Genomic DNA, 144,179 nt, shown 5'->3' with positions numbered 1-144,179 from the left:
AAAACATGAATGCAGCGAACAAAACAACAATTTCACGAATTCACATTGGATTTATGCAAAGTATTCAAAGATCTTCTTGTCTGAAACTGCAACGTTGTTCGGCATCAAAATTGTCACGTTTTCTCATGACAAGGTCCTTTCTAAGTTTTGTAAAATCCCTGCTTTTTCGTTAAAAGACATAGATGCAGCGAACAAAATAACAATGCCATGAGTACTATATTTACATATATTAAAGTATAAATTCATACTACAATACACTAGAGACATGAAACTGAGTAAGACAGTAGAGAGTAATGTGAAGTACTGTCAATTTCAAAATGGCATGTTTCGGTCACATGCTTTGGCGGCCATATTGATAATTGAAAAGGAATTTACGTTTAAATTTGATCTCCTAGGGCATGCCGATATGGTCAAAGTTATAATGGAACACGTATAGGAAGTCATATGTGCTCTATGAAAAAATGTCGTCACTTGCGACCTTTGACCGCTGCTAAGGTTCAAAACCCACAAATTCGCCAATAGCTCCTCAGCTGTATCTAACACAGATCAGTGCACTTAAACTTCAGCTTAAGATTATGCTCTGTACATGATACAACTTAAGTAGCCCATTAACTAATGATAGGAAAGGTAGCGAGCTGTATTAAGGATTATTTGTGATGATAGAACCATGTTTTCTTAGAAGCCTTTATAGTTGCTAGCAACTCTAGTAATTACTGTTTTTCCACCAAAAGTTTGTCGCAGAGTCATGAAAACACATACATAAGTATTTGCCTATGTGGGGACAACCAGACTGTCATCCCTGAGTGGAAAAAGTTCAAAGTTTGGCCACTACGCTACATCTCGTGAAAATTTTGGACAATTTTCAAAACTCTTGCCGACAAAAACGACTTAAGATGGAGATCTAACAATGTTAGCATTTGGCGAACGAATGGCCTATAAAAAGAAAATGCTGAAACAAAATCAATTGGATGGTTGGTTTGCTCGCCACTTTGGATTCGCGCTAAATATTCAAAGATCTTCTTGTCTGAAAGAGCAAGGTTGTTCGGCACCAAAATTGTCACGTTTGTTCAGGACAAGGTCCTTTCTAAACTTTGTAAAATCCCCACTTTTTTGTTAAAAAACATGGATGCAGCAAGCAAAATAACAATTTAATGAGTGTTATATTTACATATATTAAAGTATAAATTCATACTACAATACACTAGAGATGTGAATCTGAATAAGATAGTAGAGGGTAATGTGAAGTACAGCCATATTGCAATCTGCATTTAAATTTTATCTCCTAGGAAGTGCCGATATGGTCAGAGTTATAATGGAACACGTATAGGAAGTCGTATTGTTCTATCAAAAAATGTCATCACCCGCGACCTTTGACCTCTCCAAAAGGTCAAATGAAAAACTGGCTCCTTGCACCTCAGGGATCACAGATAGTCATTGTTCATATAAGAACATAAGAAAGTTTACAAACAAGAGGAGGCATTCGGCCCATCTTGCTCGTTTGGTTGTTAGTAGCTTATTGATCCCAGAATCTCATCAAACAGCTTCTTGAAGGATCCCAGGGTGTCTGCTTCAACAATATTACTGAGGAGTTGATTCCACATTACTGGGGAGTTGATTGATATTGAACACGTATAGGAAGTACTACGTGCACTATAAAAATAATGTCATCACCCATAACCTTTGACCTTTGTGGGTTCAAAACCCACAAATTGACCTATAGCTCCTCAACTGTATTTAACACAGATCAGTGCACTTAGCGTAAGATTATGCTCTCTACACGATACAACTTAAGTAGCCCATTAACTAATTAAAGGAATTTGATTTAATCATGTTTTCTTTGGAAGCCTTTATAGTTGCTAGCAACTCTAGTTTGTTATTATTTTTCTTCACACAAATGACAGGTAGCCATGTTATAAGCGGTATAAACCACTTCAGTTTCGATGATGTATACCACTTCTGGGGTGGTATTTATCATGGGAACCGCACGACCCGTCGTGGTTTATACCTTACATATATGTCTGCTGTTATGTAATGTTACATTAGATAAGCTTATATTTTATTATATTAAGAAAAAGTAATAACTTTACCTATTTTATTGTTGTTATATTTAGCCTGATTTTACTGCTCTTAATGTATTTTTATTAATTTTTTGTGTTACTTTTAAGAATTTAAGATTCTATATTCTTTTTTAGTTTTTCTGCGCTTTGAGGAAACTTAATGTGAAGCGGCTATATACAAATAAAGATTGAATATTGTATAGCCTATTCGAAAGAATTGCTAGCAAATAAATATATTGAAATTCAATAAATGCCTTAATAGTTCACAGAAATCAACAAAGGTAGGATTGACACTAAAAGGTACCAAAGCCTCAAATCGCAGTTGAAAAAAATGAAGAAAAAAAATGGCATACGTGGAGTTTAGCGAGCCAAGAAAATGAAATGGCGCTTGAGAAGAATGTTGAGATTTCCAAATTGAGAATTCTGACCACTCCACCCATTTCTAGATAAACCACCTGGAAGTTGGTTACTTATTCCCGGTTCCTTATTTGCGGTGTAGTTGACAAAGCAGATTGTCCTTTTTCTGTGTGTTTTAACGCATTAACATCATGCTCAATTAAAATATTGCTACTATTTAAAAAATAATCGCTCCTTCTTAAAAAAAAAAAAGAAAATATTAACAACAAATCTGTATCAGCAGCATAGCGGTACCCTATATTACCTGCTTGTTTTGCCTCATTTACCCACCTTAGACGCCTTACTCACTAATCAAAGTATCCCTAGATAGTTTATTGTCTCCTCTGTGTAAAAACACTAACGATTTTAATAAGCAAGCAGTACCCCACGAACAACAGCATCCCAAAATGTAGCCCATTATAGCCAATACAGAAAGCATGGGGGCACTTCTTTGGATGCCCCATGTACCCCCCTTAAACACCTTGCTCACTAAATATCTAGGTATCTCTATATAGGTTATAACCCACTATTTGCAAAAACACTAATGATTTTAGTGAGCAAGTTGTACCCCATGAGCAGCAGCACCCCAAAGTGTAACCAATAAAAATGCATAGAAATCCCTTTGCTCTTAGTTGTTGATAAATGGGGTCCAAAGTGTGATGCTAAAGTTGGCTTCTTTTTTTAGAATGCCTTATATATTAAATAAAAGTACATTTTATTTTTATTTTTCATACGACAGGTTTTGAGTTCCTCTTGATGGGCGCGGAAAATCTTACTGTGTTACAGTCTTTGCAAATGATGAGTCTCTGTGTGTGACTCAGCTTTGAAATAAGTGGCCCAAAGCTATTTAACCCCTAAAATACTTACTTATTCAATTTGCGTTACTGTCCAACTTGCAATCTGTGCCATGTTTGCATGCTATTTTCGTATCAAAATATGTTTTGTTCCGGCTTGTGCTGGCCCAAAAGCGACAGCTCATACTATCAATTACTTCTGGATGCTGAGTCAATTTTTAAAAAAATTAGTAACTGTGTAAAGAGTACTTTATGTTTTTGTTTGTAGTTATATTTAAAACAAACAAAAAAACCTGCTCGTAGCTGTTGTTGATAGAATAAAGTAGTAAAATACCAAAATATGCAGAATGAAATTGACATTCCTATTTGGACGACTTCTTTATTACATTAGAACAAACAACTACAATTTAAGATTGTATTAAATATTTTGTGTTCATTATTTTGCAGACTACAGTTGGGGGCTGCAATTTTACTGTTGCCATACTGTTGTGGCGCAAATAATTTCACTGCATATGGATAACATGCAGGTACTAAATGAGGACCCAAGCATGGTTTGTAGAGACTGTATTTGCAACGCTTTTTAACTAACAGTTCTATTAGGAACCTTTTGAAAGGGTTGTACATGTTACCTTTCTTAAAGGGTTCAACCACAGCCATATGGTAAAGCATCCTTTTTGGTTCTATATAGAACCATTTTTTTTAAGCGTGTACAGTGTATGCGTCTTGTTCCGAAAGCCACTTGGACACTCTTTTCCTAGACACAGCTACTCCTCTATTCTGTACGCTTTCTAATAGACCTCTGAAACTCTCTGGTTTCTTAGGCGTATAATATATTTTTTGTTAATATTTTCCCCATGCATAGTTTCTGAAAACACTTTTAACACATCCATATGGAACATTCTTAAACTGGTCGTGGCATACCTCTCTGTGTAAAGGCATAAAGCGTGTATGTTTGTTGAGGGTTGGGGTGGGAATTATAACAAAAAAAAAAAGGAGGGTTTATTAATAACCCTCCTCATGAGCAGACAAATAAACAGGCAATGCAAATGATTAAAAAATATTATTTAGCACACAAGTACATAATAACATTTGTTCTTTGTCAATGGTTTTCTTTTATTTAAAACTAGAATGTTTAAGACATTTAAACATAGATTACATGTTATATATTCACACGGCACACCACAAGAGCCTGGTTAGTAACAGCCACTTTACAAAGAAATGCAGCACTATCTTCCAAAGCATTCATCACCGCTTGTCTCTCACCGTCCTTGTAACCTTTAGCACAGATCAGAGCTATTCTTTCTAGCATGCAGTAAAACGTGCCTGCGGTAACAACTTGGACTGCATTTCCAAATGATCGGCGCAAAATTCTCTGAACCCTCATGAAAACACCACCCGCCATTCTCATCGCCCGGTCTAAAATATATAAATCTAGCATCAGTTCTGGTACATTTTGCATGAATGCTCCAACATTGGGCAAAAGGTTGGCAGCCGCCGGTTCCATTGTGTTTATTTTTCGACCTATTTTATTAAACATTAGATTAGTAATTACTACTTCCAGTACAGATTCATGATATGTTTGTAAACTTAGTCTCTCAGTAAAAGGGCTCCTCTCGTGATCCTGTAAATATAGGGCAAAATGTATTCGGTTACAACAGGGGGCACAGATACACACAAACACAAGCATTTATACAGCATGTTTTAATATCTGCATCTGTAAAACACCTTGTAATGTTTATTTTTTACAATACGATTAGCCATTTTCAATATTTCACAGTCTGCATTTTCAAGAAGGTTTTTAATAGACACCAACGGCTGGTAATCTGCCCTGTTGGCTTTTAAACGTCTTACAATGTAAAATCTATACCACGCTTAGCTTTTGCAATGCACAGTATTGTAGACATCAGATGTGTGATGCTTATTTTCATTAAATAATAGACACCGTTGAATCACATTTTGATCATTTTCAAAGCTTACACACCTGTGGTGCTTTTGCCCCGGTTCATCAGTTTCGCAAGCATAGCAGTCATCACCAGAGTGCCCTCAACACATTTTAATAACACAGAGCCTATAACGGCATTAACAGTGTTGTTCACGGGCATCCTCATTTTTTAAACTACTCTGCACAACATTCTCCCTGCTACTAGCAAGACATGCACAAAAACAGGGCAAGTTCGTTTTTGAAGGATGTGTGCATCCCGCTGTTTCAGTTACTCCAGCGTCGTTCTCGTCTTTATTCTAATAAAAAAAAAACCTAAAAATTTTTATGCAAAAAAAACAACCCTCCGTTTTAAGTTATAATCATTTTAAATTTACCATCGTATCCTCTTCGTAGGATGACGAATCAAGCATTTCGATTCCCGATGTGTTACTCAACACATCCTCCGAGTCAGCAGTTGCCTCCTCCTGTTCAAGCGATCCGCGGCGATCCCCACAAATAATACAATATCAAATTAACATTATATTTTAACATTCTAAAATAGTTTAAAGGCTATGTACAAGTTACATATTTACCTCAGCCTCCGCCTTCTCGTCATCAGTTCGCGGGTGTCTGATACATGGTCCCTTTTGATCTAGGGTATGATTTCGATGTTTTCTTTATCGTTTTGCAATTGAAGAGCCATTACTTAAAGCAAAATACAAAGCTAACAGCCACGCTTCTCTGTTCTCTGCTTTAGCATTTCACCGCTTTTAAGTACACGCCTTGTAACCCTGTTTTTACCATTTTACTGCTAGTTTTATTTTCAAAAACTTATTTTATTTTTTTCAACTCTTTATACATTTGTTTAATATAACAAACTGTATACCCCCCGTGTGACGGGGTCTTGCTCGTGTCACGCGTGTGGGTCGCCGCTGCTTAAGCACACAGAGACAGACGTTGTGTTGATGTTGAAAACGCCGGCACAGGCGCACAGGTTTTTTTTTAACCAAAACAAGCAGAAAACGAAAGTAAAATAAAGGTGGTCATATGACGTTACCAGCGATGGTAACGCATAGAAGACTAATACAGCAAACTGTACAAAAAGCGCAAAATAAAACACAATACCACAAACTACAAATCAAAGGTGCTGTGAAAACGGCAGGCCTTGCAGCAGCCCCGATCACAGTGATCGGCATGGTTTTATACTGACTCTCCGCTGAGACACACCCACCCGCCTGCTGGAACAGCTGATTGCTTCGTCCCCGGCGGAGAGCCACAGCAGCTAAACAATTAATCAAATCATCACGTTAACAATTAACACAAAACCATACAATTTCCCCATGTGCAGGGCCCACGCTTTGCCACACCCTGTTTTTTCCAACTTTTTTTTATTTTTCTTAAAAGCCTGTTTTATTTTGTTTTCACCCATTTTTATTGATCCATTAATTTTTTTCTGAATATAACAAACTGTATACCACTGTTGTTTTAAACATACTTTTCATTTTTTTAAAAGCCTGTTTTGTTTTCACCCATTTTTATGGATCAATTTATTTTAGTTGAATATAATAGACTGCATAATCCTGTTTTTTTAAAACTTTTTTTTTTTTTTTTTTATTCTTAAAAGCCTGTTTTATTTTCTGTAATAATACATATAAGGAAGCAATGTAACATCTTACCCCTTTCATTACATTTCAATTACAAAATTATAATCAAAACCTTTGTTTAATTCCCCATTTTAATGTGATAAACTACAAAAGTGAAATTTCCAGAAGTGCCTTAAAAACTACATACACGTGACTGGAAGGGAGGGGATTTCCATATTTATTTGTGTTTTATGTTGTATGTAGTGTGTTAATGTTTGTATATAGTCATTGGTACACAGGATATAAATGGGTCTGTGTAACAGGGGTGGTTTAAAATGCATATTTTTATTTAGGCACAGGGATTGCACAGCACTTCACATGCAGGTAAAATGTAATAATATGTGAGCACGGGAAATTGCACTTTATTAATTCACGTGCAGTTGTACCGAGACTCCAATTGAATGACTGATTAGCAATTGAGTCTCGGTACAGCTGCATAAAAGCAGCAAGTTCCCTTTCAAATCAAAAATAACCATCAAGGTATGGGACACTGGCATCAGGCAGTAGGGATTGGCTGAGCTTTATAGCAAAGCTGCCGATAGGCCTCTTCTCGAGCTAACATGTAAGCCCGCCCCCCTGGGAGCTTACTATACCCAACGTGCAGAGACTCTCTTCCTCTTTTGTCTTCAGCATCGGTAGCGGTAGGTACTAGAGCTTGGCAATGACTGTACTCACTAAGCTTAGGCTTCAGAAGCTATTTTTTTTTACCCCTTCTCCGAGTTTATTTCAGTTGCACTCTTTATTGGTATTTTTTTATTTATATAATTGTCCATATATATTATCTATTACTTTATATATTCCTTCATGCTTTGCTTCGGCATCGCGTTTTGTTTACTCTCGTGGTCTTCGTCTTTTCTTATTAATATATTATTCTAAATATTTAATTGTGTGTTTTTGGGTTCTGTATATATATTATATTTTGTTATATATATATATATATATATATATATATATATATATATATATATATGCATTGCAGCCTCGGTCTTGCCTCTGGCTAGACCGCGTGTGTGTGGAGTCTGCTCTGCAGCCCTATATAAATCTTCCACTGCTGTGTGTTCCCCACCACGTGGTAGCTGTACGGCCTGCCCTACAGTCACTCCTACAGTCACTAAGCACTTGCTGCAGCATCCCAAAATAATAATAAAATATAATAAAATAAAATAATAATAAAAAATAATAATCATCATTAAGAAGACGACCACCAAAAATATACTCCCTTAAGCACCAAAGGTGAGTATTCACCTATAAGACACTGTACCAGCACTAAGCATCTCTGCGGGTCAGTTGACGTTTTGGAGTCTCGTGCTAGCGTCTCAACGCTCGGTACTCGCACTCCGCCTGGTGTCAGTGCTTCGGTGCTTGGTGCAGCGCTTCTGCACTTGGGACTCAGCGCTCGACGCTTCAGCGCACGGTGCTCTATGCTCGGCGCACGCACCTCGATGCTCACCGCTTCGATACTCGGTGCTCGCCACTTCGACGCTCGACGCTCGGCGCTTCGACGCTACACGCTCGACGCTATACGCTCGGCGCTTCGACGCTACACGGTCGATGCTAAACGCTCGACGCTTCGATGCTACACGTTCGACACATCAGCGCTTTGACTCTTGACGCTCGGTGCTTCGGCTCTCGACGCTTGACGCTCGGTGCTCTACGCACCTTCGATGTTGTGCCGTGCTCGACGAAGATGTCGGGCTTCCATCACTGCACGTCCTGCCTGCCAGTGACCCACATGATGATTGTATGGCATGTCTCGGACCAGAGCACGCTGCATCCACGTTGGCGGATAGGGCCTTTTGACACCAGACACGCATCCTTCGACAAAGGGCTAAGAAATCAATGGGTGGGCACTCTCCTTCCTCGGGATCTTCCCACACTGAGCCCGGCCTCCCAGATTACAGCCTGTCAGAGGTCCCCCACCAGACACCCTCAGACATGCAGCCCCTCCCCTTCTAGGGTACGCCCTCATCTGAAGTCTAGGTTGACCTCCAGATCGCCTCGACGCAGAGAATGCTCTCGCTCCCCTCGTCGCAATAAGCGATACAGAGACAGGTCAGGGGTGGTGGAGTTAACCTCCAAGATGTCTCAGTTCATGGAGGTTATGATGGGGCAGCAGTCCATCCTTGTCCCCTGCCAATGCAGTGCCCCTAGCCCCAGAACAACCAACTGGGTCTGTCGTTAGCCAGCCTGTGGCTCCTTCACAACCTCCACCGGTCACCTCCCTTCCAATGCAACCTCAGAAGGACTGGGATATTGATGCGGTTTCCAGGGATGCATCTGACATCTTGGAAGGGGACAGTATAGAGGCTCAGGTAGCCTCCCAGCACTTGAATCAGGACACTGAGTCCGAGGTGCTGGATACCGATGACCCTATGTGGTCTGTGGTGGAGAGAGCAACCTGCCACTTGGGCATCGATTGGCTTCCCCGGTGATCTCTGTTTGAGTCGCCTTCAGCCCAGTCCCATCAGTCCAGGATGCTTCCGGCATTCCCGGACTTTATTAAGGAGGTGCAGTCTACTTGGCGGGCTCCGGCCTCTGCTCCTGCGACTTCTCGCAAGGCTTCGGCCTTTACTATGCAGGTGGCCAGTGAAGCTGGTTTAGCGTATTTTCCACCGGTGGACGCTGCGTTCGCCGCGTTAGTAAAGACTCCGACATTATCCTTGCTTACAAAAGACCCTGCGTGCCCCAATAAGCAGTGCAGAACCACAGAGGTACACCTGATGAAGGGGTACTCCGCGGCCACGGAGGCAGTGAGACTGTCTAATATAGCCAGTTTACTGATAGTTTACCAGGCGGCACTCGTTCGAGACCTACTTGAGTGCCCTTTTACAGCCCTCAGAAGCAAACTAGTCATGGTCAGTCAGCTGTTGGTGAAGCTAGCCCAGATCAAGCCTATCTTGATCATTGGACCACATTCTACAACGAGGACTATCTGTATAGACTGGATGGACCGCACTTAAATAACAACGGAACTAGTCTACTTGGAGAAAAGATCCTCGAGCAGGTTCAGAAGCATTTAAACTAGAAAGGAAGGGGGGAGAAATCAACAAAAAAACAGAAGGGAGACCACATCAAAACAAGAACAACTCAGGTAAGACAAATACATTTAATGTATTTATCTCAGGTTAGATAAATACATTAAATGTATTTATCTAAATGCTAGAAGTATCAGAAACAAAATTCGAGAACTTGAAGCTACTGCACTAACAAGGAACTATGATGTGATAGGTGCTACAGAAACTTGGTTGTCTGAGAGTGATGGGGATGAATATAATATTTGTGGGTATACACTGTATAGGAAAGACAGGCAGGACAGAAGAGGAGGAGGGGTAGCGCTATACATAAGAAACAGTCTTGAAGCCCAGGTGTTAAACCTGGACAAAGAAAATAAAGCTGAATCAATATGGGTCAGAATAACAGACAAAAAATCAAAGGGCATTGTGGCACACTGGTGAGTGGATAGAGGCCCAGAGACAGTCTGCAGTTCAAAAAAGTAATAATTTTATTATAAATAAACACAAAAATAAAGCAAAAACAAAACTCACAAAAATAAAGTTTCCAGGCTGGGCAATGCCTTCACCGGATTTATCACAATTCAAAAATCACAAAACAACCACAAACACCAACCTGCTTCCTCAGCTCCCTCCTCCCAAACAAGAAGCAGAGGCCTCCTTTTATGTCAGGTGGCTGGACACTGATTGATCGTTAATTAACCTAATCAACTAATCAACCCCAGCCACCTGAATATAATAAACCCAGGCAGGTAGGGGAAATTAACCCCATCCCTGCCAATTTAAAAAGGGCAGAGCTTTGCTCTGCCACAGGCATAATAATAGGAGCATGCTATAGACCGCCAGATTCAGACGGTGAGCAAAATAATCTGTTATACAATGACATTAGAAATGCGTGTAGCAAAGGAGAAACCATGCTAATGGGGGATTTCAACTTCCCCCATACAAAATAGGAAAACCCAATGGGTAGCAGGAAGGATGAAATAGAAATGGTGGAAATGACAAATGACTGCTTCCTAACACAATTTGTCAAGGCACCAACTAGAGGGGAGGCATGCCTTGATTTAGTCTTTTCAAATAACGAAGACAGAATAACTAAAACAGAGGTCAGAGGACCACTGGCAAACTCAGACCACAACATGGTCTCATTTGAAGTGTTTTTTAAATCCCCAAAAGTAATGACTAAAGCTAAGGTTTACAATTTTAGAAAAGCAAAGTATGAAGGTATGAAACAGAGACTTACATAAGTAGATTGGAGTAAAATAGAGAAAACAATATATCCCTAAAGTAGACAAATCTAAATGTAAAACTAAATTGCCAAAATGGTTTAATAGATCAATTAAAAAAAATATTCAGCGAAAAAAGGCACTTTACAGAGCATCAAAAAAGGACCAAAAAGAAAGTACGCAGAAAGAGTACACAGAACTGCAAACGCAAGTCAAAAAGGAAGTTAGAACCAAGAGAGAAATAGAAATGAACATTGCTAAGGGAGCTAAGACCAATTCCAAAATGTTTTTCCAATATTACAACAGCAAGCGAACATTCAAAGAGGAGATTAAATGTTTAAGATACAAATGGCAAAATCGTAGATGAAGAAAAAAAATAACAAATATATTAAATGATTACTTTTCACAAGTTTTTACAAAGGAAGATACTGACAACATGCCCCACATGTCATCCAGTTCCTATCCAGTTTTAAATAACTTTAGCATAACTGAGGCAGAAGTGTTAAAGGGACTAGGAGCTCTTAAAATAAACAAATCCCCTGGGCCGGATGAGATCCTCCCAGTAGTACTCAAAGAAATGAAAGAAGTAATTTACAAACCGCTAACCAAGATCATGCAGCAGTCTCTTGACACAGGGGTTGTACCGACAGACTGGAAAATTGCAAACGTAATACCGATCCACAAAAAGGGAAACAAAACTGAACCAGGTAACTACAGACCAGTAAGCCTGACTTCTATTATATGCAAACTTATGGAAACTATAATAAGATCCAAAATGGAAAATTACCTATATGGTAACAGGGTCCTGGGAGACAGTCAACATGGTTTTAGAAAAGGGAGATCGTGTCTAACTAACTTGCTTGATTTTTTTGAGGATGCAACATCGATAATGGATAATTGCAAAGCATATGACATGGTTTATTTAGATTTCCAGAAAGCTTTTGACAAAGTCCCGCACAAAAGATTAATTCTCAAACTGAACGCAGTTGGGATTCAAGGAAACACATGTACATGGATTAGGGAGTGGTTAACATGTAGAAAACAGAAAGTACTGATTAGAGGAAAAACCTCAGAATGGAGTGTGGTAACCAGCGGTGTACCACAGGGATCAGTATTAGGTCCTCTGCTATTCCTAATCTACATTAATGATTTAGATTCTGGTATAGTAAGCAAACTTGTTAAATTTGCAGACGACACAAAAGTAGGAGGAGTGGCAAACACTGTTGCAGCAGCAAAGGTCATTCAAAATGATCTAGACAAGATTCAGAACTGGGCAGACACATGGCAAATGACATTTAATAGAGAAAAGTGTAAGGTACTGCATGCAGGAAATAAAAATGTACATTATAAATATCATATGGGAGATATTGAAATTGAAGAAGGAATCTATGAAAAAGACCTAGGAGTTTTTGTTGACTCAGAAATGTCTTCATCTAGACAATGTGGGGAAGCTATAAAAAAGGCTAACAAAATGCTCGGATACATTGTGAAAAGTGTTGAATTTAAATCAAGGGAAGTAATGTTAAAACTGTACAATGCACTAGTAAGACCTCATCTTGAATATTGTGTTCAGTTCTGGTCACCTCGCTATAAAAAAGATATTGCTGCTCTAGAAAGAGTGCAAAGAAGAGCGACCAGAATTATTCCGGGCTTAAAAGGCATGTCATATGCAGACAGGCTAAAAGAATTGAATCTGTTCAGTCTTGAACAAAGAAGACTACGTGGCGACCTAATTCAAGCATTCAAAATTCTAAAAGGTATTGACAGTGTCGACCCAAGGGACTTTTTCAGCCTGAAAAAAAGAAACAAGGACCAGGGGTCACAAATGTAGTTTAGACAAAGGGGCATTCAGAATAGAAAATAGGAGGCTCTTTTTTACACAGAGAATTGTGAGGGTCTGGAATTAACTCCCCAGTAATGTTGTTGAAGCTGCCACCCTGGGATCCTTCAAGAAGCTGCTTGATGAGATTTTGGGATCAATAAGCTACTAACAACCAAACGAGCAAGATGGGCCGAATGGCCTCCTCTCGTTTGTAAACTTTCTTATGTTCTTATGTTCTTATGTCTCTGGTGGTGGCCAGAAGACAGCTTTGGCTCTCTCAGATGAGAGTGCAGGAGCCTGACAAGGCCCCTTTGCTGGATGCCCCAATTACACCTGGACACACGTTTGGTCCGGCGGTGGAGGAGATGCTGCAATGCTCCGTCAAGGTGCGGGAGGCGTCGCAACAAATGGCTAAAATGTGGCCGAATAAGTTGTTCCAGCCAAAGCGGCCAAAGGAACAGCCATGGCGCAGGACACCGCCACAGCAGCAGGCGCAACCACGGGGTAGTAGGACCTCCCCAGTACATCCAGCAGTGCGCGGCCAACCCGTGTTTGCAAGACCGCGGCGCGTAGAGTGGCACCCTAGAGGAGGTGGCAGGCCACATCCTTGTGGCTGTGGCCCGGCCCCTCGTGAGAGAGCACAGCCAAAACAGCCCTGAAATATCCAGGCAGCTGTTAGCCCACCCTTACACTGTCCCACAGCTCCAGTTCTGGCAACAATGCACCAACAACATCTGGGTACACAAGACTATATCCACTGGATACACCCTTCAGTTCCGGTTAAAGCCTCCCCCCTTCAGGGGGGTGGTCGTAACTGCAGTGAAGGACTCGGTTCAGTCCTCAGCTCTGAATGTGAAAATACAGGCATTGCTCAGGAAGCAGTATTCCAAATACTTCCTAGTGCCCAAAAAGGATAGCGGGTTCCGTCCTATTTTAGATCTGCGAGTACTGAACAAATACCTAAAGCGGTTATCATTCAGGATGCTTACGCACAGGCACATCATCCAGTCAGTCCGACACGACGACCGGTTCACCACGTGGACCTGACAGGTGCGTATTTTCATGTTCCCATCTGTCTGGGTCACAGGAATTATCTGCATTTCGCATTTAGAGCAGGGTGTACGAGTTCTGTGTCCTTCCATTCAGCCTGTCACTACCTCCTCGAACCTTTTCTAAATGTATGGATGCCATTTTAGCTCCCTTGTTACTGCTTGATACCTTGATACTGCTGAAGTATCTGGACAACTGGCTCGTCTGTGCGCAGTCAAAGGAGCAGTTGGCACAGCACACAGTGATGGTTACAGACCATCTTTAGCAGCTAGGTCTGAAGGTCAATTCAGAAAAGAGCCGCCTGTGCCAAGCCAACAGACCGAATTCTTGGTTCTGCATCTTGACTCAGTGTCCATGGAAGCGACCTTGTTGACACAAAGAGTTGCCTCGCTGGAGCGGTTTCTCTCCCTGTTCAGGTTGAGAGAAACAATCAGCATGGAGCTGTATCAGCGCATGCTGGGGCTGATGGCTGCCGCCTCACAAGCCCTTCCCTTGGGCTTATTACACCAGAAGCCTCTACAGGCCTGGTTCAATGTCTTTGCGTTACATCCGTGGAGAGACAAACACCGCAGGTTGACGGTATCCCAAACCTGCTGGGAAGCACTACACTGGTGGAAAGTTCCGGCAAACATCCGCCAGGGCGTGCGCTTGGGTCCCATCTTCCGGAGGGAGGTGGTTACGACCAACTCTTCCAACCAAGGTTGGGGAGCAGTCTGGAACGGCTCAGGGATCCTCAAAGTGTGGTCAGGACCCTGGAGGTTGGCCCACATCAATGCTCTGGAACTCAAAGCAGTGGACCTCGCCCTCCGGCACTTCTTCACAGTGCTTCTAGACAAGCACGTGTTGGTGCGATCGGACAACCCCGCGGTTATGGTGTATATCAACCACCAGGGCGGCCTACTGTCCCCCCGCCTTCACCAAATGGTAGCACGGCTGTTGCTATGGGCACAGCCGCGTTTGACCTCTCTGCACGTGGTTCACCTACCGGGCAGAGCCAATTGCGCAGTGGACCTCCTATCCAGAGGGAATGGCGTCTCCACCCTCAGGTGGTAGAGCGCATCTGGGAATGGTTTGGCATAGCACAAGTAGATCTCTTCGCTTCGCGAGAGACCACGCACTGCCCCCATGGTTTCGGTGAGGGACCCCGACAGCCCCCTAGGAGTCAATGCACTGGCTCACGAATGGCTGCCAGGGGTCCTATATGCATTTCCACCGATTCTGATGCTCTCCGCCTTCTAAGAGAAGGTCAGGGTAGAGCAAGCAACAGTGATTCTGGTCGCTCCTCTGTGACCTTGGAGGATATGGTTTCTGAGCTTGGTGCAGTTGCTGCATGGTCAACCGCGTGAGCTTCCCCTGCGAGCAGACCTATTGTCCCAGGCCGAAGGACGGCTTTGGCACCCGAACCACAAGCTCATGCAACTATGGGCTTGGCCCCTGAACGGGAGCACCTGTCAGCCTTAGGGCTCTTGACTGCGGTGATTTCGACCATTCAGAGCGCTAGACGCCCTCTACTAGGTCGCAGTACAAGTGACAGTTGTTCCAAGATTGGTGTCTGTCAGGGGGGGCCATGACCCAATATTTTGTCCTATGGCAGTGATATTACAGTTTCTACAGAAACTGTTAGATGAAGGGAACTCTCCCTCTACACTTAAAGTGTATTTAACCACCATATCAGCTTGCCATGTACGCATTGATGGGTTATCACCAGGTTGCCATTTTCTGGCATCGTAGTTCCTCAAGGGTGCAAGACGTTTGCGACCCCCAAGAACGACCAATTTACCGTCATGGAGCCTTGACGTGGTGCTAGAAGCCCTTACCAAGGCATCATTCGAGCCTCTCCACACTGTGGATATGAAGCTCATGTCTATTAAAACCACGTTTCTGCTGTCAGTGGTGTCAGCCAAACGTGTCAGTGAGTTACATGCACTGTCAGGGCATCCATCATGTACTCTTTTCACAGGATACAGTTCTAAGGTCTCCATGCGCCCAAATCCAGCCTTTTTACCAAAGGTCATATCCGAGTTTCATATGAACCAGCCAGTCGAGTTGATGGCGTTCCATCCTCCTCCTTTTTCTTTCCAAGAGGTAGAATGGTTACACATGCTCTGCCCTGTGCGGGCTTTGAGGTGTTATATTGACCGTACAACGACTGTGAGGCAAACAGAACAATTGTTCATATGCCATGGTTCCAAGACCTTGCGTCAGCTGTTGTCTAAACAATGCCTTTCCCATTGGATAGTGGATGCTAATTTGCGCGGCAGCCAGTTGTGCTACACCGCATACTTTTATGAGGTTTTACCGGTTAAACGTACTGGATTACTCTGCTCCACTATTTGGATTTATACATTCTATGGCACCTTTGGAGGCCAATGTGGTGTTTACAATTCCACCTTAGGACAGGTGTCATTGTGAACATAGACTCTGAGGCGCAGCTCCTCATATGCCTAGATGTATTGCCTATGCAGTTGCGTTATGATGTAAGTCTGTCCTACTGCCGAGAATCCTCCCTCGCGACGGCTTGGGTACACTGTTCCCATATCTTGATGGTTATTTTCGACTTGAAAGGGAACGATAGGCTGCGGATGCAACCCCGGTTCCCTGAAATAGAAAATAACCATCAAGCCGTGTGGTCGCTCCGGAAGTCTTCACTGCCTGATGAGCAAAAGAGGAAGAGAGTCTCCGCGCGCTGCGTATAGTAAGCTCCCAGGGGGAGGGCTTACACATCAGCTCGCGCAGAGGCCTATCGGCAGCTTTGCTATAAAGCTCAGCCAATCCCTACTGCCTGACGGCAATGTCCCATACTTTGATGGTGATTTTCTCTTTCAGGGAACCAGGGTTGTTTTCACTCACTCAGGGTTGTGTGTTCGGTGAGTCAAGAACGGCTGTGGAGAGGAGAGACGTAAAGTAAATAACTTTTTTGACTCACAGTGTTCGTTTATCTGTTAGTCCACTGTTTGTTTAAGTTTTAGTCCATTTTGTTTGTCTGTTTATTTTTGCGTCAACTGCCATGTGCTGTTTTTGTTTAAATCTTTTATTTGTTTTGCAATAAACCCTCGCAAGCAAGCACATTTAACATCACTCGCAGTGCTGTGTGTTTTCTTCTGGTCTGACGTCACCACTGAAGCCAGCCTGTCACAATGTGTAACATAATTATTCAAAACTTTTAATTCCATAGTAAGGGTCACATTAGGTGATGTACTTCTCTATTTACATTATTCCAACAAGTAATGGGTGAATGGGGAAGCTCCACAAAAATGCATTAACTGCAATAGGACATTAAAAAGGGAAACTGTCTGCATACTTCTGACATTATTGTGGTATATGTCCCTCGAGCTCAGCCAAATAATGTATACACACCCGGGTTCTAGCTTCTGGTATTATTCATATAGTTTTAAATGATGGAAAGAGAGAACAATATAATCAATAGATAAATAAATATTATTCACGGCAGACTCCGAATTTATGGCGTTGCACTGTTGCGTTCAGTTTTGTGGTTCTGATTTAAGAAATAATCTGTCAAAAAGATATCATTTCATCGATTTCCTAAACAAGAAAAAATTAGGAAGGAATGGGTACATAAAATAAGAAGAGACATTGGTCCTAATTTTCAGGTAAATACAAGTATAAACCATTTTACCATCATGATAAACCTTGCTAGCTATGACATTAGCTCAGTAATGTATGAAAAGTAGTAGGCCTAATGTTCTTAATACAGGACGCTATGGAGTTTATCACAAATCATTTGTAAATTGGTAACGTTTTGTAAATCTAAATGTGTATGGGTAGTAAATGATATTTTTATGAAAATTAAATAACTTAATGGATCTACCGTAACTGTTTAGTTCAGTACTATTTAAACTGTAGGCCTACTACAAGTTGCTCTACCAGAGTAATTAATTTTTTTTTTCACAGAAAACTATTTTAATACTTAATTGTTGCTGGCTTACAGCTAACACGAGAGTGTGCAGTAAACACTTCTGTTCTGTGAGTTTCCTGAAGACTTTCTAACTGGAAAATGTACACTAATAACGGGGACGGTGCAGTGGACTTCTGAAAACCCTCTGAGGCCCTTAAGGAGACATTGTTCTAGGTAAATATGTATCATGTATAATATTGTCTTAAATGTATAATACTGTACATGTGTAAAAGTCAAATCATCACACTACCATGCAAAATACATAATCAACATAATAGTTGATTGTTCTTTTAGCATCTGTACTTAAACACTAATGAACATTACTGTGACATTTAAACTTTCGTAATCAAAATGCACAAAGCTTTGCAAATGTAACAGTTAACGCTTAACAAAAATGGGTGAAATTGATACATTTAATTCTTTCAAAATTCCTATTCTGTAGCTGTGATATTTTTCAATTCCATTTCCAGAATTAAATTGGAATTAACCCCAACTGTGTTGTTGATTTACAGTAACCTGGGCATTCCCATAGTGGCCTACATTATCCACCTACCTTGATTTACTTAAGCAATACGGTACATTACAACATTTAAATTTTCGTATTTGCAAAGACAATCTGGATGAAAGTGGAAAAGATGAAAGCACACCTTCCTGCTCCAGGGAGTACGATTATGTGTGTTCTTACATCTGTCGAGGACCAGTTGAAAGCAGTAATAGGAAGGGTCCAAGCAGACTGGGGACTTTGCAGGAAAACCGGTTCTTGTTGGGACGGTTTCAGGGTGACTCGCAACTCATACAGTTTATACTGGCTTTAACGATTACGCTACACTTAAGGCAGTATTTTTAGCACTGCAGCCTACAGCATCATCCATAGTTAGATGGATACAAGTCCAGAGGAATATTCAGAGCAAAAGCCAAATCAAACCTGATGCCTCTAAAATTCCTAGTATTACGCTCATAGAGCAGTTTGTCTTATTTTTGTGTAGTGAAGCAGGGTTTATTTGAACAGGACTTGGCTGTCCGCTTTAATATCTAGCAGTCAACAATGAGTCAGATACTGATAACCTGGGTTAATTATCTGTACTTCATGTTAGGCTCACTTCCAATATGGCCTAACAGAGCAACAATAAATGAGCATATGCCCAAATGTTTGTAGAAAACATACCCCAAGTCTAGGGTCATTCTGGACTGCACTGAGATTCCTGCAGACTTCAAGTTCTAAAGTGCTAAATTCTGAAACCTACTCAAATTACAAACATACTACAACATTTAAGAGCTTAATAGGTGTCAGTCCATTTGGAGCTGTTACTTTTGTTACTTTGTATACTGGGTCCATTTCTGATAAAGAGATTAGCTGAAGGTCTGGCATTCTAGATCTTTTAGAGGAAGGAGGTGACTTTATGACTGATAAAGGATTCACTATGTGAAGAAAAACAAACTCATGAAATTGCTTGGCTGATAATTCATGTGGAAAAAGCCATAAGGAGAATAAAAGAATATCATATATTTGGTAACACCATCCCTCTTATTCTAGCAGGATCCAAGAATTGGCTCTGTGGACTATGTGTGCATTGCTGACTAATTTCAAAGGGCTGTTTTTTTTAGATTTGAGGGGTTTCAACCAAGCTCTCAGTTACTTAACTGAACTTCTGATTGGCTCAATTGGATGTTTTAAGTTGTGTAGTTTATCAAAAGTTTTATACTTAACTTGTAGATAGATGAAATGGTAGCCGTATTAGTCCAGAGATGATAGAGAAGGAGAAGTGATACCTTTTTATTGGACTAACTAAATAATAATTATTTACAAGCTTTCAAGACCTCAAAGGTCTCTTCTTCAGGTAAAAGTAGGAAAGAGATTGATGTTTAATATGGCCATCAATCATCAATCTCTCTTGCCTACTTTCGCCAGGTTTTACTGGAGCTCTGATCCCTGGTTTCTATAACTGTTTTGCAATTTCCAAATCTAACTGCAGACCTGCATAGTAGTCAATTTCTGACCTGCCCAAAACAGTACAAAAATTACAGGTCTGTGAGGGCAATGGAAAGGGGAGGGGGGGGGGGGGGTACAGGGACATCTGCTATATTGATTGCAAGTGCTCTGAAAATGATAAACTAGGGATAGGTATCTGAACTGGACACTAGAGTGTTGGCAAAATGCCTTCTGAGATGTGTTGTTTATTGGATGTTTTTCTTTTTGTAATGTTTGGAGGTTTTAATTTAGAATTTTTTATGGTGTGGACAGGTTTTGGATTTGAGCTTTTTGTTCTTTGTGGTATATGCTAGGACTGGGGGAGTGACGTCTTTCTTGTCATAGGTGGTACTGACTGAAAACCCATTCTAATGAAGTGACTAATTGTATATAGCAAGCCAATCATGTGACTGCAGTGTTTATTTCCAGACTTACATTCACAGACAGTAGACTGCACACAGATGGTGAATTCCTTGGACAGTCCAACCTGCAAATAGTGGGCGTGGTTTAGTCCTGTTTTTTAATATGCCTAAATTCATATTAATTAGAGCGCTGACTGTATACAGAAGGCATGTTGGGGGGTGGGTGGGGGCAAAGACTCGTGAATCATTATATTAACCTTTAAAAGTTCACATTGCCATTTTGACTAAGGAAAATGATTCTAATGGTATGTGTTGTACATATGAATCACAAACATATTTCACTATTTTTTTTAATATATAACATTTTTTAGAAAGTTATTAATGCACACTGCCCTTTTTAGATGTCCAAAGCAGCCTATTTAGCTTTAAAATAACAATTTTCTGAAGAGAAATCTCAACTTTCATTTCTGTGTGAATGTACATAGTCTTCATTATAATCACAAATTTGATTACATTTCAGTTATACTGTCCAGAAGCCAATTAAGCATTTCCAATCAGTCCTAATCAATAGATAAGTAAGATGCAGAAGCTTGAGATTATGCATGGATACTAAAGGGAATGTGTCTTGTGGGATGCAATGTCCAGTTTTTATTAAAAAAAAGGTATATGACACACTGAGTGTACTAAAAGAGTCTTTATTAAGCACACCTGAACATAATTACAAAGACGTTTAGTAACGCGAGTTAACAAAAATATACTTGAGTTACACAGTACTTGGTCAGAAAGGTGATCCTTAACGTTACATTAACTCCACACCCTATAAGGTGACTCATTCTTTTTCATTGACCGGAACGCCTTAGCCCTTATGCTACATCCATTCTCCTGCTTCTTAACTGTATTTAGAAAACAATTAACACATGCTAATACCAAACCAATAAACTTAAAACAATACAGAGGTACTTAATATCAACACGGTAAATATTAATTAAAGTAAACATTCTCTAACTAAAACTGCGAGATCTAAACATATTTTACGAATCTAGTATAGGCTAGTAGTAGCTTAATCACTTTCTGATCACAAATACATTTGCTAATTTACCTTCTACTTCATGAATATAACCCAATCATCAATTTCTTCAACTTTTATTTGAGGAACTGTGACGGAGTGTCCCGCCTTTATGTTTATTAGTGTTTTATGTTGTATGTAGTGTGTAAATGTTGGTGTTTATGTATAAAATACACTGGATATAAATATGGGTTACGAGCACGAGTGTCTAAAATGTATATTTGTATTTAGGCCAGAGGATTGCACAGCACTCACGTGCAGGTAAAATAATATGTGAACAAGGGGAATTGTACTTTTATTAATTTATGTGCAGTTGTACCGAGACTCCAATTGAATGATTGATTAGAAATTGAGTCTCGGCACAGCTACATAAAAGCAGCATGTTTTTATTCACTCTGGGTTGTGTGTTCGGGAAGTGGAGAACGGGTGAGAGAGAGGAGAGATTTAAAAAATATTACAAATGCGACTCGCACGATACTAATTTGGTTCATCCACGTCTGTCTTGTGTGTGTCTGTTTGTTTGGCCAACGAGCCTTTTTGTTTGTGCTGGTTTTGTTTACATCTTTTATTTGCTGGTTATCATTTAATAAATATACTAAGCGCCACGGCTCAGTTTTCACCTGCCAGTTCTTGTTGTGGAGTGTGTTTCTGGTCAGACGTCACCATTGCAAACCATCCTGTTCACATATGGTGGCAGAAACGGGAGGACAGCGCCTCCAAGTGTCGGACCAGAAATACGGCGGGTGAATTTATGTTTTTGCAAATGGACTGTTTTTTTTTGTTTGGGAGAAAATAAAATGGGAAAAAGTGGCCAGAGAAAGTAGTAACCTCCCCAGCAGCCAGAGCATGTGCTCTGGTTTGAGATGACTGCATCCAGGGAAATTTGTGACGAGGACCTGGATACCTTTGTGGAGGCTTGGGAGAGCCAGGGAGGATGGTGCCTCCTGTGCAAAAGCTACGGGCATGGAGTGGCTGACTGCCCTCTCCCGGATACAAAAGAGGGGACGTCTCCATGCCAGCGGCTGGAGCCAGAGCACCTAGAGGCCCAGGAGAGGAAGGTGTGGAGGAGGAGGTGGAAGCAGAAGGAGCTAAAGTGGTGCACCCTGTGCATTGCCTATGGGCATGAGGACGACTGCCCAGAGCAGGAGCCAGAGGATGAGGAGCTTGAACGTCCTATAGTGGGAGGAGCCTGAGCACCCAGAAGGGGGGAGCACAGGCGTCTACAGCCCACAAAGGGGATCGGTGCGTCCATAGCTCCAGAAGGGGAAGGCAGAGCGTCCACAGCCCAAGTCTCCACCAGCAGAGGAAGAATACCTGCTGTTCCCAGCTCCACTAGCAGAGGAAGAATGTCTGCTGGTTTAACCTCCCCCTTCTCTCCAGGGTCCCCTCCAGCTCCCAAGTGTCCAGCGGTGGTGGGAGAAACCGTGCCAGAGGGAGAGTGGCACCAGTCCCCTGCAAGTGAGGGAGAGCCGCACCGGTCCCCTGCAAGCGAGGGAGAGTCTCACCAGTCCCCTACAAGTGAGGGAGAGCCGCACCAGTCCCCTGCAACAGGGGGAGACTATACACCACTCCCACCTCTGTCGCCAGAAGACTAGACGCCACTCCCACCTCCGTCACCAGGAGACTACACACCGCCTCTGCCACCTCCATTGGCAGGAGCAGAGCAGCAGGAGCTGCCTTTGCCTCCACCGCCTTCACCGCCAGGAGCAGAGCAGCAGGAGCTGCCTCTGCCACCTCCACCAGCAGAGGGTGAATGCATGCTGGGTCCCCGTTCCTGCTGGTTCTGCCTCCACTACCATGGGAGGACTGCTTGCAGCTCCCACCTCCACCAGCAAAGGATGAATTTCTGCTGGGTCTGCATCCACCGCAATGGGAGTCCAACACGAGGGAGCTGCCGGCTATGAAGAAGGGGGGATGGGTCAGGAGACCACCTCCCCCCGCAGCCCTTTCGCTGCAGGGAATTTGGTGGCCGGAGCCCCACAAGGGGGAGCTGCCGGCTAAGAAGGGGGAGAAGGTCAGGAGACCACCCCCACAGACAGCCGGGCGGCGGTCAGGTTTGCCTTGGCCAGAGGAGCCGACCTATGTACAGTTGGCCTGGCCGCTACAGCTGTTTGGGTGGGAGGAGGACCTCCCACCATGGCTGCCAACTTTGGCCTGCTGCTGCCCCTGTTCCTGGGCCAGGACTACGACTGGGACTTTGGGACTGAGGGGGAGGTGGCCATTGAGGCCAGGTATGCTGTGCAGTGGGGGCATATGTGGTGGAATGTTCTGCCCCTTTATGTTTATTAGTGTTTAATGTTGTATGTAGTGTGTTAATGTTGGCTTTTATGTATAAGATACATGGGATATAAATATGGAAGTTTTATAATTCAAACTCCATAAGACAGAGACTCAGTAGGACAAGCAAATTTGACAAAACAAGTTTAGGTTTGCAAACCCAAGAACACTCTCACCACACGCAGGCTTTAGGAAACCGAGCAATGTTCTGACTACATAGAGCCAGTAAGCATAATATATACCTTGTAACCTACAGTTATTGCGAGCCAAACACAGAAGCTCAACTTAAATATTCACGGATAGCAACAACTTGGAAGATTAAGATGAGATCAATCATAACAACTTATTTAAATGCAAGCACCCTAAAATAAAAGGTAAGTCAGTGACATTTCTGTGACGTGCCACGGAAGCAGCTTGCAGTTGCTAAAGAAATAGAACTTCCTCTTTCTAGCTAGTAGTCAGTATCTTTGCATCCCTTATAAGGGCCACCTGTCCTTCAGCAAGAAAGAGGAAGTATGTTCACAAACAACTACAGACAATAACACATTATTATATTATACCTAAATCTTATAATCCGTAATGGCATTTAAACCTGAGCATGGAAACTCTAAACAGTCATAGCTGTAGCAACATTAAAGTGGCTTATCAAATTATACAATAATAACACATCATATAACTAATATTATAACTTCTTATAATTAACTTATTATGGCTTTAGCGAGCATGTTTTGTTCCTCCTGGCACCATGACAATCTCTGTCTTGTCACGTAGGCTTTCTTGCAGTTACTTTAAAGCATGAGTATATATGGGCATTTTCAGTCTACCTTAAACCCTCTTCACTTAGCAATAACAAAATGTGTGGTGAAGGCTGAAAGAGGAAGAGAAACATCTAGACTATAAAAGTTTATTTTTTAATACTAAACTTAAAAAAAAATAAACTTCAAACTTATTACATTGGTATGATCCCTTTTTAAGTCACACAGGCTAAGCAAACACATGAACAAACAGCTCAGAGGTTAGTACAGAAATTGCATGAGATGTAATTTTCCCACCACAGACTCCAATTGAATGATTGATTAGCAATCGAGTCTTGGTTCAGCTGCATAAAAGCAGCATGTTTTTACTCACTCGGGGTTGTGTTTTCGGGAAGTGGAGAACTGCTGAGAGAGAGATTTAAAAAATATAACAAATGCTACTCGTGCGAGAGGACACGCATGATACTTGTTTGGTTCGTCCACATCTGTCTTGTGTGTGTCTGTTTGTTTGGCCAATGCACCTTTTTGTTTGTGTTGGTTTTGTTTACATCTTTTATTTGCTGTTTAACATTTAATAAATATACTGAGCTCCACGGCTCAGTTTTCACCAGCCAATTCTGGTTGTGGAGTATGTTTCCGGTCTGACATTCACTGCAAGCCACCCTGTTCACAGGAACACGTATTAAAGATTTCATTCACATAGTGATACTATCAGTAGCTGCGGTGGCCACGACAGTTGCTTGCACACCAGCCTCGTTTTCAACCAAACATGGCCGCTGCCTGAATAAGGCATATGGTTCCGGAGCAAGTGGGCACTACTGGGCTTTGCTGATGATGGACAATAAATTAAAAATCTGTGTGAATGATTTAAATATATCATATGACTCTGAAAATAGTAAGCAAGAGGAAAACTGTGTGTTTATTTATTTTTGTGACAAATTAAAATGTTGTAAACAAACCAGTACAGCTAATATAGAACACGGTGTTTCTGCTAATGAAGATGTTAATAAAGTAGCTGATGTGGGTGCTGAATTACCGGGCATGCATAACATTAGAGAAGGCAAATATGTTCCTTTGCTAAAGTATCTAAATTCCACAACGGTATTTAAATAATCTTATCGCCAATTAATAATTGCAAATAAAACATTTGCATCTCGTCATTTCAAATATGCAATTTGTATATTAGAGACTTAATGCTCAACATTTTTCAAAATCATCCTTGAACCATATCCCCATTGATAAAATAGTAGATTTCATAGAATGTTTTGTAAATAACACCCTTCTGGCTAACTTTTTAGCTAGTGACTTGCTTCAGTTAAATATTTTGTTTGCATATAATTGTAAGAAATGTAAAGGCCATCCCATTGCGCACGTTAAATATAAATTTTTACTTTGAATACAACCAAAAGAAATATCCAAAGACAGAATTCAATATATATAATCCCATATAGCTCTACAAAAACACGGTGCCTGTCAAATGTGAATGTAAATGTTGATCTTAAAACATTCCATGTATTGCATCTCCCAAAAACATTAATCATATCTCTTAATACAACCACTTCTAGACTACCTGCAAATATTTATTTTTCTTCTATTTTCAAAAAACAAACATACTATATTTCAACTATGATGTCATGCTCGGATAAATATCCATTTGTTACGATATTTAAAACAGACCAGAAACAGGAATGGTTTTGTTATAAAACCGATAATGTTTCCTATTCTTTTGAAATAGTAAAAAAAAAAAAAAAAAAAAAAAAAAAAAAAAGATTTCAAAATCCACATTTCTAATAGTTGTATATGATTTCATGTCATCTGAAGAAACACAAAAGTGTTGCACAACAGAAGTTATGCATTCTTGTTCTATTCAATGCAAGAATATGATAAGATTTGAATTAAACCAACCTATTCCTCTTGAAATTAAAAACTTATCATTTAATTTGACACATGAGGATAAAGAAATAATACATAATGGAAACTGGTTAAACGACAACATTATAGATGCATACCTGTGCCTTTTAAGTAGTATTCACAGACAAAAATGTGTTAAACATTCCTTCCACATGTTTCAGTCAAAATTTGAGTCTATTGTGATGACACTGAAATACTGCCAACCCACCCAAAAAAAAATGATAGGAATTGGTGGTGCTTCAAAAGTGTTCTTGTTCCTGTTAATATAAAGTAATCCCACTGGATACTTATTGCAATCGATATGAGGCATGATGCAAACAAGGCAAGGCGAAATATACAGCATTAAAAAAAAAAAATTATATATATAATATATATATATATCTATATAATATATAATATATATATAATATATCTATATATATATCTATTGGTACCATTAATTATGAAAAGGAAAATTCAAAGTATACTGCAAAGTATACTTCCCTCATACAAAGATACGTCACCATGCAATACTTGGCACTATATGGCGTATGTTATATGTATATGTATGTTTGTTTGTAAAAACATTGCTATTTGGTGGTAATCACACTGTATTGCAATAAAATGAGGGAACGTGTAATATATGAGTTAGCCCTCCAAGGAATTATTCATGTATAAATACATTTTAAATTAATCAAAAATTATGTTCCTCTGTGTTCCATTTCTCCAAATTTGTATTTCAAGTTTTTTCTATTTCTGACAGTGTTTTGTTTTTTAGGCCATCGTGGATCTGATCTCAGTATTATACTTGATCTTGCACAAAATATTTTTTTTTAATATATATTTTTAATTATATATATTGAAGAAAGGGGCTGTTGAGAGCTGAGGACTTCTGGAGATTTCCTCAAATTAGAACTTAGGCTTGTTCTCCCCCAGTACTGTTAACAGGGGTCTAATTAACTTAAAATTCACTGTTCAAATTAAAGCACAGGTAAGTCAATTTCAAAGTGTGGTGTCATCTTTATTTTCTGTCTACATTACATTGCACATTACTTTCATGAATGAACAATCTTTAGATTTGTCAGGAGTTGGTCTTGAGTGTACCCAACACCCTAAAATGAAGGGGAAGTGGCTGTTTTAACTAGGAACTGACATGAAAAATTCGTCTAATTATAACCAGTACTATGCAATACATGCCAGTGTTATTAAGCGTGACGCTATTCACAGAGGAAGACAAGAAAATATTAGACAAAATAATATAATAAGCAACTTTATTTTCAGTACCCCCAGTGTGTCTACATTACATTGCAACCCACTTTCTATGTGTATATATACTATTATTATTATTATTATTATTTTTTTATTTTTTTTGTGCTGGATATGGGACTTTTATTTTGATACCTTGCATGCGTTGACCTGTTTTGAAAACCGGAAGTAATGACCTTATTGTTGCTAGCTTCACGGAACTGTAACAAGTAACAGTAAATCAAGGGAGACTTACCTGTAATGTTTTTATTATAAACAAATTCTGAGATTTACGGGACATTGCTGTTTGTGTTACATTAGGGCACGGAGTGTGGATTTTTAGTGCTAGTAATGTGTGTTTTTCAGGAGGCTTCCTAGTATTTGTCAGTACGTACAACGCTTTTTTTTTCATTTCTGCTGTAAAGTATTGTACTGTTTTTCTTAAATACAAACCAAATCTGATAAAATAATATTTATTATCAATTTAGTGTATATACCGATTATTTTACGAAAAAAAATATATGTAATTTGAAAAGAAACGACCAAATGCTTTGCATTAGTGTACTTGTCTTCCTCTATGAATAGCGTCACACCTAATAACACTGGCATGTATTGCATATGCAATAGTATTGGTTATAATTAGACGAATGTAGTTAGTTTGCCAGTTATATATAACGTCTTAATAAAAATACAAGTAAGAAATATTTCTGTCATTAGCTTCAAACCGTATACTGTTGGCCTGTCTTAAGAGGCGTTCTTTTTTCATCCACAATTAAATCATACCGTAGTCATGCTACTGCCCTGTTTGAGGAGAGTTGTGAGGCCCACCCTGTCCTTGAAGCCTGGACTTTTCTTTGGGAGGGTTCACGAGAATAAAGCTCTCCCAGTCCGTTTTGCATTGCCCGTGAGACTGGCCCCATGTCGGGGTTTGGGCACTCACTCACATAAGGAACCTATGGAGCCCCTGAACTCGCCACAGGGGGCACGGGAATTCATCTATAGCCTTCACCCGACCGAACGGAGCTGCTTGCTGAGAGAACTGCACCGCTTTGAGTCCATAGCTATAGCACAAGGTAAGCAGATATAACCACTGTATAATCACTTTATTACAGACGTGGAAGAACTTTTCTGAAACACATTGTAACCAGATTATATTTTAATGAATGCTACATGCACACGGTTTCAGGGAATCGGTCATATATAGTACCACTATCGTATTCTGCTTTAATTAGTTTCATATCCTAAACCACTACCTGACATGAATTCCAGTGTACTTTAAAAGTGGTCTTTTTTCTGCCAGGTTTAACCTTCAGTTCCCTTGTCTACTGACTAAAAGCTGTTTACAGAACAATTGACAGCTCTGTTCCTACTGAGAGGGAACAGCTGTAGTGCTAAAATAGGGGAGGGGGGTGTCTTATGTAGCAGACATGTAGAATTTTGGTACTGACACAGAACAAGCTGTAAACACAATAATGCAATACACATCCGATAATGGTTTGTCATGGAATTAGCCGTTATTGAAAATAAATAAAAAATACTTTCCGAACAGAAATCAAGAAACGTTTAAATATGTGTTTGATCTTGGATCAGAGGAACAAGACAAACACATTTCTAGAAAACTTGCAAAATAAAAACGCAACAGTCGTTTAAAGTTGTGATATCAATGCTAAAGGGTAGTATACTAACACATTTTAATGCTGAAAAAACAACATTATTCTCCTTGTTATAGAGGCGTTATGAACTTATGCTAATGTAAGGTATTTATAATAATAAAATTATAATCTTTATTTTTATATAGTGCCTTTCATAGTGGACCACCATCAGAAAAGCGCTTTACAAGATACGAGACTAGGGTGTGTGAACTATGCATCAGCTGCAGAGTCACTTACAACAACATCTCACCCGAAAGATGGAGCACAAGGAGGTTAAGTGTCTTGCTCAGGGTCACGCAATGAATCAATGGTTGAGATGGGATTTGAACCAGGGACCTCCTGGTTACAAGCCTGTTTCTTTAACTACTGGACCACACAGCCTTTGTCTTTCTTTTGGTTTGACTTCAGTGAGTGCATCATTTGCATGCACCCATTTTCCAGTAGCACCCACAGCAAGAAGAGAGACAGACACACACCCAAAGAACATGCTGTCCTGTGGCCACGCCCTCCTGCTCGCACCACAGTTCTGACTGAGGTCTCAGCTGTGAGTCTCACTCGCAGGAACACCCAGAGTGTGAGCAGAGTGGAGCGAGCCAATTGTATATGGAGCGGGGGAGTGGAGTGGTGTAGTTCCTTGAGGATGTTTCCAGCCTGCTCCTTTACAGCACCGAGAACAACTGATTGTTGAACTGCTTGTGAAGCATCCACACTGTAATTTGACAGAACAGGCGATTTATTTGCACTGTGCAGAACCTTATTTTCCTGTTTGTGCTTGAGCCCCAGAGCACTCACAGAATCACCGCCTGTGCACCTATTATCAGTGATTAAAGCCTGGTTTTCAAAAGAACTGGTTATGGTTTTAAGAAAAGTGTATTTTAAAAAAAGTAATTTCAGCTTTCAATAACTTAAAATATGCTGACCATAATGTAAACAGCACCAAGCTACAGACAGGGAGTCCCAAGCTTTAAACGTGTTACTGTTTATAAATAAGAATTCAACTTTATTATGAATATTGTGTTATGTTTTAAGGAACATACTATGATAGTGTTCGTTATGGTAATTGTTTGTTTATTAGTTTTAAAATATTTAGTAAAACGTGAGCTAGTCAGGGCTCTACATTTAGATTTTTTACTAATGGCCCCTTGGGTCACTGAGGGAGTGGTTTTAGTGGCCTGGATACAGATTCAACTGGCCCAATAAGAAGTACAAAACTGGGCGCATTGTTTTATTCACTGCTGCAAAAATATTGGTGAGCTGGAAGTACACCCACCGGTGACTGGATTAAAACAACAGTTTGGTGACATTAAATATGGCAACTAGTACTAGAATTGTTCAAACTTTATGTTGGCCAGGGTGTCCTTGGCTCACCACACACCTCTGTAGTCTGGCCGGGCGCCTGCGGGCTTGCTTGAAAGCTGCCCAGAGTTGCGTTGTCCTCTGACACTGTAGCTCTGAGGTGGCTGCATGCAGTGTGAAATGAAGCTGATGGCACACCCTTTCCGATGACAGCGTGTGTTCGTCTTCACCATTCCCGAGTCAGCAAAGGGGTGGTAGCTGTGAGCTGAGCCTAAAAATAATTGGCTGTTCCAAATTGGGAGAAAAAATGATAAAAACAATTGACGACCACTTTTAAAAAAAAAAAAAAAAAAAAAAAAACAAACTCATCATGAATTTTTAGAAACGAAATTTGAATACTTAATTTAAAGGTTGAACAGTTCCTAAATTAATGGGATTTGGTTAGACTTTTATTACTTTGCAACTTGCAGCATTCTTGTCCACTATACATTTAATTTAGTCTGGCCACAGTTTACATTGACAAATTCCAAGGGGGGGGGATTATGTTGTGTATACATTGTTTACAGTGAATCTCACCGGCTTTTTTAGCTCTGCGAGTCTTGTGGCTTTAACAACAGTTCGCTGAGCACATAGGCTCACCGGTGGAGCAACCGGTGAATAAAACAACGTGCTCGCTGTATCATCCTGCTCAGCAAGTTAATAGCAGAGTAATTAGGTTGTGTTAGCGCCATTCAAAAATAAAATAAAAACAATCTTATGGATTATGTGTTTAACCATTATGTGTATAGTAATAGCTGATCTGTTTTTTTTTTTTAATCTGGCTTTTTGTACATTTAACATGCTTTGACTAGATGACAATATAAAAATAAAATAAGTTGTCATTTGCAATAAATTCACCCAGTGTTTAATTTGTAAACTATTATTGTGTTATTTTATATACTGTTATTTTTGGCTTCAGAGTTGCTAAGGGGTCAGTATTTAAAGAAAAAAAACAACTTTATTTTCACTGTGGAAATCTGGTAACCCTAAACTAAGGACAGTGCGAGAAACTGAAGCTGTGGTAGAAACTTTGGTCAGACACCAAAATCTTACCGGGTCATTAGATTGAGTTGTCCTTCACTTTTCTTCTTTGCCAGATAGTTCTTGCACAACTTTGAGGTGTGTTTCGGGTCATTATCTTGCTGAAGAATGAAGAACTGCCGAACTAGCCGTAATCCTGATGGAATGGCATGCCTCTGAAATATATGATCTGATAACCATGCTGGTTGAGCTTGCCATGGACTTGGTAAAGATCACCAACTCTGTCATAAGCAAAGCAACCCCAGACCATGGCACTGCCTCCTCCATGCTTGACAGTGGGAACCACACATGCGCTCACCCTCTCTGCGTTTTACAAATACTCTGAGGTTGGACCCAAATATTTCAAATTGAGTCATCGGTCCATAAGACCGACTTCCACTCCTCAGACGTCCAGTTTCTGTGTTTTTTGGCCCAGGCAAGTCTCTTCCTCTTATTCTGCACTCTTAGCAATGGTTTCTTTGCAGCAGTTCTTCCAGTTAGGCCAGCTTCACGCAATCTCCTCTGAACAGTTGATGTTGAAACATCTGTACTTCTAGTAGCATTTAGCTGAGCTTGTATTTCAGGGGCAGTTAATTGCCTGTTTTGCAGACTTGAACTTGTTCTCTGATTCCGAGGTCACCCTTGGCCTGCCTGACCTTGTTCGGTCTTCATGAGTTTCTTCAAATAGTTTGGTCTTGGCCACAGCAGTTACAGGCACTTGCAAAGTTCTTGCGATTTGTCTTAGATTGACCTTCATTTCTTATTTAAGAGTCTTTTTTTTTTGCTTAACTGAGCATATTTTGCCATTTTCTGCTCCCCTACATTCAGGAATGACAAACTTGTGCCTATGCTATCTGTATTTATAGTAATCATGGACCCTCATCTGTTAACAATAATTGGTAACAAAAGGTTAAGTAAGTAACATGCTAGTTAACTCAGAGAACATCTAACAAAGACACGTTTATACTTAGGCCAGTGTTCTAACACAGTGTTATACACATTTCAGACTTTTAACTGACTTGGGCGTCAGACTGAAATCCCCTTGCTTTGGCTGACCATTTCATTGAAATTGACAAGATTTACATTTTCATTTAAAAATTAATTTATTGAATGTAGTTCGCTTATGATTATCAACTTATATAAGTACACGTATCATATAATGAAATATTAAGTGTTTATAGACAAGTTTATACAGTTAAAAGCGTAGATAATCATGAAAAACATTATTTTCTCTTCTGACTGCCCCTTTGTCTAAACTCCATTTGTGACCCCTGGTCCTTGTTTCTTTTTTCAGGCTGAAAAAGTCCCTTGGGTCGACACTGTCAATACCTTTTAGAATTTTGAATGCTTGAATTGGGTCGCCACGTAGTCTTCTTTGTTCAAGACTGAACAGATTCAATTCTTTTAGCCTGTCTGCATATGACATGCCTTTTAAGCCCGGAATAATTCTGGTTGCTCTTCTTTGCACCCTTTCTAGAGCAGCAATATCTTTTTTATAGCAAGGTGACCAGAACTGAACACAATATTCAAGATGAGGTCTTACTAGTGCATTGTACAGTTTTAACATTACTTCCCTTGATTTAAATTCAACACTTTTCACAATGTATCCGAGCATCTTGTTAGCCTTTTTTATAGCTTCCCCACATTGTCTAGATGAAGACATTTCTGAGTCAACAAAAACTCCTAGGTCTTTTTCATAGAGTCCTTCTCCAATTTCAGTATCTCCCATATGATATTTATAATGTACTTTTTTATTTTGTGCTTGGAGTACCTTACACTTTTCTCTATTAAATGTCATTTGCAATGTGTCTGCCCAGTTCTGAATCTTGTCTAGATCATTTTGAATGACCTTTGCTGCTGCAACAGTGTTTGCCACTCCTTCTACTTTTGTGTCGTCTGCAAATTTAACAAGTTTGCTTACTATACCAGAATCAAAATCATTAATGTAGATTAGGAATAGCAGAGGACCTAATACTGATCCCTGTGGTACACCACTGGTTACCACACTCCATTCTGAGGTTTTTCCTCTAATCAGTACTTTCTGTTTTCTACATGTTAACCACTCCCTAATCCATGTACATGTGTTTCCTTGAATCCCAACTGCGTTCAGTTTGAGAATTAATCTTTTGTGCGGGACTTTGTCAGAAGCTTTCTGGAAATCTAAATAAAGAAGATACTGACAACATGCCCCACATGTCATCCAGTTCCTATCCAGTTTTAAATAACTTTAGCATAACTGAGGCAGAAGTGTTAAAGGGACTAGGAGCTCTTAAAATAAACAAATCCCCTGGGCCGGATGAGATCCTCCCAGTAGTACTCAAAGAAATGAAAGAAGTAATTTACAAACCGCTAACCAAGATCATGCAGCAGTCTCTTGATACAGGGGTGGTACCGACAGACTGGAAAATTGCAAACGTAATACCGATCCACAAAAAGGGAAACAAAACTGAACCAGGTAACTACAGACCAGTAAGCCTGACTTCTATTATATGCAAACTTATGGAAACTATAATAAGATCCAAAATGGAAAATTACCTATATGGTAACAGTGTACTGGGAGACAGTCAACATGGTTTTAGGAAAGGGAGATCGTGCCTAACTAACCTGCTTGATTTTTTTGAGGATGCAACTTCGATAATGGATAATTGCAAAGCATATGACATGGTTTATTTAGATTTCCAGAAAGTTTTTGACAAAGTCCCGCACAAAAGATTAATTCTCAAACTGAACGCAGTTGGGATTCAAGGAAACACATGTACATGGATTAGGGAGTGGTTAACATGTAGAAAACAGAAAGTACTGATTAGAGGAAAAACCTCAGAATGGAGTGTGGTAACCAGCGGTGTACCACAGGGATCAGTATTAGGTCCTCTGCTATTCCTAATCTACATTAATGATTTAGATTCTGGTATAGTAAGCAAACTTGTTAAATTTGCAGACGACACAAAAGTAGGAGGAGTGGCAAACACTGTTGCAGCAGCAAAGGTCATTCAAAATGATCTAGACAAGATTCAGAACTGGGCAGACACATGGCAAATGACATGCCACGCAGGAAATAAAAATGTACATTATAAATATCATATGGGAGATATTGAAATTGGAGAAGGAATCTATGAAAAAGACCTAAGAGTTTTTGTTGACTCAGAAATGTCTTCATCTAGACAATGTGGGGAAGCTATAAAAAAGGCTAACAAGATGCTCGGATACATTGTGAAAAGTGTTGAATTTAAATCAAGGGAAGTAATGTTAAAACTGTACAATGCACTAGTAAGACCTCATCTTGAATATTGTGTTCAGTTCTGGTCACCTCGCTATAAAAAAGATATTGCTGCTCTAGAAAGAGTGCAAAGAAGAGCGACCAGAATTATTCCGGGCTTAAAAGGCATGTCATATGCAGACAGGCTAAAATAATTGAATCTGTTCAGTCTTGAACAAAGAAGACTACGTTGCGACCTAATTCAAGCATTCAAAATTCTAAAAGGTATTGACAGTGTCGACCCAAGGGACTTTTTCAGCCTGAAAAAAGAAACAAGGACCAGGGGTCACAAATGGAGTTTAGAAAAAGGGGCATTCAGAACAGAAAATAGGAGACACTTTTTTACACAGAGAATTGTGAGGGTCTGGAATCAACTCCCCAGTAATGTTGTTGAAGCTGACACCCTGGGATCCTTCAAGAAGCTGCTTGATGAGATTTTGGGATCAATAAGCTACTAACAACCAAACGAGCAAGATGGGCTGAATGGCCTCCTCTCGTTTGTAAACTTTCTTATGTTCTTATGTTCTTATGTTGTTTAATGCAGGTTTACAGTCCAGGGAAAGTATGTTGGTTATGGGTCATCAGTGTGAAAACAGTCTCTGAAATTATTCTCTTGAAAACCACAAAACCTGGAGCAGGATCATTTCCTAGGCAAAGACAGCTCTCCCATCTACAGCCTCAGATTCACAAGGTCCTCCCACAACATTGGCTCCAAGTGCCAATGCAGTGGTTGGCTGTTCCATAAATCCCCCTCAGATGCCAGAAATCAATTTACCTTCAATTCCAAAATGCCATTTCATCTTGAAAATTTTACAATAAACGTCAGTTCAATTTAATGTTTGTGGCAATTAAAATTAAAAATATATATCTCAAAATGAAACAGTCCTTATGACTGCTTTTTTGAGTGGAAGGATGAATGACACATTTATTTTTTTTATCCTTAAAAAAACAAAAATAACAAACTGCTCACATTGTGTCTCAATGCATCCAGGGTGTGAAGTAAGAACTGTCTTGCTGCACTCCCTGTTGGGGGTTATTTCTTACATACATAACAGGAATTGCATCCCACAAATGTTCAAAAATCACCTCTAAATATCTGGTATAAGACTGGGGGAAAATAAATAGAGCAGTCTTGTTTTCTTCAAGGAGTCTTTAACAACACTTTGTACAATTGGAATGGAGCTGAGAACACCTAGTATCTGCTATCTACAAGGAATTATTCCTCAGTTGTTATGGAGAGCTCTTTTAAATTAAAATCTCTGTAAATAAACAAAAAAAAAAACATATAGTTTTTCAAAGCTTTTGTTTTAATGAGGTGGAGAATAGCAACCGTTTACCATCATGCTTTTGTGCAATTACTATATTTTGAGTTTGATTAGGGGGAACTTATCTTTTACTTTCAATATTTATATATATATATATCACATAATCTTTTAAAAAAGAAAGTACATATAAAAGAAAGTGCATTACAGCAGTTAATATATTGTTGCCTTTTGCTTTGAATTTCAGAAAAACTGGAAATGGCACCACCAACATCTGCTCAACTGAGATATGGTAAGAATCCCCCCCCCCCCCCAAAAAATAAAAAAAATTCTGTTTTGTATTTGTAATTAATTTAGAACAATTTGTAGATTTTATTTTTCACTTTGACATTATGGATTTGTTTTGTGTTGATCAGTGGCAAAAACTGCTATACATTAATGATTTAGATTCTGGTATAGTAAGCAAACTTGTTACATTTGCAGACGACACAAAAATAGGAGTGGCAAACACTGTTGCAGCAGCAAAGGTCATTCTAAATGATCTAGACAAGATTCAGAACTGGGCAGACACATGGCAAATGACATTTAATAGAGAAAAGTGTAAGGTACTGCACACAGGAAATAAAAATGTACATTATAAATATCATATGGGAGATACTGACATTGGAGAAGGAATCTATGAAAAAGACCTAAGAGTTTTTGTTGACTCAGAAATGTCTTCATCTAGACAATGTGGGGAAGCTATAAAAAAGGCTAACAAGATGCTCGGATACATTATGAAAAGTGTCGAATTTAAATCAAGGGAAGTAATGTTAAAACTATACAATGCACTAGTAAGACCTCATCTTGAATATTGTGTGCAGTTCTGGTCACCCCGCTATAAAAAAGATATTGCTGCTCTAGAAAGAGTGCAAAGAAGAGCGACCAGAATTATTCCGGGATTAAAAGGCATGTCATATGCAGACAGGCTAAAAAAATTGAATCTGTTCAGTCTTGAACAAAGAAGACTACGTGGCGACCTAATTCAAGCATTCAAAATTCTGAAAGGTATTGACAATGTCGACCCAAGGGACTTTTTCAACCTGAAAAAAGAAACAAGGACCAGGGGTCACAAATGGAGATTAGACAAAGGGGCATTCAGAACAGAAAATAGGAGGCACTTTTTTACACAGAGAATTGTGAGGGTCTGGAATCAACTCCCCAGTAATGTTGTTGAAGCTGACACCCTGGGATCCTTCAAGAAGCTGCTTGATGAGATTCTGGGATCAATAAGCTACTACCAACCAAACGAGCAAGATGGGCCGAATGGCTTCCTCTCGTTTGTAAACTTTCTTATGTTCTTATAATAGTAAATCTCGAAGAACTGCTCACTTCTAAATCTTTTGTAGTCATTTTTGTATTACTTTAGTATAAACACATGTTAATTTGGATTCATATGTTGTTTTTTTCTGACTTTATGTGAACGAAAAGACACACATTTGCCCGTTTTCCCATTGGAAATAGTGATATTTTGAAATACCACTGTCCTGGTCACAAAAGCAAAGTTTGTGGGGATAATAGCCATTTTCTATACTTTTGAGGCATAAGCAATTAGGAAATAACACTTACTACCCAGGAACAAAAAAAATAAAAAAAATTGTTACACGGTGTTATTATTATTTAAGAACATAATATAAGACAGTTTACAAATGAGAGGAGGCCATTCGGCCCATCTTGCTCATTTGGTTGTTGGTAGCTTATTGATCCCAAAATCTCATCAAGCAGCTTCTTGAAGGATCCCAGGGTGTCAGCTTTAACAACATTACTGGGGAGTTGGTTCCAGACCCTCACAATTCTTTCTGTAAAAAAGTGCCTCCTATGTTTTGTTGTGAATGCCCCTTTATCTACTCTCCATTTGTGACCCCTGGTCCTTGTTTCTTTTTTGAGGTTGAAAAAGTCCCTTGTGGTCAATACCTTTTAGAATTTTGAATGCTTGAATTAGGTCGCCACGTAGTCTTTTTTGTTCAAGACTAAATAGATTAAATTATTTTAGCTTGTCTGCATATGACATGCCTTTTAACCCCAGAATAATTCTGGTCACTCTTCTTAGAACTCTTTCTAGAGCAACAATATCCTTTTTGTAGTGAGATGACCAGAACTGAACACAATATTCAAGATGAGGTCTTACTAATGCATTGTACAGTTTTAATATTACTTCCCTTGATTTAAATTCAACACTTTTCACAATATATCCAAGCATCTTGTTGGGCTTTTTTACATCTTCCCCACATTGTCTAGATGAAGACATTTCTGAGTCAACAAAAACTCCTAGGTCTTTTCATAGATTCCTTCTTCAATTTTAGCATCTCCCATATGATATTTATAATGCACATTTTTATTGCCTGTGTGCAGTACCTTACACTTTTCTCTATTAAATGTCATTTGTCATGTGTCTGCCCAGTTCTGAATCTTGTCTAGATCATTTTGAATGACCTTTGCTGCTGCAACAGTGTTTGCCACTCCTCCTATTTGTGTGTCGTCTGCAAATAACAAGTTTGCTTACTATACCAGAATCTAAATCATTAATGTAGATTAGGAATAGCAGAGGACCTAATACTGATCCTTTTGGTCCACCAGTTGTTACCTCACTCCATTTTTAAGTTTCTCCCAGGGGTGAGACCGAATAGTCGAATATTCGACTTCGATAACAATGACACCTATCAACAATTGAATTCAACATTCTAAAGTTTAAAAAAAAAATAATAATAAAATAAAATGTATATATTGATTTTATTTTAACCCTTAGCGGTCCATTTATTCAGCCCGTGTTAGGCACATCAGGTCCAATTTATTTTCACACGCGCTGTTTATTTTACATGCGCCGTTTCATTTTTTCTTCAGAGTAAAATAGGTTCAAAAGGCATTGAATTGCAAAAAAAAAAACTCAGTACTGTGTCAACAACCAAGCCCCACCACTTGTTCACTGTATTTTTCACATACCTCTTTATAGATGTGCATACTCATAAATCCTCTCCTGATCATTCGTTTTGTCACCAAACTCCTCAATAAATGGGATCCAAGTCATTATTTTATTACTATAACATCTCAAAGCTCTGCAAATGTCCGTGATATTCTTTGAGCGCTGGATGCAGAAGCAGCTACCTCCATTGTTATGTCCGTTTTATCTCTGTAATGCATGGAACTATGAGAAACGCCCTTTTTTTCACTTGGCCATTGAAAGGTTTTCTTGGCTTTTTCTCGGAGAAAAAACGACTAGAGACCTGTGCTTTATGTCTGCAAAGGGTTAAAGCCTGTTCTGCTGATTGGCTCTCTGTAGCGGTAATGAAGATTGACTGGAAGGTGGGATTTGTTATTTCTTGTTTACGATTGGCTAAACTAGAACGCTAATGATGGCTTCCTCACAGAAAAGTTCTGCATGGAAATACTTTGACAAAGTAAATGAAAACCCCGTTAAGTGTAGAATGTGTGCAGTGCAATTAAACTACCACAAATGTACAACTGGCATGTTAGCCCACCTAAAAGCCAAACACCCTTCTGCGACGCTAGCAACGACAGAAAAGGAAAGAGGACCGCAACAAACCGCCATTGCATCCTTTGCGGTGAGGCCTCGTCAGTGTGACAATGTACGTGCTGAAAAAACATCAGCCCTTATTGCTAATATGGTGGCAAAGGACATGCTTTTGTTGAAGGTGAGAGACTTCAGGAGATGATGAAATTTGTGGAACCTGAATACACAGTCCCTGCACGAATAATAATTACCGTTCGACTCGAAAAAATGCATGCGGATTCAGCAGCTTCTGTCCGCAGAAACTTGTCAAAGGCTGAGAAGGTGGCAATTACTACAGATGCATGGACTGCACTGACTACGGAGTCTTATTTCATGGTAACTGTCATTTCATAGAGGATTGGGAAATGAAAGCGTAGTTCTACAGACTCACGCCATGCCAGAGAGGCATACAGCAGAGAATCTCGCAAATGTGTTGAACACCACTGTAGACCATTGTGGTTTACAGGGGAAAAAATCACTGCCTGTGTTCACGACAATGCCAGCAACATCATCTCAGAAAACTCTGAGTTTGTTGAATGGGACTCGAATTTGTGCTTTGCACACACTCTGCAGCTCACCATCAACGATGGCTTTAAACTTGGTGCCATACATAAGAACATAAGAACATAAGAACATAAGAAAGTTTACAAACGAGAGGAGGCCATTCGGCCCATCTTGCTCGTTTGGTTGTTAGTAGCTTATTGATCCCAAAATCTCATCAAGCAGCTTCTTGAAGGATCCCAGGGTGTCAGCTTCAACAACATTACTGGGGAGTTGATTCCAGACCCTCACAATTCTCTGTGTAAAAAAGTGTCTCCTATTTTCTGTTCTGAATGCCCCTTTTTCTAAACTCCATTTGTGACCCCTGGTCCTTGTTTCTTTTTTCAGGCTGAAAAAGTCCCTTGCGTCGACACTGTCAATACCTTTTAGAATTTTGAATGCTTGAATTAGGTCGCCACGTAGTCTTCTTTGTTCAAGACTGAACAGATTCAATTCTTTTAGCCTGTCTGCATATGACATGCCTTTTAAGCCCGGAATAATTCTGGTTGCTCTTCTTTGCACTCTTTCTAGAGCAGCAATATCTTTTTTATAGCGAGGTGACCAGAACTGCACACAATATTCAAGATGAGGTCTTACAAGTGCATTGTACAGTTTTAACATTACTTCCCTTGATTTAAATTCAACACTTTTCACAATGTATCCGAGTATCTTGTTAGCCTTTTTTATAGCTTCCCCACATTGCCTAGATGAAGACATTTCTGAGTCAACAAAAACTCCTAGGTCTTTTTCATAGATTCCTTCTCCAATTTCAATATCTCCCATATGATATTTATAATGTACATTTTTATTTCCTGCGTGCAGTACCTTACACTTTTCTCTATTAAATGTCATTTGCCATGTGTCTGCCCAGTTCTGAATCTTGTCTAGATCATTTTGAATGACCTTTGCTGCTGCAACAGTGTTTGCCACTCCTCCTACTTTTGTGTCGTCTGCAAATTTAACAAGTTTGCTTACTATACCAGAATCTAAATCATTAATGTAGATTAGGAATAGCAGAGGACCTAATACTGATCCCTGTGGTACACCACTGGTTACCACACTCCATTCTGAGGTTTTTCCTCTAATCAGTACTTTCTGTTTTCTACATGTTAACCACTCCCTAATCCATGTACATGTGTTTCCTTGAATCCCAACTGCGTTCAGTTTGAGAATTAATCTTTTGTGCGGGACTTTGTCAAAAGCTTTCTGGAAATCTAAATAAACCATGTCATATGCTTTGCAATTATCCATTATCGATGTTGCATCCTCAAAAAAATCAAGCAAGTTAGTTAGGCACGATCTCCCTTTCCTAAAACCATGTTGACTGTCTCCCAGTACCCTGTTACCATATAGGTAATTTTCCATTTTGGATCTTATTATAGTTTCCATAAGTTTGCATATAATAGAAGTCAGGCTTACTGGTCTGTAGTTACCTGGTTCAGTTTTGTTTCCCTTTTTGTGGATCGGTATTACGTTTGCAATTTTCCAGTCTGTCGGTACCACCCCTGTGTCAAGAGACTGCTGCATGATCTTGGTTAGCGGTTTGTAAATTACTTCTTTCATTTCTTTGAGTACTACTGGGAGGATCTCATCCGGCCCAGGGGATTTGTTTATTTTAAGAGCTCCTAGTCCCTTTAACACTTCTGCCTCAGTTATGCTAAAGTTATTTAAAACTGGATAGGAACTGGATGACATGTGGGGCATGTTGTCAGTATCTTCCTTTGTAAAAACTTGTGAAAAGTAATCATTTAACATATTTGCTATTTTTTTTTCTTCCTCTACGATTTTGCCATTTGTATCTCTTAAACATTTAATCTCCTCTTTGAATGTTCTCTTGCTGTTGTAATATTGGAAAAACATTTTGGAATTGGTTTTAGCTCCCTTAGCAATGTTCATTTCTATTTCTCTCTTGGCCTTTCTAACTTCCTTTTTGACTTGCATTTGCAGATCTGTGTACTCTTTCTGTGTACTTTCTTTTTGGTCCTTTTTTTAATGCTCTGTAAAGTGCCTTTTTTCGCTGAATATTTTTTTTAATTGATCTATTAAACCATTTTGGCAATTTAGTTTTACATTTAGATTTGTCTACTTTAGGGATATAATTGTTTTGCGCCTCTAGTACTACATTTTTGAAGAACAACCATCCTTCTTCTGTGGGTGTTTTCTCTATTTTACTCCAATCTACTTCTGTTAGTCTCTGTTTCATGCCTTCATAGTTTGCTTTTCTAAAATTGTAAACCTTAGCTTTAGTCTTTACTTTTGAGGATTTAAAAAACACTTCAAATGAGACCATGTTGTGGTCTGAGTTTGCCAGTGGTTCTCTGACCTCTGTTTTAGTTATTCTATCTTCGTTATTTGAAAAGACTAAATCAAGGCATGCCTCCCCTTTAGTCAGTGCCTTGACAAATTGTGTTAGGAAGCAGTCATTTGTCATTTCCACCATTTCAATTTCATCCTTCGTGCTACCCACCGGGTTTTCCCATTTTAAAGTTGAAATCCCCCATTAGTATGGCTTCTCCTTTGCTACACACATTTCTAATGTCATTGTATAACAGATTATTGTGCTCACCGTCTGAATCTGGCGGTCTATAGCATGCTCCTATTATTATGCCTTTTGAATTTTGGTCCGTTATTCTGACCCATATTGATTCGGCTTTATTTTCATTGTCCAGGTATAACACCTGGGCTTCAAGACTGTTTATTATGTATAGCGCTACCCCTTCGCCTCTTCTGTCCTGCCTGTCTTTCCTATAGAGTGTATACCCACAAATATTATATTCGTCCCCATCACTCTCAGACAACCACGTTTCTGTAACACCTATCACATCATAGTTACTTGTTAGTGCAGTAGCTTCAAGTTCTAGAATTTTGTTTCTGATACTTCTAGCATTTAGATAAATACATTTAATGGTTGTCTTACCTGAGTTGTTGTTCTTGTTTTGATGCGGTCTCCCTTCTGTTTTTTTGTTGATTTCTCCCTCCTTCTTTTCTAGTTTAAATGTTTCTGAACCTGCTCGAGGATCTTTTCTCCAAGTAGACTGGTTCCCTTGTTATTTAATTGCACTCTTTCCCATCTGTACAGATAGTCCTCGTAGAATGTGGTCCAATGATCAAGATAGGTGAAGCCTTCCCATGTGCACCACGTCTTCAGCCATGCGTTTTTGATTAATTATTTCCAGCTGTCCATATGGTCCTTTGCAAGGTGCGGGTAGTATACCAGAAAATACCACAGTTTTGGTTTTCTCTTTTAATTTCCTTCCTAGCTCTCTGAATTTGTTTTGCAGGGATTTTGGTCTGTCTCTTCCAATGTTGTTTGTACCGATGTGGACGACTACTACCGGGTCATCTCCTGTTCGTTCTAGGAGCCTGTCCACGTTCTCCGTGATGTGCTTGACAGAGGCTCCCGGAAGGCAGCACACTGTTGTAGTAAGGGGGTCCAAACTACGAATTGAACTTGCTGTGTTTCTCAATATGGAGTCCCCAACAATCATGACCTCCCTTCTTTCTGCTGTCTGGTCACCACTGTCAATAGGGTCCTGGATGTTGTTCCTTTCATTCTCTTGTTGTTGGTTCTGCTCATCAAAATTCTGAAGTGACTCAAATCTGTTGGTTGTTTTGATTTCTGGTGGTTGTGTTTGACGAAGTTTCTTTTTTTCCCTGCTTCTGCCTACCTGAACCCAGCTGTTCTGACCTTCTATCTCCCTGGTGGCTTTCATTCTGTTAGGGGTGATGCAGACTTCCATGAATTGTGGGTGTGCCAGTTCCTCAAGATCCTGTTGCTGTCTCACTTCTTCCAGCTCCATTTCTAGCATGCTTACTAGTTTATGCAAATCCTGGATCGCGCGGCACTTTACGCACACTTGGTTTAGCTCCGCTGGGTTTTCTCGGATTTCCCACATCAAGCAGGTGTCACAGATTACTGGCTTGAAGACCATGTTGAGGGTTTTTTTTTTTTTTTTTTAGTTTCTTCTTCTTCTGTCAACCCTGCTTTCAAACTGCTTCTAAACTGCTCTGTACTTTTCCACCTGCTTTCAAACTCGCTTCGAAACTGCCTCGTTTAACTGCGTTGTTCTGCTGTGCTGTCGGCTCCTCCCCTCGCCCGTGTCTCAAAACGGCGCTGAATTTGAATCAGCTGCTCCGAGTTTCAGCTTGTTTGTTATCACAAAAACACACGCGGCTGCTGCTGTGTTTCCCCAATGTCCTCTGTTTTCTAAAGCAATTCAAGATGCACTTTCTCCTTTCTGCTTCGAAACTGCTCTGTACTTTTCCACGCTGTACTTCTCCCACTCGCTGTCGCTGGGAAGACTGCCTCGTTTAACTGCGTTGTTCTGCTGTGCTGTCGGCTCCTCCCCTCGCCCGTGTCTCAAAACGGCGCTGAATTTGAATCAGCTGCTCCGAGTTTCAGCTTGTTTGTTATCACAAAAACACACGCGGCTGCTGCTGTGTTTCCCCAATGTCCTCTGTTTTCTGATTAAAGCAATTCAAGATGCAATTTCTCCTTTCTGCTTCGAAACTGCTCTGTACTTTTCCACGCTGTACTTCCCCCAACTCGCTGTCGCTTGGAAGACTGCCTCGTTTAACTGCGTTGTTCTGCTGTGCTGTCGGCTCCTCCCCTCGCCCGTGTCTCAAAACGGCGCTGAATTTGAATCAGCTGCTCCGAGTTTCAGCTTGTTTGTTATCACAAAAACACACGCGGCTGCTGCTGTGTTTCCCCAATGTCCTCTGTTTTCTGATTAAAGCAATTCAAGATGCAATTTCTCCTTTCTGCTTCGAAACTGCTCTGTACTTTTCCACGCTGTACTTCTCCCACTCGCTGTCGCTGGGAAGACTGCCTCGTTTAACTGCGTTGTTCTGCTGTGCTGTCGGCTCCTCCCCTCGCCCGTGTCTCAAAACGGCGCTGAATTTGAATCAGCTGCTCCGAGTTTCAGCTTGTTTGTTATCACAAAAACACACGCGGCTGCTGCTGTGTTTCCCCAATGTCCTCTGTTTTCTGATTAAAGCAATTCAAGATGCAATTTCTCCTTTCTGCTTCGAAACTGCTCTGTACTTTTCCACGCTGTACTTCTCCCACTCGCTGTCGCTGGGAAGACTACTAATGTAGTCGGTGCGGCCAGCAGTCTTGTGTCGCATTTTCATCACAGTGCAATAGCTACTCAGGCTCTGAAGTTGAAACAAAAACAAAAAACTCTGCCTGAGCATCGTCTGGTGCAGTATTGCCGGACCCAATGGAATTCAATCTATGACATGTTTGAGTGCTTACAGGAACAGAGATGGGCAGTTGTCGCAGTCCTGTCTGACAGGGTGTACACAAACCTTTCAGGCCCGCACACTTGACCTGGCTGACAAGAGTTGGGACGTTAGAGGAGTTACTGCCAGTGTTATGCTCCTTGAAATGTGCTACAACTGCTTTGTGCGGTGAGTCAGAGGTATTGATCTATGATGTACCCTTGTCACATCCACTCTGCTGTACAAGCACCTGATTTGTACCACAGGAGTCCACAAAAGTCTCAGTTTAAAACAACTGTATCCAAGTCACTTAAGCGCCGCATGGCACACGAAGACACATAAATAGCGGAGAAGGTGGTGCTCATCGGTGCATTTCTAGACCCAAGACACAAACACCTGAAGTTTACAGAGGATACGGTCAGGAATGCAGTCAAAGATAAAGTTGGGGAATTACTTTCATAAGAACATAAGAAAGGTTACAAATGAGAGGAGGCCATTCGACCCATCTTGCTCGTTTGGTTGTTAGTAGCTTATTGATCCCAGAATCTCATCAAGCAGCTTCTTGAAGGATCCCAGGGTGGCAGCTTCAACAACATTACTGGGGAGTTGGTTCCAGACCCTCACGATTCTCTGTGTAAAAAAGTGCCTCCTATTTTCTGTTCTGAATGCCCCTCTGTCTAATCCCCATTTGTGACCCCTGGTCCTTGTTTCTTTTTTCAGGTCGAAAAAATCCCTTGGGTCGACATTATCAATACTTTTTAGAATTTTGAATGCTTAAATTAGGTCGCCACGTAGTCTTCTTTGTTCAAGACTGAACAGATTCATTTCTTTTAGCCTGTCTGCATATGACATGCCTTTTAAGCCCGGAATAATTCTGGTCGCTCTTCTTTGCACTCTTTCTAGAGCAGCAATATCTTTTTTATAGCGAGGTGGCCAGAACTGAACACAATATTCAAGATGAGGTCTTACTAGTGCATTGTACAGTTTTAACATTACTTCCCTTGATTTAAATTCAACACTTTTCACAATGTATCCAAGTAGCTTGTTGGCCTTTTTTATAGCTTCCCTAGATGAAGACATTTCAAAGACAAGTCAACAAAAACTCCTAGGTCTTTTTCATAGATTCCTTCTCCAATTTCAGTATCTCCCATATGATATTTATAATGCACATTTTTATTTCCTGCATGCAGTACCTTACACTTTTCTCTATTAAATGTCATTTGCCATGTATCTGCCCAGTTCTGAATCTTGTCTAGATCATTTTGAATGACCTTTGCTACTGCAACCATGTTTGCCACTCCTCCTATTTTTGTGTCGTCTGCAAATTTAACAAGTTTGCTTACTATACCAGAATCTAAATCATTAATGTAGATTAGGAATAGCAGAGAACCTAATACTGATCCCTGTGGTACACCACTGGTTACCACACTCCATTCTGAAGTTTCTCCTCTAATCAGTACTTTCTGTTTTCTACAAGTTAATCACTCCCTAATCCATGTACATGTGTTTCCTTGAATCCCAACTGCGTTCAGTTTGAGAATTAATCTTTTGTGCGGGACTTTGTCAAAAGCTTTCTGGAAATCTAAATAAACCATCCTCAAAAAAATCAAGCAAGCTATTTAGACACGATTTCCCTTTCCTAAAACCTTGTTGACTGTCTCCCAGGACCCTGTTACCATATAGGTAATCTTCCATTTTGGATCTTATTATAGTTTCCATAAGTTTGCATATAATAGAAGTCAGGCTTACTGGTCTGTAGTTACCTGGTTCAGTTTTGTTTCCCTTTTTGTGGATCGGTATTACGTTTGCAATTTTCCAGTCTGTCAGTACAACCCCTGTGTCAAGAGACTGTTGCATGATCTTGGTTAGCGGTTTGTAAATAACTTCTTTCATTTCTTTGAGTACTATTGGGAGGATCTCATCCGGCCCAGGGGATTTGTTTATTTTAAGAGCTCCTAGTCCCTTTAACACTTCTGCCTCGGTTATGCTAAAGTTATTTAAAACTGGATAGGAACTGGATGACATGTGGGGCACGTTGTCCGTATCCTCCTTTTTAAATACTTGTGAAAAGTAATCATTTAATATATTTGCTTTTTTTTTTCTTCATCTATGATTTTGCCATTTGTATCTCTTAGACATTTAACCTCCTCTTTGAATGTTCTCTTGCTGTTGTAATATTGGAAAAACATTTTGGAATTGGTTTTAGCCCCCTTAGCAATGTTCATTTCTATTTCTCTCTTGGCCTTTCTAACTTCCTTTTTGACTTGCGTTTGCAGTTCCGTGTACTCTTTCTGCGTACTTTCTTTTTGGTCCTTTTTTAATGCTCTGTAAAGTGCCTTTTTTCGCTGAATATTTTTAATTGATCTATTAAGCCATTTTGGCAATTTAGTTTTACATTTAGATTTGTCTACTTTAGGGATGTAATTGTTTTGCGCCTCTAGTACTACATTTTTGAAGAACAACCATCCTTCTTCTGTGGGTGTTTTCTCTATTTTACTCCAATCTACTTCTGTTAGTCTGTTTCGTACCTTCATAGTTTGCTTTTCTAAAATTGTAAACATTAGCTTTAGTCATTACTTTTGGGGTTTTAAAAAACACTTCAAATGAGTCCATGTTGTGGTCTGAGTTTGCTAGTGGTTCTCTGACCTCTGTTTTAGTTATTCTGTCTTCGTTATTTGAAAAGACTAAATCAAGGCAAATTGTGTTAAGAAGCAGTCATTTGTCATTTCCACCATTTCAATTTCATCCGTCGTGCTCCCCACTGGATTTTCCCATTTTACATGGGGGAAGTTGAAATCCCTCAGTATGGCTTCTACTTTGCTACACGCATTTTTAGTGTCATTGTATAACAGATTATTTAGCATGCTCCTATTATTATGCCCTTTGAATTTTTGTCCGTTATTCTGACCCATATTGATTCGGCTTTGTTTTCTTTGTTTAACACCGGGCTTCAAGACTGTTTCTTATGTATAGCGCTACCCCTCCCCCTCTTCTGTCCTGCCTGTCTTTCCCATACAGTGTATACCCACAAATATTATATTCGTCCCCATCACTCTCAGACAACCAAGTTTCTGTAACACCTATCACATCATAGTTACTTGTTAGTGCAGTAGCTTCAAGTTCTAGAATTTTGTTTCTGATACTTCTAGCATTTAGATAAATACATTTAATGGTTGTCTTACCAGAGTTTTTGTCCTTGTTGATGCGGTCTCCCTTCTGTTTTTTTGTTGATTTCTCCCCCTTCCTTTCTAGTTTAAATGCTTCTGAACCTGCTCGAGGATCTTTTCTCCAAGTAGATTGGTTCCCTTTTTATTTAAGCGCAGTCCATCCCGTCTATACAGATAGTCCTCGTTGTAGAATGTGGTCCAATGATCAAGACAGGTGAAGCCTTCCCGTGTGCACCACGTCTTCAGCCATGTGTTTTGATTAATTATTTCCAGCTGTCCATATGTTCCTTTGCAAGGTGCCGGTAGTACACCAGAAAATGCCACAGTTTTGGTCTTGTCTTTTAATTTCCTTCCTAGCTCTCTGAATTTGTTTTGCAGGGATTTTGGTCTGTCTCTTCCAATGTTGTTTGTACTGATGTGGACGACTACTACCGGATCATCTCCTGTTTGTTCTAGGAGCCTGTCCACGTTCTCAGTGATGTGCTTGACCGAGGCTCCCGGAAGGCAGCACACTGTTGTAGTAAGGGGGTCCAAAATAGCGAATTGAACTTGCTGTGTTTCTCAATATGGAGTCCCCAACAATCATGACCTCCCTTCTTTTTGCTGTCTGGTCACTACTGTCAATAGGGTACTGGATGTTGTTTCTTTTGTTCTTTTGTTGTTGGTTCTGCTCATCAAAATTTTGAAGTGACTCAAATTTGTTGGTTGTTTTGATTTCTGGTGGTTGTGTTTGACGAAGTTTCTTTTTTTCCCTGCTTCTGCCTACCTGAACCCAGCTGTTCTGACCTTCTATCTCCCTGGTGGCTTTCATTCTGTTAGAGGTAATGCAGACTTCCATGAATTGTGGGTGTGCCAGCTCCTCAAAATCCTGTTGCTGTCTCACTTCTTCCAGCTTCATTTCTAGCATACTTACTTTAGTTTATGCAAGTCCTGGATCGCGTGGCAATTTACACACACTTGGTTTAGCTCCACTGGTTTTTCTCGGATTTCCATCAAGCAGGTGTCACAGATTAGTGGTTTGAAGACCATGTTGATGGGGTTTTTTTAAGTTTAGTTTCTTCTTCAGCCGTCAGTCTGCCTTCAAACTGCTTCTAAACTGCTCTGCACTTTTCCACGCCTGTCCCACTCGCTGTCCCTTCCACTCACAGTCTCTGGGAAGACTGCCTCGTTTATAGCTGCGTTGTTCTGCTGTGCTGTTGGCTCCTCCCCTCTCCCTTGTCTCAAAACGGCGCTGAATTTGAACCAGCTGCCAGAGTTTCAGCTTGTTTGTTATCAGAAAAACACACGCGGCTGTTTGACTGAGCTGCAGTGTTTGCCCAATGTCCTGTGTTTTCTGTTAAAGATGTAATTAAAGATGTAATTTCTCCTTACTGCTTCTAAACTGCTCTGCAATTTTCCACGCCTGTACTTCTCCCACGCTGTTGCTTTCAAGTCTACCGGAGAACACAGATATCGCAGAAAAGGAACCAGGTACAGAGGCAAGTGGACCACTCGCAAAGCTCTGACAAGGATTCTGCTGTGGCTACTTTATTTGGAGAGGAGTACTACACAGACACCACAACCTCTCTGCAAACAGAACTGGAAAAGTACACACAAGATGAGTGCATTCCTCCCTATGAAGACCCTCTGGCATGGTGGAAGGTGAATGAAAGCAGGTACAGGAAATATCACTGCTTGCAAAAGCCTACCTGTGCATCCCAGCAATTTCTTTACCAGCTGAAAGAGGTTTCTCAGCTGAGGGCCTGATAGTAAACAGACTGTGCACTCATCTTCTCCCTGACCATGTGGACATGGTGATTTTTTTTAAACAAGAATAAGTGAACATAATATGGACATCGATAGCCTAATTATTCCTAAAGTTTTTGTTAAGATTTTTTTTGCTTCCATGGAAAGCTAGTGCATTAATGCCACTTAGGTATTTTTGTTCATTCATTTATTAATTAATATTACTAAGCTAGCAACATACATAGCAAGGTATTGCCTATTTAGGCTGTTTTTTATTCAATGGAACTCGAACGCACAGGTATGTTTCCGATTTGATTTAACATAGACCGGTAGTCTATATGTTGAGTGTGGTTTGAAAACATGACAAAAGTAAATAGTTTAGTTAAGTGTACTGTATAAATTAGATAGCTATTTAGTCTAATGCGTTTTGTTTTTCGCTGTTATGACCGGAAAACATTATTGCCACAAGGACGCTAATGTTAAGGCATTTGTCTCGCAGCTTGCATTGCTAAACTATTATTGAATGAAAATTAAATAATTGAATAAAAATTGAAAAAGAAAAACACATGTGTCGGTCAGGTTACAAATTGCAAAATATTCAGTTCTTATGCACCCATGTCAACTCTGCGGGGGGGGCGACTATTGATCTCAACAGCTGTGGAATTAGTCGATAGCACCGTGTAACACATTTTTTTTTTTTTTTTTGTTTCCTGGGTAGTAAGTGTTATTTCCTAATTGCTTATGCCTCAAAAGTATAGAAAATGGTTATTAAATATAGTAGAATTGTAAATCTCGAGAAACTACTCGCTTCTAAATCTTTTGTAGTCATTTTTGTATTACTTTAGTATAAATACATGTTAATTTGGATTCATGTTGTTTTTTTCTGACTATGTGAACGAAAAGACACACATTTGCCCGTTTTCCCATTGGAAATAGTGATATTTTGAAATATCACTGCTGGTCACAAAAGCAAAGTTTGTGGGGAATAATGGCCATTTTCTATACCTATACTTTTGAGACATAAGCAATTAGGAAATTAACACTTACTACCGAGGAACAAAAATTGTGTTACATGGTGTAGTCAATATATTTGTCATGCACATCCCTATTTTCTCCTCTAATCAGTACTTTTGTTTTCTACATGTTAACTACTCCCTAATGCATGTGCATTCATTCCCTTGAAACCCTACAGTGTTCAGTTTTGAGAATTAATCTTTTATGCAAAACTCGCTCAAAACTTTCTGAAAATCAAAATAAACAGTGTCATATGCTTTGCAATTATCCACTGCCGATTTTGCATCCTCAAAAAAGTTAAGCAGGTTAGTTAGACAATCTCCCTTTCCTAACCGTATAGGTAATTTTCCATTTTGGATCTTATTATAGTTTCCATAAGTTTACATACAATAGAAGTCAGGCTTATTGGTCTGTAGTTAACTGGTTCAGTTTTGTTTCCCTTTTTTTGGATCGGTATTACATTTGCAATTCTCTAGTCTGTCGGTACAACTCCTGAGTCAAGAGACTGTAGCATGATCTTGGTTAGTGTTTTGTAAATTTATTATTGAAACATTGTGATACTGTACAGCACCTTACATATACTATATTACAGAAATAAATCTTTATAAAATGTACATAGAAAATGTTAGTGTATGCAAGGCTGCAAGTAAAACACATAACCTATCTGCCACTTTTTTCTGTTGGTACGAGTCAGACTTTCCTTGCAAAAGCAACTGAAGACTTCAAATTCAGAATTAATTTGAATCTGCCTCTTGCATTTCAAACCACTGGAGTCAATCAGCATTTCTGAATGCTTCTCGTCCTTTCCAACCCATTCTGTAGAGTATGAGTTTATATGCCCTCTTAACCCTTTGCAGTCCTATGTCGGACCAGGTCCAACCTTACAATTTTCCCTTTCCAGTCCGACATCAAAAAGACAAAGCACAGGCCTGTAGTTGTTTTTCCTCCAGAAAAGCCAAGAAAACCTTTCAATGGCTGAGTGAAACCGATAGGAGCTGAATGAAGCTGAAAAAAAAGGGGGGGGGGGGGGTGTTTTCTATTTCCTTAGCAATGGTCTTAACCATGGCAGGAACCTGTTTATGTGCAAGATGACTGTGTGTGTTAGAGAGGGGCTGCATGTATGGAAAATGAAATAAATGTGTTATTGATTTTATCATAAAGGCAATGACTTGAGTCGAGTCATTGCTTGCAGGGAATCGAGTCAAGTAGAGCCGTCATGGCAATGGTTCGAGTCAAGTTACGAAAAATTGCGACTTGATTCCGAGTTGAGTCGAGTTATTACATCTCTGCCACTTTGTAAAACACTGTCACAAAGACAGCCGGAGTGGGTGAGGTCAGGCCAGAGCCAGGAAATAAGCAACAGAGAGGTGGAGTTTGGTGGAGCTGAGCGCTTGCGCTCAGCATTTAATAAACAGAACAGAAAATAAAAAGGTTGTAATATGCAAAAAAACAGGGACACGACACATTCGCCATACAAGAGACAAACAAAACGGACTATACAAAACATGGTGAGCAGATATTTACTTAACGTTATTACCTCAGTCTCCAATCCCGTTCGCCACTCACCGAACACACAACCCCGAGTATGTGAAAACATGCTGCTTTTATGCAGCTGTACTGAGACCCGACTGCTAAATCATTCATTCAATTGGAGTCGCGGTACAACTGCACGTGAATTAATAAAGTGCAATTCCCCATGCTCACATATTACTTTTTACTTGCACGTAAAGTGCTGTGCAATCCTTGTGCCTAAATACAAATATACATTTTAAACACTCATGTTACACAGACCCTTTTATAGCCTGTGTACCAATGACTATAAACCAACATTAACACACAACAGATAACACAAAATACACACAGGGGCGGGCACTTTGCCACAAACACATTAAGAACTAAATATGCCTTCATAAAATAAGTCCCAAAATATTTAGTTTGTTTTCTACTTCACTGTGTGGAGTTTTGTCTGACTGGAGTTAGAAATAGTAAATACAAATAGTGAGACTCAGTGAGAAGTCCCCACAAATATAGAAATGCAAACATGTGTATGTGTGCAAGTATAGTGGCAAGTGCATTTAAGTGCAAAATTATAATATTGGACACATTTCACAGCATTCACAGTTTGAAGAATGTTTTATTTAATAGGTTTCAAACTTCCATATGCATATTGGTAGTAAAGAAGCATCAACATTTCCATGACTTTATTGCTTGTTAGTGATTTTGACATTAGTTCAAAAGTATAAAAGCATAGCAATGGTAAAAAAGAATGTACATTTTCCAAAATGTTCAACATTATTTATTTGTACTGACATGAACATGTCAGTGGTACAAATTATGTATTTTTTTGCTTTCTAATCTTCTGAGTTTAACTTAGTCCAATGTACTCCAATCGTAAAGCATCTGTAGATCGGTCTGTTCATAAATGGCCACGGGCATGTCCTTTGCAATTCTTTGCCATGGTTTGAGTTCAATAGGTGTGTCATTTGCATGCACCCACTTTGTAGTGCCAGGCACTGAGAGGACACACAGTGACATCCCCTCTGTGTATGATAATGGAACATAACTGCGGTTGTCCACATTAATTGTACTCTTGTACATGCCAGTAAACTTTATAATATTCCCATTTAGACCTCAAGCATTCAAAAGTATGAGTGTGCATATTGCTGAAATGAATGGTATAGTTTTCACCGTCCTGGGGTTTTCCAGATAATAGGAAACAGTTTGAGGTTTCCCTATTGCCCCATTGATGAGACCAGTGGCAATGTCGATATTCCTCCGAAGCATCAACTTACAGCCTATTTTCACTCATATGCTAGTTTCCAGTCCGTATGACTGCAGTCAGTTTTGAAGCGTTCATTTTTTTCAGCATTTTCCTTGAGGCAAGGAAGGCAGTCCACAGTGTCCATTGCCAATAGATGAATGTCCTCCCCAGGCATTCTGTCAAGCATAGCAGTCTATATCTGGTTACAGGCATCTACTGTAGACATGAGACAGGTTTAACTTCCAACTTTGTCATCCGACTTCTTCTTTAGAGCTGTAAATCTCCTCCCTTCATTGGGATCAGTCAATTAGTCAACACAATGCGAGCAGTTTTGTTGGTGGCTTCGAGTCTGGCATGATTTAAACAGGGTGGCATAAAGCCGGTCCTCCTTTGGACGCATATTAATTGTAAGTTCATCATACGTGAACCCATTTCCACAGATCCCATAGAACCAGACAGTTTTTGCAATTCCTCTTGAGCAAGGGCACAAAAGGTGGTATCTCAGGCACAGGTGCAAGCTGCAACAAATCCCCTAAAAGTAAGATGCCGATTTTTCCAAACCAGCTACCGTCTTTGTTGGCAATCTGGAAAATCTTACATAGGTGAAGGTGGATATACAACAAGGTGACACTGGCAACCATAGATACCTCATCATTAGAGGAGCATCACATCTCTATGAAATATCATTCGTAGACACAGAGTTTATTTTCATTGCTATGCTGATGACACTCAGCTTTACCTGTCTCTCAAACAGGGTGATGTATCTGCTGCTAATATTTTGAATACATGCCTTGCTGACATTAAACATTGGATGTTAAAAAACTTTAAATGTTAAACTCAGACAAAACATAATTGATGATAACGAGACCTCAGAAGCAACACAAGAACATAGATTCATCTGATTTTCTATTTGACGGTCTCTGCTCTAGAATCTGTACAAAGATAAAAAAAAAAAAAAAAAAAAAAAAAAACCTAGGTGTCATTTCTGATCCAGTCCTCTCCTTTGAATCGCACGTTAAAAATGTTACAAAAATGTTCTTTTTTCATTTAAGAAATATAGCTAGAGAGGTATGCATTCTAAGCAGAATGCAGAGAAATTGATGCATGCTTTTATATTTTCAAGGATTGATTATTGTAACAGCCTTTTTGCCGATATTAGTAACAATGTTATATCTCAGCTGCAACTTGTACAGAATGCTGCTGCAAGAGTTTTAACTGGGAGTAAGAAACAAGATCATATCTCCCCTGTGCTGGCGTCCTTGCATTGGCTCCCTGTTCGATTTAGGATAGATTTTAAGGTGCTATTATTAACCTCTAAGGCTCTAAATGGCTTAGCTCCACCCTATTTAAATGATCTTTTAAAACCATACATTCCTAATCGTCCACTTCGATCACAGGATGCCAGGCTACTTTCCATACCAAGTATTCAGAAACAAAGCTCAGGTGGTAGATGCTTCAATTACATTGCACCGAAATTATGGAACGACTTGCCTAGTACTGTAAAGGATGCTCCTTCTGCCGATGCTTTTAAACCTTGTTTAAAAACACACTTGTATAGCTTGGCTTACGCAAGTTTTTAAAGTGATAGTCTCTCGCTTCTGCATTCTTATTTATTTTATATGTAGTTTATTGCTGATTATATATATTTTTTCTATGGTATGTTATATACTGACTATATATATAATATATCATATATATATATATATATAATATATATTTTTTTTACATGTGTGTTTATATGACTATATATATATAATATATATATATATATATATATATCAATATATATATATATATATATATATATATATATATATATATATATATATATATATATTATCATGTAAAGCACTTTGTGGCGACCCCCGTTAGAAGCACTGTACAAAAATATTGATTGATTGATCTCCGATGTCTTTACAAAGGTAGAGGTAGTGAAACATTGGTGCTTTTCTACTCTCCATTGGGAGCATTAGTAGTCTGTGAATAGTCATTCCATTGATATTGTAAGCTGCAACTCCAGTCAGTGCTGAATAGCCACCACTTTTTGCAGTTTGTCTCACCGACGCAGTGACAGTTTGAATGAGAACTTTTACCTGTGCCCCCAGTGCCACTCACAAACAAGGAGAGGATGTGGCGGTTTGTTTCAGTTTGTACTTGCAATATGGTGAAACACCTTCTGCTGGTCTTTATTTAGGCGCTTGGGTGTGCAGCCATGTCCCTGAATTCAGCCATCACTTTCTCAGCCAGCCGAGGAACAAAATGAACAGGATTGTTTGGTAATTCTGTTTCAAGCACATTTTGGTCTTCAGCCTCAATTTCTTCCTGTTTTTGCTCTACCAATCGGGTTACCTCCTCCTCAGCTGTGGCAGGTTGTTGTAGTTTGTCATGATAGGCCATTGCTTGTTGAACTCTATCCTTACAGACATGTAACATCTACATTGGAAGAGCACCCTTCAGGGAGAAGCTCATCTGTGCCTCCATGGCTTGAAAAGTAGTAGGATAGCATAGAAGTAGTTTTCTGGATGGTCTTGGACACTGTTGCGGTAGTGATCGATTAACCCTGCCGCCTAATCAGAATTCCCATATTTGGACATGCACATGTTGTGTTTTGTTGCTTGTTGTTTGGTAACCTTAAATCAAAATTTAAACCCCAATATATCAATAGGAAGGTCTGAAGTAGCAGCTTCTAGTGATATAATTTGTTAACTAGTGGAATATAAATAAATGTAAGCCCAGCCCCCCATAAAAAAAAAAAAAAAAAAAAAAATCCTTTAATAACTGCTAATAATTTTTTTTCTAACTTGGAAAGTGGTTGTTTAACTGGATATTACAGTTGCAAAATGTTGAGGATTTCAAATAATTTTTTTTTTTTTTTTTTTTTTTTTTACAGTTGACAAGCTAAAGGGTTTGTCCGAACCAGTCTGTATGTAAAAATGTCAAACAACGCCATCTTATGGAAGTTGACCAGACTAAGCAAAATATCATAAGTACTTTGTCAAGTCTTATGCAAAACCTTTTACACTGAAAATATACAAATGCATACAAGTGAAAATGCAATTTTTTTATTATTAAAAAATTATTTAAAGTGCACAAAAAGCATACTTTTTTCAGCATACACTGTAAAATAAACAAACATGCAGCAAACACTAATCATATTACTATGTTATATGCAAACATTATAAAAAAAAAGTTCAATACAACCACAAATAGTAAAAACATGAAAACAAGCAATTTTATGCAAAGCAGAATAACGTAGCCTACATGTTGTGACCATGGCAAACAAAAAATAAAGCAAGTATATATTCAGCAGAAGAAAATTACCTTCAAAAACAACAATAGATGAGATGTTTGCGTTGTCTTTGTGCTGTGTTAATATGGCATATCTCGAATTATAACTTCAAAGTCAACACTGCCGATTGCATTTCCTGTATATGACTTCCTTGAAGTATCATTAAAAATAGAGGGAAACATGTTTTTGTTTTTAGGGCTTAGGGTTACTCGAACAAGCTTCAGAAAGACTGGTTTGATTACCACACTGCTTATTATTGCTGCGAGACATCACAGAACACAGGTCGTGTCATCGGTCAAAAATTCACAATTTATTTATTTATTTATTTATTTTTTAAACTATTTAAATGGAAACTTGTAGCAAGGGACTTTGTCAATCTTGGGCTTTTCTGTCACCACATCATGCCATGCAATGAAGTCATAGAGGTTCATGTCTTTCAGAGCCTCTGGATATTTTGGATAGTACGAGTCAATCCAGGAAGTAAAGTAGAGGCGAGTTGAATCTGGGTTTTGCCCTGCTAACTTACTAATTTCTTCCTTTGATTTCACCCAACAGCTATGAATCATTGATACATCAACCCACTTGATAGTGTGTAGATCCGTGTTATACAGAGCAATGTCTAGAACATTGGTTCTCAACCCTGGTCCTGGTCTCAACCCAACACTGCCTTGCTGGTTTTTGTTCCAACCAAGCACTCAATTACATAATTGAACCCTTAATTGAACTAATAATTTGCCTAATCTGAGCTTTATTTTAAACAGATGGAGATTTCAATTTAGGTATAAAATTGTATAAGGAACTTACATTATCAAACGTTTTATATGCTACACTATTTAAAAAGTCAAATGAATCTAATTATTAGTTCAATTAAAAGGGTTCAATTAAGTAACTGAGCACTTGGTTGGAACAAAAACCAGCAGGGCAGTGTTCCCCCAGGACCAGGTTTGAAAACCACTGGCCTAGAAGACTGTCTGCTGCCTCAAGAGCACCACATTCTCTGTTGGACAGGCTGCGGAGTGCAACATTCCACAGCCTGCTGGCCAGAGACTTATTTGAATTGATGTCATTCATGGAGGCCAAAGCCATAAGTCTTCTCAGATTTTGATAGGTATTTTGTGACATAACGGTTTGAGGGTTGTGGAGTGTTCACCACTAAACAATGTCCACATTGCCTTCCCAGGCTAGTAAAATGACTGAATTGTAGCCGTTAACATTGACTAGTGTAATATTTCGTGGTAGATCATAGTCTGCTGTTAGATCAGAGTGCTCTCCGGCCAGCGATTGCCTCAGCCACATCTAGGATTACCATGATTGATTGATCTTGTCTGGGAAATCCAAAGCGACAAACTGACACCACTCTGTTCTTGGTTTTCTTTGACCTCAGACAGTACTTGTTATATTTATGTTGCTGCCATTTCTAGACACGGTCTCTGACTATAGGGTATCAGGTCACTTGGAATGGTGCAAGTGACATGTTCGTGAATGAAGATGCGATCTGTGGCTTGGGTGAAACTCCAATAACTGGTGCACCTTCCACCCAAAGCAGCATGTGGAAATGCTGCATGCCATGGCCCTGGTACTCTCTGCGCCAAAAGTAATGTGTAACTTTTCCCAGAGGGCCATTTGCAGATGTGATAAAACCCAAGATTACATGAAATTTGTTATCTATGACCCTGGATGCACTAACAGGATTCGTGCAACAAGTTCGCTTATGGGTAAGTTTTTAGACTGCGGTCCATTAAACCTCTTTGATGTATTTTCCCAGGTCAGTCCAGGTCCATTCTGCGGGCCTGAATGTAAGAAAACACGTTGCTGGTCCATATGCTCTAGCCATAGCATCCACATCACTTCTCTGTTTACACCAATACTGTGGAGTGTTCCTTAAACGGAGAAAATTGTTGCAAGATCAGACTCAATGGCATTATGGGACACCAGTCTTTTGACAAGGCAAGGAGCCCTCTAACAACCAGACCTGTTACCATTCACAGAGCCTCCCAGCGCATTAAAAGAGCTTGAGCGGCAGTATGTAATATTATAGGCTATTACATGGGAAAGTGTATTCATTTATCTTTGACATCTCACAGCGGTTCTACGACAATAGTCTCATGCAAAAAAACCCTGTTTATACCACAGTTTCATAATCAGCATTACACTGAGAATTAACCTTAACTGAATGGAGAAAGTCCACTGGAGGCCCCGTGGTAGGTATTCAATTAATGTTGTTGAAGCCGACACCCTGGAATCCTTCAAGAAGCTGCTTGGAGTTCTGGGATCAATAAGCTACTAACAACCAAACGAGCAAGATGGGCCAAATCGCCTCCTCTCGATTGTAAACTTGATGTTCTTATTAGAGCCTTCCCATAATCCCTTCCCTGGTGAATTAGCATACATCCCCCTAGCGGTTAATTTTGTTATTATAGCTGTCTCATTTTCTAAATAAAATATAAAATCCTCTTTAGAGTTAATTTAGAAGCTAACAAATGTTACCACTGCATTCTTTGGCATAATAGGATTATTTTAAAACCAAATAAGAATTATGAAAAAGGGTAATCTTGTCCTGGTACAACTGAAGATATGGTAAACGCTGTATCAAAAAGAAATACCTTATAAACGTTCATTAAAAAAAGTAGTGTATTTTAGTAATAAAAAATCTATTCCTCTCAGTAACAATTTAAGTTTAACAGACTTGATTTGTATACCTTAGTTCATCCTATAGGCATCCTAAATAATTAGATTAGCTGTGTGTTATGGTTTAAGTTATTTATCAATGCTGGCAACTCCTTACCACTATTTTCAAAGCAAAACACCAGTTTTTTAAATGAATATGAATAAATAAATACTTTCAAAATAGTTTCAATATGGAATGACTACAGCATACATGCCTCAGCTTGTCCCTCTGCAGTCCTTGGATTGTAAAAAAAAAAAAAAAAAAAAAAAAAAAAAAAAAAAAGCCATTGTCTGTACATGTCTAGACATGTTAGCACGTTCAACTTACTGTATACAAGTAGGGCCACGGAAAATTAACGATTTCACGGAAATAGTGTATTTGACTGCCTTCCGTGAAACGTGTTTTTTTCTTTAACATTACTCTTATGTAGAAACCACAGACTACATAGAAATGTCTGCAACAATAATAAAACCACTACTACTAATATATCTTATATTTATCAAGGTAGAAACAGCTCTCCGCCGACAGTAGCTGTCTTGCATCAACAACATGCTTTTTGTTACTATGGGAACAGGGTCAAACAAATACCGGCTTCCTCATACTGCACAATGACGTAACATGAGATTCAGAAGTGGGAGTTTTAAAACAGTTGTTTACATTGTGCAGATTAGCTTACAATGTATAAACCAGCAACAAAAATGCAGAAAGCCGATTAATATAGCTTTTTTAAAATTTATTTCACCAGAACATCGCGCTCAGAGCTTCGAAAAGGGGACATTGCATGCAGATGGTGGTATTGTGTTTTGCTTAACATGTAATGTCTCTCTAGACCATCTAAGAAAATGTACTATTGACAAGCATCTAGACAGCGCAGTACTCAAACAAAATACTAGCAGTTCAGGATGGAAAATTGCCAACCAAACAGGTCACAATCACTGGGCTATTTAAAAAGCACAGATAGAGAACCACGCAATGTCAAACACGTTAGAATTAGTGGAAGCCTTCAGTGCAGCAAACATACCAATACAAAGACCTGGACAATGAAATTTATTATTTTTTTTTTAACTACAAAAATCCCCAAATGTGGAGCCCTGCCTAACAGGGACATACTTAGACGAGAGTATCTCCCTAAAGTGTAAGCAGCACATGAAGAATATTTAAACTGGGAACTGAAAGATTCAAAGTGTTTGCGTTGTGTTCAACGAGGCCACTGATGATCAAGACAACTGTTTTGTATGTTATTTTTATCCCACAGTGTGTTACTACTGCGAATTCAACCTAGTAGATACATTGCATCCTGACGCTGTTAACCACAAAACAGTAGGCCAGGCTGTTATTAAAACGATAGCAAAGTCAGCATAGCACTATACAACAGTCAGTTTAATTACTGTATGAACATAGCTTAAGTCTTAAACGTTTACAAAACTTGACAATGTTGCCGAATTTGTCATGCATGACTTTCTTGAAAAAATACCGTGAATTTTCAGTGGCCCTATATATAAGCATACATCCCCTAGAAGTCCATTTTGATATGGCAGCAGTCTCATTATTTTGTTCAGGCCTTTGAGTAAACGAGTGTCCAGAGCGCATGAGTCCTCGTGATTCCTTGTTCAGAGGCACGAATGCTATCACGCTGCATTATGTACCTAAATAAAATGAGGTTTGAGTACTACAATTAAGAGTCTGTACCCCTTTGTCAACAAGACAAATCCCACAGAGCACCCCACCATAATTTCTCACTACTTTGAGGATTTGAGTAATTGCTTTGGGTTGTTTAAATTAACCATGTTGCCCTCTAGGGGACTATTTCCCAGTGTTTCCCTCTAGAATCTGTGGTAAACTCATGTTTAGCCTTCGTCGTACAGAGAACTTGAAACAGACAGACTCTTGTAGCCATACTGATGATGAAAGATCCTTGACAGGAGTATGGCGTTCTGTGGAGGTGTCAAAAGCCCTTGAAGGGTTATGCTGTTACTAAAATCCATGAAATTTGGTATTTCCCTCAGACCTCCGATACTCTGTTTGCAGGATATATCAATGCTAATCTGAAGGGGAAGCAAGAGAGTTCTGGCTTCCCTTCAATGTGTGGATGATGAGTGAAGAGAAGTACATTAGCTTCTCAAAGAAGGTATAGCTCAAGACCCTGAGTACATTACAGTGAATCATGCCAAAAGGCAGATTTCCAAACTGTTTTTAAAACAGCCTCGGGGGAGGGGGGGTTAATTTGGTCAGAAAATAAACCCTTTATCCACAACTTTGGTTAAAAATCCTACTGAAAATTCTGCATGTGTTTTCTAAGCGTTATAAGGTTTCACATTTTTTCTTTGTTAGCGAAACCCTGGCCCAGGTGCAATGGCAATAAGCTTCTAACTCATGCACCCCCACCGGTAATGTAAACATCTTTATAGCTGCCTTTACAACAGCTTATGCATGTTTAGAGCTGTATAATCTGATGGATTGACTACAGAGAAGATGACTTTACCATGACACAGTCTCTGTAATCTTTGAGTAAACCCGGAGATTGTAACCCTCTGTTAGGTGATTATCTAGGGGAATTGACTTGTGAAATTAAACCTGGTGACTACATTACAGAATTAGTTTCAGGGGGTCCCAAAACATACAGCTATAAAACAAAGGATGGAAAAACCTGTCTGAAAATTAAGGGCCTAACCCTTAAATTACGAAAGTCCCAAAACCATTAATCTCTCATCTCTGAAAGATTTGGTTCAGAATTTCATGAGTCCCGATTGAAACACCTTCCCGAAAAAAAAAAAAAAAAAAAAAAAAAAAAAAAAAAAATTGATTTAAGGGACCCAAATTCACCGAAATAAGTGTTTCAGCTAGAAAACAGACCACAGCGGAAAACCTTTCCGATTGTGTTTCAGATTCAGACGAATTAGCTTGTAAAATTTCCCAATTTTAAATTTGTTGAAGGTATACCACCCTCTCTCTGTGATGACTCCCTCCTAACAAAGTCAATTTAATCATTATCGACAATTTGATGGAGGCGGCTAGTGAAAAATGACAAAATACAGAAAGCCTTTACAAAATACTCGCCATAGGAATTTATGTATGTTGTATCTAGCACAAAATGTGTTTTCAGGGTAAAATGAGTCGGACCATAAAACGTAAATGCTAATTACATGATTATTTTTAAAAATACCAGAGACAAACTGCAGATTAATACCCTAACAAGACAGATGTACCCGCAAAACTCAGTTCTTTAGAAGCTTTTGAAGATGGTACAAAACAACCATACTGTTATCTCTGGGTAGACTTAAAAGCACAGACCCCTGAAGATTACCGGTTATGAACAGGTTTGTTCAAGCCTGATTGGCCTGCCGCTATTTTATGAAAAACCCTAAGGCTAAGTGAATATAAAAGTTCTGTAGCTGCTTAAAAAGATTAACAGCAAACAGCATGCCGGCTAAAAGAAACCTCCCCCTCTTTAAAAGGTTAGAGTCTTGTTGTGTCTGATGAGCTTGTCAAATCTATTATTGAAATAACCATAAATACTTCGAGGGAATATTCCTTTGACCAACGCCCAATTAAAAAGACTTAAAGAAAAGGTAGTAAGAAATAAGTTATGCAATAAGAAATATCCTCAAAAAAAAAAAAGTTAACCAAAAGGGGTGGGGGGGGGGGCTTATAGGGTTGTTAGGATTAACATTCCTTTTTTTTTTTTTTTTTTTTTTTAAATCAGATCTAACAGCAAGAAATTAAAACTATGGAGAATGCTCAGAAAATGTACCTCGTCCCCAAACAACAAATTGTCAGACTACCACAAGCCCCCTCCACTTCTCCTGAACCTATTAGAAAAGCCGTGGAGTGTTGTCTCGTTCACGAAATGAAAAGCGTATTAGAGAACAGATCAGCGATTATGAAAAAAATTAAACTACGTACTGCTTCTTTACAAAGATCAGACATTGATTAAACAGGATGAAAAGGAGACTAATACTTTATCATTGTTAACCCCTCCTAATGAAGTTGGCGCTGATAAGACTCTTGGGGTCTCAGCCCTTCCTCAAGATGGCATAAATACCTCTCAAGGAAGTGTTTCTCAGATAGAGGATTGTTATGAAAAGCGTCCCTCACAGATGTAAGAGAAATGCAGAATTTATTTTACACGCCATGACCCAGAACTATTGTAATACTTCATGCAACGATAAAGGAGAGTTTATTTTAAGGGGTAAAGCTGTGTGTGGGTCCCACATAGTTGATTTAATTAAAAACAGCCACAGGGCTTAGTAATGTTACTGATCGTCAGACCCCCGTAGGTTGGGAAGAATTCCTAGAGGGTCTAGCCCACATAAATATTCCCAATTCAGTGATACCTAATACACAGACCCATAGCCGTATGCAAACCTTTAAAAATTACACCCCTAAGAGTTCCAGAAGTAGGAAAAGGAGAAAAAAAAAGAGAGACTTCATTTGTAAACTTTTAATTTTAATTATTATTTTCAATGTGATTTTATGTACATACACCTGTCAAATATGCTAGTTTCAAGCATTTTTTTAAATTTTAACATAACATTTAAAACACAGGTAGGAATTTCCACACTGTACACATACATCATTATACATATTGTTTTAGAGGGACACTTTTTGAATGTAATTGTAGTATAGTTTCAGGATATCATGTTACACCAGGCCTTTAGAACTACGATAAGAAAAAAACACAATGATGGCCGCATGTAGTCTTGGGGTCCTTGTAGCAGCTGGTTGTGTAGAGTTTTTGAATAAAAAATCCTTAATAGTTTTAGGAAAATAACCAAAGTCTGGGGGGTAGCCGTACGAGTCAAATTCACCACAACCGTCTTAAGTATACTCCAACCAGTGTTCTCCCGGATAATTCTGCGGGTGAGTTTACGTAACCAAAGCAGGATTTTTATTAATTTTAACCTTAGGCAGCTGGTCACATGCTAAAACCCCATAAAATCTCATGTAAAAGGGTCGCTAGAAAGCATTGCGATAAGTTGTAAAGTATTCATGGTCAAGCTAAATTACTCATTTGTTTAATCAGTAATCAAAGAGAACGACTCTTTGTTAGGAGACCTCTATGATGTTCTTAAACACAACATTTACAGTGTCCTGCAACGGAACAGAAAAGCGCATTAAGATGCAAGTTTCATGTTTTAACTAGAGAAATTATCCCCTGCTTCTTGGTCGGGGGTTAAGTCAAAAGTATGTTGTGCGTTTAATGTTGGTGTATAGTCTTTGGTACACGGGGATATAAACAGGTCTGTGTAACACGAGTGTTTAAAATGTATTTTAGGCACGAGGATTGCACAGCACTTCACGTGCAAGTAAAAAGTAATAATGTGAGCACAAGGAATTGCACTTTATTAATTCACGTGCAGTTGTACCGAGACTCCAATTGAATGATCGATTACCAGTAGAGTCTCGGTACAGCTGCATAAAAGCAACATGTTTTCACATACTCGGGGTTGGGTGTTCGGTGAGTGGAGAACGGGAGAAAAGAGGAGAAATTATTTAGAATTGCTTATTGCGTGCTGGTGGGACCAGCACGATACTTGTTCATTTATCAACTCACCGTGTTTGTCAGTGTGTCTGTCCGTGCATAGTTTTAAGTATAGTCCGTTTTTGTTTGTCCTTTTTATTTTGGCATAGATTGCCGTGTCCTGTTTTTCCGTTTGTTTAAACTTATTTTCACAATAAACCGGTGCAAGCAAGCACCACCATCATTTCATTTGTCCTGTTTTATGTATTCATTTCCTGGTTCTGATGCTGCCCACTTCGGCAGTCTCTGTGACAACCCCCTAGAGTAATCTGAATGATCGATAATCAGAGGTTTGTCTTTCTGATGTCTTCCAGTGGCCTGTATTAAACTAGAATACTCCAGAGTTGTGCATATTTGCATAGTTGGGTTGAAAAGGCTTTGAGGGTATTTGTTCTCCATCAACATACAAGGCTATAGAAGTTGGTGTCAAAATGTTTAAAGTTAAAAGGATTTTTTCCATAATCACCACTAAAGGCATTGTTATCTGTTAAACCTATGACTACAAAATGTAGGCATTGCCCCAGAAACATGTTTTCTTGATTACTAACTGAGTCCTCTAGGAATGCTATAAACCTTGACTACTCCCCTTGTAACAAACCCAATCCTCAAGCAACGTCCAATAACTAGTATTTTGTAACGGAAATACAAATAAAACTACCCTGAACAATATAAGTCTCCAAAGCAGTAGGATTGCATGACAGAACCAAGAAAAATTGCAGGGTAAGTCAGGATTGTTTACAACAAACAGAACATAGGAAGACAATTAAACCAGAAGACAACAGAGTTCAAATAGCAGATGTTATTGGACATGCGTGGAATATTATACTTGAGACAAATGTATCAAACATTTGATGTACATGAGTTTAATAGACCGCACTTGAACACTTCAAAATGTTCCATCAGGCAATCCTTATAAAAAGAAAAAAAATGTCCATGAAACAACCACCAATACTTTAAAAGTCCCAAAATATTATCCAATCCGTATTGCGAGTGTAGTTGAAACAGAAAAGTTGAAACACAAAACAAATGAAACTTCTGTGCTGGGTGCTCATTAATCCCCAATAAATAAAAAAAATAATACTCCAAGAGAGTCAGAACAGCCCAGATAATCCAGCAGAAAAAAAAAAATAAGATTCCTCCCCATTAGGGGATCTCACCCAGTATTTCCTTGGTCCTGTAGAGCTTGGAGTTTCCAACCAGGTAAGGAGACAACAGATGATGATTTGGATAATAAATTGATTAGTCAATGTTGTTGTGATCCCCCCCCCAAAAAAAAAGAATCACCCCAGCAAAAAAGGAACCACCCTCCTCACCAGGAGGTAATCTTAAAGAGCCACCAATTAAGATACTCAGACTTAATAAATCAAGCCCAATAAGACCTTTGCCAAGGCAATTAGCAAAACACCTGAATCTAAATAGAATGTCCATGTGGAAATTAGGGAAAAGATCATTCAGTTAAAACAAGAGACAGTCCAGTGCAGAGATAAACCCCTTACCAAAATTTAACAGTAAATTGAAATAGCTTCACCTAATTTTACCTTATGAAATCTGAAAGGCCCACTTTAAAAATGAGAACAAAATTACTTATTTAGCAATTGAACAGAGAATTAAATTAACCTGGCCAGGTATTCTGATACTCAATTAAGAGCAGCAGGCAGCAAATTACTTATGCTGCATTCATGGAGCTAGTGCTACACCTTTTCAATGGGGTTGTGGCAGGAAATTAAGTAGTGACCTCAGACCAGAAGAAGGAACTGAACACACAGGCAAGGTAACTGCAGTTGCAAAAAGACGCGGCGTGCGCTGTTTATTAAACAACAAATAAATAAAATATTTAAATCAAAAATACACACTTGCTCACAGAGCATAAAAATAATCAACCAAAAATAATCACGAACACTAAACGCTAAGGTCAGGCTGAGCAATCGCCTTCACTGATCCTTAGTTCTTTATAAATTATTTTTCTTCTCTCTCCGCTCTCATTCCGCCCCTCGAACACCCCACCCTGAGTGCAGAGAGCTGCAGGTATTTATGCAGATGACCATTTCCCAATTAGCAATAAATTAATCATTTAATTATGGAGATGGCCACCTTCTGCACAAGTTTTTAATGTGGATGGGGATGCCCTTAGTGTATGCAGTTGGTGCACCACTCCTCTTCCTCCGGTGCCTTCCTTCCTCTCTGCCTCCTCCTCACCTCTCCTTAGGTTTTTTCCTCCTGTCCTATGGGGATATGTACCAGGGCTCCCTACAGCTAAAGCACCACTCCTCCCCCCACAGACAGGCGAGGCAGACTTGCTGCAGCTGTTGCAGCAGCTGTCTCCTTCCCAACCTCCTTTCCTCTTCCTCCCATCTTTCCTCAAAAAAAAAAAAAACACACTGCAGTACCCTTCTTTAGCACCTCTTCTGGCCCGAGAACAGGAGGTGCCGGTGACCCCACACTGGACACCACGTGTGGCAGGAAATGGCGTTGCGGCGACGTCAGGACAGAAGGCGGAACAGACAGGCAGGTACTGCAGTTTGAAAAAAAAAAAAAAATGTGGCGTGCGCCATTTAAACACAAAAATAAATAATATTTAAACAAAAATAAACACTGCTCACAGGAGCACAAAAATAAAAGGTATAAAATAAAATAAATCAAACACTAAATACAAATATAGGTCAGGCTGGGCAACCACCTTCACTGTTCCTATATCTGCCGTTTTAAATTAATCTCTCGCTCTCCATTAGAGTGTAGAGAGCTGTAGGTATTTATGCAAGTGACAATCTCAATAAATTAACCACTTAATTCGAGAGATGGCCACCTTCTTGACGGGTTTTTAATGTGGATGGGGCTTCCTATCCACGCTGCAAAACAATACAAAAAAACAACAAAAGGGGCGGAGGGGGAAACCCTGTTCTAAAATAAATACTGTTACACACTCGCTGCTGTTTTGTTTTTGTAGAGGTTGAACCCATGCAAATTTGGATAAAACATCTATACATGTCAGCATGAAATTATTGCTGTTGTTTTTCTTCGACATACTGCAGACAGGACATATCCACTAAACAGAGCCTGGCATTCATCATCAATATTAGATACATATACTCTTTCTTTTAAAGTTTATTCTAGACGGTTTATGGAGGGTGTAAGTATCTTGTTCAGATAACCATTCAGCTATAATCTTATTAACCCGACACCCCTCCTCCCCCAGGGCTCTTTGTAGAGACTGACGGCCTCCAAACCCCCCAGGACTTGAAACATCAGTGTATATTTTAAGAAGCCGAAGAGTCATCCTCTCTGAAAAAAGGTCAAACAAATGCGGTAATTTTAAAGTACTTAAATTTATTCACAGTTTATCAATCATAATCGGATACTTTAGGTGATGCATACAATGATAACATAATTTCATAGTCACGCATTAAACAAGATAGTCTCTTTTACAGCTCTAGTATTCAAACCGTTGACGAGATGATAAAGACAAGCTTCAGACATGTATGTATACAACACAAGCATATACACCCATTTACAGGGGTACACAGTGTAAAACATTTCAGGGATCCATTCTGTTAGAAAAACATTTAAAAAGGTATTTTGCGTTTTACAGAATCCGTAATCATTTCAGCCCAATCTTTAGGATCAACCAAGGCATATTTCCAACGTAGCTCTTTCAAGTTCAGAGAATCGTTTTGCATTTACAGGCAAGGTGTTTTTAAAAGGTTCCGACAATCCAATTTGTCAACCAAGAGTTCAAACAGAAGACCCTCCATCTCGCCCTTTGTTGAATTTAAGGCATAAAAGGAAAAGAGAAGTTGCGAGCTTCTTCTTTTGGCTTTCAAATATGTATAGTTTATTGAAGTATAAAAGTTCTGAGTTGCAAAGCTGTAACCAGACATCTTAAAGATAACATGTTGACAACAGTTTGCAGGTATCCTCTTTCCAAGCACAGATCAGAGCAATACAAATAACATTTCAGTATTTTCAGTTTAAATGCAGTCTCTCAGTGACATCATGATTTTTCCTTAAACCAATCCAGAAAGACACAGATCACTTGGTTGATTGTCCTTTTGTCTTAGCTGTAGCTTCAAAGCATCTGGTTCAATCCAGTTTCTCTTTGAAGTAGCCAGTTTTTAAAATCCTCATAAAATCAACTAATTTCCTAAAAAAAAAAAAAAAATTCTAGTTTGTAAGGATGTTTAACCCCTTGCGGTCCATTTATTCAGTGCATGTCAGGCACATCAGGTCCAATTTATTTTCACATGCACGGTTTATTTTACACACGCTGTTTAAAATATATTTTTCCAAGTAAAACCGGTTTAAAGGGCATTGCAATGCTAAGCGACATCATTACTGCATCTCCAGCCAAGCCCCACTCCGTGTTCGCTGTATTTTTCACAATTTAAAGTTTCTCCTGATCACTCATTTTATCACCAAAGTCCTCAATAATGCGATCCAAGTCATTATTTTATTATTATACCATCTCAAAAAGCTCTGCAAATGTCTGAGATATTCTTTGAGCGCTGGATGCGGAAGCAGCTACATCCTTTGTTTATGCCAGGAGTCCCTTAATCTTGAAGATTCTTGCAAATTACACTCTGTTAAGGCTGTCGGGGTCGTCCTGATCCTCCGGAGGGTTTGTAGGAAGAGCCTGAGCAAGTGGTAAAAACAGGTTTGTCAGGAACATCCGATTCCATAGGTTGGTCGATAGGAAGACTCTGGCACAACAGCTCGTAAGAAGGTAAAAAACACACTTTCAGATTCACTACACTGCAACATCGCCTCACAGCATCCCTATTCTTTGAAATCAAGCCACTCGTCAGAAGAGTTATCTGAAAAGTTTCCATGCGTTGTAGAATCCATGCTGACAGTTCTCTTTAAGCAGTATGAACTTTTTTTTAGAACCTTGAAGAACACCCCCGTAGATAACGTCATACCCCTATAACCCCTTTCCCGCTCTCTGGATAATCAAAAAACATGTTGACACAGAACATACCTGAGCATGCCCCTTTTTTCAGGGGTGGGTCTATTTCTGACATTCTTCTTTTGAATGACTGCTGACAAAAAAAAAGGAGGGGGACAATTTATAGACCCTAGATCTTTTAAACTAGCTCCCTACATATATTTAGTGGACCGATGGTAAGGCAGCTGGAATATTCCAGAACTCGGCAATGGTGTCTGGAGTGTTCCACTTCTCAGCAATGAGTACGAGGGTTCAAAGCCCTCCTCTGAAACTTATTTTCACATTTTTCTAAATTACATTACTATCATTTGTAAACAACCCCAAATAGAATTTAAAGTTTTTTTTATTTTTAAGAATTTTAAAAAATACAAAACACTTTCCTACTCTAAAGCCTTAAGACAGCTTCAGAGGGATACTATTGTGGCCGAGTGGTTATGGCATTAGACTTAAGCTCTAACTAGTGAACAGCCCTCACAGGTTCGAATGCATGATAATGGCTCAGGCTATTGTCATGGAACTGCTGCCAAGATGTCAAAAGACAAATGCATACACTTTTCCGTCTAATAGACTATAATAGTACATACTGACGATCAAGTTCTTTTGACGCGTTTGGGGGCTCTCTGAATGGTAACAGCTTCGGTTGTTATTTTAGAGAGCTCCTTGCCTTGTCAAAAGATAAATGTACATATACCCATTTATTCTTCTGTCTATTTTTCTATGGTAATTTCTATATCTTTAACACAGGCAGAGTATTGACAGGCACGGCTGGACTGACTCACCGTTGCCACCTGTTGGTGAATGAAGTGCCGTACTCGGAGCCAGTTTTCTACATAGGTTAATGTGTAGCAGAGGATGCTGGGAGTGGGAAATATGGCAGGGGAAGTTGAATTATTACACAGTGTAATTTTTTTTTTTTTTTGGTTCCTGGGTAGTAAGTGTTATTTCCTAATTGCTTATGCCTCAAAAGTATAGAAAATGGCTATTATTCCCCACAAACTTTGCTTTTGTGACCAGGACAGTGATATTTTGAAATGTACCTATTTTCCAGAACATTCCAGATAGATTCAGTGCTGAGTAAACTTGGAGTTACTTCTAGAACTTTCCAGTAATATAAATAGTAGTATAAATACAGGGGCCTTAAGCCCACCAGTTCAGTTTAGTTCCAGCTGCCTAAGTGGATACATATCTGCATTTTTCTGAGATGGCATCAAGAGGCTGCAAGCATCCAGCAGATGCATTTTGCTATGTCTGTGGCCAATTTATCAAGACAAGAGCAACAAAGTACTCCGTGGAAGCATCTGCTAAGATGTGAGAGGCCTACAAGGCCAATTTCAGCATGCCTGTCAGGGATGAAGACAAACCCTGGGCACCTCATTTCACCAAGCACTGCAAAAAAACTCTGGAAGGCAAGATGGACAATTGTTGCTCGGAATTGTTATAAAATTTGTTAATTTTTAAAATTGTAAAAGTTTTTAATTTTAAAATGTTTTACAAATTTTCAATGTTATTGAAAAAATATCATATGAATAATGTTGCGAGAATCTTTTACACATTAGTCATGGGTGAAATAAATGTATTTTTGTAGGATGGTACAGAGGGGAAGAGAGAGCCATGAAGTTCGCTATCCCAAGAATTTGGCGGGAAACCACTGACGCAACTGCTACTTCTGCATGGTTGACCCTTCCAAACGTCTGACTGGCAAGAATGCACCTGCTATCACGTATCTGGACCTTCTTCATCCATCGCCCTGGTGCCACACTGCCATAAGCTCCCCGTACCCACTCCTCTGGAGAGAGAGCAGCAGTCTTTAGATGAGAGCAGCAAGTCAGGGAGCGAGGAAGACGTTGCAGATCCAGAGGACGATTTCAGGAGGTGGAGCCGAGGAGAGAAACCCATACTACCCCAACCAAAAAGACCTCAATGACTTGATTAGAGATCTTGGTCTCACCAAGTCCAATGCTGAGCTTTTGACATCTAGGCTCAAGCAATGGAACTTGTTGAATGAAAGTGTGCAAGTCACAGATCAGAGGAAGCATCACCAACCTTTTTCCAGCTTCTTCTTGTCAAGATGGGCTCTGCTTCTGCCACAATGTGACCAGTCTGTTCGAGGCAATTGGAATCGCCCATAACCAGAATGAGTGTTGCCTCTTCATTGAGAGCTCATCCAGGAGCTTCAAAGCCGTGCTGCTCCATAATGGTAACAAGTACCCGTCTCTTCCCCTGGCTCACTCGGTGCACCTCAAAGAGGATTACAACAGCATCAAGACCTTGCTGGACGCCTTGAAGTATGAGTATGGCTGGGAGGTCATAGGAGACTTCAAAATGGTGGCATTCCTGATGGGTCTCCAAGGCGGTTTTACCAAGTTTCCCTACTATCTTTGCCTTTGGGACAGCAGGGACACCAAGGCTCACTACCACAAGCGGGACTGGCCACAGCAGACCAAGTTCTCTGTGAGGAGGAACAACGTCAAGTGGGAGCCACTGGTGGACCCCCCGGAAGGTGCTGATACCACCACTGCACATCAAATTGGGCCTTATGAAACAATGTGTCAGAGCTTTACCTTCAAGACTTCTTCCCTAAGCTGTCTGAGGCAAAGGTCAAAGCCAGTGTCTTCGCCGGATAAAGAAGATCCTGGAGTGCAATGAATTCCCCAAGAAGCTCACTAGTAAGGAGAAACCGGCTTGGAACAGCTTTGTTGCAGTGGTTCGGGGATTCTTGGGCAATCACAAGGCCGAAAACTATATGGAGCTGGTTGAGACTCTGGTGAAGAACTACGGCACAATGGGCTGTAGGATGTCCCTCAAAGTCCATATCCTTGATGCTCATCTTGATAAATTCAAGGAGAACATGGGAGCATACTTGGAGCAAGGCGAGCGCTTCCACCAGGATATATTGGACTTTGAACGTCGCTACCAAGGACAGTATAACGAGAACATGATGGGAGACTACATTTGGGGGCTGACTTGTGAAAGTGATTTACAGTATAATTGTAAATCTCGAAAAACTACTCACTTCTAAATCTTTGTAGTCATTTTTGTATTTAGTATAAATACATGTTAATTTGGATTCATATGTTGTTTTTTTCTGACTGTGTGAACAAAGACACAAATTCACCCGTTTTCTCATTGGAAATAGGTACATTTCAAAATATCACTGTCTTGGTCACAAAAGCAAAGTGTGGGGAATAGCCATTTTCTGTACTTGAGGCATAAGCAATTAGGAAATAACTAACTAGTATTTTGTAATGGAAATACAAATAAAACTACCCTGAACAATATAAGTCTCCAAAGCAGTAGGATTGCACGACAGAACCAAGAAAAATTGCGGGTAAGTCAGGATTGTTTACAACAAACAGAACATAGGAAGACAATTAAACCAGAAGACAACAACAGAGTTCAAATAGCAGATGTTATTGGATATGCGTGGAATATCATACTTGAGACAAATGTATCAAACATTTGATGTACATGAGTTTTAAATAGACCACACTTGAACACTTCAAAATGTTACCACAGTCCATCAGGCAATCCTTATAAAAAGAAAAAAACGTCCATGAAACAACCACCAATACTTTAAAAGTCCCAAAATATTATCCAATCCGTATTGCGAGTGTAGTTGAAACAGAAAAGTTGAAACACAAAACAAAAATGAAACTTCTGTGCTGGGTGCTCATTAATCCCCAATAAATAAACAAAAATGATAATACTCCAAAACAGTCAGAACAGCCCAGATAATCCAGCAGAAGAAAAAAATAAGATTCCTCCCCATTAGGGGATCTCACCCAGTATTTCCTTGGTCCTGTAGAGCTTGGAGTTTCCAACAGGTAAGAGGACAAAAAGTGATGATAAATGGATTAGTCACTGTTGTTCTTTAGATCCCTATAAACAATTTGAATGATGTGGATAGTTTCAGTTTGGCAGGAGATTAGATAACTGGTTAATTTAAACTGGAAAAATGGCAGATTAGAGAAAATACACTGTTTCTAACAACCAAAAGACTATTGCTTCCTGATATATATATATATATATATATATATATATATATATATATATATATATATATATATATATATATATATATATTAGGCCAATTTTGTCAGGCATTAAGCAAATAGGCACACTTGGAAAGGTGCTGGGGCCCAAGATTCACACAATTCTTGCTTCTAACTTGGCACTTTTTTTGATAGCTTCGCTCCACTTTATCACTCCACTTGAAATGCTCTTTGTATAACTTGTAGTGACTGAGACACACACACACTGACATACACAAACACTGAGACACACATACACTGACACATACACACACTGAGAAACACGTTGAGACACACACACACTGAAACACTTACACACTGAGAAACACACACACTGTGTGTCTCTGTCACTTCAAGTCATACAAAGAGCATTTCAAGTGGAGTGATAAAGTGGAGCGAAGCTATCAAAAAAAGTGCCAAGTTAGAAGCAAGAATTGTGTGAATCTTGGGGCCCCAGCACCTTTCCAAGTGTGCATATTTGCTTGATGCTTGGCAAAATTGGCCTAATTGCTTCTCCTAACTTGGGCTTTTGTGTTTGATATCACCCCTTTAAACAGCTGTTACATTTTTCTAACTTGTTTTTTTACATTGTCAATGTTTTTGTTATAGATATCACTTCTTTTTTTACTTGATCAAATAATGCATGAAGTGAGGAAAAGCTATCAGAGAATGTGTGTGGTAGACAGACAAACAAGATAAGAGTAATAAGTAGAGTAATAAGAGAAAAGACTTGAAAGTAAAATAATGGTAGAAGGGACTTTTGGACAATATTGAAAGTGTAAATCTTGTATTGTTTTAATTACAAATGTACATCTGTGAGTGGTGAAAACAACATGTCTGTTTTGGTATTTATATATTTATATTTATGTAGGTAAAAAACAACAATGTTATAAATGGTTAAAAAGGTACAGATACATATCAGTGCTAAAGGGTAGTATACTAACACATTTTAATGCTGAAAAAAACATTATTCTCCGTGTTATAGAGCTGTCATGAAGTTGAAGTAACACCCTGTCCTTGGTGTATGATAACACTATGTAACACAATTCTTGTTCCTGGGTAGTAAGTGTTATTTCCTAATTGCTTATGCCTCAAAGGGTAGCGCGAAGGATGAAATAGAAATGGTGGAAATGACAAATGACTGCTTCCTAACACAATTTGTGAAGGCACCCACTAGAGGGGAGGCATGCCTTGATTTAGTCTTTTCAAATAACGAAGATAGAATAACTAAAACAGAGGTCAGAGAACCACTGGCAAACTCAGACCACAACATGGTCTCATTTGAAGTGTTTTTTAAATCCCCAAAAGTAAAGACTAAAGCTAAGGTTTACAATTTTAGAAAAGCAAACTATGAGGGTATGAAACAGAGACTAACAGAAGTAGATTGGAGTAAAATAGAGAAAACACCCACAGAAGAAGGATGGTTGTTCTTCAAAAATGTAGTACTAGAGGCGCAAAACAATTATATCCCTAAAGTAGACAAATCTAAATGTAAAACTAAATTGCCAAAATGGTTTAATAGATCAATTAAAAAAAATATTCAGCGAAAAAAGGCACTTTACAGAGCATTAAAAAAGGACCAAAAAGAAAGTACGCAGAAAGAGTACACAGAACTGCAAACGCAAGTCAAAAAGGAAGTTAGAAAGGCCAAGAGAGAAATATAAATAAACATTGCTAAGGGAGCTAAAACCAATTCCAAAATGTTTTTCCAATATTACAACAGCAAGAGAACATTCAAAGAGGAGATTAAATGTTTAAGAGATACAAATGGCAAAATCGTAGAGGAAGAAAAAAAAATAGCAAATATGTTAAATGATTACTTTTCACAAGTTTTTACAAAGGAAGATACTGACAACATGCCCCACATGTCATCCAGTTCCTATCCAGTTTTAAATAACTTTAGCATAACTGAGGCAGAAGTGTTAAAGGGACTAGGAGCTCTTAAAATAAACAAATCCCCTGGGCCGGATGAGATCCTCCCAGTAGTACTCAAAGAAATGAAAGAAGTAATTTACAAACCGCTAACCAAGATCATGCAGCAGTCTCTTGACACAGGGGTGGTACCGACAGACTGGAAAATTGCAAACGTAATACCGATCCACAAAAAGGGAAACAAAACTGAACCAGGTAACTACAGACCAGTAAGCCTGACTTCTATTATATGCAAACTTATGGAAACTATAATAAGATCCAAAATGGAAAATTACCTATATGGTAACAGGGTACTGGGAGACAGTCAACATGGTTTTAGGAAAGGGAGATCGTGCCTAACTAACTTGCTTGATTTTTTTGAGGATGCAACATCGATAATGGATAATTGCAAAGCATGTGACATGGTTTATTTAGATTTCCAGAAAGCTTTTGACAAAGTCCCGCACAAAAGATTAATTCTCAAACTGAACGCAGTTGGGATTCAAGGAAACACATGTACATGGATTAGGGAGTGGTTAACATGTAGAAAACAGAAAGTACTGATTAGAGGAAAAACCTCAGAATGGAGTGTGGTAACCAGCGGTGTACCACAGGGATCAGTATTAGGTCCTCTGCTATTCCTAATCTACATTAATGATTTAGATTCTGGTATAGTAAGCAAACTTGTTAAATTTGCAGACGACACAAAAGTAGAAGGAGTGGCAAACACTGTTGCAGCAGCAAAGGTCATTCAAAATGATCTAGACAAGATTCAGAACTGGGCAGACACATGGCAAATGACATTTAATAGAGAAAAGTGTAAGGTACTGCACGCAGGAAATAAAAATGTACATTATAAATATCATATGGGAGATATTGAAATTGGAGAAGGAATCTATGAAAAAGACCTAGGAGTTTTTGTGGACTCAGAAATGTCTTCATCTAGACAATGTGGGGAAGCTATAAAAAAGGCTAACAAGATGCTCGGATACACTGTGAAAAGTGTTGAATTTAAATCAAGGGAAGTAATGTTAAAACTGTACAATGCACTAGTAAGACCTCATCTTGAATACTGTGTTCAGTTCTGGTCACCTCGCTATAAAAAAGATATTGCTGCTCTAGAAAGAGTGCAAAGAAGAGCGACCAGAATTATTCCGGGCTTAAAAGGCATGTCATATGCAGACAGGCTAAAAGAATTGAATCTGTTCAGTCTTGAACAAAGAAGACTACGTGGCGACCTAATTCAAGCATTCAAAATTCTAAAAGGTATTGACAGTGTCGACCCAAGGGACTTTTTCAGCTTGAAAAAGAAATAAGGACCAGGGTTCACAAATGGAGATTAGACAAAGTGGCATTCAGAACAGAAAATAAGAGGCACTTTTTTACACAGAGAATTGTGAGGGTCTGGAATCAACTCCCCAGTAATGTTGTTGAAGCTGACACCCTGGGATCGTTCAAGAAGCTGCTTGATGAGATTTGGGGATCAATAAGCTACTAACAACCAAACAAGCAAGATGGGCCGAATGGCCTCCTCTCGTTTGTAAACTTTCTTATGTTCTTATGTTCTTATGTTCTTCTTAATATCAATGCTCTTGCAAAACACCAGTTTGCAGTCTATTTTTTGACTCATATGGTAGTTTCCAGTCCAGCTGTATGACTCCAGTCAGCCTTGTAGGCGTTCATTTTTGTCAGCACATTTCTCTGGAAGTTAAAAGGGCAGTCCACAGTCCATAAGATGAATGTCCTCTCCAGGCATATGATGAAGCACAGCAGTCTGGATCTGGTTACGTTCATCTACAGTAGGCATGATGCAGGTTGAGCCCTCGAGGTGGCTATTTTTTTTAAATTAGCAGTGGGAGAAAAAACGTACAGTAGAATCTGCCGGAACTGACAGGCGTTGTATCTACTATAGATACTAATGAGAGCAAAACAAATACAAAAGAAAAACAAGGGAAACATAGATATTTTCTAGAAAGCTGGGACTCTTTGTATAAATGGATTTTATGTTTTTAAAGGCTGCAATAACAATTCTACTTGTGAAGCATCCACACTATAATTTGACAGAACAAGTAGTTTATTTGCACTGTGCAGGACCTTATTTTCTCCCATTGGTGCTTGAGCCCCGCAGCACTCGGGGAATCGTCGACTGTGCAACTATTAACCCTTACTAATACTGTACTGGTATAAGAAAAGTGTGTTTTTAAAAAAGTAATTTCAGCTTTCAATCACTTGCTGAAGATAATGTAAACAACACCAAGCTACAGACAGTGAGTCCCAAACTTTAAACGTGTTACTGTTTATAATTAAGAACTTAACTTTATTATGAATATTGTGTTATTATGTTTTAAGCATCATACTATGACAGTGTTCATTATGGTAATTGTTTATTAGTTTTAAAATGTTTAGTAAAACGTGACCCATTGTTTGACCTTGTTCGTACAGCTGGCCCCCTTAGCTAATGACATCTTCAGTCAGGTTCATAACCAAGTATAAATCTCCACATTTTTGTAAAAGACTTTACACTTATTTCAAAAGATGCAACGCGTTTCAGTAAATTCAAATGATAAACTTCTCATCCCACGCAGAAGGAAAACACAAACAGAAAACACCATTAAGTGGGGTTGGCATTGCAAGGGAGATGATGGGAGCTTTCACAGTTCCGATCGAGTGACAGTTCCCTTTCAATCCGCATGACAACCATTACCGAATGGGAAGAGACTTTCTGACCGTCAATCACTGAGCATATATAAAAAAGCTGCCCTATCAGGGCCCTGCTGTGAGGGGGAAGTCCCTTCCACCTCCTATTGAAGAAGGGCATCCTCACAGTAGCACATTGCCATTTTCTCTGTCATCACACTGAGATAGGTCAGATTGCATTTGCTTTCTTGAACTGAAATTGGCTGATTTGTTGGTTTTATCCTCAAATTAAAAATAATTTTCCACAGCAAAATCACGCTTCGAGCATGTCTAAGAGTGCTCTTGCTTTATTCTCGCATCAGTTTTCTGACTAGAGCTGGTTTCAACCCCTCTTAAGGGTTTAGCGAGCGGACATTGCTCTTTCACTGCACAAGGCGTCGTGTAGTTGATACACCATGTGGAGAGCGATTGTGGTGTTAGCACCCCTCTCAATCCTCTGGCTTTCCTAGCACGGCTGCGCTTGCCCTCGGCAACCACGCCGACTGAATTGGCTCATACCCTGGCATCGACTGCGGTTTTTCCTGCCGATCATGAGGTTGAGAAAACAGCGCCTACCCAGTCCCGATTGACTCTGCACCGGTGTAAACATCTTCGGCTCAGCCTACCATCGGCACCGACCTTGGAACAGGTCCACTCAGCATCAACTGTCTCGGCATCAACACCGCTTTTCTCTGTGCTGTTTCCGGCACCGATTGATTTAGCACCAGCGAACCTTTTCAAGGCCACCTACAGCCCGGCACCGACAGCGCTACAAGTTGGCATCGATCGCACTTTTTTTCGACACTGGTCTCAGTACGGATTGATTCGGCACCAGGGAATAGCTTCGAGGCCGTCAATCAGGACCCCCACTGCTACATTGACCAGGGAGCTTTCACGCTCATTTGGGTCACACTCCCATGCCCCACCACCGGTACAAAGGTGCAGACACCTCTCAAGGAAGGCGCAATGGTGCACCTTCTCCATGCAGGCGCAGATGTTCACCTTCACAGTGGCCTCAGAGGCGCCAAAGCTCGGCCGAGTGGCACTTCATGGAGCTGGAAGAGACTGTAAGGGCTCAGATGACCATTATCGGGGACAACGTCACAGTTTTGGTGCAAGGTTCCACCTTCACCAAGGGGGATAAGGACCCAACCTGTCCGTCCAAGCCTTGCAGGACAACGGATGCTATGCTCCAAAAAGCTTATGCAACGGCAGCACTGTTGGCCCAAGCAGCAAATGCCGTGGCCATACTGGTGCTCTACTAGAACCAGTTGGCAGAGAGCCTGCAGGAGAGAGCTACAGAAGCGGACATGGGTGAGCTCCAGGCGGTAGCTAAGGCGATGACCGATCTAACAGGGGAATTAGGTCAGGCATCAGGGAGGTCGCTGGCAGCACTGGTGGCCGCCCGCCGGCATTTGTGGCTGACACAAGCCAAGGTTGTGGAGACCCGAGAAGGTGGTGCTACTGGATGCCTCCATTACACCGGGGCAGACTTATGGGGCGATGTCAGAAAGACGGCTGGAGTGGGTGGCATCAGACCAGAGCCAGGAAATAAATGACAGAGAGAGGTGGAGTTTGGTGGAGCTAAGTGAATGGCTTCGCTCAGCATTTAATGAGTGAACAGAACAGACAGAAAATAAATGGTTGTAGCATACAAAAATACAGGACACGGCACTCATCGCCAAAATAAAAAGACAAACAAAACGGACTATACAGACAAAACATGGTGAGCAGATCTTTTACTACTACGACTACGGCTACTATTATTATTACTAGTATTACCTCCTTCTCCAATCCCGTTCTCCACTCACCGAACACACAACCCCGAGTGGGTGAAAACATGCTGCTTTTATGCAGCTGTACCAAGACTCGACTGCTAATCAGTCATTCAACTGGAGTCGCGGTACAACTGCACATGAATTAATAAAGTGCAATTCCCTGTGCTCACATATTACATTTTACTTGGACGTGAAGTGCTGTGCAATCCTCGTGCCTAAATACAAATATACATTTTAAACACTTGTGTTACACAAACCCGTTTATATCCTGTGTACCGATGACTATACACCAACATTAAAACACAAAATATACATCAGGGGCGGGCACTTTGCCACAGGCGACCATTGATGTGAGTCAGCACCCAAGATGGCATGGGCATCCTGCTGCGGTGAAAGGGTCTGAACATACCCCTCCACCCCAGAATACACAAGCAGGCAGAAGCAGGGCCAGCGGCAGGGGACCACCAAAGGCCAGGGGTAACTGGAGACCGAGGCAAGGTCCTAAGAAAGACCTGCCCCCTCCCAAGCCCAAGGGAGACCACCCCTGAGGGGCCCCGGCTGCCACCAAACCCCCCCACAACCAGACTGACCAACGGCAATGTCCCATGGCAAGGCTGCACCCAGGACCGTGGGTGCTATCGGCAATGAGATAGGGATACGCTCTACAATTCTGCATAGGTCCGCCAATCTTCAAGGGTGCGCTCCCCATCACCGTCAAACCAGCGAGGGCGATACTCCTTCAACGGGAGATCGCCAATCTTCAAAGGAAGAACACTGTACGTTTGGTAAGCCCATGCGATGCCCTCAGTGGCTTTTACTCCAGGTACTTCCTGGTGTCCAAAAGGGATGGCAGTTTCAGACCAATGATGGACAATGATGGACCTCAGGGTCCTCAACTTGTTCCTCGAACAGAAGAAGTTCAACATGTTGACAGCACAGCGTATCATCCAGTCCGTCCAACCGGACAACTGGTTCACACCGATCGACCTGCAAGATGCCTATTTTCACGTCCCGATCCGTCTCGTGCACAGAAAATATCTGCGCTTCGCCTTTCAAGGCAACACGTACGAATTCTGCGTGCTGCCTTTTGGCCTCTCGCTAGCACCCCACACTTTTTCAAAGTGCATGGATGCAGCACTAGCTGCACTCAGGCTGCAGGGTATTCGGATCCTGAACTATCTGGACGATTGGCTAGTTTGCGCACATTCAAAAGCACACGCAGAAGCGCACACAAAACAGGTCATAGATCATGTGACGAAGTTAAGACTGTCAATACATCAACAGAAGAGCAACTTCATACTGTCTCAGTCCACAGCGTTCCTAGGGATCAAACTGAACTCTGTGAGCATGCTTGCCTCACTGTCAGAAGACAGGATTCGGTCGTTGGAGGCCACACTCTCCCTATTCAAAGAGGATGCTCTCCTACAGGATTGAATATATCAAAGGTTGTTGGAGCTGATGGCAGCCGCCTCGAGAATCCTTCCACTAGGGCTGCTGAGAATGCGCCCAAGGTAAATACACTCAAGGTGCACCCGGTCCGAGATCGACACCGGCTGGTGCAAGTGCCCAGACAATGCCAGAAGACACTGGAGTGGTGGCTCCGTCCCGACAATCTACGCCTCGGGTCTTCCCTCGGATCCTGTCACAGAAGGGAAGTGATCACTACAGATGCCTCCAGCCTGGGCTGGGGAGCGGTCTCGAACGGGAGAGGAATAAGAGGTCAATGGAAGGGACATTGGCAGCAAGTGCACATAAATGCGCAAGTGCTGCAAGCAGTGAACTTGGCGTTATCTCACTTATGCCAGCAGTTAGTGCACAAACATGTACTGGTCCGGACGTACAATACCACAGTGGTAGCCTACATAAACCTCCAAGGCGGCCTGCTCTCACCAGGCCTTCACCATGCAGTGCACAGAAGTACAAGGTTGTCCTGGAAGAAAACTTGCTTCCTTCTGCTCTGACAATGTTCCCCAACTCTGAGGATTGGTTTTTCCAGCAGGACAATGCTCCGTGCCACTCAGCCAGGTCAATCAAGGTGTGGATGGAAGACCACCAGATCAAGACCCTGTCATGGCCAGCCCAATCTCCAGACCTGAACCCCATTAAAAACCTCTGGAATGTGATCAAGAGGAAGATGGATGGTCACAAGCCATCAAACAAAGCCGAGATGCTTGAATTTTTGTGCTAGGAGTGGCATAAAGTCACCCAACATCAATGTGAAAGACTGGTGGAGAGCATGCCAAGACACATGAAAGTTGTGCTTGAAAATCAGGGTTATTCCACCAAAGCAATTAGGAAATAACACTTACTACCCAGGAACAAAAAAAATAAATAATTTTTGTTACACAGTGTATATTAAATGATTACTTTTCAGAAGTTTTTACAAAGGAGGATGTGGACAACATACCCCACATGTCATCCAGTTCCTATCCAGTTTTAAATATCTTTAGCATAACCAAGGCAGAAGTGTTAAAGGGACTAGGAGCTCTTAAAATAAACAAATCCCCTGGGCCGGATGAGATCCTCCCAATAGTACTCAAAGAAATGAAAGAAGTTATTTACAAACCGCTAAGCAAGATCACACAACAGTCTCTTGACACAGGGGTTGTACCGACAGACTGGAAAATTGCAAACGTAATACCGATCCACAAAAAGGGAAACAAAACTGAACCAGGTAACTACAGACCAGTAAGCCTGACTTCTATTATATGCAAACTTATGGACACTATAATAAGATCCAAAATGGAAAATTACCTATATGGTAACAGTGTCCAGGGAGACAGTCGACATGGTTTTAGGAAAGGGAGATCGTGTCTAACTAACTTGCTTGATTTTTTTGAGGCTGCAACATCGATAATGGATAATTGCAAAGCATATGACATGGTTTATTTAGATTTCCAGAAAGCTTTTGACAAATTCCCGCATAAAAGATTAATTCTCAAACTGAACGCAGGTGGGATTCAAGGAAACACATGTACATCGATTAGGGAGTGGTTAAGATGTAGAAAACAGAAAGTACTGATTAGAGGAGAAACCTCAGAATGGAGTGTGGTAACCAATGGAGTACCACAGGGATCAGTATTAGGTCCTCTGCTATTCCTAATCTACATTAATGATTTAGATTCTGGTGCAGTAAGCAAACTTGTTACATTTGCAGACGACACAAAAATAGGAGGAGTGGCAAACACTGTTGCAGCAGCAAAGGTCATTCAAAATGATCTAGACAAGATTCAGAACTGGGCAGACACATGGCAAATGACATTTAATAGAGAGAAGTGTAAGGTACTGCATGCTGGAAATAAAAATGTGCATTATAAATATCATATGGGAGATACTGAAATTGGAGAAGGAATCTATGAAAAAGACCTAGGAGTTTTTGTTGACTCAGAAATGTCTTCATCTAGACAATGTGGGGAAGCTATAAAAAAGGCTAACAAGATGCTCGGATAAATTGTGAAAAGTGTTGAATTTAAATCAAGGGAAGTAATGTTAAAACTGTACAATGTATTAATAAGATCTATCTTGAATATTGTGTTCAGTTCTGGTCACCTCGCTATAAAAAAGATATTGCAAAGAAGAGCGACCAGAATTATTCCAGGTTTAAAAGGCATGTCATATGCAGACAGGCTAAAAGAATTGAATCTGTTCAGTCTTGAACAAAGAAGACTACGCGGCGACAAAAAGGTATTGACAATGTCGACCCAAGAGACTTTTTCGACCTGAAAGAAGAAACAAGAACCAGGGGTCACAAACGGAGATTAGACAAAGGGGCATTCAGAACAGAAAATAGGAGGCACTTTTTTACACAGAGAATCGTGAGGTTCTGGAATCAACTCCCCAGTAATGTTGTTGAAGCTGACACCCTGGGATCCTTCAAGAAGCTGCTTGATGAGATTCTGGGATCAATAAGCTACTAACAACCAAACGTGCAAGATGGGCCGAATGGCCTCCTCTCGTTTGTAAACTTTCTTATGTTTATATTTTAATGGCGAGCGTCTGTGTTGTGTTCAGAGAATGTGAGCGGAGCAAAGCGGTGACAATTCCGTCGCCACTCATAGTAATATACGTCGCTCTTCTCTTTCTTTCATTCCACTCAGCTCCCCTGCTCAAGACAAAATAAATATATATATATATATAAGTAAATAAACTAGCTGTTTTTCCCCCATCGTATTGCTGATTGTAGATGAAAAGATGGATTATACATTCAGAAAGGAATACCATTTAATTGTCCTTATAAATCGCATACCTTGTCCCAAGTAAAAAATAAATAAAAAAAAAACAAAAAAAAAACAGCTATGCAAAAAAGCCGATATAAAGTGCTCAGAGAAGTTGTAGCGGTAGCTAAAAGATCAGCTAAAGTTTATCAAGCACCCCAAAGGGAAGCTAGGAAGGTTCCAGAGACAGTGTTAGCCGGCAGGGAAGTCCAGGAGCCACATCTTAAGGAGTTGGGTAACTAAATAAACCAGGAGTTGAGAAAGACAGTTTGCTATATTTAAAAAGGCCTTAAACTAAAACATTTAATGAGCTTGTGGACTGTTGTGATTGTGAATTACTGCGTTCTACACTGGAAGAAGCATAAATCTGCACTTAGTGAAATTACAAAGTCTGAACTGATTTTATTTAAAAGTTATATGATTATTTGCAAACGGGTTGTGTTATGTAAAGAATAGGTTACATAGACTGATTCCAATAAGCAGTGTCTTTTTGTTTGGTTTTATTTTAGAATTATTAAAAGGGCAGTTTTGCTGTAAAGTTCTAAATAAAATGAAGAAATAATTATGAGGGGCAGCTGCAAGTTGTTATAAGTTATAAATAAGTGAAACTCTGAATGTAATTGCTCTTCCAATGATAAGCTTACTGTGGATATCAATGCACTGAATAGGTTAGTGGGATTTTATGGGTTTAATGTCTCATTGAATGTAACCAGGTGTAAACCTGTGACTCCCAGTTTTTGCGCTGAACCAAAACACACATAGACAAATAAATTGTTTATTTGTTGTTAACTCCTTGACTTTTATATTAAGTAAGCCACTCAATAATCAAATTAACAGGGTTAAGTTTAATAAATAATAAATAGAATAACACACTTGATGCCATACGGTAAAGAGAATATTGGCACAGACAGGGAGGTGTTACAAAGTTATCTAATTGAATTCAAAGACACTTTCTCATTATTATTGTTTGGTACTGAAAACATGCGTACATTTCAAACTTTGCATATGATTAATATCAAATTAGCTTCATACAGGGCTTATTTGTGTCCGGATATCTCATAGGGAGCTCAAAGCAACCCACAAACACATATGAGTGAGTCGACGGGGCTGACGGACAACCTTGGCTGTAATAGTGTATGAACTATCCTTAATTTAAGAGTGCAGAAAATATAAACCGTGTTCACAGCACTGTATGCTGCATAAACGTAGAACTGTATAAGAACAATAACTGCAGACAGATGGGGACACACACATGACACAAAGTGGAGCGATAAAGTGGAGCGAAGCAATCAAAAAAAGGCGCCATTGTGTGAATCTTGGGCCCCAGCACCTTTCCAAGAGGGCTCCTTGCCTTGTCAAAAGATAACACACCCCCTCTTTATTCTTCTTTCTGTCTTTATTTTTCTATGTAATAGCCTATAATATTACATACTGTACACAAAACACTTGAGGCAAATTATGTTTCTCTGTAATGGCTTAAAGCTATTATTTCAGAGGAACTCCTATGCTATTTATGTGAAGTAGGATACATGTTGAAACAGATGCCATTTTTAGGGTTGATCTATTTTGACGGATATCCTGTTAATGTCAGGAAAAAAAACGTGGTACTTTTTGACAGCTGTCAAAAAACATGTAGTTTGGCCATGCACTTTCTGAACCATCTGTTAGAGGAAACTGGAGACATTCTTGAGACAGCCTGAAAAGCATTTGCACACTGAATCAAAATCTTTACATATTCAAAATTTTGGCAGGAATCTTGGGAACAGCTATTTGAGTACACATTTGGGTGGCAGTTTGTTGGTGCGAAAGTGTTACAGGCAGTATTTGCAAACTTACTGTGCTGCTGTCTCGGTACTAGCTAAATAAATCATTAGATCCATCCACATTTGGCTGTCCGGTGTTGCTTGCAAGCTAAGTATTGCAACAGTCCTTTCTGCAGCACAACTTGTCACAAGAAGTACAATCATGTTTGGTGTGTCGGTCGAGTGCTGTGTGTAAATCAGAAATTGTAAGATATTTTGTGAGAATTGATGTTTAATTTAGGAAGTACTCTGCATCGTCATTAGGATGGAAATGTGGCATAGTCATGCAAGGTTTGCACACTGCTGTTATAGTGTCTTCATCACCTTTTTCCAATACATTTTGCAGGGACATTATTTTGTGGTACACTGACCACAGTATAAATGTTTTTAACAAGTTTTCTTACACAAAGAAAATGGCAGCCAAGTGTACAGAGGTCATTTACAAGTGCTCCCAGACATGTAGAGGTAATGGGAGGGCCAGCTTTGTTAGGTGCACAAAAGACCCCATTAGCACATTCATCAAATGTGTCCTTGGTTATTGATAGGTCATGCTTTCTCCTCTGTGTTGTGTGCTCTGTTTGTGAAACAGTGAAATATAATTGCAGTGTTGTTGTGACTGTGGGTCCCAATGGCATCGTTGTTCCTGGTGTAAAGGTTTGCCCTGTGGCGCATGGTGATGCTGATGCTGTGTTTGATTGACTGAAGCATGACAGTTCTGCTCCGTCAGGTTTTGTCGATCCTGCTGTGTGTGAACGACGACTGAAGCACGATAATACTGCTGAATGGGCTTTGGTGGATCCTGCTATGTGTGAACAATGACCTGAAGAATAATAATACTGTTCCATGGGCTTTGGTGGATCCTGCTGTGTTTGATTGGCTGGAGCATGGGAGTTCAGATGTAGCGTTTGTTGTTGGTTTTGCAGCGGTTCTGATGTGTTGAAATTTCTGTGAGTGGGCTGTCTTCTTTTTGGTGACATATTGTTGATGTACATGTATTGTTTTATTGTTTGTGTTGCATATAATTTTTTTTCTTATTTTTTTAAGTAGAATAGCATGACAGCAGTAGTATTTCAAACCAGTTGTCAGCACCCTGAGAGAATAAAAAGAAAATGTCATAATACATATTATAGAAATGTCTGTATTATAATGTAAATATCAAGATATGTATTACTTTATGATTGTTGTTGTTGTTATTATATATTTGCTTCGCAGACGCCCTAACCGGGTGACTTACACAGGTAACAAGTTAAGAGCAAATAGAAATTAAGATAAAGAGGGTTACATTAAGGTACATTTACAAATAAAGTACAGCTGTATATAAGACAATTACAATTAAGAACTAACAGAGCAGGTGGAAGAAGTGCAAACACACTTAAGTCCAGGTACAAGAATAAAAATAAATGTTTATTGTCAAAATATATGTATTAATTATCCTGAAAAAGTGTGAGACGTGGGGTTGGAAAAATAAGGAATATATAATGCCCTCATAGCTAAACTACCAGACCAGTCAAATTGTCCACTGCATATGAAATAGTTGTATTGTACCAATACAGAAGAGTATAATATGGTATTATTTTTAAAAGTTAGTCAGAAATATATTGGTAATGTATTGAACTGTGACTAAATCAGATTAGTCTTGTAATGTCTGTTGTAATGCAAGATCTGTTTTTGTAATTCAGCCTTTTGTAACAGGCATCTACTGTCTGTCATTTGTCTAGGCATATCTTGTCATGTAATTTTAGATTCACTAATCTTATATAGGAGTCTGATAAGCAGTGTATTTGCATAGGAGAAAAGTGTAACTGCAATGAAAGTGGACAGTGGAATTATTTATTGCAGTTAGCCACAAAACTTTGGCAGAAATATTGTGAACAAAGTTGTTGTGACAGATTACAGAAATCCAAGGGGAAGAACTGGTGGGAAGAGGAAGACTGAACTTAATAAGTTTGCTGAACTGTTGCATTTCAAAGCAAAATATACATGTTGGCCAAAATGATTAGATGCATAAATAAATGTTAACGATTTGAACGATTTGGAATTGTATATTTCCATCAATGGGAAGTATCCAGGTTTTTGAGAAATATGCCTCCTCATCGAATCAGTTCACTTTGTAGTTGCAGTTGTAGTTCATGTCCCTGAATGTGACACGGCTTCATGTCCCAGAATCCGAGCAGGCAATTGTATAGTTGAAGTATATAAATAATTGTAAACAAAATCTAATTTTAATTTATATATCACCTTTCTAAAAGAAATATTCCCAAACAAAAAGCAACAGAAATTACAGTAAAACACATTTCTACAATCACAATAAAATATATTGTAATTAACCACAGTTCCCACAGGCAGGGGCTTCTCACAGGGGGAGGTCAGACGCAAAGCCGGGACCTCTCGCACTGAAGCATAGCACCAGTATCACTGTACTAAAGAGCCTGCTCAAATGACAGGAGGCCATTCGGCCCATCTTGCTCATTTGGTTGTTAGTAGCTTATTGATCCCAGAATATCATCAATCGACATTGTCAATACCTTTTAGAATTTTGAATGCTTGAATCAGGTCTTAGTCTTCTTTGTTCAAGACTAAATAGATTCAATTTTTTTAGCCTGTCTGCATATGACATGCCTTTTAAACCTGGAATAATTCTGGTCGCTCTTTTTTGCACTCTTTCTAGAGCAGTGTGACAGGGTGCTAATGAGGTAATCGTTAGCCTTTCTCTCAATTCCTATCAAAATATGTCTTCATTGACGAAAATTGTTGGGGCTAAACGATGTATCTGAATGATCTCTTATGAATACCAACTGTTGTTAAGTAGGCGGCTATGTACGAAATCCGATCATGTACTCATGTTTTCTCATTTCGATAGACGTTGACCCTTTATGAATAGACCACAGAGAGACACCCACCAGAGTGCGGTGGGGGTCAGACATACTGAAAATAAAAAAGGTTAGGGTAAGTCTGAATATACTAGAAGAAATTATTGTGTGCTATGACTATGAAAGATTGTAACCATTAAATCATAATCAAGCACCTTTTTTCTTTTATTTTTCCAGTACTTAGTCTATTCAAATAGGTCATATCATCTTAATGTCTAAAGCTTTAACTTTACAAACATAACAACACAAGTGTCCAAGTCCAGTCAACCCTCCTAGGACCGACTGTGCTTTAATAACATAAGAAAGAACATAAGAATAATAAAAATGTATTTTTTTATAATGCCTTTCATAGTGGACCACCATCACAAGCACTTTACAAGACATGAGACTAGGGTGTGTGAACTATGCATCAGCTGCAGAGTCACTTACAAGAACGTCTCACCCGAAAAAGATCACCCGCAAGTGACTTGCTCGGGGTTACACAATGAGTCAATGGCTGAGCTGGGTACCTCCTGGTTACAAACCTGTTTCTTTAACCACTAGGCCACACAGCCTCCCATGAGAGCATAGTTTCCACTCATTGGCTTGTGCATAGTTGTGAGTAAGTGAGTTTCCACAGAAAAAGTATAAATAATATGTAGGGCTTTTTAAGAAAAGGTGATGCATCAGGGGCAATCACATTACATTGGTTCTATAATAGCAGTTATTTGTTTGTAAGGATAGACTCACCTGGGCCAGATCTTCAGAGGAGGCAATTGAGTACAATGGCAGTGTCTAATTTATATGCTGTAAAAGATGAGAACTTTTTACTATGCAATTTTGGAAATCAATTAAAGGAATCTGGGGGCATATACAGGTGCATTTGTTTGGTACTTATTTCACACTTGCATACTTTTTTTTTGCATTCTTGTTCCATTTTGGAAGATAATTACCTTAGGTTCCAGTGAGTTGTATTGCAGTCCAAGGTAGCAGTTCAATGTATTTATTACATGCATACATAAAATAACCAACCACTGAAGTAAATAAATACTTCAGCATAAAATGAATATTGATGATAACAGTTTAAATCTGATAGTGGCAATTAGCAAAACATGGAAAAAGCCCAGCTTTTCAGATTGTTATGATTATGAACTTGTATTCTGATTTGCCTTTCCCTTTTGTTTCAGTACTTCTACACAACGCAATTCCTTTTGTTGGATTTGGCTTCTTGGATAATGCCATCATGATTGTAGCTGTAAGTAAATTTTATTTATTATTTTTGTGCAACTATATATTGTAGTATACAAGTTTCAACAGCTGGAAAATGGTTTTGTTTAGCGCAAATGATTCACACATTGTACATATGAAACAGACTCATATAACTCCTGTCATGGCCTGACTGCATTGGCTTCCATTGCATTTTAAAATGTACTTTAAAATCGTACTCTTGACATATAAAGCACTAAATTTTCTATTACAAGAGCGATTCTGTCCCCATATAAACCTCTGCGCTTTTGGCTATGAAAAAACAAACGATTCTAGCTGGATTATTGATATCATTTGGCTTCCAAGCAGAATAAGCCTATTGTTCTTCAAATTATTATTATTATTATTTTCTTTCCTTCCGCCGCAATGGTAAATCTTGTAACAGCCCAAAAAATGAAAACCGTTGCAGGTAGAGACTCGTCATTTGGAACATTGGTAGATACCTATGGGAAGTTGCAAAAATACAGCGAATAGGTCACATGGTTTGGCAGCCGTATTAGATTTTGTATTTTTGGTAACTCATTTTGAAGACACTAAACAACAAAAAGCATCGCTGCTATTGCTCTCAAACTTCTCACATATGATGAGGGGGATGTGCAATTACACATATCACGTGACGTGACACATAGCCGCCATTTTTGGGTTCTGCATTTTAGCTTTAAAACGCAACTGGACCAATTGAGCTGAAACTTTCCAGGAATCATATTAAACATAAGAGCATCAAAAGTTATTAAAATGTTGAGTTTTTGTCAATCTAGGATGGCCAACATAAGAACATAAGAACATAAGAAAGTTTACAAACGAGAGGAGGCCATTCGGCCCATCTTGCTCGTTTGGTTGTTAGTAGCTTATTGATCCCAAAATCTCATCAAGCAGCTTCTTGAAGGATCCCAGGGTGTCAGCTTCAACAACATTACTGGGGAGTTGATTCCAGACCCTCACAATTCTCTGTGTAAAAAAGTGTCTCCTATTTTCTGTTCTGAATGCCCCTTTTTCTAAACTCCATTTGTGACCCCTGGTCCTTGTTTCTTTTTTCAGGCTGAAAAAGTCCCTTGCGTCGACACTGTCAATACCTTTTAGAATTTTGAATGCTTGAATTAGGTCGCCACGTAGTCTTCTTTGTTCAAGACTGAACAGATTCAATTCTTTTAGCCTGTCTGCATATGACATGCCTTTTAAGCCCGGAATAATTCTGGTCGCTCTTCTTTGCACTCTTTCTAGAGCAGCAATATCTTTTTTATAGCGAGGTGACCAGAACTGAACACAATATTCAAGATGAGGTCTTACAAGTGCATTGTACAGTTTTAACATTACTTCCCTTGATTTAAATTCAACACTTTTCACAATGTATCCGAGCATCTTGTTAGCCTTTTTTATAGCTTCCCCACATTGTCTAGATGAAGACATTTCTGAGTCAACAAAAACTCCTAGGTCTTTTTCATAGATTCCTTCTCCAATTTCAATATCTCCCATATGATATTTATAATGTACATTTTTATTTCCTGCGTGCAGTACCTTACACTTTTCTCTATTAAATGTCATTTACCATGTGTCTGCCCAGTTCTGAATCTTGTCTAGATCATTTTGAATGACCTTTGCTGCTGCAACAGTGTTTGCCACTCCTCCTACTTTTGTGTCGTCTGCAAATTTAACAAGTTTGCTTACTATACCAGAATCTAAATCATTAATGTAGATTAGGAATAGCAGAGGACCTAATACTGATCCCTGTGGTACACCAATGGTTAGCACACTCCATTCTGAGGATTTTCCTCTAATCAGTACTTTCTGTTTTCTACATGTTAACCACTCCCTAATCCATGTACATGTGTTTCCTTGAATCCCAACTGCGTTCAGTTTGAGAATTAATCTTTTGTGCGGGACTTTGTCAAAAGCTTTCTGGAAATCTAAATAAACCATGTCAATTTGCAATTTGCAATTATAAATTATCGATGTTGCATCCTCAAAAAAATCAAGCAAGTTAGTTAGACACGATCTCCCTTTCCTAAAACCATGTTGACTGTCTCCCAGTACCCTGTTAAATAGAGTTAGGCTTACTGAGCTGTAGTTACCTGGTTCAGTTTTGTTTCCCTTTTTGTGGATCAATTACGTTTGCAATTTTCCAGTCTGTCGGTACAACCAGACTGTGATCTTGGTTAGCGGTTTGTAAATTACTTCTTTCATTTCTTTGAGTTACTTAGGATCTCATCCGGCCCAGGGGATTTGTTTATTTTAAGAGCTCCTAGTCCCTTTAACACTTCTGCCTCAGTTATGCTAAAGTTTAAAACTGGATAGGAACTGGATGACATGTGGGGCATGTTGTCATTAAAAACTTGTGAAAAGTAATCATTTAACATATTTGCTATTTTTTTTTCTTCCTCTACGATTTTGCCATTTGTATCTCTTAAACATTTAATCTCCTCTTTGAATGTTCTCTTGCTGTTGTAATATTGGAAAAACATTTTGGAATTGGTTTTAGCTCCCTTAGCAATGTTCCTATAGCAACTTCCTTTTTGACTTGCATTTGCAGTTCTGTGTACTCTTTCTGTGTACTTTCTTTTTGGTCCTTTTTTAATGCTTGCCTTTTTTCGCTGAATATTTTTTTTAATTGATCTATTAAACCATTTTGGCAATTTAGTTTTACATTTAGATTTGTCTACTTTAGGGATATAATTGTTTTGCGCCTCTAGTACTACATTTTTGAAGAACAACCATCCTTTTTCTGTGGGTGTTTTCTCTATTTTACTCCAATCTACTTCTGTTAGTCTCTGTTTCATGCCTTCATAGTTTGTTTCTAAAATTGTAAACCTTAGCTTTAGTCAGAGGATTTAAAAAACACTTCAAATGAGACCATGTTGTGGTCTGAGTTTGCCAGTTTCTCTGACCTCTGTTTTAGTTATTCTATCTTCGTTATTTGAAAAGACTAAATCAAGGCATGCCTCCCCTCTAGTGGGTGCCTTCACAAATTGTGTTAGGAAGCAGTCATTTGTCATTTCCACCATTTCTATTTCAGTTTTATATGGGGGAAGTTGAAATCCCCCATTAGTATGGCTTCTCCTTTGCTACACACATTTCTAATGTCATTGTATAACAGATTATTGTGCTCACCGTCTGAATCTGGCGGTCTATAGCATGCTCCTATTATTATGCCTTTTGAATTTTTGTCTGTTATTCTGACCCATATTGATTCGGTTTTATTTTCTTTGTCCAGGTTTAACACCTGGGCTTCAAGACTGTTTCTTATGTATAGCGCTACCCCTCCTCCTCTTCTGTCCTGCCTGTCTTTCCTATACAGTGTATACCCACAAATATTATATTCGTCCCCATCACTCTCAGATAACCACGTTTCTGTAACACCTATCACATCATAGTTACCTGTTAGTGCAGTAGCTTCAAGTTCTAGAATTTTGTTTCTGATTTTGTTTCTGATACATGGACCAGTCTTGCTTATAACTCCTTACAGAGTGCAGATAGGGTCATCGTTACTATGTAAGACATATAGTAAGCCACTTATCCAACCTGATCAATTAACCACATCGCTAAATAAATAAATATTAAAAGTAGGCTATGAGAGTAATGACATTGGCAACAATTGCAGCATCTGCAATGGAAACAGAAAGCAAGCGTTGTAGCAATCAGACTTTTGATGAGTTCCCCTTAAGAGAGGTGAGCTGTGTAGCAGTGACAATTCAATAAACCAGTTAAAGTGTTTTAGTCTTTTTTTGTGCAATGTGTTTATATGATAAGGCACAAGTTTGTCAACACTGGCAATGTGTTTTTGTAGTTTTTAAATGCATTTGAATTAAAACAAAGCAAGCTTCATACATGCAATGCTCATTTGTTTAAAATAGCCTTAGCAATACTCAAACCAAGCTTCTTATTGGTTGTGTTGACAATATCAGGACAGCGCAGAGTACTGTGTCAGAGGTGTTTAAAAAGTAGAACTAGACACATAGGGACTTCAAAAGTTAAGAAAGAAGACATCAGTTGCACATCACTAGAACTAGTAATTCCAGATTGTATGATGACTTAATATTTGCCAGGGATGGGGAGCCCTCTATCTAAGTGTAGATTTTCCATAGCGATGGGTAAAATTAAGCCCATAATGCACTACTCCGTTATGCAAATTCTCTTTCACGGATATGGTCCAAATCCAAGTCAAATTGTTTTCTTTTTTTCATTTTGTTTTTTATTATTACTAAAATTGTTTAAAATATTTTATTTAAAAATCAAAATGTTTTAGTGTAATCAAATTTAAATGTTTGTTAAGTTGTTATAAGTAAAATAGTTTAAATTGACACCTGTAACACATTACACTATGCAATATGCAAAACTTGCTTCCAGAGTCCCAGCATAGGGGTGTCTACATACCACAACACCTGTTTTATAGAATCTTGGCGTCTAGTTTTTCAAACCATAAACTGTGATGAAGCAAGCTTAATATCTTAAGTAGCATTGGGATAAAGACATACCTATCTTCATGTTGGAAAGTAGGGCAAGGTCACTATTGCTGAAAGGAAGATGAAAAATGTAAATGTCACTGAAAAGCTAAAGAGGGTTCAAGACATTTTAGTAATTAATTGATTTTTGTTTTCATGTTTTTTAGGGAACACAGATAGAATTATCAATAGGAGTCATCTTCGGCATTTCAACCATGGCAGGTATGTGACTAATGTGATTTATTTTTCCTGTTCTAACAAAATTTAATCAGAGTTGCTGCAATATGTGCAGGTTGGAGGTAGTGTAATACAGTGGTTAACCAATCCCTGTTATGATACTAGATAATTCACACAGGAAATGTTTTGTCTCTGTCTACACCATATTTTTAGTCCCTACAAATGGCAGAAAATATAATAATCTCTAAAAGCTTAAAAGAGATACCACAAAGAAATGAATTGACTCAAAGTCGTCCAAGTAAGAAATAACCTACGACAGGGTGTGCAGTTAGACAATTCTTACCGCAAGCCCTGAGTGCATTGTGAGGCACGAGGCCGCAGGCCAAATACCTTCAGCCACCCAGGAAGTTTTTTTTTTTTTTTTTTTTTTTTTTTTAATAATTACACAAACTAGCTTTTTTAAGAAATAAAAGAAATATATTATGTATCCTTCCACTGAGAAAGAATTGTCCCTGAAGACTATTTCATTGTAACATATATTCTGTACTTTTTTATTTGCCATAATCATTACATTGAACATTGCCATTTAGAGTAACATTTTCGAGATGAAATGACATTTATGAATTCAAAGCAGACTGATTTACCACATCTGAGGGAGGACTCATGAAACAGCCAAACACTGCACTGCACTGGCACTCGAGGGAGGGACTTCCAAGTGTTTTGTGTATTTATTTATTTATTTTTTTGTCAGTTTGCGCAGTGCCGCAGTCCTCAACGGGTACAATAGAATTCTATTCCGAACCCGACCTTGTTTAAAAGTCCCAACAGTTGTGTCAGCAGAGAGTAGGAGAGATTTTGATTTTGTTTTAAATATGTTTCTGAAATCGGAGGGTAGTGGTGAGATTTATCTGTTTTATCAAATTTAAACATTGCATACTCGCTATTCAGTTTTATAAGGAGATATTTAGTTTAATAAGTAGATGCCACTGCTGCATATACAGTATATTACATGCTGAGTGAGACTTGCATGGTGATTTCTCAAATGGGTTTTGAATAGTGTTACTGCTACTGTTTGCCTCAGTTTTCTTTGTTATGTTCTCTGACTAAATAAATGCCACAGTATATTTGCCAATTTTTCTGTAATTCTTAGTGACAGAGATGGAAAAAAAAACAAATTGTTGAGTGATTTAAATGCTGTTTGTATGTTGTCTTTTATACCTACAGAAACACTGTTTAGGTAATTGTTACTATTAAGGCGTAGTAATATTTAATAGATCAGGTAAGTAAGTTGGTCTATGATGTCATAGCCATGCGGTAAGACAATTATTACCGTATGGTCGTGTGATCTTGTTCAGGCAATCATAGCACTTAATTTATCCAAGCGATTTTATAAATCAAAGTATATTGACTGATAAAAGTTTCAAGCTTCTAAATTATTGGACTCTAAATACTGTTTAAAATGAAGTGTGTGATTTTATGTGAGGCAGTATCCATAGTACTTCATTAGCCATTGTTACCCAAGTAATTATACAATATTTGTAGGGTAATGTTGTTGTTGTTGTGGGAACCTTTCATCTTTAAAATACAAGAATGCTCCATTAAATTGAAAGATACATGTTAGCTCTGCCCATATTTTCTCTCTGTTGAACTGTGTTGTTTAACGTGTACACCCCTGACAATGTTCTGACAACTGAAGCAATCCTATCCAGACAGCACACTGGTATATGTCACATGACTCTGTCTGCTCCAGTGAAATAAAGGGTAAAATGGACACTATGACAGCCAAAGTATATACATTAATATTGAAGACTATGATTTTTTTAAACAAAGTTACAAACTGGAATTACAAGCTACTGTACTCTGCTCACCAAGATTCACATTTTGCTATCTTGTTGTTACCTTTATTAGAACATAAGAACATAAAGTTTACAAACGAGAGGAGGCCATTCGGCCCATCTTGCTCATTTGGTTGTTAGTAGCTTATTGATCCCAGAATCTCATCAAGCAGCTTCTTGAAGGATCCCAGGGTGTCAGCTTCAACAACATTACTGGGGAGTTGATTCCAGACCCTCACAATTCTCTGTGTAAAAAAGTGCCTCCTATTTTCTGGTTTCTTTTTTCAGGCTGAAAAAGTCCCTTGGGTCGACACTGTCAATACCTTTTAGAATTTTGAATGCTTGAATTAGGTCGCCACATAGTCTTCTTTATTCAAGACTGAACAGATTCAAATCCTTTAACCTGTCTGCATATGACATGCCTTTTAAGCCCAGAATAATTCTGGTCGCTCTTCTTTGCACTCTTTCTAGAGCAGCAATATCTTTTTTTATAGCGAGGTGACCAGAACTGCACACAATATTCAAGATGAGGTCTTATTAGTGCATTGTACAGTTTTAACATTACTTCCCTTGATTTAAATTCAACACTTTTCACAATGTATCCGAGCATCTTGTTAGCCTTTTTTATAGCTTCCCCACATTGTCTAGATGAAGACATTTCTGAGTCAACAAAAACTCCTAGGTCTTTTTCATAGATTCCTTCTCCAATTTCAGTATCTCCCATATGATATTTTAAAGTACATTTGTATTTCCTGCGTGCAGTACCTTGCACTTTTCTCTATTAAATGTCATTTGCCATGTGTCTGCCCAGTTCTGAATCTTGTCTAGATCATTTTGAATGACCTTTGCTGCTGCAACAGTGTTTGCCACTCCTCCTATTTTTGTGTCGTCTACAAATTTAACAAGTTTGCTTACTATACCAGAATTTAAATCATTAATGTAGATTAGGAATAGCAGAGGACCTATTACTGATCCCTGTGGTACACCACTGGTTACCACACTCCATTCTGAGGTTTTTCCTCTAATCAGTACTTTCTGTTTTCTACATGTTAACCACTCCCTAATCCATGTACATGTGTTTCCTTGAATCCCAACTGCGTTCAGTTTGAGAATTAATCTTTTGTGCGGGACTTTGTCAAAAGCTTTCTGGAAATCTAAATAAACCATGTCATATGCTTTGCAATTATCCATTATGAATGTTGCATCCTCAAAAAAATCAAGCAAGTTAGTTAGACACGATCCTTTCCTAAAACTATGTTGATTGTCTCCCAGGACCCTGTTACCATATAGGTAATTTTCCATTTTGGATCTTATTATAGTTTCCATAAGTTTGCATATAATAGAAGTCAGGCTTATTGGTCTGTAGTTACCTGGTTCCGTTTTGTTTCCCTTTTTGTGGATCGGTATTACGTTTGCAATTTTCCAGTCTGTCGGTACAACCCCTGTGTCAAGAGACTGCTGCATGATCTTGGTTAGCAGTTTGTAAATTACTTCTTTCATTTCTTTGAGTACTACTGGGAGGATCTCATCTGGCCCAGGGGATTTGTTTATTTTAAGAGCTCCTAGTCCCTTTAACACTTCTGCCTCAGTTATGCTAAAGTTATTTAAAACTGGATAGGAACTGGATGACATGTGGAGCATGTTGTCAGTATCTTCCTTTGTAAAAACTTCTGAAAAGTAATCATTTAATATATTTGCTATTTTTTTTTCTTCCTCTACGATTTTGCCATTTGTATCTCTTAAACATTTAATCTGTTAAATTGTTAACTTTATTTCCCAACCAGGAAAAAAAAAATCGAATACGATCATTATCATCATGACTCGGATTAAAAAAAAAAAAAAAAAAAAAAAAACGCTTTCTGTAGGCCCTATGATGTGTATAAACATAGCATGTTAATATCGCTTTTTTCATTTCTTTTTATGTGATTAATAAAATGTACCGGCAATTTTATTTTAAATGTGTGGTGCTTGCTTACAGTATGGAGTGCAGTCTCGGGTCCAAACCGTCAGCCGAGTGTAGATGTACTACTTACTTCCTCGCTATATGGCCTTCATTATACGATTAAATACTGATTAAAAAAAAAAAAAAATCAAACTGCTGCTGATGTTGACTTTTACAGCTCTAAATAAGGAACCAATAGTTAAATTAACATTTGCAATTGAAACAAAACTGAAACTTTGTTAATGCGCTTTTTTGGGGGGGAGGGAGGGAGTTGTACTGTAGTACTGTACTTGTAATTCCTTAACTTACTCCAGCAGCTTATATTGTTTGTTTTGGATTGTCTTTTTACTATAGCGAACAAAAGGCTTTGGACCCAAACAGGGTTGTTATAGCGAGGGTGTACTGTATTTAGTATTTGACTTGTACGTTTAATAGATGACACTTGCACATTTGAATATGTAATGCATGCACATTTGTGTTTTTTTTTGTTTTGTTTTTTTTCACCTCCCATAATGTGCAACATTTAACATTTATCATCCCTTACAAAAAAGCAGTATACTGCAAGTATACTTGTGCTAGTTTTAGTATACTATTGGTACCAATATACTGTCTTATTTTGACACAAGTATACTTGCAGTATACCATTTTTTATATTCTTTTTGTAAGTAATGCAATGTAGTTCTTAAATGTTGGACATTTCTCAGATTGTATCTTACTTCTGTTTTACATACCTGTATTGTCTCTTGCTAGATATGCACCTCCGGATTCTGACAAATGCTTTTAGAAAACCAGGAGCAACTTCTGCTCTAGATCAAAAAACTATAATAGTCTGTGGCTGCCCGCCTATGTGGATAACTATCAAAAAACTAGTAGAAACTAACTAAAACACAGGTCTTGGAAAAACAAATGGAAGTGTGGAAAAAGTATGGAATTTTTATGTTGAAAAAGTGTATGAACCCTGTATAATGGACATTTTTATTGCCTGTGTACACTTTTCTATATTAAATTACACACCGCTTTGTAGTCTTCCTATACTTAAAGAAAAACTGCCATTTAAAAATGTGACATTTTGAAATCAAACATGAAATACTGTGCTTCTGTTATGGCTTCTGGTAGACTTTAGTGAGTTTTTTTTTAATTTATTTTAGTGCTAATAGAACTCCACTGCAGTCTAGTTTTTCTTTAGTTCCAAAGTTGCTTTTGCAAGATTGCCTCTACTGATTACCATTACAGATTGTAGTTAGCTAGTGTTCTTACTGTTAAGGTAGCTCGAAAACATGCAGAACACAACTTACAATGTATATCCCCTTCATGTAGGCATTAGGGTAGCAGTGATACAAGATTCCCTTTCAATTCGAAATGACCACCACTACATTAGGTATGGGATATTCCTGCCCTTCGGGTAGGTATTGCTGAGCTGTATATACCAGAGCTGCCGATAGGCCCCTTCCTGTGATGACACACTCAGTTCCACCTACCGAGGAAATAAAACCATCACTCACAGGAAGTTCCTCCTCTTTTTCCCTCTCAAGATGATAAGGTAAGACCTCTGTGTTGAGCTGAACGTGTTGATAGAAAAGAGCTTCTTGAATCGATTAGAGTCGCTTGTATTTCCCTTGCATTCATACTGAAAGCCGGCTAGCTGCTTTCCTGGAATAAATGACTTAAAAAAGACCAAGTCCTTTATTGCCTTTCTGTCTTTCGGTGGCCTCCTCGCTTGCATGGTAGGCTGCTCTTTATATCTGTCTGTTGTATGTGAGTGACTGCCTGTGCAGTCATCCATGAATGATTGTCTTTGTCCTCCTCGGGGCTAGGCCTTGCCGTATCCCCGCTGTCGAGTGACCCTCCCAGCTGCACTCTCCTCCACGGGGCTAAGCCTTGCTGCATTCCCGCTGTCGAGTAGACCCTGCAGGCCTCACAGAGTTGAACCTTGTAAACAAACAGTTTCTCCCTTTACTATCTTTCTACCGTGTTTTATTGTCTGCTTAAACTAGCCCACCGCGGCTTTGGCCCTGTGTTCCCCCCTGGTACATGCTACACGCTGACCAGGTGTGTGTGTGTGTGTGTGTTGACTATGCTGTTAGGGTAGGCACATTGCGTAGTGGCCTCCTCAATGCTGCAGTACCGTGGCGCGCTCATAACTATTAACTCGGGACACAGGTGCCCACCGCCTCAACGGTAGTGCACAACAGACCTCGGTAGTGCATGATACCTCTAGCACTCTTGTACGATTATGCACGTTACGCAGTTCACATAATGTATGGTACCTGGTATGCACGGTGCTTGGGACGCACAGTGCAAGCAGTGCACGTTGCATAGGCACTGCTCAACCTAGCGTGTAGCTCAAAATGCTGCACAGTACCCAGTGTAAAACAGGATAATCGGTGTGCACATAAACTGGTACTATATGGTACTCGGCGCACAGTGTTAATATCCTTGCTGCAACGCTAGTGGGTGTACACACTACGTTAACACTTACCAGTGTTCAACACAGTGTAAGCAGTGCTTCAGTGCTAATGCACAAAGCCAGGCCCATGTCAGGGTCCCATCCCTGTACAGCCTGCATGTAGTGCTTACGGTACTCTGCATACAGTGCTTGGTAAGCAGATGTCTAGTATGTCAGTGTGCATAGCGCCCTCGGGTGCTCGGTGCCGTCTGCCTGTAGATGGTGCTCCACTCCGCTGTAGGATATGCGCTGCTAGGCTAGACACCCTTGTCCAGTTAGTATGCTGCGTTTACTCTTTTTCTGTGTAATAGCCTACATCGCGTTGCAATTGCAGTCTAGTTAAAACCTTACAGCGCTCGCTATTGCAGTTCAAAAAGAAAAAGAGACGCGTGATCCTCCACCGGACCCCAGCTCTGCCGTGCCCCGCTGTGGAGTTGACTCTGCTGGACTGCCTCAGCCCGCCCTCTCAGTGCGCTTAAAAATGTCAGTTCACCCGCGTTGCCATGGTGTCTGTTTATTACCCTCACAGCTTGCTGTTGTGTGTATGTATGTGTGGTATTATTTCACTTTCTTGGAGTTTAGAAATAAAAAAATAATACAAACGTGATTCCTCCACTGTTGAGTTGCATACGCCGGCTTGTTTCAGCCCGCATACTTGGTGGGTTTCAAAAACAAGACAAAATCATTTACTTGCGTTGCCGTGGTGACTGTTATATTTTACCCACAGAGCTTGCTGTGGTGTGTGTGTGTATTTGTTTCTTTACTGCCTTGCATTTAGAAATAAGTAAATAATAAGCATGATTCTTCCACAGGAACCCAGCTCTGCTGTATCCTGCTGTTGAGTTGAATCTGCCGGGTTAAGAACATAAGAACATAAGAAAGTTTACAAACGAGAGGAGGCCATTCGGCCCATCTTGCTTGTTTGGTTGTTAGTAGCTTATTGATCCCAAAATCTCATCAAGCAGCTTCTTGAAGGATCCCAGGGTGTCAGCTTCAACAACATTACTGGGGAGTTGATTCCAGACCCTCACAATTCTCTGTGTAAAAAAGTGTCTCCTATTTTCTGTTCTGAATGCCCCTTTTTCTAAACTCCATTTGTGACCCCTGGTCCTTGTTTCTTTTTTCAGGCTGAAAAAGTCCCTTGGGTCGACACTGTCAATACCTTTTAGAATTTTGAATGCTTGAATTAGGTCGCCACGTAGTCTTCTTTGTACAAGACTGAACAGATTCAATTCTTTTAGCCTGTCTGCATATGACATGCCTTTTAAGCCCGGAATAATTCTGGTCGCTCTTCTTTGCACTCTTTCTAGAGCAGCAATATCTTTTTTATAGCGAGGTGACCAGAACTGAACACAATATTCAAGATGAGGTCTTACTAGTGCATTGTACAGTTTTAACATTACTTCCCTTGATTTAAATTCAACACTTTTCACAATGTATCCGAGCATTTTGTTAGCCTTTTTTATAGCTTCCCCACATTGTCTAGATGAAGACATTTCTGAGTCAACAAAAACTCCTAGGTCTTTTTCATAGATTCCTTCTTCAATTTCAATATCTCCCATATGATATTTATAATGTACATTTTTATTTCCTGCATGCAGTACCTTACACTTTTCTCTATTAAATGTCATTTGCCATGTGTCTGCCCAGTTCTGAATCTTGTCTAGATCATTTTGAATGACCTTTGCTGCTGCAACAGTGTTTGCCACTCCTCCTACTTTTGTGTCGTCTGCAAATTTAACAAGTTTGCTTACTATACCAGAATCTAAATCATTAATGTAGATTAGGAATAGCAGAGGACCTAATACTGATCCCTGTGGTACACCGCTGGTTACCACACTCCATTCTGAGGTTTTTCCTCTAATCAGTACTTTCTGTTTTCTACATGTTAACCACTCCCTAATCCATGTACATGTGTTTCCTTGAATCCCTACTACCCCTCCTCCTCTTCTGTCCTGCCTGTCTTTCCTGTATATATATAGTGTATAACCTACTCGGTTCACTGTTTAAAAAAAAAAAAAAAAAAAAAAAAAAAAAACAGTCGCACGTGCTGCCGTGGTGACTGTTATTTTACCCTCACAACTTGCTGTTGTGTGTATGTGTTTTTTTTTTTTTTTTTTTACTGCTTTGCAGTTTCAAAAGAAAAAGTAATAGCAGCGTAATCACTCCACCGGGACCCAGCTCTGCAGTGTTCCGCAAGGCGCATCGGCAGGTAGAGAACAAGACGTTGGCGTCAGCTGTACTCGCCAGGCTGTCCGGCTGGGCGAATGGTTTATCACACTGGACCGAAAGAACGTGGATTGTACGTTCCTATGGGACCAGCACACAGGAAGTATCTCCTCTCTCCTTAGCCCTTCACACGTTTTCGAAGTGCATGTATGTCATCCTAGTTCCCTTGCAACTGCAAGTGATCAGGGTGATGAATTACCTGGATGACTGGTTGATCTGCCCAGTCGCAGGAAGGAGCCATGGCCAACACAGCTGTCTGTGATGAAGCATCTGTTTGAGGCTGGGTCTCACCATCAACAATGCCGGAGCCAATTAATACCGGTGTAAAGTATGGTCTACTTGAGTCTCCGGCTGGATTCCCTTACGGTGCAAGCTGCCATTTGCAACTGTCTGTGCATGTTCAGTAATGGTTCACAGTACAATTGGTGTTGTGTTAAAAACTATTGGGTCTGAAGGCCACGGCTTTATCACCCATCCAAGTTAGGTTACTCCACAAGCGCCCGATCCAAGTGTGGCTCGGTGCCTTCGGCTGCACCCCAAGCGCGACAGACACCGTCGGCTGACCATGTCTCGCCTATGCTGGGAAGCTCTATGTTGGTGGAGGCTCAAGGATAGGAGTGATACACAACTGTCAATTGGTGATTTCAAACGCACCAACTGTGGGAGATTCCACTTCACTTGGATCTCCTCAGTCAGACTGAAAGGCTGTTTTTGGCACCCAGGCAGGTTCCGGCTATGGGTCTGGCCCCTGAAAGGGATCGCTGGCTAGCCCTAGGGCTATCGATGTGGTTGTGGGTATTCTGCAGAGCACTAGGACAGACTCCACTAGGTCTTTGTATACTTGTAAGTGGAATTATTTTCAGGCTTGGTGTCTGACTAGGAACCATGACCCCATTACTTGCCCTATGCCAGTCATTTTGTGGTTTCTGCAAGAACTGCAAGATGCTGGAAGGTCACCTTCCACCTTGAAGGTGTATTTAGTGGCTATCTCTGCTTGCCATACCACCATAGATTCTATGTCTCCAGGTGCGCATTTTTTGGCTACTCATTTCCTTAAAGACGCACAGCGATTACGCCCTCCTAGGAGCACTGTTCTCCCCGAATGGAGCCTTATAATTGTACTAGAGGTTTTCACAAAGGCCGCGTTTGAGCCCTTACACTACATAGAGCTGAAGTCTCTGTCTATGAAGACAGCCTTGCTCTTGGCTATCACCTCCGCTAAGTGGATCAGCGAGCTGCAGGCGCTGTCTGTGCACAACTTCTGTATGCGTATTTGGGAGGATGGCAGCAGGGTGTTTCTGCGCACCAACCCTGCTTTCCTCCCCAAGGTGATCACAGCCTTCCACATTAAACAGCCTGTGGGATTGGAGTCCTTCCTTCCACCTCCGTTTGCTTCAACAGAGGGTGAGAGATTGAATTTCCTCTGCTTAGTGCGGGCATTGAGATGCTATGTGCATAGGACAAGAGCTCTGTGTCAATCTGACCTGCTCTTCGTCTGTCACGGGACATGGACCCTAGGACAGCCCCTCTGTAAGCAACGTCTATCACACTGGATTGTGGACACAGTCTAGACTGTGTATAATGGTGCTGGCTTGCCCCCACCAGGTAGGGTAGCCGCACACTTCACTAGAGGGTTGGCTACATCCTGGGCCCTTTTCAAAGGTGCGTTGATGTCTGACATTTGTACTGCGGCTAGCTGGGCTACACTGCATACTTTCTCCAGGTTCTACCGTATTAATGTGGTAGACCCTGCCTTGCCTTCTGTAGGCACAAGGGTCCTTGAGGGTTTAAGTTAACACCACTAACCTCTGGGTTAGACAGTGTTGTGCGTCCCTCATATGCTGCCGTTCCTTCTCCCTCACGATAGCATTGGTATACATTATCCCATACCTAATGTAGTGGTGGTCGTCTTCGAATTGAAAGGGAAAGTTAGGTTACTTACCGTAACCCTGGTTTCCTTAAAGAGAAGATGACCACCACCCGCGAGGTAGCTTCCTTCGCCCTCACTGGTTCGAGGGAAAAAGCGAATCTTCCTGCGAATGACGGTTTTATTCCCTCGGTAGGTGGGACAGAGTGTGTCATCACAGGAAGGGGCCTTTAAGCAGCTCTGGTATAGCGAGCTCAGCAATACCTACCCGAAGGGCAGGAATATCCCATACCTAATGTAGTGGTGGCCAACTTCGAATTGAAAGGGAACAAGGGTTACGGTAAGTAATCTAATGTTTTTCATATCAGGATACAAGCTGAACAGAAAATGACGATATCATTTATCATGACAATGTCAGGATCATGTGATATAGAACTTTATTTATTTTTTGATAATTTTAAAGAAAGGAACATTTGTATTAATGTCAACAATAACAGTATAGTATAGAATTTAGAAGTTCAAATATATATATATATATATATATATATATATATATATATATATATATATATATATATATATATATATATATATACATACACACACACACACACACACACACACACACTGTATATATACAGTGGCTCTCAAAAGCATCCCCCTTGGACTTTTTATTGTGTTACAACATGGAATCATAATGGATTTAATTAGGAGTTTTTGCCACTGATCAACACAAAAAAAAGTCCATAATGTCAAAGTGAAAAATAAAATCTACAAATTGTTCTAAATTAATTATAAATATAAAAAACAGAAAATAATTGATTGCATAAGTATTCACCGCCTTTGCTATTACACACCTAAATAAGCTCTGGTGCAACCAACTGTCTTTAGAAGTCACATAAATAGTTGAATGGAGTCCACCTGTGTGCAATTAGGTGTTTCACATGATTTCAGGTTAAATACACCTGTCTCTGGGAGGTCTCGCAGTTGGTTAGTACATTTCCTAACAAAAACTACATCATGAAGACGAAGGAACATTCAAAACAAATTCGGAATAAGGTTCTTCAAAAGCACCAATCAGGGGTAGGATATAAGAACATTTCCAAGGCACTGAATATCCCCCGGAGCACAGTAAAGTCCATTATTAAGAAATGGAGAGAATATGGCAACTGTGAATCTGTCTAGAACAGGCCGTCCTCAAAAACTGAGTATCCGGGCGAGAAGGGCACTAGTCAGGGAGGCCACCAAGAGGCCAATGGCAACTCTAAAGGAGTTACAGTCTTCCACGGCTGAGCTGGGAGACACTGTGCATACGGTAACAATAGCCTGGGTGCTTCACAAAACTGGCCTTTATGGGAGAGTGGCAAAAAGAAAGCCATTGTTGAAAAAAACTCACATCAAGTCTTGGCTACAGTTTACCAGAAGGCATGTGGGAGACTGAGACCAAGTGGAAGAAGATTCTATGGTCTGATGAGACGAAAATAGAGCTCTTTGGCCTCAATGCCAAGCGCTGTGTTTGGCACAAGCCTAACATCGCACATCATCCTGAGAACACCATCCCTATCATGAAGCATGGTGGTGGCAACATCATGCTATGGGGATGCTTCTCAGTGTCAGGGCCTGGAAAGCCTGTGAAGATAGAGGGCAAAATGGATGCAGCAAATTACAAAGAAATCCTGGATGAAAACCTGTTGAAGTCTACAAGAGACCTGGGACTTGGGAGAAGATTCATCTTCCAGCAGGACAATGACCCTAAACATACAGCCAAAGCCACACTGGAGTGACTTAAAAACAAAAAGGTCAATGTCCTGGAGTGGCCCAGTCAAAGTCTGGACCCAATTGAGAATATGTTGTAAGAGTTGAAAATTGCTGTTCACCAAAGGTCCCCATCCAACTTGACGGAGCTTGAGCAATTTTGCAAAGAAGAATGGGCAAAAATTTTGCAGTGTTCAGATGTGCAAAGCTGGTAGAGACTTATCCAAATAGATTCATGGCTGTAATTGCTGCCAAAGGTGGCTCTACCAAATATTGACTCAAGGGGGTGAATACTTATGCAATCAATTATTTTCTGTTTTGTATTTGTAATTAATTTAGAACAATTTGTAGATTTTATTTTTCACTTTGACATTATGGACTTTTTTTGTGTTGATCAGTGGCAAAAACTCCTAATTAAATCCATTTTGATTCCATGTTGTAACACAATAAAATGTGGAAAAGTCCAAGGGGGGTGAATACTTTTGAGAGCCACTGTAAGTGTCAAACGGATTTATTTAACCCAGTGCAGTAAAAAAAAAAATCACGTTTTAATTTTGGTAGTACACTACTGGTAAGATTTATGGCATTATATAACTTAAGGGACCTCTCAACAAGGATGGAATAAGGGGTGAAAAATTAATCGTGAATTTAGGAATTTGAACCACTGTAAGCTGAAATAATACAATATGCAGGAGGTTTTGACTCAGGGCAGGTTTAAAGTTGTAGACTGAAAACATATTTTTTTTTACAGCTGCTGCACTTGGAAATCTTGTTTCTGATTTAGCAGGATTAGGGTAAGTACTGAAAGGTCAAGGAATCCCACTTTCTCAGTTTAAATCTTGCTTGCTACTTTTAATTTGAATGGTTAGTAAAGGGGCTACCAGACTGCAGTTTTGTGTAATTTTCTTCTCATGATAGCTATTTTTATTTTTATTGCTAATTTTACAGTTTGTGCAATTGTATCAGTTTGGCCATTCTGGAAGCTAGGTCTCCAAATCAATTTTTTTTGCACACCCTAAAGAAGCACACTTTGTTTTCAGTACAGTAAGTAATATGATTTCTACTACTGTTTTGCTACATTAATAAATAGTTAAACAGTTATTTAAAAGTAAAATTAAAAGTATATTTGCCTTTTACATTAATCTTAAAAAAAACAAATTATTCAAGCAAAAGCTGTATTTATGATATATGTAATTTGTGCTTATAGATATCTTTTTTGTATTTAGTCTTGCAGGATATGTTGAAGCACTTGCCTCAAGACTTGGTCTACAAATACCTGATCTAACTCCAAAGCAAGTGGACATGTGGCAAACAAGACTGAGTGCCCATACAGTGAGTGTTTTTATTTTATTAATATTTCACTTCAGAGCTCTTACTACACATTTGATGCAGGTCCCCGACTAGCTTGCAGGATGGCTAAGCCATTTACCTGCCAAATAAACAACATAAACCACACAGGTTTAAAACGGCACTTACAGAACCTATATGACTGCTCGGAAACACAGCACCCCACCTGCTTCCTTCTACTCAGCAGCCCTGTGCAGACTAACTGCACCTATTTAATACCCTGCACGTGGTTCTAATTTACAATGTGACATTTGTGCGGGTGATAATTAACTGTAAAACAGTTAAATAATTAAACCAAAACGTGCATTTGCTTTTGGCAGGAAGGAGATTAATTAACCCCCTCCCTGCTCTCTTACTATAAATGTCTGTAAAATGTAAACTGTGCAGAGAAGTAACTATTTGTAACTGTAACAAGTAAGTAATAAGTTATTGTAACTAGTTACAATTTTGTTCAAGGTCTTGTAACAGTGTTTGTAGATTACCTATTGTGCAGTTTCAGAAGAAACCTGTTGTAGCAAACATGTATTTTCATTTAAACACATGAGGTACTACACTAGATTACATTTTCCAGAACGTATGTTACCGTTTACTCCAGATATCATTTGAAAGGTGTCTTAAGGGTCAAAGCATCTTACTAACTGCAAAGCATGTCAGATATTAGGGGAAACACCTGGTTGGCTACCGAGGAAAGGACCTGAACTATGGAAACTTTCACTCGGCAAGTGAAATAACCAGGAAGGAAGACTAACTGAAAACAAGGCTGTATTTGAGACCTGTGTAGTGATTGGGTGTGCATGAAATAGAAAATGTATGGAATTATAGCTCCACTTTAAGTCATCTAGTAAAAAGAGAATTAAGGGACTAGACCTCTTTCAGAATGAAAAAAAAACTTCATTATCTAAATACTGGATCACATTTTTACAGCTGTTTTCATTCTTAACTAAGAGGTGCCTTACGTGCCTAATTTCTGATGTATAGTCTATTAAATAATGAATAAACTTTAAATGACATTCTACAGAGAGGTCATTTATTTTGGTTACTTCCTCACAAATTTCACTTTTACATTTAAATTCTTAAAGACTAACAAACTGTCCTTTTTTTTCCTTTGTTTCAGGGCAAAGCCATAGGAGTGTTTATTGGCTGTGTGTTAGGAATGTTCCCTCTATTGTTCCTCTCAGGAGATGAAGATGAAAAACTGGAAACAAAAAAGTAATGCAGCGATCGATAGACTTGAAAGGCAAAAAGCTGATTTTACCTCAATTGGAAACAACCAATGCCTCTCAATAGGAAGGAAGAACAAACTAACCCCATACAGTACGAGTACAAGTAGTTCTACTCTATATAGTAATGTATCTCAATGCAAATGCAGGCCTAGGTTAAATAGAACACTAACAATGAGCATGACTTGCTTTTCTTATTTAATATGCTGTTTTCTTATTAAAAAAAATTAAACTCTCAAACAATATCTGGAAACAAAAAAATATTTGTATAAAAGAGAGTAATGTTGGATTGTCTTTAATATAATGCAGTTTATCATGATGGTCTTTGATGACTGTTTATTATTGAACTATTATTTTAAAATAGTTTGTCTAGCTCCCATTTTGGATTTTAAATGTTGAAATTTTGTCTTTGTCTTAACTTCTATGTGATCTTGGGGTCCCAAAACACCATTGGAATCTGTGTTGTTTAAAATACCAATCTAAATGATAGACGTTTGTCTGTTTAACAGTACCTAAAGTCTAAATTGTTTGAGATGTTGATGAATATGGACAGAAGAATACTAGCCAACATTTAGATAGCAATTTCAATAACATTGTTATTATTCAGTTTTTTCTAACCTGTAAAAGTACCATTACAGGCTTAGGGTTGTGCTATTTTGGTATATGACCTTTTCATGCAGTAGCTCTAACATGTCTGAGACAAATGTCATTCAAATGCAACCACTCCTGAGAATTGAGAAATAAAGAGAACTGAGAACTAATATTGGAGTTAAAGGACAATATGCCTTGAGCACACAACATTATATAAGGTATCAACACTTCACATGTGCAGGTCACTCACAGATTTCTAACTGCAAGGCAGTTAAGTTACCAAGTTATTCAATGTACAGTATAGTTCAAAAAATATTTATGTAGCATCTTTCATAGTGGACCACCATCACAAAGTGCTTTACAAGATAGTGAGGAACAATGGATAATACATTTAATATATTAAAATACAGGGTATAGTACATTAAGTACAAACAGTAAAAAAATTGCAGGTAGAAGGAAGATTTGACTGCAGAGGAGAGTTTACTATCCAGAAGTACACCAGGGCTTCGTACAGTGGGGAAAGGCAGCAGACAGTTTCCGATGTTCAAGGCAGCAATATTGAGATTCTTGAGTTGAGTTTTTGATGCTACTAGAAGATCAGATTTGTTAGAGTTGGCTGAGGAAAATTGGCAGACATCTAGGCCTTGATGTCTTGGATGCAAGCCGAGAGCCGGACCATGGCAGAGGGACATCCAGGGTCTAGTTTAAGGTAGAGATCCGTTTCATCTGCATAGGAGATCTCCAAACTATGTAAGGTGAACTCTTGAACTGATATTATTGTTTCTGGTACCAGGGATGACCTGAACACAGCTGCATATGAATACAGTACAAGTATATGAATAATACATAGAAAGATTTCATATATAATTTCTACTTTGGTTTAACTATTCCAATCCTGGGTTAAAAATATGTCCCTTTTAACATCAAAATACCTTCTTAATAGGTTGTCTTCATTACATGTATAGTTGTGATTTAACAATTAACAAAGTCATGTTGGATAAAGGCTGGTAGGAGGTTCATAGCAAGCTTGTAAGTCAGAAATTATAAATCCAATTAGTTTCATGTAACTCTAGGCTATCAAATATAGTAGAATATAACAGTCCTATGTTGGACAATCAATGCTTTAAACTAAACATGACTTCTCTCCGTTTCTATAAAAATCATGTTCAGGCAAGTTCCAAACTGCTTGCTTCTCGGTCAAGTTCATCATTAACAAAAGAGCCTTCTGTAAGCATTTTCTCAGACTTATGACATTTTTACTAAATCTAAACATGGTCTACCCGACTGGTTTTTATCAAGTCTTCATTAATTCCTATGATTTATGAAGCCATGTCTCATCTACCACCGACTCTTGTACTATGATGTATTGTTTATCATGTAAAAGATCACTCATTATAAAAATCTTGGATTTCAAAACCCCACAACCAGTCTAACTTGCATTAGTGGCTAAGAGTCCTTCAACTACCCCCGCTTGGCCCTTCAAGCAAACAAGGTTACAAAAAATAAATTACCTTCTCTTACTATAGCCTGACACAGACTAGTACCTTTGTTTTGACTGAAGTTTTTCTTCGTTAATTTCTGTTAGTCTTATTTTCAAATTTTTATAATCTTTCTACTAAGAGACTTCTTATTGTTCTTTCATTAAAGTAAAAATCATGACTATTTCCTTTAATTCAATTCCAACTGTCCCTAGATTTGTTTGCTATTTTCATAGGGTCGGCTACTCTCCTATGCTTCACTGAATTGGAAGCCGCCTTTGGCATTCATGTTACTTAGAGATTCTGCTTCTTGATAAGAGAGACTCAAGACTTCAGCATGCCAGCATGATCTTTTAGCAATGAACTCTCCTACACAGACTTCATCCAATTCCACTAATATTCTTACTGGTTACAAATAACATGTTAACCAATAATACAGTAGACTAACAGGTTATATCATGTTATATTAAAACGAACAGAAATAACATAAGTTATAAGTAGGGTACTTCATTTTAGATTCTCCCAGTTATATCAAGCAAATCATCCCTATTCCAGCAGGATTCAACTTCCCTTTCCAGTTCAGCTCTTAGTAGTTCTGCCACGACAGGACGAGCCAGCCCTCTCTTCACATCACAGGTATGATAGACAACAGCCTTTGATACATGCAAGGTATCTGGACACCTCTAGCAGGGATTTTTTTTTTGAACATGTGTCTTTTGTTTTCTAGAAAATAGTAATACATGAACAAATGACTACAAAACGAATAGAGGGCGCTCTAAAACATACAAGGTAATGCAGTGACAGGAATATAAAATTAATTAGCAATCCAAAATGATAGATATTGTATGTATGCATACATTTAAAAAAAAAAAAAAAAAAAAAAAAAAAAAAAAAAAAAAGGACCTAATTAAGCAAATTTGAGATAAAAGCATCTGATCATGCCGTTACAGTTTTTGTACTGGCATGGTGTAATCTAGCAGTACTTCTCTCCACAAGCACAATATTTGTAAATTAAAACAAGAGTGATTTAAGGGTATCTCAGTCTCCATCCAACCTTGTAAGATTGACTTTTTAGCTGCCGTTAGGCCTGCCAACAAAAGTCTACGTTTATGATGGTTGAAGTTAATTTGGGAGTCGTCACAGAGAAGGAGCAGTCGGGGAACCTGTGGTACTTTCACTCCAGTCATATCAGAAAGCACATTAGACATGAATTTCCAGATGCATTCAATTTCAGGACATTCCCAGAACATATGCAAGTATCTACCAGTTACACCCTGAGTGCATTTATGATAGAGAGGGTCTGGAGTGATCATCTGATTTCGCCGGTATGGCATTACATATATTCTATGCACTAATTTAAAGTGAATTAACTGATGTGCTAGATTTGTTTGAGGATGAAAAGATATTGCCCCATACAACCTCCCAATCAGGACTGCCGCCCAGTTTATCTAGCTCTCTGTCCCAAATAGTGGACACTGGAAGGGGGCTAGTACTGGATGAAAGGAAAAAGTTATATGAAGAGGATACTAAGCCTCTTGTGGTGACTGTTGAGGCAAGTATATCAGCTACATGGTTGCTAGGTAACGCTGTATCCCATGGCACCCAATAGGCTCGGAGGGCTGAGCGGAGTCCGATACATGAAATAGGAAAAGCCAGGGAGCGAGCGAGTATCCTTGAGGTCCTGGAATGTACAAAGCATTATCATTAAAAAAATATTGCTAAGAACATGAATATTTCTGATGGACCAGGGTGGGCAAGTAAAAGGCTGAGATCCTGTCAATAAAAAAGGGATTATGCCAAAAAGGTGAGAGCCTATGAAACTGTGGGGAATTGGCAAGAAATCGGTTAACTTTCTACCAGATATCTAATGCGTTTGCAATAATTGGGCCCATTTGAAGGGAGATAGTCCTGCCCTTAGGAGCTGAAAATAAAAGATCCTGAAGTCTGATTGGCTTAACTAAGATTCCGCAATTGGTCGCCATGAAGCTGACTTGCCTGAGTCCCGCCATGTTTTCAATACCCTTCATTGAAAAGCCCAGTAATTTTTAAAATTGGGTACAGCCAGGCCGCCCAATGTTTTACAGCGTTGTAAAGTAGTTAAACTTTTGTGGAAGTGAAATAGGGACTATTGAGAATAAGAAATTGATATGAGGGAGTGTGGCAGAGTACAGCTCTGCTCTTTAGAAATTGGCAGGGATGGGGTTGAATTCCCCTGCCTGCCTGGGTTCATTGTATTCAGGTGGCTGGGTGCTGATTGATCATTAATTAAATGAATCTAATCAACCCCAGCCACCTGAATACAATGAACCCAGGCAGGTAGGGGAATTTAACCCCATCCCTGCCAATTTCTAAAGAGCAGAGCTGTGCTCTGCCACAGGGAGTATATTCATTTTTATAATGGAGATCCTACTGTGTAATGTAACCTGTAAGGAGACCATCCAATAAAATCTGCTTTAATTTTATTTAGAACAAAGCATATTTTCTTTACAGATCTCCTGGAAATTAGGAGATATCTTAATGCCCAAGTATGTAAAATCTGTGACCTGCAGCCGAATAGGGGTATGAGGGGAGAGAGGGGTAGTTCTAGCGATAAGGTTCAAAGGCATATAAATGGATTTGGACCAATTTATTTTATATCCAGAGTGTAAACCAAAATGATTAAATATATTGGGGACCGAGTTGGAAATATTGGATAGAAACAAATGTCATCAGCATAGAGTGATATGAAGTATATTGGTACTTTGTCTAATAGCTTGTGCCAGCTGTGAGGAAGGAAAGGACACATAATGGTGATAATAGACCCTGTTGAGTACCTCTGCCAAGCGCAAACTGGTGGGGGGGGGGGGGGGGGGGGATAGCATTGATCGATCGGCACGCAAGCAGTAGGGTTGCTGTAGAAGGTGCAGATCATAATAAAGGAATGGCCAAAGCCAAATCGTTCTAAAACTGCCCACAGGTAATTCCATTATAGGCAATCAAATGCCTTCTGAGAGTCACAAGAGCATAAAGTTTACAAATGACAGGAGGCCATTTCGCCCATCTTGCTCGTTTGGTTGTTGGTAGCTTATTGATACCAGAATCTCATCAAGCAGCTTCTTGAAGGATCCCAGGGTGTCAGCTTCAACAATATTACTGGGGAGCTGATTCCAGACCCTCAATTCTGTGTAAAAAAGTGCCTCCTATTTTATGTTCTGAATGCCCCTTTGTCTAATCTCCATTTGTGACCCCTGGTCCTTGTTTCTTTTTTTCAGGCTGAAAAAGTCCCTTGGGTCGACACTGTCAATATCTTATTTTGAATGCTTGAATTAGGTCGCCACATAGTCTTCTTTGTTCAAGACTGAACAGATTCAATTCTTTTAGCCTGTCTGCATACGACGTGCCTTTTAAGCCCAGAATAATTCTGGTCACTCTTCTTCTCAGGTAAGCAAACCATTAAATGTATTTATCTAAATGCTAGAAGTATCAGAAACTAAATTCTAGAACTTGAAGGTACTGGACTAACAGGTAACTGATGTGATAGGTGTTACAGAAACGTGGTTGTCTGAGAGTGATGGGGACGAATATAATATTTGTGGGTATACACTGTATAGGAAAGACAGGCAGGACAGAAGAGGAGGAGGGGTGGCGCTATACATAAACAGTCTTGAAGCCCAGGTGTTAAACCTGGACAAAGAATAAAACCGAATCAATATGGGTCAGAATAACGGACAAAAATTCAAAGGGCATAATAGGAGCATGCTATAGACCACCAGATTCAGACAGTGAGCAAAATAATCTGTTATACAATGATATTAGAAATGCGTGTAGCAAAGGGGAAGCCATACTAATGGGGGATTTCAACTTCCCCCACATAAAATGGGAAAACCCGGTGGGTAGTGCGAAGGATGAAATAGAAATGGTGGAAATGACAAATGACTGCTTCCTAACACAATTTGTCAAGGCACCGACTAGAGGGGAGGCATGCCTTGATTTAGTCTTTTCAAATAACGAAGATAGAATAACTAAAACAGAGGTCAGAGAACCACTGGCAAACTCAGACCACAACATGGTCTCATTTGAAGTGTTTTTTAAAACCCCAAAAGTAATGACTAAAGCTAAGGTTTACAATTTTAGAAAAGCAAACTATGAAGGTATGAAACAGAGACTAACAGAAGTAGATTGGAGTAAAATAGAGAACACACCCACAGAAGAAGGATGTTTGTTCTTCAAAAATGTAGTACTAGAGGCGCAAAACAATTACATCCCTAAAGTAGACAAATCTAAATGTAAAACTAAATTGCCAAAATGGTTTAATAGATCAATTAAAAAAAATATTCAGCAAAAAAAGGCACTTTACAGAGCATTAAAAAAGGACCAAAGAGAAAGTACACAGAAAGAGTACACAGAACTGCAAACGCAAGTCAAAAAGGAAGTTAGAAAGGCCAAGAGAGAAATAGAAATGAACATTGCTAAGGGAGCTAAAACCAAATTCCAAAATGTTTTTCCAATATTACAACAGCAAGCGAACATTCAAAGAGGAGATTGAATGTCTAAGAGATACAAGTGGCAAAATCATAGATGAAGAAAAAAAAATAGCAAATATATTAAATGATTACTTTTCACAAGTTTTTACAAAGGAAGATACTGACAACATGCCCCACAAGTCATCCAGTTCCTATTCAGTTTTAAATAACTTTAGCATAACTGAAGCAGAAGTGTTAAAGGGACTAGGAGCTCTTAAAATAAACAAATCCCCTGGGCCAGATGAGATCCTCCCAATAGTACTCAAAGAAATGAAAGAAGTTACTTACAAACCGCTAACCAAGATCATGCAGCAGTTTCTTGACACAGGGGTTTGTGGCAGGCTGGCGAGTGGATAGAGGCCCAGAGACAGTCTGTAGTTCAAAAAAATAACTTTTTATAAATAAACACAAAAATGAAAGGGCACAAGGGCCAAAACAAAGCAATTTAAACACAAATAAAGCAAAAATACACTCACAAAAATAAAGGTTTCCAGGCTGGGCAATGCCTTCACTGGATTCAAAACATTCAAAAAATCACAAACACCAACCTGCTTCCTCAGCTCCCTCCTTCCAAACAAGAAGCAGAGGCCTCCTAGATATTGAAATTGAAGAAGGAATCTATGAAAAAGACCTAGGAGTTTTTGTTGACTCAGAAATGTCTTCATCTAGACAATGTGGGGAAGCTATAAAAAAGGCTAACAAAATGCTCGGATACATTGTGAAAAGTGTTGAATTTAAATCAAGGGAAGTAATGTTAAAACTGTACAATGCACTAGTAAGACCTCATCTTGAATATTGTGTGCAGTTCTGGTCACCTCGCTATAAAAAAGATATTGCTGCTCTAGAACGAGTGTAAAGAAGAGCGACCAGAAATATTCCAGGCTTAAAAGGCATGTCATATGCAGACAGGCTAAAATAATTGAATCTGTTCAGTCTTGAACAAAGAAGACTACGTGGCGACCTAATTCAAGCATTTAAAATTCTAAAAGGTATTGACAGTGTCGACCCAAGGGACTTTTTCAGCCTGAAAAAGAAACAAGGACCAGCAGTCACAAATGTAGTTTAGACAAAGGGGCATTCACAACAGAAAATAGGAGGTACTTTTTTACACAGAGAATTGTGAGGGTCTGGAATCAACTCCCCAGTAATGCTGTTGAAGCTGACACCCTAGGATCCTTCAAGAAGCTGCTTGATGAGATTTTGGGATCAATAAGCTACTAACAACCAAACGAGCAAGATGGGCCGAATGGCCTCCTCTCGTTTGTAAACTTTCTTATGTTCTTATTTTCTTAAGTTCTTTGCACTCTTTCTTGAGTAGCAATATCTTTTTTATAGCGAGGTGACCAGAACTGCATACAATATTCAAGATGAGGTCTTACTAGTGCATTGTACAGTTTTAACATTACTTCCCTTGATTTAAATTCAACACTTTTCACAATGTATCCTTGCATCTTGTTAGCCTTTTTTATAGCTTCCCACATTGTCTAGATGAAGACATTTCTGAGTCAACAAAAACTCCTAGGTCTTTTTCATAGATTCCTTCTCCAATTTCAGTATCTCCCATATGATATTTATAATGTACATTTTTATTTCCTGCGTGCAGTACCTTACACTTTTCTCTATTAAATGTCATTTGCCATGTGTCTGCCCAGTTCTGAATCTTGTCTAGATCATTTTGAATGACCTTTGATGCTCCAACAGTGTTTGCCACGCCTCCTGCTTTTGTGTCGTCTGCAAATTTAACAAGTTTTCTTACTATATCAGAATCTAAATCATTAATGTAGATTAGGAATAGCAGAGGACCTAATACTGATCCCTGATCCCTGAGGTTTTTCCTCTAATCAGTACTTTCTGTTTTCTACATGTTAACCACTCCCTAATCCATGTACATGTGTTTCCTTGAATCCTTGAGAATTAATCTTTTATGTGGGACTTTGTCAAAAGCTTTCTGGAAATCTAAATAAACCATGTCATATGCTTTGCAATTATCCATTATCGATGTTGCTTCTTCAAAAAAATCAACCAAGTTAGTTAGACATGATCTCCCTTTCCTAAAACCATGTTAACTGTTTCCCAGGACCCTGTTACCATATAGGTAATTTTCCATTTTGGATCTTATTATAGTTTCCATAAGTTTGCATATAATAGAAGTCAGGCTTACTGGTCTGTAGTTACCTGGTTCAGTTTTGTTTCCCTTTTTGTGGATCGGTATTACGTTTGCAATTTTCCAGTCTGTCGGTACCACCCCTGTGTCAAGAGACTGCTGCATGATCTTGGTTAGCGGTTTGTAAATTACTTCTTTCATTTCTTTGAGTACTACTGGGAGGATCTCATCCGGCCCAGGGGATTTGTTTATTTTAAGAGCTCCTAGTCCCTTTAACACCTCTGCCTCAGTTATGCTAAAGTTATTTAAAACTGGATAGGAACTGGATGACGTGGGGCATGTTGTCAGTATCTTCCTTTGTAAAAACTTGTGAAAAGTAATCATTTAATATATTTGCTATTTTTTTTTTCTTCATCTATGATTTTGCCATTTGTATCTCTTAAACATTTAATCTCCTCTTTGAATGTTCTCTTGCTGTTGTAATATTGGAAAAACATTTTGGAATTGGTTTTAGCTCCCTTAGCAATGTTCATTTCTATTTCTCTCTTGGCCTTTCTAACTTCCTTTTTGACTTGCGTTTGCAGTTCTGTGTACTCTTTCTGCGTACTTTCTTTTTGGTCCTTTTTTAATGCTCTGTAAATTGCCTTTTTTCGCTGAATATTTTTTTTAATTGATCTATTAAACCATTTTGGCAATTTAGTTTTACATTTAGATTTGTCTACTTTAGGGATGTAATTGTTTTGCGCCTCTAGTACTACATTTTTGAAGAACAAACATCCTTCTTCTGTGGGTGTTTTCTCTATTTTACTCCAATCTACTTCTGTTAGTCTCTGTTTCATACCTTCATAGTTTGCTTTTCTAAAATTGTAAACCTTAGCTTTAGTCATTACTTTTGGGGTTTTAAAAAACACTTCAAATGAGACCATGTTGTGGTCTGAGTTTGCTAGTGGTTCTCTGACCTCTGTTTTAGTTATTCTATCTTCGTTATTTGAAAAGACTAAATCAAGGCATGCCTCCCCTCTAGTCGGTGCCTTGACAAATTGTGTTAGGAAGCAGTCATTTGTCATTTCCACCATTTCTATTTCATCCTTTGTGCTCCCCACTGGGTTTTCCCATTTTATTTGGGGGAAGTTGAAATCCCCCATTAGTATGGCTTCTCCTTTGCTACACGCATTTCTAATATCATTGTATAACAGATTATTTTGCTCACTGTCTGAATCTGGTGGTCTATAGCATGCTCTTATTATTATGCCCTTTGAATTTTTGTCCGTTATTCTGACCCATATTGATTCGGTTTTATTTTCTTTGTCCAAGTTTAACACCTGGGCTTCAAGACTGTTTCTTATGTATAGCGCCACCCCTCCTCCTCTTCTGTCCTGCCTGTCTTTCCTATACAATGTATACCCACAAATATTATATTTGTCCCCATCACTCTCAGACAACCAAGTTTCTGTAACACCTATCACATCATAGTTACCTGTTAGTGCAGTAGCTTCAAGTTCTAGAATTTTGTTTCTGATACTTCTAGCATTTAGATAAATACATTTAATGGTTGTCTTACCTGAGTTGTTGTTCTTGTTTTGATACGGTCTCCCTTCTGTTTTTTTGTTGTTTTCTCCCCCCTTCCTTTCTAGTTTAAATGCTTCTGACCCTGCTCAAGGATCTTTTTTTCCAAGTAGACTGGTTCCCTTGTTATTTAAGTGCAGTCCGTCCCGTCTATACAGATAGTCCTCGTATAGATGGGACGGACTGCATTTAAATAACAAGGGAACCAGTGTACTTGGAGAAAAGATCCTTGAGCAGGTTCAGAAGCATTTAAACTAGAAAGGAAGGGGGGAGAAATCAACATATCTCATAGTTTACCTGAGACTTGCTCCTTGTTCCTTTATTCAGAGTCATTCCTTCACCAGCTACAATAGTACTGGATCGATAGCTATTTTCTTGATACACAAAGGGTAACCTTAAGAGGAATTCCCTTCATCCAAAACACAGGTGTGGGACAGAATTCACTATTTTCATATCACTGGATTTCCAGCCCGTTCCTTCATCTATATCATGAGTGGGTAATCTCATAGTAACTGAATCTGGACCAAATGAAGATCCAGACACCAAAGCTACAGATGCCTTCCATGCAAAAGGATCTGGTTTCTTATAGCACAGAAAGTATATTCCAAAGCTGCCTGCGATACCTGAGCAACTTTTCTTCAAAGACTGGCCGATATCCATACTGCTCAAAGCCCTTTTTGACAGGGAAATCTATATTCCATCTGCTTCTAGAAGAATTGATCTTTTTCATTTGCTCTGTCAGTCTCTTTCAGCCGAGCCTGTTTCCATCTCATTCTACAGCGCTAGCCCCACCTCAAGCTTCCAGCTCTGCTCATGTCATCACTCCAGCTCATCCTGAAGCCTCAGAGTCGGATCATCAGCTGCCAGCAGCCAAAGTAACCATGTCAGAACTGCAGTGAAAAATCTTCCAGGATGTTAAAAAATGTATGCACCCGCCTGCAGATACTTTGTCAGCCATAAACACCTATTTCGACAGCATAGATAGCAGATTCCCTTCAGCAGAAACATCAGCTGCCACTGCAGTTTTTTCTGTATCTGCCCCTCCATCCTCCTCCAACATTTTCATCTCTTCCAAATCTACAAATTGTTCTAAATTAATTATAAATAGAAAATAGAAAATAATTGATTGCATAAGTATTCACTCCCTTTGCTATGACACACCTAAATAAGCTCTGGTGCAACCAGTTGTCTTTAGAAATCATATAAATAGTTGAATGGAGTCCACCTGTGTGCAATTAAGGTGTTTCACATGATTTCAGGTTAAATACACCTGTCTCTGGGAGTTTCCACAGTTGGTTAGTACATTTCCTAACAAAAACTACACGATGAAGACGAAGGAACATTCAAAGCAAATCCAGAATAAGGTTCTTCAAAAGCACTAATCAGGCATAAGATATAAGAACATTTCCAAGGCACTGAATATTCCCCAGAGCACAGTAAAGTCCATTATTAGGAAATGGAGAGAATATGGCACAACTGTGAATCTGTCTAGAACAGGCCATCCTCAAAAACTGAGTATCCGGGAGAGAAGGACATTAGTCAGGGAGGCCATCAAGAGGCCTATGGCAACTCTAAAGGAGTTACAATTTTCCACGGCTGAGCTGGGAGACACTGCATATGGCAAATCTCAGCTAAAGTTTGCAAGAAGGCATGTGGGAGACTGAGACCAAGTGGAAGAAGATTCTATGGTCTGATGAGACCAAAATAGAGCTTTTTGGCCTCAATGCTAAGCGCTATGTTTGGCGCAAGCCTAACACTGCACATCACCATGAGAATACCATCCCTATCATGAAGCATGGTGGTGACAACATCATGCTATGGGGATGCTTCTCAGCGTCAGGGTCTGGAAAGCTCATGAAGATAGAGGGCAAAATGTATGCAGCAAAGTACAAAGAAACCCTGGATGAAAACCTGCTGAAGTCTGCAAGAGGGGACTTGGGAGAAGATTCATCTTCCAGCAGGACAATGACCCCAAACATATAGCCAAGCCACACTGGAGTGACTTAAAAACAAAAAGGTTAATGTCCTGGAGTGGCCCAGTCAAAGTTTGGACCTCAATCCAATTGATAGTATGCGGAAAGAGTTGAAAATTGCTGTTCACCAAAGCGTCCCCATCCAACTTGATGGAGCTTGAGCAATTTTGCAAAGAAGAATGGGAAAAAATTTGCAGTGTCCAGATATGCAAAGCTGGTAGAGACTTATCCAATAGATTCATGGCTGTAATTGCTGCCAAAGGTGCCTCTACCAAATATTGACTCAAGGGGGTGTACACTTATGCAATCAATTATTTTCTGTTTTCTATTTGTAATTAATTTAGAACAATTTCTAGATTTTATTTTTCACTTTGACATTATGGACTTTTTGTGTGTTGATCAGTGGCAAAAACTCCTTTTAAATCCATTTTGATTCCATGTTGTAACACAATAAAATGCGGAAAAGTCCAAGGGGGGGTGAATACTTTTGAGAGCCACTGTATGCCTGGAGTGGGGTCACCCTTTCTGCCATGATCACAGAGAGGGTTTTTCCTCTCCACTGAGCGGCGGTTTGCCCATAGCTCGTCTTACTAATCATCTCTCTCTTACTCCTTGTTTGTCCTTCTTCCCTGTTTTTTGTTGCATATCGCCACCCTGTCTTTTGTTTATCTTCACAGGTGTGGTCCTTTTGGGGGGTTAGTGAGTCTCACTTCCCCGGCCTTGAGTCAGCCACAGCTACTCATGCCTTCGATCAAAGGGGGGTCCTCACTGCAGCAAGTCAGAGGGGACCACAGCCACACTGTTCTTTCCGCAGCTCATGTGCTTTTTCTTGTCTCACCCAGAGACTCTATTGTTTCTCTCTCGCTGTACCAGTAAGAGCTGTAGTCATCTACAATCCTTATATATTAGAAACCAAATACTAACTGGCCTTGGAAGGCTTGCCTAACCTCTCTGAGGGAGGCTCCTGGAGACAGGGATTCTCTTTCCTTCCTTCTTTCCAGGTTATGAACTTTTCCGTCCTCTAGGGGCATGGCCCGGTCCATGAGGCAGCGCCTCCAGGATTCTCCGCAGTCAGAGGATTTCTATGTTTTCACGGGGTCCTGGGGACTCATGGGGCTGACCTACGCAGAACGAGGTTCTTGTGTCATAAAGTCCGGACCCCGTCCTTTGCTCTGGCCCGCAAGCACTCCTGGCCCACAGGCCATCATCATCACCTCAGGGCTAATCCTCTAAATACTAACCATATTCTTCACACAGCCCTAGCTCCAGCCCGTGAATTTATATTGGTATATGTATCTTTTTTATGTTGTGCTAATATAGTTTGAATTTGCAGCCAATGTTTTTTACATGAAGGGATCTGATCGTTAATCAAAGGCAAAGGCAAGCAACATCCATCTTTTACAAATTTCTGATGTTTTTTTTATTCTTGATGCAATGCCTTAATAAATATATATATTTATATATAGATTATATTTTTACAGTAGCTTTGCAGTTACACAAGCCTTTTCATAGAGACAGTAAAGCTCTCTTATGAGGGTTCTATTGCTAATAGAAAATATATTATGTTAAAAAAAAAAAAAAATGATTTTATGCAGCACTAGTTTTTGTTGCTAATGATCAAATGTTTTACTCAATATTTTTATGATTAATGCAGAATTCCATGTGCATTCTGATGACCTTCAGTCTTCAATATTCCAGCGGTGGACTTTGTCGCATTCTGGGTATTTCAATAGTGTAAATAATAACAAAAGCAAACATGGCTTGTGAACAACTTTTAAAACATGTACAGACGTGCTCAAATTTGTTGGTACCCCTCCACAAAAAACGAAGAATGCACAATTTTCTCTGAAATAACTTGAAACTGACAAAATTGGCATCCACCATTGTTTATTCCATATTTAATAGAAATCAGACTGTGCTTTTGATTTTTTATTCAACATATTATTGTAAATAATAAAACAAATGAAAATGGCATGGACAAAAATGATGGTACCGCTAACCTAAAATATTGTGTTGCTCAACTTTTAGAGGCAATCACTGCAATCAAACGTTTTCTGTAGCTCTCAGTGAGACTTCTGCACCTGATAACAGGTAGTTTGGCCCACTCTTCCTGAGCAAACTACTCCAGCTGTCTCAGGTTTGATGGGTGCCTTCTCCAGACTGCACGTTTCAGCTCTGTCCATAGATGTTCAATAGGATTCAGATCAGGACTCATAGAAGGTCACTTCAGAATAGTCCAATGTTTTGTCCTTATCCATTCTTGGGTGCTTTTAGCTATGTGTTTTGGGTCATTATCCTATGGAGAACTCATGACCTGTGACTGAAACAGAGCTTTCTGACACTGAGCAGTTAGTTTTGCTCCAGAATTCCTTGATAGTCTTGAGGTTTCATTGTGCCCTGCACAGATTCAAGGCACCCTGTGCCAGGCACAGCAAAGCAGCCCCAAAACATAACCGAGCCTCCCCCATGTCCACAGTAGGTATGGTGTCCTTTTCTTTGAAAGCTTAATTTTCACGTCTGTGAACATAGAGCTGATGTGACTTGCCAAGCTCCAGTTTTGACTTATTTGTCCAAAGGACATTCTCCCAGAAGGATTGTGGCTTGTCAATATGCATTTTAGCAAATTCCAGTCTGCCTTTTTTATGTTTTTCTTTCAAAAGTGGAGTCCTCCTGGGTCTTCTTCCATGGAGCACACTTTCGATCAAAAAGCGACGAATGGTGCGATCAGAAACTGACCTACCTTCACCTTGGAGTTCAGCTTGTATCTCTTTGGCAGTTATCCTTGGTACTTATTTCACCATTCACACTATCCTTCTGTTCAATCTGGGGTCGATTTTCCTCTTGCGGCCGCGCCCAGGGAGGTTGCCTACAGTTCTATGGACCTTAAACTTCTTAATAATATTTGCAACTGTTGTCACAGGAACATCAAGCTGCTTGGAGATGGTCTTGTAGCCTTTACCTTTACCATGCTTGTCTACTATTTTCTTTCTGATCTCCTCAGACAACTCGCTCCTTTGCTTCTCTGGTCCATGTTCAGTGTGGTGCACACAATGATATCGGACAGCACAGTGACTACTTTTCTCCATTTAAATAGGCTGAATGACTGATTACAAGATTGGAGACATGTATGATACTAATTAAAAGAAACTAATTAGTTTGAAATATCACTATAATCCAATTATTTATTATATTTTCTAAGGGGTACCAACAAATGTTTCCAGGCCATTTTAGAATATCTTTGTAGAATAAGCAATAATTCATCTCTTTTCACAGCTTCTTTGCTTTATTCTATGACATACCAAAGGCATGCAAGTATACATGATAAAATAGCTTTTAATTTCATCACTTTTCAGGAGGAATGACGCATTATTTCAATGAGCTGTAAGGGTACCAACAAATTTGAGCATATCTGTAAATAAATAAAAGTGCTAGTAAGCATTTATTTTTTAATTAGGACTAGAGTGCAGGTTAGCGTATTTGTGTAAATTTCAGTATTTAAGCTACCGTTGGGTCCTAAATGTATTAGCAAAATAACGGTGTTGAAAGTAATCAGATTGCAACCAGTTGTTTGATTTCAAACCAGAGACTATAGTGGTTACTGTGTTGCAGCTGGCAGCAGCAATTTTTTTGAAAAAGAAAACTTTGTTTGCTATACTAAATTTAAACAGATAGATTGTATAGGACAACAAGGAAGACTTGGTCTACATTGACAGCCGGACGTGTTCTAGAACACAGATTTTCTTTCATCAAGCAGAAAAAAGGTGAAATATATGAATACTGTATTTCTGTATTTTTTGGTGGATTGATTTGGAGCACTGATTAAAGATAACATTCAGGGACTTTTATAAGAGATTAAGGACCTCTTATTGACCGATCAGGTTAAAAGAAATCTCTGATCCATTTTTCAATAAACAAAAAATATGCCCTTAATATTTTACAACAGTTCGCTAGGTTAAAATACAACTGAAACAGGGAACCAAGTGTTATGTTTTAATAGCCCTGTTTTTATTAAGCTGTGTTCCGTTAAGAGAATCCCAGCAGGTTGTCCAGGTGCACTTAGGTGAGCAAAAGAGTTGCATTTTCTGTTTGTTGGGAGTGGGAAGTGTGCTAGTGGCAAACCATTGTAATGTAAAACAGTAATTCAGGCCTTCTTTAAAGTAAGGGCTTAAGACCAAGGCCTCCATGAAAAGGGACTATCTACTGGAAAAATTAATCAGACCTGTGATAGAGAAAGAATTGATGTTGTAAATCTCCCTCCCAATGAGAAAGGACGCCGTGTAAGGACAGTGGTACGCTGCCTCCTAGATGGACCGCCTTGATGGTAGGTGGAAACCAGAAGGTAACCATATTAGGAGGGGCGCGTAGTTGCAAGTACCCAGAACAACTCCACTGCAAGCAGCTGTTGGACAGTCGTCTATTGGAGAAACCATGGCGATGGGTTGTTTGCAGGGAGGAGTGTATGGGTACAAAGGGGAAGCAGCTACGTCAGAACACTGCCTTGCGCTGAAAAGTGAAACTGACGACCGGAGCTGTGTTTGTTGTTTTCAGTGTTACGTGGTTGTTTGTATTTGTTGTTACAGAGGAGCAGTGAGAGCAAGGGGCTGCAGCCACGCAGCCGGTCCACAACACACTGAGCACTTCCCTCACCACACATCATCAGCAAGCACCATGGACCCGAGTTTGAAGAGCACCCTTTTGTGCTCGCCGTGTACCCCCCCGATACCATTGCTGGTAGAGGGATGGCTTTATTTTTTAAAAACACAGATGTTTTTGGGTGAAACTCACTGTCTTTTGTATTCACTACACCACTCGTACTTATCACAGGACCTAAAATACCAGGAATATAGATTTCCCAGACTGGATCAAAACACAACAGGAGGCTTGTTTTTTTGGAGTGATATGTACCAAATAGGTTTATCGCAGTTCACAAAGCACAGAGAAGATACTAAAATTATGCTTTCTGTCCATTTGTCTATCCATCTTTTACAGTCCATAACTCCCAAAGTAGGTTATGAAGGTCATTGTCGCACAGATAAACTAAAGCATATTCAAGGATTGTGGGAAATTAAGCCCACAGAATACCAAGCAGATTCTCTTTTTTTTTTTTCTAAGTTCACAATAGGAACAAAACTGATGATGTGATTTGGATAACATGTTTAGAATTAAACAGAGGTATGAACTTGGTTCCTATTGCAAAGGTCAAAATATCCTTTGTTTTTTGCCTTTTTGAAAGTACCAATGACAAGAACGAAAACTGTTGATCCAACCATGACCGTCTAAAGATTAAAAAAGTATTGGGCAGGAGTTCATTGACATTCTTTAAATATGTGTTTTTCATTGATTGCTTATATATATATATATATATATATATATATATATATATATATATATATATATATATATATATATATATATATATATATATAGCTCTGGAAAAAATTAAGAGACCACTGCAAAATAATCAGTTTCTCTGGTTTTACTATGTATAGGTATGTGTTTGGGTAAAATGAACATTTTTGTTTTATTCTATAAACTACTGACAACATTTCTCCCAAATTCCAAATAAAAATATTGTCATTTAGAGCATTTATTTGCAGAAAATGACAACTGGTCAAAATAACAAAAAAGATGCAGTGCTTGTCAGACCTCGAATAATGCAAAGAAAATAAGTTTATATTCATTTTTAAACAACACAATACTAATGTTTTAACTTAGGAAGAGTTCAGAAATCAATATTTAGTGGAATAACCCTATTTTCAATCACAGCTTTCATGCGTCTTGGCATGCTCTCCACCAGTCTTTCACATTGATGTTGGGTGACTTTATGCCACTCCTGGCGCAAAAATTCAAGCAGCTCGGCTTTGTTTGATGGCTTGTGACCATCTTCCTCTTGATCACATTCCAGAGGTTTTCAATGGGGTTCAGGTCTGGAGATTGGGCTGGCCATGACAGGGTCTTGATCTGGTGGTCCTCCATCCACACCTTGATTGACCTGGCTGTGTGGCATGGAGCATTGTCCTGCTGGAAAAAAACAATCCTCAGAGTTGGGGAACATTGTCAAAGCAGAAGGAAGCAAGTTTTCTTCCAGGACAACCTTACTTGGCTTGATTCATGCGTCCTTCACAAAGACAAATCTGCCCGATTCCAGCCTTGCTGAAGCACCCCCAGATGAGTCCAATTTTCAGCTTTGCCCAACACTTGGTCATCTAATGGTTAGACTGAGACCTGGAGAGGCCTACAAGCCACAGTGTCTCGCACCCACTGTGAAATGTGGTGGAGGATCGGTGATGATCTGGGGGTGCTTCAGCAAGGCTGGAATCGGGCAGCTTTGGCATGAATCAAGCCAAGTACAAGGTTGTCCTGGAAGAAAACTTGCTTCCTTCTACTCTGACAATGTTCCCCAACTCTGAGGATTGGTTTTTCCAGCAGGACAATGCTCCATGCCACACAGCCAGGTCAATCAAGGTGTGGATGGAGGACCACCAGATCAAGACCCTGTCATGGCCAGCCCAATCTCCAGACCTGAACCCCATTGAAAACCTCTGGAATGTGATCAAGAGGAAGATGGATGGTCACAAGCCATCAAACAAAGTCGAGCTGCTTGAATTTTTGCACCAGGAGTGGCATAAAGTCACCCAACATCAATGAAAGACTGGTGGAGAGCATGCCAAGACGCATGAAAGCTGTGCATGAAAATCAGGGTTATTCCACCAAATATTGATTTCTGAACTCTTCCTAAGTTAAAACATTAGTATTGTGTTGTTTAAAAATGAATATAAACTTATTTTCTTTGCATTATTCGAGGTCTGACAGCACTGCATCTTTTTTGTTATTTTGACCAGTTGTCATTTTCTGCAAATAAATGCTCTAAATGACAATATTTTTATTTGGAATTTGGGAGAAATGTTGTCAGTAGTTTATAGAATAAAACAAAAATGTTCATTTTACCCAAACACATACCTATAAATAGTAAAACCAGAGAAACTGATCATTTTGCAGTGGTCTCTTAATTTTTTTCCAGAGCTATATATATATATATATATATATATATATATATATATATATATATATATATATATATATATATATAGGACATTGAGAACTAAGTGTTCACACTTTTATTATTATTAATGACAAGACAGTCTGTGACACGTAACACTTGTCCTTGTGACCAGAACGAAAACGTGGAACAGAAGCTTTGCACCTGAATTCCAAGGGCTTCACCAAGCTTTTATTTTATTATTCAATCCTAGCCTCCTATGGAAATTTCATATTGCATTTGACTATAATCTCTGTATGTGCTGGCACTGGTTTTCATATAAGGTAATGGCTGCAGATGCTGAAATATGTGATTCTCCTTTTTATTCTTCTTGGCTGCTTATTGCACTGATAAGATCAAAATAAGGTTGTTTTTGTGAATAATTAAGTAAGCGTGTGAGGAATAAAAAAAATATACAAAAACAGGAACTGTCAGTGTTGTGGGTGTGGCTCAGCAACAAAGGTTCAGTGTTACCTCAAAGGCCCTGCACTTGCAAAAATTGTGTACCACTTGTGGTTCCTCCATATGATAGGGTTCAGTAACCATGTCATAGAAGTATTTGGTCTTTAGCAGCTGTTTAACATGAAAACAAACAAATGTTAGTATTAATACTGTACATGACGTGAACTACAGATGGAAGTTTAAGGTCAGGACACCACAACACAGCCCAGAACTGCTCGCAGATAGCTCATAAATAGAGATCCCCGCCGAGCCCTATTGGCTCACACACACAAGGGCACATTTACATACACTAACCAATCGCTCAGACGCGCAGCAGCTGACTGGCGGAACCAAACAAATCACAGTGCAGCAAACACAGACCCCCATCTACATACAGCTGTACTGTGCACGTGACACCCCAGGCAGTGTGAGAGTACTACCTAGACACAAAACGCTCTTTACTCACAGATTCATTCAGGGTGACATACAAACGGCAGGTATGACAGGACAACACACACACTTAACACAGATCGCTACAGTATCAAGAATTGCAGCACAATTAAGAGCAAGATGCAAAATACAATGACCTCGGTCCTAATAAGAGCAAATACAAAACACAGTACAATTTGATATCAGTGCAGTTCAAGAGCAGATAACAGTGTTGATAGTGTTGATTGAAAGTATATGCAGTTACTTACACCATACATTGTAGTTCATGATTAAAAAATTAAACACCCACTCAAGTTCAAATTCCATGTGCAGTACTGTGCAAAAGTTTTAGGTAGGTGTGAAAAAATGCTGTAAAGAATGCTTTCAAAAATAGATATGTTAATAGTTTATAGTTTATATTTATCAATTAACAAAATGCAAAGCGAGTGAACAGAAGAAAAATCTACATAGATGGGTGTACCAGGGTCCCACAGTTTTCTGCCAATTCTGAGCTGATGGCTTTGCTGGACATCTTCCAATTGTGAAAGAAATGTGTCTTTCATCTGCTGCAGTAAGTTTCCTTGGCCGACCACAGCGTCTACACTCCTCAACGTTGCCTCTTTCTTTGTGCTTCTTCAAAAGAGCTTGGAGAGCACATCTGGAAACCCCTGTCTGCCTTGAAAGTTCTGCCTGGGAGAGACCTTGCTGATGCAGTATAACTACCTTGTGTCTTGTTGCAGTGCTCAGTCCTGCCATGGTGTATGACTTTTGAGAGTAAACTGTCTTCAGCAACCTCATTTTGTTAGCTGAGTTTGGCTGTTCCTCCCCCAGTTTTATTCCTCCTACACAGCTGTTTCTGTTTCAGTTAATGATTGTGTTTCAACCTACATATTGAATTGATGATCATTAGCACCTGTTTGGTATAATTGTTTAATCATACACCTGCCTATATGCCTACAAAATCCCTGACTTTGTGCAAGTGTACCTAGAAGAATTGATGCTGTTTTGAAGGCAAAGGGTGGTCATACCAAATATAGATTTGATTTAGATTTTTCTTCTGTTCACTCACTTTGCATTTAGTTAATTGATAAATATAATCTATTAACATATATATTTTTGAAAGCATTCTTACTTTACAGCATTTTTTCTCATCCTCCTAAAACTTTTGCACAGTCCTGTATATCGTAATTTTAGCGGAAGAATATGTAAATAATGACCTTGCTTGTCCTGTCAGGGATATTGTGTGTGCAATTGTCCTGGCAGGGGTATTGTGTGTGCAATTGTCCTGGCAGGGGTATTGTGTGTGCAATTGGCCTGGTTACAGTGCCTACATAGCTTTCCAAGTATTGTCTGAGGATCTAACTTAGCACTGGTGGTGTGAGAGAAGTGTCAGCATAATGGCCATGATTTTCATAATGTTGATGAACAGAGAGTAAACCTTACTGACCCATTACTCCTGACCCTTGTTGAAGTTTGGTTGTTTTTAAATAGGACAAACAGTGAAATTTTATTAAAAGCAGTGGAGTGTGTTGAAGTGCATGAACATTTTGAGGTTGCTGATAGACGGTACTATCTCACACCAGATGACATCAGTGCTATCAGACAACGATGGATGACTTCACAGGTGTGACCTATGGATGCATGCAGTGTAAATAAGCTTGTGCATACAGTTTTGAAGGATGATGTGTTGTTTTACCAACCACTTCCTACTGCAAATGGAATCCCTCTAATCCTTATTTTGTAATCTGCATGGCAAAGAGAACAAATGAAAACATTTGGAAGAAATTAGTTTTTTCTTGATGCCACATATTTCAGTGTAACTGCATATGGATATGCACTGTATACTCTCTTGATTAGGAATGACCATGGGCACTGAGTTCCAGTGGTGATCTTTGTTACCAGCAGAGAAAAACAAGAAGATCTTACAAAAATGCTGGGAGAATTAAAAAGATGTAACCAAACCTTTGCAGCAAGGTATTTGTACTATAATTTTAATAATTGAATTTAAACTTTTTTTACGTTTCCTGTATTTAAGTTTTTCTTTACTGGATGTTTAAATAGGAACATTTGGAAAATTGTATCTATCTATCTATCTATCTATCTATCTATCTATCTATCTATCTATCTATATATATATATATATATATATATATATATATATATATATATATATTTTGCATGTAAACTTTGTTACCAAAAGAAATTCAGCAATTCTCACCAATTCAATAGTTTTGACAATGGTAACTGTATGGGGTGGTTTCACAGACCCTGATTAGAACTAGTCCTAGATTTGCTCACCTAAATTAACATTAGGCTATCCAAGACTATCGTTAATTAGGGTACTCCAAACTACAGGTAAGTGTGTTTAAAAAAATCCTCTTCTTTATTTTTTAGAGGGTTTATGGGGGACAAAGACATAAGCTAAATTCAGGCAATACAGCAAGTGTTTCCAAACACCAGTATTCTTCATTTAGGAAGGGGGCGGAGCTACGGCACTCAAGCTCACTGACCCGGACGGTAGACTGCATGGCATCCGAGGATTGGAGGAGCAGATGCGCTCGTTAACCAGGGGGGCGTAGCTTCAGTGATCTGTTCCTTTGTAGATAGTTAGCAACGACCTAGAATGAGTCCATAATTTGAGAGTAAACCATGAGTATTCTGAGTGTTTGTCTGTCTTATAACACTGTTTGTTTGTGTTGTTTGAATTGTAGGAACTGTGTCTCTTTGTTTTGTGTGGGTAAGAAAAGACAGGACTTTTGGTTGCGGGTAAAACCCGTGAGATTTTACAAACAGGAGTGATACGCACCGCTGTTCTGCCATAAGGCTCTGAACATTATAATCATTAATAAACACCCTTGCACCTGTAAATCATTTGTCTGTGTGATTAATCCGCTCTGCACTGCACTCACCTGCACATATTCACCACTTTGCCACACGTGGTTGTCAGAAGAGGGAAGGACTATGAAGCATTGTTTGGCGCTGCTGGAGTAGCAGGACAGCAGATGAGAGACGGAAGAAAGACGGAGAGAGGAGAGGTACACCACACTGATCGAGAGGGTCGAGCTGGCGATACCTCCCCCAGTATCAGCAGAACTGAGTATGATGACACCAAAGGCAAGGGCGCACAAAATGACGGTGGAGGATGACCCAGAAGCATACCTGGTGGCGTTTGAGCGAAAAGCAAGCCCGCAGATGGGTAAGACCATAGTGATCGAACAGTTTTGACATGTGGTCGGTGCCAAGACCCAAGCGTGGATACCCAAGCATGGAACCCCGACACAATGGAACAGGCAGTAAAACTCACTGAGGACTTCAAGGACTCCCTGGTATCAGCCCAGACGGGGCTACTCACTGCGCCAGTTCAACGGACCATCCGAGCCCCACCTCCTCCCACTGCTCCACAAACCCTACCATCGTGACCGGGTCAACTACCACCTAGAGTGCCGGCCCCAATAGGCAACCTTGCCTCCCCTCCATGGAGATCGAGGTTGGCCCCCAGCTGGGGTAGAGGTGCTAACCCTGCCCCGTTGCCACACCAGCAGCAAGACAGACAACTAACCACTGTACCCTCCTTTCCCCCTACCTGTTTTAGGTTCCATCAGCCGGGTCATCAGGCCAGGTCATGCCCATTTGCAATGGAGTGTGACGTGGCCGTATGCAATCTAGCATCTGAAGCGGGTAAGCGAGAGAAAAATGGTCGGGAGGGGCCTTGTATTGTTAATGCTGTTTTGGGTAATATGAAAATCCATGCATTAGTGGACACAGGGTGTGGTCAGACTTTAATTAGAGCATCTCTCTTGAGTGGTGTGTTGTGGCAGCCACAAGGTCAGGTGGCGATCTCCTGTATCCATGGAGACACGGCAACATACCCCACAATTAAAGCAAATTTATCGGTTGGTCCGATAAAACGTCACCTGGTAGTTGGACTGGCGGAAAGGCTACCACATCCAGTTATTCTGGGTCGAGACTGACCAAACTACAAAGATTTGGCAAAACTAATGTCAGTCCCGACCGTACACATAAATGTGGCAGAAAAAAACCGAAAGGGAAATGATTGGTAATATTTATCCCTTTCAAACGGAAAATATTTTCTCCCCTGTTCCGTCCGAGTAAAACAAATAAAGAGAGAAGATTGTGGAAATGGGAGGGACCATTAATGAAACATGGCTGGGGGCTGGTGGGAGCCTGCTATAACTGTGAAAAACGCCAGTCAAAGGGGTTTCGGAACGCAGTTTCTGGGCCATTAAGGGCAGATGTTATTCCCGTTCCTCTCAATAGGCCGGACATGTAGCACTTAAATGTGGTAAAAGGTAAGGATGTTGAAGGCGCTGAGGCACTAGTATTTCCACACTTCATTATCAAGGGGCAATTACTGTATAAGGTTAACCTGGCCATGGGCACAGGACAGCCTGTAACACAATTATTGGTTCCCTCATCCTGTCGGCTGGAGGTCACGAGGCTGGCGCATGATATCCTTTTTGCGGGGCACCTCGGAGCTGACAAGAAAAGGGAAAGGATATTGGCTCGATTTTTTTGGCTACGACTTTATAAAGATGTGTCGAAATATGTAGCTACATGCCCAGACTGCCAGCGAGTAGCGCCAGGTCAAGTACGCCACACCCTTTGGTCCCACTGCCGATTATTTCCACGTCCTTTGAACGCATCGCAATGGACAGTCGGCACTTTGCTACCTTCTGACTAGGGTATTGTGGTGGGAAAACTACAATGTTGCTACTGCTATGATTGTTTAGGGTTTGCATGCTCAGGTTTAAATGAAAGTACGGGTTATAAGATTTACGTATCATATAATAATAATATATCATGTACTGGTAATTGTTATTGTACATACTTCCTCTTTCTTGTTGCAGGGCAAGTGGTCCATATAAGGGATGGAAAGATACTGACTACTAGTAAGAAAGAGGAAGTTCTCTTTATTTAGCAACCGCAAGCTGCATCCGTGACAGTTCTCAGAAATGTCACCAACTTAGTTAGAATAGGTCTAATTTTAGGATGTTTGCAATTTAGATAAGTTGTTATTGTTGCATATGATTGGTCTCATCTTAATCTTCCAAGTTGTTGTTATCCAACGTATACTGAGCTAAGCTTCTGTGATTGGCTCGCAATAACTGTAGGTTACAAGGTATATATTATGCTTACTGGCTCTGTTTAGTCAGAACATTGCTCGGTTTCCTAACACTTGTGTGTGTTGCGTGTGTTCTCAGGTTTGCAAACCTTCGCTAATAAACCTTGTTTGATTCAACCTTAACTGGCTCACTGAGTTTCTAATTTACAGGAAGAGTCATAACCTGAAAACTTCCATGACTAAAAAGACAGTTGACGGGGTCCGCTTTGAATCTGCCTTAGGGGCATCAATGAGGCGGATAAGGGATCCCGAACAGAATGCGAAAACTTGATGAGATAATAATTGTGAATCAAAGGGTCTCCTTGAATAAGACTTATTGTAGTCTCTCGGGAAAGTGAATTCCTGACTTTGAATAAGAAGACTGTGCATCTTGAAATAATGTTCACAAATTAAAAGTAATAATGATTATTATTACTATTTCTCTTGTTTCTGTGTTTGTCTATGTCGCCGGCTTGTTATATGTTAATACATGACCGAATTGAGTGAAATCTGTTTGAAAAGAATGGTTATAGTCGACTTGTAAAATATAAAGAAAATACATATTGTGTAAAAAATACCTGGCCTGTTTAAACACTGTTTAAATTAACAATAGGGAAAAATTCATGTCAATGGACCGGACGAATAGTAAACTCATTTCCTAAAAGAAAATACCATAATAAATGGGTAATTGTGTTAATCGGAAAATATCAAATTTGGCATAATAACGAATTAGAAAAGGCGTGTTTAAAGGAAGTTAGAAGATAAAGTGACATAATGGGTGCGGCAAAAAGTAGTACTGTTGATTGTACTAGTTTGACAGGATGTCAGAGAAAAATGAATGATAGATGGGGACCAAGTCCTCTGAGTCAAAATGACTTGTGGTATGCTAAGTCAAGTTTCCCCCTTGATGGAACATAAAGTACAAGTAAATTAGCTAACTGTAGGACGTAGTTAGAAAAATGTGAAAAAACAAAAGAAAAAGAGTAAAGGAAGAATAGATTGGGATAGTTTTAGAAAGTGATAAAGAATGGCAGAGGATGAGCTAGAGAAACAAAAAAAGGGCAAGGAAAAGAAAGAATTAATGATACAGATGACAAGTGCTATTACAGCTGTGGCCCCCCTATTGCACCGCCCCTACCGGATGCTGATGACGACAAAGGAAATGACTCCGGTAACAGCAGCAGCACGGTAACATCCAGCTCCACCCTTGAGGTTGAGTCCAGCCCAGGAAAGCCACAGAGCTGCGCAGCAGCAGCTGCATCTCCAGCAGCAGTCACAGCCCTGAACACACGCTCCAAAATGGGAGTGAAGCCAAAGAACAGTGAAGGAGACCCTTCCTTTGGTGGTGTATCCTAATCCCCAACCAAGACCACCTCAAGACCAGCCAGGACATGCCTATTGGGAGCCCACAGTTCATGTCCAACGGGACTGGGATATTGGCGATCTGAACGATATTGCCAAAGACCTGTCTGATCACCGTAAGGGCTCTGGACAGTTCGTTGAACAGGTACAAGCACTGGTTCAAATGTACCGGCCTAGTGCTGGTGAAATAGGACAAGTATTGTGCCGCAAACTCAAGTTGGATTGGCAGGCAGTTAGTGAAAACTTCGACTTCACTATACCATACAAAGATGATGGACATTATATCCAACAGCTCAATTCTTTACTCACACGGATTGCTGATAAATGGCCAGTACAATCAGACTGGACTGTAATTCATAATTGCAAGCAAGGCTTGGAAGAAAGCTGGGACGATTATTACTCCCGACTGCTGAAGTGTTATCGTGACCATAGTGGACTGAAACAGAGTCAACCTCACTTTAATGAAATGTTGATAATAGTAGTCATGAATGGAATAAAACCTGGCCTTTGGGGTTCAGTGGCCCAATCCTGCATTGGATGGGAAACCGGAACATTGGAAAATCTTTTGACACACATTGTGCATCAAAACCGACAACAGGCTGCACAAGAAGAAAAGAAAAAAAGATTAAGAAAAGAAACAAGGGAAATTGCAATTGGTGCAGCTGCAATACTACCAGAATCAAACACCTGAATACGGGACCGCATGGGGCCGCAGAGGGCAAAGCAGGGGGGAATGGTGGTCGTGGTGGACGAGGACGGGGGCAACAGCGATGGCAAGGTAGGGACCCAGTGGGTCAAGGGTTTGATAACAAACAACAGGTTAATGCTGGACTTGTGGTAAAGGACATGGGAGTAACAATTGCATTCAGTCAGGGAGTGGATCAGGAAACCAAGAAACACAGGGTTTATGTGCAGATGAACCACAGACACAATGAGATAAGGAGGGAACAGCAGAGAGACCAAGTGACAATAATCAAGAAGCACAAAAAGTAATATGCCCCTGTAACAAAGTGCCCGCCCCTGTGTATTATCTGTTATGTGTTGCGTGTGGTGTGTTTAAATGTTGGTGTATAGACATTGGTACACGGGATATAAACGGGTCTGTGTAACACGAGTGTTTAAGAATGTATATGTGTATTTAGGCACGAGGATTGCACAGCACTTCACGTGCAAGTAAAATGTAGTAATATGTGAGCACGGGGAATTGCACTTTATTGATTCACGTGCTGGGATTCAAGTGAATAATTAATTGGTAATTGAATCCCAGCACAATAGTATATATAGATGCACGTTGGCACATACTGGGTTTGGGTGTTCGGTGAGCGGAGAACGGGATTGGAGACGGAGAAAATAAGCAGTAGCAGTAGCAGTAATAATAATAGGGGAAAGTATCCGCTCACCGTGTTTGTCAGTGTCTGTGCGTCCACCGTTTTGTTAAGTATTAGTCCGTTTTTTGTTTGTCTGTTTTATTTTGGCTACCAGTGCCGTGTCCTTTTTCTGTTTGTTTGTTCAACCCTTTTATTTTGCAATAAACCGGCGCAAGCAAGCGCCATCATCATTTCATTTCATTTCATCCGTCCTGTGGTTTGTGTATTGCCTTACCTTTCCTGGTTCTGACGCCGCCCACTTCGGCCGTCTCTGTGACAGCCCCCTAATATCTGAAACCCAAACAAGCCCAAAGGTGATATTAAATGTAACAGGCCAAGAAATACCTTTTTTGGTAGACACAGGAGCAGCAATGTCATTAATAAGAAAGGAAGATGCTCAGAACCTGAGGGTGTCTAGTGACTCTGTGTCAATAGTAGGGGCCTCTGGCCAAGCTAACAAGGAATTGCTTACAGAAGTGGTGCGTGTAAGGTGTAACGACATGTTCGTGATGCACTTGTTTATATATTCCCAATTATGCCAAGTGAACCTGCATGGTAGAGATTTACTGACAGCCCTATGCATAAAGATTGAATGCAACCCTGAGGGTTTCACTGTTGATGTGCCCCTAATGCATACCAGTTGTGGGTTTCAATCCGACTGGCTTTATGCTTGAGACCTGCTGCCAGGAACTCAAACTGCACAGCTAGAGAAACTCACTGTCGAGCTGTGGGGAGCCCAACATGAAATCATGCCTGCACCACGAATGCACTGCACCACCCTGTACTCACATGGTCAAAGAGATTCAGAATTTGAAAACAAACGGTTTGACCACACCCCTATATAAGTAGAATATTTAGAATCACAGTATCTATATTGGTCTAGAGATTTTGCCGCACTATCCATTAAACTCACTGAGGGACAACAAAAAGTATATGAAGTAATGGGGGCAGCCCCACATGTATCACTGGCAAAGCATAGAGGCTTTGCTTGGAAAGAGTTGGGTCCACAGGTGCTGAAAATGTCCCAGCTACAGGACTGGACCCCCGAAAAGGAGGGCGAGTACTCCCTATCCGGTCAAGCATACTGAATGCTAAAAAGGGGGGCTTGGGCCTGCCATAGGGTGGCATTGGAACTTTCACCCTGTCCCGATCCACAACCCCTAATGCTCGTAAGCATGGAGGTGGATCCGGGTTGGCTGAAAGACATACCCCAACAATTGTGGCCCACTGCTAAGAATGATTTTGGCCGTATCAAAAACTGTGAGCCATTACTAGTAGAGCCAAGAAGCAACCATCGACCCAAACAAAACCCCCTGGGGCAGGACGCTGTTGAGGGTATTCGACCCCTCCATGAGGAACTAGTAAAAAGGCGGGCTATAGTACTTGCCATCGGGGCACAATGTAATTCCCCCATTCTCCTTGCGCAAAAGGCTAATGGAGAATGGTGGTTGGTGCAAGATCTTCACAAAATGAATTTGGCTGTGCAGCAAACAACCCCAATTGTACCGAATCCAATTACTTGTCTAAAAGGGTTCTCAAGAGTGGTTTGCTTTCACGTTTGAAGGTAAACAATGGACTTGGAATGTTATGCCACAAGGCTGTACCGAGTCCCCTGCCGTGTTTAGTGCTGCCATGCAGGCAAATTTAACAGGGTTCATACCCCCCACCGGGAGTAAGCTAGTACAGTATGTCGATGATTTATTAAGAACATAAGAAAGTTTACAAACGAGAGGAGGCCATTTGGCCCATCTTGCTCGTTTGGTTGTTAGTAGCTTATTGATCCCAGAATCTCATCAAGCAGCTTCTTGAAGGATCCCAGGGTGTCAGCTTCAACAACATTACTGGGGAGTTGATTCCAGACCCTCACGATTCTATGTGTAAAAAGTGCCTCCTATTTTCTGTTCTGAATGCCCCTTTGTCTAATCTACATTTGTGACCCCTGGTCCTTGTTTCTTTTTTCAGGTCGAAAAAGTCCCTTGGGTTGACATTGTCAATACCTTTTAGAATTTTGAATGCTTGAATTAGTTCGCCACATAGTCTTCTTTGTTCAAAACTGAACAGATTCAATTCTTTTAGCCTGTCTGCATATGACATGCCTTTTAAGCCCGGAATAATTCTGGTCGCTCTTCTTTGCACTCTTTCTAGAGCAGCAATATCCTTTTTGTAGCAAGGTGACCAGAACTGAACACAATATTCAAGATGAGGTCTTACTAATGCATTGTACAGTTTTAACATTACTTCCTTGATTTAAATTCAACACTTTTCACAATGTATCCGAGCATCTTGTTGGGCTTTTTTTTATAGCTTCCCCATATTGTCTAGATGACATTTTTGAGTCAACAAAAACTCCTAGGTCTTTTTCATAGATTCCTTCTCCAATTTCAGTATCTCCCATATGATATTTATAATGTACATTTTTATTTCCTGCGTGCAGTACCTTACACTTTTCTCTATTAAATGTCATTTGCCATGTGTCTGCCCAGTTCTGAATCTTGTCTAGATCATTTTGAATGACCTTTGCTGCTGCAACAGTGTTTGCCACTCCTCCTACTTTTGTGTCGTCTGCAAATTTAACAAGTTTGCTTACTATACCAGAATCTAAATCATTAATGTAGATTAGGAATAGCAGAGGACCTAATACTGATCCCTGTGGTACACCACTGGTTACCACACTCCATTCTGAGGTTTTTCCTCTAATCAGTACTTTCTGTTTTCTACATGTTAACCACTCCCTAATCCATGTACATGCGCTTCCTCTAATCCCTACTGCATTCAGTTTGAGAATTAATCTTTTGTGCGAGACTTTGTCAAAAGCTTTCTGGAGATCTAAATAAACCATGTCATATACTTGGCAATTATCCATTATTGATGTTGCATCCTCAAAAAAAAAATCAAGCAAGTTAGACACGATCTCCCTTTCCTAAAACCATGTTTACTGTCTCCCAGGACCCTGTTACCATGTAGGCAATTTTCCATTTTGGATCTTATTATAGTTTCCATAAGTTTGCATATAATAGAAGTCAGGCTTACTGGTCTGTAGTTACCTGGTTCAGTTTTGTTTCCCTTTTTGTGGATCGGTATTACGTTTTGGAATTTGGTTTTACCCCCTTAGCAATGTTCATTTAATTTCTCTATTTCTAACTTCCTTTTTGACTTGTTTGCAGTACCGTGTACTCTTTCTGTGTACTTTGTTTTTGGTCCCTTTTTAACGCTTGTAAAGTGCCTTTTTTCACTGAATATTTTTTTTAATTGATCTATTAAACCATTTTGGCAATTTAGTTCTACATTTAGATTTGTCTACTTTAGGGATTTAATTGTTTTGTGCCTCTACTACGACTACTACTACTACATTTCTGAAGAACAGCCATCCTTTTTTCTGTGGATGTTTTCTCTATCTTACTCCAATCTACTTCTGTTAGTCTCGGTTTCATACCTTCATAGTTTGCTTTTCTAAAATTGTAAACCTTAGCTTCAGTCATTACTTTTGGAGTTTTAAAAAGCACTTCAAAATGAGACCATGTTGTGGTCTGAGTTTGCTAGTGATTCTCTGACCTCTGTTTTAGTTATTCTGTCTTCGTTATTTGAAAAGATTAAATCAAGGCATGCCTCCCCTCTAGTAGGTACCTTGACAAATTGTGTTAGGAAGTAGTCATTTGTCATTTCCACCATTTCAATTTCATCCTTTGTGCTAACCGTCAGGTTTTCCCATTTTATATGGGGGAAGTTGAAATCCCCCATTAGTATGGCTTCTCCTTTGCTAAACGCATTTTTAATGTAATTGTATAACAGATTATTTTGCTCACCGTCTGAATCTGGCGGTCTATAGCATGCTCCTATTATTATGCCCTTTGAATTTTTGTCCGTTATTCTGACCCATATTAATTCAGCTTTATTTTCTTTGTCCAGGTTTAACACCTGGGCTTCAAGACTTTCTTATGTATAGCGCTACCCCTCCACCTCTTCTGTCCTGCCTGTCTTTCCTATACAGTGTATACACACAAATATTATGTTCGTCCCCATCACTCTCAGACAACTAAGTTTCTGTAACACCTATCATATCATAGTTACTTGTTACTTATAGCATTAGATAAATACATTTAATGGTTGTCTTACCTGAGTTGTTGTTCTTGTTTTGATGCGGTCTCCCTTCTGTTTTTTTTTTTTGATTTCTCCCCCCTTCCTTTCTAGTTTAAATGCTGTTGTAGTAAGGGGGTCCAAACTGCGAATTGAACTTACTGTGTTTCTCAATTTGGAGTCCCCAAAAATCATGATCTCCCTTCTTTTTGCTGTCTGGTCACCACTGTCAATAGGGTCCTGGATGTTGTTCCTTTCGTTCTCTTGTTGTTGGTCTTGCTCATCAAAATTTTGAAGTGACTCAAATTTGTTGGTTGTTTTGATTTCTGCTGGTTGTGTTTTACGAAGTTTCTTATTTTCCACTGCTTCTGCCTACCTGAACCCAGCTATTCTGACCTTATATTTCCCTGGTGGCTTTCAGTCTGTTAGGGGTGATGCAGACTTCCATGAATTGTGGGTGTGTAGGATCCTCAAGATCCTGTTTCTGTCTCATTTCTTCCAGCTTCATTTCTAGCATACTTACTAGTTTATGCAAGTCCAGGATCACATGGCACTTTAGGCACACTTGGTTTAGCTCTGCTGGGTTTTCTCGGATTTCCCATATCATGCAGGTCTCACAGATTACTGGTTTGAAGAATGGCTTCGCTCAGCATTTAATGAGTGAACAGAACAGACAGAAAATAAACGGTTGTAACAAACAAAAAACACAGGGCACGGCACTCGTCGGCAAAACAAAAAGACAAACAAAACAGACTATACAGACAAACATGGTGAGCAGATATTTAACTATTCTTATTATCTTTACCTCCGTCTCCAATCCTGTTCTCCACTCACTGAACACACAACCACGAGTGTGTGAAAACATGCAGCTTTTGTGTAGTTGTACTCGATTACTAATCAATCATTCAATTGTCAAGTCGCGTGTACCAATAACTATACACCAACATTAACACACAACAGATAACACAAAATACACACAGGGACGGGCACCTTGCCACAAGACCATGTTAATTGTTTTTTTTTTTTTTTTTGGAAGTTTAGTTTATCTTCTGCAGCTGTCAATCTGCTTTTAAACTGTCATTTTTTTTGTGGTATCCTGCACTTTGTCCACCAGTGGCTCCCACTTGATGTTGTTCCTCTCCACAGAGAACTCGATCCGCTGTGGCCAGTCCCGCCTGTGGTAGTCTGCCTTGGTGTCCCTGCTGTCCCAAAGGCAAAGATAGCAGGGAAACTTGGTAAAACCGCCTTGGAGACCCACCAGGAATGCTACCATTGCAGCCTCTTGATGCCATCTCAGAAAAATGCAGATAAGTATCCACTTAGGCAGCTGGAACTAAACTGAACTGGTGGGCTTAAGGCCCCTGTATTTATACTACTATTTATATTACTGGAAAGTTCTAGAAGTTACTCCAAGTTTACTCAGCACTGAATCTATCTGGAATGTTCTGGAAAATAGGTAAATTTCAAAATATCACTGTCCTGGTCACAAAAGCAAAGTTTGTGGGGAATAATAGCCATTTTCTATACTTTTGAGGCATAAGCAATTAGGAAATAACACTTACTACCCAGGAAACAAAAAAAAAATATATATATATTTGTTAAGTGCATTTAATTCTGTACCCTCATTACAAAAAGGCCATTGAGGCTTTGGACAGAGTCCAGTGAAGAGCAAAAGACCAGGGCTAAAATGAATGTTACAAATATGAGGAAATTAGCCTAGAACAACAAAGGGTTAAAGAACTTGATTGAAGCTTTTTATCCAAAAAGGATTTGTTTGGAATTTGTATAGAAACAATCATAGGACAGAAGGTGGTGAACCAGACATGCACTGATTGCTGTAAATCTTATGTTCTAACATTAGTCTTATCAGCAATTCTTATCAGGAGTTCAAGCCAACTCCATACTGTAATTGTTTTAAGTTACAGTAACACTAAAAAAAAGTTTTATTACAGTACACTGAAAAGTATTATACATTGTACTGTGCACTTTATTGAAAATATAGTTGTACATTAACTTTTAAAAAGTAATCAT

The 144,179-nt window shown here is 39.6% G+C and overlaps 1 protein-coding gene across 1 annotated transcript; it reads left to right on the top strand.

The window, feature by feature from the left end:
• The first annotated feature begins 27,585 nt into the window (after nt 1–27,585).
• On the top strand, nt 27,586–110,304 carry LOC121314610 (transmembrane protein 65-like). The gene is made up of 7 exons (XM_041248049.1): nt 27,586–28,473; nt 36,173–36,217; nt 90,768–90,835; nt 95,450–95,504; nt 108,285–108,327; nt 108,760–108,865; nt 109,995–110,304. The coding sequence occupies exons 1-7, from the start codon at nt 28,191–28,193 to the stop codon at nt 110,091–110,093; spliced, it is 699 nt and encodes a 232-aa protein (XP_041103983.1). The 5' UTR covers nt 27,586–28,190; the 3' UTR covers nt 110,094–110,304.
• The last annotated feature ends 33,875 nt before the right edge of the window (nt 110,305–144,179 follow it).

This window comes from Polyodon spathula, chromosome 4, assembly GCF_017654505.1.
Source record: "Polyodon spathula isolate WHYD16114869_AA chromosome 4, ASM1765450v1, whole genome shotgun sequence".
Lineage (NCBI taxonomy): Eukaryota > Metazoa > Chordata > Actinopteri > Acipenseriformes > Polyodontidae > Polyodon > Polyodon spathula.
This window is presented reverse-complemented; position numbering and strand designations above follow the sequence as displayed.

What these genes read in the sequence shown, in the direction of transcription:
- LOC121314610 (XM_041248049.1), top strand. Translation starts at nt 28,191, where the DNA reads ATGCTACTGCCCTGTTTGAGGAGAGTTGTGAGGCCCACCCTGTCCTTG. An exon ending in ATCTGCTCAACTGAGATATG is followed by an intron (nt 36,218 to 90,767) that starts GTAAGAATCCCC and finishes CTTTTGTTTCAG; the next exon opens with TACTTCTACACAACGCAATT. An exon ending in CAAGACTGAGTGCCCATACA is followed by an intron (nt 108,866 to 109,994) that starts GTGAGTGTTTTT and finishes CCTTTGTTTCAG; the next exon opens with GGCAAAGCCATAGGAGTGTT.